This window comes from Bufo bufo, chromosome 4, assembly GCF_905171765.1.
Source record: "Bufo bufo chromosome 4, aBufBuf1.1, whole genome shotgun sequence".
In the NCBI taxonomy this organism is placed as follows: Eukaryota; Metazoa; Chordata; class Amphibia; order Anura; family Bufonidae; genus Bufo; species Bufo bufo.
In genome coordinates, this window is record NC_053392.1 from 606,103,158 (window position 1) to 606,247,336 (window position 144,179).

At 45.4% G+C, this 144,179-nt stretch overlaps 2 protein-coding genes across 6 annotated transcripts; one reads left to right on the plus strand and one right to left on the minus strand.

The window, feature by feature from the left end:
* Positions 1-13,576: 13,576 nt before the first annotated feature.
* Positions 13,577-97,796, plus strand: XDH (xanthine dehydrogenase). Of its 4 annotated transcripts, XM_040430599.1 has the most exons (36): positions 13,578-13,754; positions 39,974-40,031; positions 42,140-42,236; positions 42,752-42,860; positions 45,530-45,656; positions 47,389-47,450; positions 47,911-47,973; positions 51,338-51,424; positions 51,614-51,755; positions 57,856-57,948; positions 58,023-58,174; positions 58,550-58,643; positions 60,875-60,984; positions 61,428-61,612; positions 62,090-62,264; positions 62,841-62,930; positions 63,462-63,631; positions 64,297-64,420; positions 64,534-64,653; positions 67,134-67,230; positions 78,677-78,801; positions 78,971-79,104; positions 79,329-79,416; positions 82,005-82,091; positions 86,166-86,357; positions 88,190-88,335; positions 89,004-89,085; positions 89,167-89,262; positions 89,497-89,625; positions 91,372-91,446; positions 91,705-91,757; positions 91,867-91,981; positions 92,953-93,018; positions 93,935-94,123; positions 95,824-95,991; positions 97,554-97,795. In XM_040430599.1, the coding sequence occupies exons 1-36, from the start codon at positions 13,677-13,679 to the stop codon at positions 97,602-97,604; spliced, it is 4,029 nt and encodes a 1,342-aa protein (XP_040286533.1). In that variant the 5' UTR covers positions 13,578-13,676; the 3' UTR covers positions 97,605-97,795. The 4 variants fall into 4 exon arrangements, with proteins under 4 accessions (XP_040286534.1, XP_040286533.1, XP_040286535.1 ...); XM_040430600.1 differs by lacking the exon at positions 82,005-82,091 and having other exon boundaries at positions 13,577-13,754; positions 97,554-97,796; XM_040430601.1 differs by lacking the exon at positions 39,974-40,031 and having other exon boundaries at positions 13,621-13,754.
* Positions 97,797-99,101: 1,305 nt separating this feature from the next.
* Positions 99,102-108,632, minus strand: LOC120997542 (carbohydrate sulfotransferase 14-like). Of its 2 annotated transcripts, none has more exons than XM_040427632.1 (2): positions 108,485-108,632; positions 99,102-100,458 (listed from the first exon to the last, which is right to left on the minus strand). In XM_040427632.1, the coding sequence occupies exons 1-2, from the start codon at positions 108,594-108,596 to the stop codon at positions 99,662-99,664; spliced, it is 909 nt and encodes a 302-aa protein (XP_040283566.1). In that variant the 5' UTR covers positions 108,597-108,632; the 3' UTR covers positions 99,102-99,661. The 2 variants fall into 2 exon arrangements, with proteins under 2 accessions (XP_040283566.1, XP_040283565.1); XM_040427631.1 differs by having other exon boundaries at positions 99,102-100,461.
* Between the last annotated feature and the right edge of the window lie 35,547 nt (positions 108,633-144,179).

Genomic DNA, 144,179 nt, shown 5'->3' on the forward strand with positions numbered 1-144,179 from the left:
GCCTTTCCAGGGACATCATGGTGCAGACGGAATACTTGCCGGGCCTGAGCAATGTTCGAGCGGATTGGAACTCTCGCTACCTGTCCGACGGCAGCGATTGGCAGTTGGATCCGGAGGTGTTCTCAGCGATTTCGGACATATGGGGTCCAATGTCCATCGACCTCTGGGCTAGCTGGTGCGTGGAACGGAACTTGGATCCCGTTTCGACCATCAACCTGTTCAGGTCTGTGATTTCATCTACCCATCTTGGTTATGACGGTGTTCCTGCAGGTCAACATCCTTCTGTCTCTCGCCTGTTGCGAGGTTCACGGTTGGCGCGTCCTCCTCGACCTCGGTTTTCCACTACCTGGGACGTCTTTCTGGTCCTTTCCTTTTTATCTTCTTGGCCGGATAATTCTGCCCTGTCATTGAGACAGTTGTCGGCTAAGTTGTTGGCTTTGTTTTGTCTTATTTCTTGCAAAAGGGTCTCTGATGTTCGGGCCCTTGATTATGACGCTCGTTCTTTCACCCCGGAGGGGGTCACTTTTAACATTTTGCGTCGTACTAAGACTAACATCCGGTTTGTCTCCTATGCCAGTTTCCCCTCTTCTCCGATTTTGTGTCCTGTAGCTTGCCTTAGGGAATACGAATCCAGGACTAGGGCACATCTGTCGTCCACCATATCTCAACTGTTCCTGTCTATCCGACATTCTTTTGGACCGGTCTCTAGCCCGACGTTGGCACGCTGGCTTAAATAGGTCATGTCGCTAGCTGGTATTGACACTTCCGTCTTCACGGCCTATTCGGCGCAGAGTGCTTCTGCCACCTCGTTGGCGGTTTCAGGGGCCAGATTGGAGGACGTTATGCGATTGGCTGATTGGTCTAATGTCACCACGTTTAGGGAATTCTATTTCCGTCCTCAGGCTCATTTGTTTACTTCTATTATTGAGCGGCTTTGAACTTGCAATATGAGCCTCCGTGTCTTGCTGTAAAACTCAATGATTTTCCTAGTCTACGACGTAAAGTCATAGTTTTATTAAAGACACGGAGGCGAGTATTGCCCACCCTGTTCCCTCCCTTGGGTTTTTATTATGGGGGTTTTTCATTTACCTCATTGTTTGTTAAGATTGTTATCTTATTATTGTCATTTATTGTATTTATTAGAAGTCTCATTATCTTTAATGTTATTTATTAAGATTTATGTTGTTTTCAGTCCTTAAATCCCAAGTGTGTCTATTGAGTACGGGGATGCCGGACGTATACAGTCCTGACGTATTTGTTTCACCTGGACCTATGGTCTGCTCTCTTTTTCAGGATGAAGGTTGATCCAGTCTAGGATGCTGTACTACCGGCTAATTTTCTACCACAGTTGGGCCATGTTGGCTAGTTGGATACGTTTCGTTGGTGTTGGACTTATCCGTTCCAGTTACAGTTCGGAGTTTTCATGAAGGTGTTCGTGATCTTGGCACCAGGATCTCAAAGAAAGAGGAAGGTTCAGAGGAAGAGCGGCCTATTATAGGGGCCATGGAGGAGGGACTTTGGGTTACTATGGTTATTTCCTGTATGTAAATTTTTTCTCTTTGCTGCTATTGGTGGACAGTAAAGAAGGAGAAAGCAATACTCGCCTCCGTGTCTTTAATAAAACTATGACTTTACGTTGTAGACTAGGAAAATCATTGAGTTACATTCTGTATTATACTCCAGAGCTGCACTCACTATTCTGCTGGTGAAGTCACTCTGTACATATATTACATTCCTCAGGAGTTCTATCTCCACACTCCCTGTGGCTTTACCCCTGTAGAGGATAAGATACTTTTTAAGGACATCATGTGGGACCAGTCAGGTTGGGGAATGACAAGATCCTTAATATCTGAAGGATGACATTGCCTCAAGTGTTGTGAACTTAAAGAGGACCTTTCATGCATTTTTCTTATCGGAGATAAATACCTCTACTGATGCTGCCACCCGCTTTTTTTAAAAAAAATTATCGCTCCCACGATGCGATGTGGCCCCTTGTATTTTTCTCACTCAGTATGCTTATTATTAGCATCGGAGCAATGAGGAGGAGACTGAGTCTTTCTCAGTGGGCGTTCCTTCTCCCTGGCTGTAGCGCTGTCCAATCGCAGCGCAGAGCGTCACAGCCAGGGAGCAAGTAGAGGTATTTATCTGCAATAAGTAAAATGCATGAAAGGTCCTCTTTAACATGGGAACTAAACACTGGGGGGAGACAATGATGGGGGTATAACAGAGTCCGCAGTGTAGAGGATGGGAATTCTCGTCCCTCATCACTGGGCTGTATTTACTTCTGACTAGTTCCTCAGAGTTATTGAGTGACCAGTGTTCTCCATGTTGTGTCCCCTATAGTCAATGATCTGCTTGGGGGGATTAATACTCACCTGTGCCTTACATCGTGTCCTGTACTTACTGTATATCATTAACCTGCGGGTCCACAGTCCAGAGCGGCCGTAGTAAACACTGACCCACAAGGTCTGCTGTGTTTAAAGAACATGTCACACTGTGTATTACACAAGGACAATATCTATATACCAGGTCCCCCACTGCTTGTATCTGTAGGGGTCTACACTGGTACCCCTAGACCTAGAACTGGCGGCTGACAAGAAGCACACTTCTTTCCCATACGCTTTCTAAGTCATTCCCCTTTTATTATCCTGTACCCCAAGTTTCAGTGTGTCATTGTTCTGTACACCAAGTGTCAGTGTCCTGTACCCCAAATGTCAGCGTGTCATTATCCTGTACTCCCAGTGTCAGTTTGTAATTATCCTGTACCCCAAGTTTCAGTGTGTGATTATTCTGTACCCCATTATCCCAAATTTATAGCCTTACTATATTGAAAATAAAGGTTTTCTATGCTTAGAAAGCTAATACATATTACTGGTTTATTCACAGGCACAATATATAATCATAATGAAACCATTGACATGATTAGCTTTCTAAGGACACAAAATGACATACCTTCAGGCTACAGTCTTATACACTGCCTGTCCAAAAAAAAAAGTCGCCAAAAAAAAAGTCGCCAAAAAAAAAGAAGCCTTTAGCTTTGATTACGGCACACATTCGCTGTGGCATTGTTTCGATAAGCTTCTGCAATGTCACAAGATTTATTTCCATCCAGTGTTGCATTAATTTTTCACCAAGATCTTGCATTGATGATGGTAGAGTCTGACCGCTGCGCAAAGCCTTCTCCAGCACATCCCAAAGATTCTCAATGGGGTTAAGGTCTGGACTCTGTGGTGGCCAATCCATGTGTGACAATTTGAGCCTGATGAATCCTGGCATTGTCATCTTGGAATATGCCCGTGCCATCAGGGAAGAACACATCCATTGATGGAATAACCTGGTCATTCAGTATGTTCAGGTAGTCGGCTGACCTCATTCTTGGAGCACATACTGTTGCTGAACCTAGACCTGACCAACTGCAGCAACCCCAGATCATAGCACTGCCCCCACAGGCTGGTACAGGAGGCACTAGGCATGATGGGGGCATCACTTCATCTGCCTCTCTTCTTACCCTGATGCACCCATCACTCTGGAACAGGGTAAATCTGGACTCATCAGACCACACGACCTTCTTCCATTGCTCCAGAGTCCAATCTTTATGCTCCCAGCCTTTTTTTCTGGTTTGCCTCATTGATTAGTGGTTTTCTTACGGCTACACAGCTGTTCAGTCCCAATCCCTTGAGTTCCCTTCGCATTGTGCGTGTGGAAATGCTCTTACTTTCACTATTAAACATAGCCCTGAGTTCTACTGTTGTTTTTCTTCGATTTGATTTCACCAAACGTATAAGTGATTGCCGATCACGATCATTCAGGATTTTTTTCCCACCACATTTCTTCCTCGAATATGATGGGTCCCCACTATCCTTCCAGTTTTTAATAATGCGTTGGACAGTTCTTAACCCAATTTTAGTAGTTTCTTTAATCTCCTTAGATGTTTTCTCTGCTTGATGCATGCCAAGGATTTGACCCTTCTCAAACAGACTATCATCTTTTCCACAACCACGAGATGTGTCTTTCGACATGGTTGTTTAAGAAATGAGAAGCAACTCATTGCACCAGTTGGGGTGAAATAACTTATTGCCAGCTGAAAGATAATCGCCCATGCAGTAATTATCCAATAGGAGGCTCAGAACTATTTGCTTAGTTAAATCCAGGAGGCAACTTTTTTTTGGGACAGGCAGTGTAATATTGAGAAGAAGTGGTTTTCTATACTTAGAAAGCTAATACTTATTACTGGTTTCTTTATAATCATGTATCGTGCCTGTGAATAAACCAGAAAATGTATTAGCTTTCTAAGAATAGAAAACCTCTAGTCTCAATATGGTAAAACTATAGTAAGTAGTTTAGATAATATGTATATGCTAGGACAAAGCTCAGCCCTCAGCATGCGGATGTCTAGCCTTGTTAATCAAGTGAAGGGGGCAGTGTGCAGAGCACAGGGGAGTTACAAAAGCAGTGCTCAGAGGATTCAGCCCTGCCCCCTGGTACTCCAATAAGCTCATTTGCATAGGAATTACAAACGCAGATATCTCTGCAGCTGTTTAGCATACAGACAAAAGAACGGTATTGTTTTAATCGGCATGATCAACCCTACCAGGCGGTATGCTTGGTTTAATAGGGTTGATCATGCTGACTGAGGCTTTTTAACTGGAGTGCTCCTCGATCTACTCCTCTTCTCTTCCCTATTGTTGGCTAACACTATAGTGATTATAGAAAGGCAGACTTTTTTGGACTTGATTTGGGAGCCACATTATACAGTATTACACTACACCCCTGTTTCTAAGAAAACCTGTGGTTACACCCTGCTCAGAAATTGCATGAGGCATGTGGGACGGTAAGTAACATTACAAGCTTCAGTGATGAAGGGAATGTTGTTTTACGCAGAAGACTAGAAATGAGATTGCCTGAGGATCTGGAGTATTGTGCAAAGTACATTGTCACGAACCAGCGGATGTGAACCCACTGTGCCACGTGTCCTACCTCCTCTTAGGGCGTTGTCTAAGTGAACCCCTGAATCTTCACAGTACCCCTGATTGTGGGGATAGACTTTCCCGAGGGGAACACTAGGTCGCTACCTCTTGAGGAGGATAGGCACATGAGGCAGGAGGTACCTGAGAAAATACCAGAGGTGCAGGACCGAAGAATGAGGCAGAGGCATAGTCAGACAGGCAAAAGGTCAGGGCAGGTGGCACAGGTACAGGTCAGGCAATCCGGATCGGCAACAGGAGAGTCAAGGCAAGCAGATAGGGATCTAACAGGTAGCAGAGTCCAGGAATACAGATATGAGCCAGGAACACTAGCAGAAACCAGGACCCTTAGCAGGACACAAGAACCTTGACACTGAGGCATCTGGGAAGGGGGCTGAACCACTTATATATGCACAGGAGGGCTAGGATAGGTCAGCGAAGTCACATGACTTAACCTATAAAGCCCAGGAAGTGACGCGCGCTGTGCTGGCCCTTAAGGAAGTGCTGCAGTAAACAAGCAGCAAGCATGCTGTGGCCAGGGCTGAGAGAAAACTGTGGAGTGGATTCTAGAACAACAACACCCACACAGACAGAGCCCAGGACGGCAGCAGTAAATGGGAAGCACCGGCTGCAGATCACCAATTAACATGGCGCCCAGGACCGCATCAGTAAGCAGGGGAACAGCGGCGCACAGCAGCCACTGTTACATACATCATGCAGTTCAGATTTATCAGCCAAAATGCCCCTGTAATAGCTTCTGCTGCCGGACCCCCATATCATTGCAAACCACAGTGCAAGCAATGGCAGTGCTGGTTGCGGTGCCACCATAACTGTGCCTGCCACACTATGCCCTTAGGCCTCTTGCACATGACCGTATGTCCACACACACAGGCCCGGTGCTATAATAAGGCAGACCAAGCGGCTGCCTTAGGGTGCTGAGAAGGGGGGGGGGGCGGAAAAATGAAACTTTTTTTTATTTTTATTAATCACTTGCATGCCGCCGGCCTCCTGCGGCTGTTCTCCTCTGTTTGGTGGTCCGCATATCTTCTCTCTGGGCTCCTGACAAGTTGTTTGAGGACCTTTCCCACTCTGCCAATCAGTGGCCGCAGCTGTGTCATGTGTCAGGGCAGTGATTTCCCGCTGAGCCAATCACTGGTCTGACACATGACACAGCTGCAGCCACTGATTGGCTGAGTGGGAAAGGTCCTTAAAGTCTTGTTGGGAGCACAGAGAGAAGATACCAGGACCACACAGAGGAGAAGGGGAGCTGCTGCAGACGGGAACAGGCCCAGGTGAGGAGCATAATGTTTATTTTTACACAACATTAATAGAGTGTGGGAAATGTGACATGGAGGGGAGAAATGTGACATGGAGGGGTTTGAAATGTGACATGGAGGGGGAGAAATGTGACATGGGGGAGAGAAATGTGACACAAAGGGGGTGATGTAAAAAGCAGGGGGTGATGTGACATGGAGGGGGAGAAATGTCACATGGAGGGGGAGAAATGTCACATTTCTCCCCCTCCATGTCACATTACCCCCCCCCATGTCACATTTCTCCCCCTCCATGTCACATCACCCCCCTATGTTACATTTCTCCCCCCTCCATGTCACATTTCTCCCCCCTCCATGTCACATTTCTCCCCCCTCCATGTCACATTTCTCCCCCTCCATGTCACATTTCAACCCCCTCCATGTCACATTTCAACCCCCTCCATGTCACATTTATCATCCCCCTACATGTCACATTTCTCACCCCCCTCCATGTCACATTTCAACCCCCTTCCTTTCACATTTCAACCCCCTCCATGTCACATTTCTCCCACCTCCATGTCACATTTCTCCCCCCTCCATGTCACATTTCTCCCCCCTCCATGTCACATTTCTCCCCCCTCCATGTCACATTTCTCCCCCCTCCATGTCACATTTCTCCCCCCTCCATGTCACATTTCAACCCCCTCCATGTCACATTTCTCATTCCCCTCCATGTCACATTTCAACCCCCTCCATGTCACATTTCTCCCCCCTCCATATCACATTTCTCATCCCCCTCCATGTCACATCACGCCCTCCTTTTTACATCGCCCCGACCAAGTTGTGGGGGGGTGGGGGCGCCAAAATGTAGCTTTGCTTGTGTGTGCAAAAATCCTTGCACCGGCCCTGTGCACACAAAGTACTTTTTGGAGAACCATTGAAATGACTGGTTCCGCAAACGGAAACCGCAAAAACGGAACGGAAATAAAATATGTTCGTGTGCAAGAGGCCTTAGAAAGACTAGCCACAATGCCAGCAACAGTGCCTCCCACAGCAATTGTAACTAAAGATCTTCCATCACACATGCAGAGGCACCCACATGCCACCACCTTAGTGTCAGCCTCAGTGTCCCAATGGAAATATCAGCCAGTATGCCCCCCATAACAGGGTCAGCCAGACTAACTACAAAATGATGCAATGGTGGACACAATTGGGGCCATTTACTAGCACCCGTAAAAAAAAAAAAAAACTTTTTGTGACTTTTGCCCGTTCGACAATACTTTGTTGCACACTGCTTTTTACACCGTGCTCACCACTGGGGGAGTGGTGGGGCCTGGGCCATCAGCCCCGACAAATTCGGCAAAGAACCCCAAATTTATGCCTTAGCAGATTCAATAGGGGCCATTTACTAAGATCGTCTTTTTATGCTGGTCTTCGCTCCGAAGGATGGGAGTAGTTTTTGCTCCTCTTTTACACCTTTTTAAATACAGAGGGATAACAAACCAGGCTGTTGTAGTGAGCTTCATTTATATTAATATAAGCAGATATATAACGAGAGTTTGACCGCGACGCGTGGTTGATTAAGTGTGTGGTTGTGTAAGTGTGTGACTTAAGATTAAGTGACTTCTGATTCAGGGACTTCAGTGGGGGACTGCAATTAGCCAGTTTCTTATTACTACATTATATAGCATTTTTCGCTTTTGTGGTGTAATCCCCATTTAGTATGTGTTGCACAATTGACAACGCAGTCCAGTGCACCTCTTGCATGATGTATGCAGTCCTGGAACAGCCGTTCGAGGGTGTATATCTTTGTTCAAGATGTGAGCAAATTACCTGTTTGGAATCGCAAATCGAGTCTCTGCCCTACTGCTCTCCTGGGACCTCCTACTCGTGACAGTTTGGAATCCAAATGCGTAAAAATGCCCTGTGAAATCCTAAAGGTACTCATTGGAGTTTCGGCCCCTTTGCGCACCTGGGCTGCAAAAAAAGTGTCACACATGTGGTATCGCCGTACTCAGGAGAAGTAGGGCAATGTGTTTTGGGGTGTATTTTTACATATACCCATACTGTGTGTGAGAAATATCTCTGTAAATGACAACTATTTAAAAAATTTTATACAAAGTTGTCAATTTACAGAGATACTTCTCTCACCCAGCATGGGTATATGTAAAAATACACCCCAAAACACATTGCCCTACTTCTCCTGAGTACGGCGATACCACATGTGTGACACTTTTTTGCAGCCTAGGTGCGTAAAGGGGCCGAAAGTCCAACGAGTACCTTTAGGCTTTACAGGGTTGCTCACAATTTAGCCAGAACAGTAAACACACCCCACAAATGACCCTATTTCGGAAAGTAGACACCCCAAGGTATTCACTGAGGGGCATAGTGAGTCCGTGGGAGATTTTAATTTTTTTTGCCAGAAGTTAGCAGAAATGGAAACTTTATTATTTTTTTTTCCTCAGAAAGTGTCATTTTCCGCTAACTTGTGAAAAAAAATTAAATCATACATGAACTCACCATGCCCCTCCGCGAATACTTTGGAGTGTCTTCTTTCTAAAATGAGGTCATTTGGGGGTTATTTATACTATCCTGCCATTCTAGCACCTCAAGAAACATGACAGGTGCTCAGAAAGTCAGAGCTGCTTCAAAATGCGGAAATTCACATTTTTGTACCATAGTTTGTAAACGCTATAACTTTTGCGCAAACCAATAAATATACACTTATTGCATTTTTTTTTTATCAAAGACATGTAGCACAATAAATTCTGACACAAACTTGTATAGAAATGTAATTATATTTAAACAATTTAACCAGAGAAAGTTAAAAATACACTTTTTTTGAGAAAATTGCGGTCTATTTTGATTAATATCAGAAAAACGAAAAATCTCAGCAGCAATCAAACACCACCAAAAGAAAGCTGTATTTGTGAGAAGAAAAGGAGGTAAAATTCATTTGGGTGGTAAGTTGTAGGACCGAGCAATAAACCGTTAAAGTTGTGAAGTGCCGATTTGTAAAAAAGGGCCTGGTCACTAGGGGGGTATAAACCTGTGGTCCTTAAGGGGTTAAGCAGCATCAGCATGGTGATAAAAATGAGTGGCAAGGTGACATACTGTGGAGATGGCAGCATGAGGAGGCCACATAGTGGCACAATGACTGAGTCTGGATAAAAGACTAAGGCCACAGATTGCTTAGAAAGATGCAGATGAAAACAAATCTATGGAGCTGTATGATGGTCATCTGCAGATTAATGCAGCCATCAAAATCAAGTTGGGTTTGTCGGTTCCACCTGAGCTCACCAGCAGGCCCGCAACTCAAATCTTTTAAAGGGTCAGCTCACCTGCAGCCCATGCACTTTATATACAAGTAAATATTCAGGAAAGAATGTTTTCTATCAATTTTTCCTCTAAAATCTTTTTTTTCCCCCCTTGGTTTTGTGCGTATTATTGTCATTATGTAAAAGTGCCGTACTATTCGGACAACATAGTTCCCAGCAGCGACCAGCGAGTCCAAGATGCATCTAGACATCCTCTCCATGCTGTTACAGAACCATTTCAGTGGTGTTAACAAAATTTTCTGACATTTTCTTATGAACCAGACGCCCTCCCCTCTTCAGAGCAGGGGGTACCTGGTTTAATGCTCGGGTTCTCCCATTGACTTCCATTATACTCGGGTGCTCGGTCGAATATCACGATGTGTTCGGCCCGAGCCCCCGAGCACTATGGTGCTCGATCAACACTAATGTCCATCTCTCAACCAAGAACGTCAGAATTAACAAATTCCATGAAACTTCTACAACTGCGAGTGTAGTGCGTTCTTTTTGCAGGACACATTTTGGACCCTGTCAGTATCAGGCCGGTATGTGGATCTTATGTAAATAATTAGAGAGCGGTAAACTCCTCATCAATCATTAACTCCAATTTGGAGGTTGTTTATCCAGCGAAATGCGTTCTGAGAACTGATGTTTCGTGTACCGGACGCCATGGATCAAGGCACAATGTGCCAGTGCCGCGTATAGAATGATCAATCATATTTTACCATAGATTATTTCACCTTGGCAAAAGTATAAACAGGGTGCTAATAGTTAAAAAAAAATTAAATAAAACTAAAATTCCATCCGTACTGTGATTTCTGCTCCGAAGCACACAAAGGAGTTGATACATCTGATTCTGCATTTGATGCTTTGTCAGATTGCGTCAAGGTTTGCCACTTTCTAGTGTCTTTTCTTTTTCCCCCCATTCCTCACCATTTTCAAGATGTCTTCTTTCTTCAGGCAATAAAAAAAAGCTTTTCAGGGGCTAAGAGCACCTAGAAACTTAAAGGGGTTGTCTCACTTGGAACAATGATAGTTATGTTCAATATAACCCCATAACAAAGAACTTACTAATATACTTCATGCTTCAAAACTGCCTCCTCTCCTAGATAAGCCTCATCTCAGCTACCATCTAGCATCGGTGGCTGCGTCTGCTCATTGGGAAGTACAGCGCTGGCTTGTATGGTGGTCAGCAGCACTGGAGCGAGCTCACAAAGCTGCTCATGAGCTCTAGCTCCCTCCTGTCCCAGCCACCTCATATATGCTGTGTTGCACTGCAATGTCAGAAGCCTCGGAGCTGTTCAACACGAGATAAAGCAGCTCCAGGAATGGGGGTGAACAAACGACTACATGTCCAGAATTTAGGCTGTCATCTGTAATGATGACAGCTGTTCGGCCAGCTTTTAACTTAATATACCTTGCACTCTCAGCCAGGGGAGCGAGCAGGGCACAGGCAAGCTGTGGGCATGATTACTGCGCTCCCTGTGCCATCAATCAAATGAAGTGTGACTGCCCCCAGAATGAACTGAAAGTGCACAGCTTAGGGTACTTTCACACTAGCGGCAGGACGGATCCGACAGGCTGTTCACCCTGGGGACGGGGCGGAGCTCCGGCGCAGCACGGCAGTGGGCGGTGAGAGGCCGCCGGACTAAAAAGTTGGACATGCAGTACTTTTAGTCCGGCGGCCTCTCGCCGTGCTGCGCCGGAGCTCCGCCCCCCCGTCCCCATTATAGTCAATGGGGACGGAGCGGCAGTCCGGCGGAACGGCGAAATAGCGGCAGGACGGATCCGACAGGGTGAACAGCCTGTCGGATCCGTCCTGCCGCTAGTGTGAAAGTACCCTAAGGCTACTTTCACACTTGCGTTGTTTGATTCCGGCAGGCAGATCAGGCAAACTGTTTGCAAGAGCATGTCATTTTTTCTGACTGATCAGACATTTTTCAGACTGAGCAGGATCCTAATCAGTCTGAAAAATGCATTACAATACCGGATCCGTTTTTCTGGTGTCATTAGGCAAAACTGATCCTGTATTTATTTTTTTCACATTTTTAAAGGTCTGCGCATGCGCAGACCGGAATACCGGATCCGTCAATGCGGCAATTTAAATGCCGGATCCGGCACTAATACATTCCTATGGAAAAAAATGCCGGATCCGGCATTCAGGCAAGTCTTCAGTTTTTTGGGCATGCTGCGGTATTATCTCCATCCTGAAAAGTAAAAAAGACTGAACTGAAGACATCCTGATGCATCCTGAACGGATTACTCTCCATTCAGAATGCATTAGGATAAAACTGATCAGTTCTTTTCCAGTATTGAGCCCCTAGGACGGAACTCTATGCCGGAAAAGAATAACGCTAGTGTGAAAGTACCCTAAAGATCCAGGCTGTGCTTTGATGCAAGGTGAGACAACCCCTTTAATTAAAGGGGTTTTCCGTTTTCTTTTTTTTTTTTACCTATCTGATCGGTGGGGGTCCGTCACTGAGGTCCCTGCCGATCAGCTATTGGAGAAGTGTTAGCGCCCCAGGCTTATCTTTCCTTTTTCCTAGGCCGAGTGACGAAACGTTCATCCGTCATGTGGCCTACGAGCAGCTCAGCCCCATTCAAGTGAGCGCGATACAAAACACAACCACTATACAATGTACGGCGCTGTGCTTGGTGAGCACGGAGTACAATGTACGGCGCCGTTGCCTTCTCAAACAGCTGATCGGCGGGGGTCCTGGGTGTTGGATCCCCACTGATCAGATACTGATGAACTATCCAGAGGATAGGTCATCAGTATAAAAATCTCGGAAAACCCTTTTAATCCTACTTTCTCACAGCTGATGGTTTGTTACAAGGTATCAGTGTGGGCACAGCAGTAGCAACACAAATTTGTCCCCTTTTCATTATTTCCATGCGGCACCTCCGAAGGACAAAATGAAGTATTACACAATTCTCATCAAATTTAAAGGGGTTATCCAAGACCTATAATGCCCCCCCATATGCCTGAACCCCTCACACAGATTGTACTTACCTCGCTCCCTGATGTCTGCACGGCCACCGCTGCATCTACCTGTTGCGCGGATGAAACCATCTGGCGACGAGTGGGGCAGCCAATAGCAGGCCGCAACGGGAACGAGCCTCCCTAACATCGCGGGTGACACTAGGGAGGCTCGTTCCCGTTTTCATCTGCGGGACAGGGAGATGCAGCAGCAGCAGCCGCGCCGGCATCGGAAGCGACGCGGGTGTTGGGGAGCAAGGTATGTACAATCTGGGGGGGTGGGGGGGTGTTATTATAGGTCTTGGATAATTCATGAAGGTCCTCCAAGGAAAGAGAGTCTATTTCTGATGCCCCAGAAAGCCAGCCACCTGACTAATTTCCCCCATAGGATACCAGAATTAATACGAACGATGTAGCCCTTGTTGCGTCACCAGATCGCCTTCACGCTGCGGGGGGGTTTAAACTTTATCACTCACAATAAATAGGAATGCCAAAGAGAATGATGGCGGCCAGATCCCAGCTCTAGGTTTTGCATTTGATACTGAGTTAAACATTTTAAATTTTTTTATTTTGGGGAATTTTTGCATACTTGATGGCCATAAGTTCAACCTCTTCATCACCGCTGTAAAATGACCTACACAAATCAGTTCAGACCATGACCATCCGGATATTGCTCCAAAGTTCAAAGCAACCACCCCCCCTCCCTTCCCTCCGAAAAGATGTGTCACTCAGCTGATGGCTTCTGCACTCGGTAACAGCTTCTGACCAGACCCGTAACGTCAGGGTGACCATGAGAGTCCCTTTTGTTGCATTGACAAAAAGTGATTGAGTTGATGCCTCAGTTTTGTAAGGAGGATTTCACTTAGTCTAGAAAACTGATTTGCTGCAGTGGAACTGTGAAAATGCAGCAGATGAGTGTGCCGCCATAGACAGGAGCAGCTCTAATCGTAGGAGCTGACTGTCAGTTTATGCAAAAGAGAGCACATGTATGTCAGATCATTGGTTGTCAGCGTGGGTCGGCCTGCCCCTCCCCGGCTAAATGACAACTAGATCCTAAAAAGAGTAGTATCTGCCAGATGACTTATTTCATAAGGTCTGTGCCTGAGGACTCAGACGCGCTGCGGATCTGTGTACGCCGCTCACTGACTTCACCTCTGCTGCAGTGATGGCAACATTTCAGCAGGAAGCCCCAGATCCACACAATCTGGCAGATGAACTGATATTTTTTGTGAATGGCAAAAAGGTAAAAAAAAATAATAATAATTGCATTAAATTTTTTAGACTTTATTGCATTTTTAACTGTTTTGCCTCTTTAGCATACAGCCACCGCTCTGAATGTATTATTTGTTTTTGTCAAAGGGAAAAAGCAAAAGAAAACAAAGTTCCATATTACATTTTTACTTATATATATTTTTTATTTTAATAGGGTTTTAAATATATGTTTTTCTATTAATTTGTAAATGCTTTAACGCGTAACTGTGTATTGTACTTTTTAATTTAGTTGCATTATATATATATATTTCGTTTTTGTACTATTTTATTTAATTGCCTTGGTTAAGTAAATTAGTAACGTAGTGTTACAGTAAGGAGATTTAAAGGGATCTGTCACCATGAAAATCACAATTTCTAATATATAAATTTCTATTAGTTCCTGTTAATTCTGGGCTTAGGAGTCATGTGGGTGGTGATTTCAATTAGGCCTCTTTCACACGAACGATACGGATTGGCTGCGGATGCGTTATCCATATATACCATTATCTTTCAGCACCCACACTTCCCATTACCGATATGTAATGCCCCATTGAATGCTTCTTTGTGACCTCTCCGGACTGCCAAACTACTGATATTTAGTCTTTTACAGACTGTCCAAAGCTTCTCTTGCAATAACGTACTGAAGACGCACAATTACCGCACGTGCGTTTCTGATGTTCCGCTATAATTTTATATGATCTCTGTATGATTCTTCTATTGCTGTGCATCTTCATTTACTTTTGGTATTATTTTTACTCTATGGAGTGTATTCCTACAATCTCTAGATCTCTTAACTATTCATTTTTGAGCCCTAAAGTTTTTTGACAATAACGCACTGAAGGTGCATAACCAATGCATGCGCGTTTCTGGTGCGGTTTATGTTGTTTTTTAAGTCTTTTATACTATTTTGTTGTCATGTGCAATGTTTCTATTTGAATACTCCAACAAACGGATATATGGGCGATTGACTTCTGAGCCGAACCTAAGATCCAGATCCACATATTTGTAAATCCCTTGCTGTCCCAGCATACACCGTCCTCCCAGATACCATATAAAAGGAAGCCACTTGATTCTCACTGTTCAGCCACTGAAGAAGGGATAAGGCTATCCCGAAACGCGTCTGGTGTTTGAACAGTGAGGGATTTACCTAAAGATCTGAATGACATCTTACCGATCCGGGAGGACCTGACAGCCACTGGCCCCCCTAAGATCAAACATAGACTGCAGTGGAATCCTTATTCCTAATACGGAACTCAACTTCTCCCCGCTTCAAGAGTCACATGAGCGACCTGCAGACCACGTGGGACGCCACACCGGTCCTTGCAGGGCAAAGCTGAGTGAAGTCCGGATCTCCTGCTCTATAGCCAACAGGCAATCTACGCTGAGGTCTGAGACAACCACAGAGCAGTAAAGTACCTCTTACTGCACATTACTGTTACTGTCTTTTCTTTGGCTATCCACTGATAGCAACCATTGCAGCCACTTGTGATATTTAAGTGATGTGACTGTAACGGCACCTCCTAAGTGATACATGTTCTGTTGGGATCCACCAAACCACGGAGTGCACATATAGGAACTTAATATATCCATTTAGGAACCTACTTATTTAGGAACATCCTTTTGCGTCAGCACTGCCTATAGGCGGATGTACAGTTGCAAGAAAGAGTATGTGAACCCTTTGGAAGGATATGGATTTCTGCACAAATTGGTCATAAAATGTGATCTGATCTTCATCTAAGTCACAACAATAGACAATCACATTCTGCTTAACCACTTAAGGACCACAGGTTTATACCCCCCTAAAGACCAGGCCCTTTTTTACAAATCGGCACTCCACAACTTTAGCGGTTTATTGCTCGGTCATGCAACTTACCACCCAAATGAATTTTACCTCCTTTTCTTCTCACTAATAGAGCTTTCATTTGGTGGTATTTCATTGCTGCTGACATTTTTACTTTTTTTGTTATTAATCAAAAGTTAATGATTTTTTTGCAAAAAAATGACATTTTTCACTTTCAGTTGTAAAATTTGGCAAAAAAAACAACATCCATATATAAATTTTGCTCTAAATTTATTGTTCTACATGTCTTTGATAAAAAAAAATGTTTGGGTAAAAAAAAAAAAGGTTTGGGTAAAAGTTATAGCGTTTACAAACTATGGTACAAAAATGTGAATTTCCGCTTTTTGAAGCAGCTCTGACTTTCTGAGCACCTGTCATGTTTCCTGAGGTTCTACAATGCCCAGACAGTAGAAACACCCCACAAATGACCCCATTTCGGAAAGTAGACACCCTAAGGTATTCGCTGATGGGCATAGTGAGTTCATAGAACTTTTTATTTTTTGTCACAAGTTAGTGGAAAATGATGATTTTTTTTTTGATTTTTTTTTTCTTACAAAGTCTCATATTCCACTAACTTATGACAAAAAATAAAAACTTCTATGAACTCACTATGCCCATCAGCGAATACCTTGGGGTGTCTTCTTTCCAAAATGAGGTCACTTGTGGGGTAGTTATACTGCCCTGGCATTCTAGGGGCCCAAATGTGTGGTAAGTAGTTTGAAATCAAAATGTGTAAAAAATTACCGGTGAAATCCGAAAGGTGCTCTTTGGAATGTGGGCCCCTTTGCCCACCTAGGCTGCAAAAAAGTGCCACACATGTGGTATCACCGTACTCAGGAGAAGTTGGGGAATGTGTTTTGGGGTGTCATTTTACATATACCCATGCTGGGTGAGATAAATATCTTGGTCAAATGCCAACTTTGTATAAAAAAATGGGAAAAGTTGTCTTTTGCCAAGATATTTCTCTCACCCAGCATGGGTATATGTAAAATGACACCCCAAAACACATTCCCCAACTTCTCCTGAGTACGGAGATACCACATGTGTGACACTTTTTTGCAGCCTAGGTGGGCAAAGGGGCCCATATTCCAAAGAGCACCTTTCGGATTTCACCGGTCATTTTTTACACATTTTGATTTCAAACTTCTTACCACACATTTGGGCCCCTAGAATGCTAGGGCAGTATAACTACCCCACAAGTGACCCCATTTTGGAAAGAAGACACCCCCAGGTATTTCGTGATGGGCATAGTGAGTTCATGGAAGTTTTTATTTTTTGTCACAAGTTAGTGGAATATGAGACTTTGTAAGGGAAAAAAAAAAAAAAAAAACATCATTTCCCGCTAACTTGTGACAAAAAATATAAAATTCTAGGAACTCGCCATGCCCCTCACAGAATACCTTGGGGTGTCTTCTTTCCAAAATGGGGTCACTTGTGGGGTAGTTATACTGCCCTGGCATTTTCCAGGGGCCCTAATGTGTGGTAAGTAGGTAAATGACCTGTGAAATCCGAAAGGTGCTCTTTGGAATGTGGGCCCCTTTGCCCACCTAGGCTGCAAAAAAGTGCCACACATGTGGTATCGCCGTACTCAGGAGAAGTTGGGGAATGTGTTTTGGGGTGTCATTTTACATATACCCATGCTGGGTGAGATAAATATCTTGGTCAAATGCCAACTTTGTATAAAAAAAATGGGAAAAGTTGTCTTTTGCCAAGATATTTCTCTCACCCAGCATGGGTATATGTAAAATGACACCCCAAAACACATTCCCCAACTTCTCCTGAGTACGGAGATACCACATGTGTGACACTTTTTTGCAGCCTAGGTGCGCAAAGGGGGCCCACATTCCAAAGAGCACCTTTCGGATTTCACCGGCCATTTTTTTTTTACAGATTTTGATTTCAAACCACTTCTCACGCATTCGGCCCCTAAAATGCCAGGGCAGTATAACTACCCCACAAGTGACCCCATTTTGGAAAGAAGACACCCCAAGGTATTTCGTGATGGGCATAGTGAGTTCATGGAAGTTTTAATTTTTTGTCAAAAGTTAGTGGAATATGAGACTTTGTAAGGAAAAAAATAAATAAAAAATAAATCATCATTTTCCGCTAACTTGTGACAAAAAATATAAAATTCTAGGAACTCGCCATGCCCCTCATTGAATACCTTGGGGTGTCTTCTTTCCAAAATGGGGTTACTTGTGGGGTAGTTATACTGCCCTGGCATTTTCCAGGGGCCCTAATGTGTGGTAAGTAGGTAAATGACCTGTGAAATCCTAAAGGTGCTCTTTGGAATGTGGGCCCCTTTGCCCACCTAGGCTGCAAAAAAGTGTCACACATGTGGTATCGCCGTATTCAGGAGAAGTTGGGCAATGTCTTTTTACATATACTCATGCTGGGTGAGAGAAATATCTCGGCAAAAGACAACTTTTCCCATTTTTTTATACAAAGTTGGCATTTGACCAAGATATTTATCTCACCCAGCATGGGTATATGTAAAATGACACCCCAAAACACATTGCCCAACTTCTCCTGAGTACGGCGATACCAGATGTGTGACACTTTTTTGCAGCCTAGATGCGCAAAGGGGCCCACATTCCTTTTATGAGGGCATTTTTAGACATTTGGATCCCAGACTTCTTCTCAAGCTTTAGGGCCCCTAAAATGCCAGGGCAGTATAAATACCCCACATGTGACCCCATTTTGGAAAGAAGACACCCCAAGATATTCAATGAGGGGCATGGCGAGTTCATCGAAATTATATTTTTTTGGCACAAGTTAGCGGAAATTGATTTTATTTATTTTTTTCTCACAAAGTCTCCCTTTCGCTAACTTGGGACAAAAATTTCAATCTTTCATGGACTCAATATGCCCCTCACGGAATACCTGGGGGTGTCTTCTTTCCGAAATGGGGTCACATGTGGGGTATTTATACTGCCCTGGCATTCTAGGGGCCCTAAAGCGTGAGAAGAAGTCTGGAATATAAATGTCTAAAAGCATCTATCAGGGGATCCGTAAAAATCATGCGGACATCTTAATGGAGCTTTACAGGGGGGTGATCAATGACAGGGGGGTAATCAATGACAGGGGGGTGATTAGGGAGTCTATATGGGGTGATCACCACAGTCATTGATCACGCCCCTGTAAGGCTCCATTCAGACGTCCGTATGCGTTTTGCGGATCCGATCCATCTATCAGTGGATCCGTAAAAATCATGCGGACATCTGAATGGAGCTTTACAGGGGGGTGATCAATGACAGGGGGTAATCAATGACAGGGGGGTGATCAGGGAGTCTATATGGGGTGATCACGGGTGATCAAGGGTAAATAAGGGGTTAATAAGTGACAGGGGGGGGGGTGTAGTGTAGTGGTGCTTGGTGCAACATATTACTGAGCTACCTGTGTCCTCTGGTGGTCGATCCAAACAAATGGGACCACCAGAGGACCAGGTAGCAGGTATATTAGACGCTGTTATCAAAACAGCGTCTAATATACCTGTTAGGGGTTAAAAAAATCACATCTCCAGCCTGCCAGCGAACGATCGCCGCTGGCAGGCTGGAGATCCACTCTCTTACCTTCCGTTCCTGTGAGCGCGCGCGCCTGTGTGCACGCGTTCACAGGAAATCTCGGCTCACACGAGATGACGCCAATCGGCGTTAGCGTAGCCTGGGGGAGCCGCAGAGATGACGCCTTTCGGCGTTAGCTTAGCGGCAAGTGGTTAAATAATAACACACAAAGAATTAAATGTTACCATGTTTTTGTTGAACACACCATGTAAACATTCACAGTGCAGGTGGAAAAAGTATGTGAACCCTTGGATTTAATAACTGGATGAACCTCCTTTGGCAGCAATAACTTCAACCAAACGTTTCCTGTAGTTGCAGATCAGACGTGCACAACGGTCAGGAGTAATTCTTGACCATTCCTCTTTACAGAACTGTTTCAGTTCAGCAATATTCTTGGGATGTCTGGTGTGAATCGCTTTCTTGAGGTCATGCCACAGCATCTCAATCGGGTTGAGGTCAGGACTCTGACTGGGCCACTCCAGAAGGCGTATTTTCTTCTGGTTAAGCCATTCTGTTGTTGATTTACTTCTATGCTTTGGGTCGTTGTCCTATTGCAGCACCCATCTTCTGTTGAGCCTCAGCTGGTGGACAGATGGCCTTAAGTTCTCCTGCAAAATGTCTTGATAAACTCGGGAATTCATTTTTCCTTCGATGATAGCAATCCGTCCAGGCCCTGACACAGCAAAGCAGCCCCAAACCATGATGCCCCCACCACCATACTTCACAGTTGGGATGAGGTTTGGATCAGGGGCGTAACTAGAAGTGACTGGGCCCCACAGCAAATATTTGTAAGGGCCTCTCCCCCCCCAGCGCGCTTCGCACCTTCCTCCTCCTGTGTAAACCCCACTCCTTTGGCACAGTGTAGCGGTATACTGTATATTGTGTGGCACAGTGTAGCGGTATACTGTATATTGTGGGGCACAGTGTAGAGGTATACTGTATATTGTGGGGCACAGTGTAGAGGTATACTGTATATTGTGTGGCACAGTGTAGAGGTATGCTGTATATTGTGTGGCACAGTGTAGAGGTATACTGTATATTGTGGGGCACAGTGTAGAGGTATACTGTATATTGTGTGGCACAGTGGATGCTATATGTGTATAACAAACATATTTCACATGAAAACTTACAGTTACTTGGCTTGGCCCTTGGGGATCTCGGACGCCACTTCCACACTTTAGCCGGGGGCTCGGCGGAGCTGATGTTGTGCTTTATACTAATGAGAAAGATTTCATAATAAGGATTTGGAGAAGGGGCAGAGGGATAGCAGAGCAGGGAGAGGCAGGTGCTGCTACTAGGGGGTCATACCATGGGGGAGTAATAAAGCCCACCATAATGCCCCCCCCCCAGTAGTAATAATTCTCCTTATAATGTGACAGTGCAAAAATACCCCCTTGTAATGCCCCCAGTTGAGCTAATGTCCCCATAGTGCCCCCATAATGTCCCAGTATAAAATACCCCTATATAGTTCCCCCAGTAAATGCCCCTTAGTGCTCCTCTCCCCCCTTCCTGCTAGTGCCCCCCATAATGTACCAGTATAAAATGCCCCATATATAGTGCCCCAGTAGATGCCCCTCAGTGTCCGGCCTCTGATAGGCTGCCGGCCTAGTGTCCCCCATAATGCCCCCCCATCATGTACCAGTATCAAGTGCCTCTCTCCTCCCCCCTCCCCACATGTCCCAGTATCATAGTGCCATCTCCCCCCCCCACAAAAAAAGTGCCAGTATCAAGTGCCTCTCCCCCCCCCATGTGCCAGTATCAGGTGCCAACCCCCCCTTCCCCCCCAGGTGCCAGTATCAGGTGCCAACCCCTCTCCCCCCCATGTGCCAGTATCAGATGCCTCTCCCCCCCCCCATGTGCCAGTATCAGATGCCAACCCCCCCCTCCCCCCCAGGTGCCAGTATCAGGTGCCTCCCCCCATGTGCCAGCATCAGGTGCATCCCCCCCATGTGCCAGTATCAGGTGCCAACCCCCCCTCCCCCCCAGGTGCCAGTATCAGGTGCCAACCCCTCTCCCTCCCATGTGCCAGTATCAGGTGCCTCTCTCCCCCCCAGGTGCCAGTATCAGGTGCCTCCCCCCATGTGCCAGTATCAGGTGCCTCCCCCCCCCCATGTGCCAGTATCAGGTGCCAACCCCCTCCAGGTGCCAGTATCAGGTGCCAACCCCCCTCCCCCCCCCAGGTGCCAGTATCAGGTGCCAACCCCTCTCCCCCCCATGTGCCAGTATCAGGTGCCTCTCTTCCCCCCCCCAGGTGCCAGTATCAGGTGCCTCTCTCCCCCCGCATGTGCCAGTATCAGGTGCCAACCCCCCCTCCCCCCCAGGTGCCAGTATCAGGTGCCAACCCCTCCCCCCATGTGCCAGTATCAGGTGCCTCTCCCCCCCCCCATGTGCCAGTATCAGATGCCAACCCCCCCCCCCAGGTGCCAGTATCAGGTGCCAACCCCTCTCCCCCCCCCAGGTGCCAGTATCAGGTGCCTCTCTCCCCCCCCATGTGCAAGTATCAGGTGCCAACCCCCCCTCCCCCCAGGTGCCAGTATCAGGTGCCAACCCCTCCCCCCCCATGTGCCAGTATCAGGTGCCTCTTTCCCCCCCCCCCATGTGCCAGTATCAGATGCCAACCCCCCCCCCAGGTGCCAGTATCAGGTGCCAACCCCCCCCCCCCCCCCAGGTGCCAGTATCAGGTGCCTCTCTCCCCCCCCATGTGCCAGTATCAGGTGCCAACCCCCCCCCCTCCCCCCAGGTGCCAGTATCAGGTGCCAACCCCCATGGCAGTAACAGTCGGGTATTAAAATGCTTTGCCTCTGATACACTCAGACTTTGGAGGTTGTGGGTTCGAATCCCAGACACATCAGAAGACTTTAGGAGACAGAAAGATTAGATCATATTAGCGAGGGAGCCTGGTCAGCTGCTGTGAAGGGGCCCTGAACAGTTAAGACATCGATAGAACTTGAAAATAAACTGTCACACACGCTGCCGACGCCGGGCCCCCTTGGCAGCCCGGGCCCCGAAGCAGCTGCTTCCCCGGTAGTTACGCCACTGGTTTGGATGTTGGTGTGCTGTGCCTCTTTTTCTCCACACATAGTGTTGTGTGTTTCTTCCAAACAACTAAACTTTGGTTTCATCTGTCCACAGAATATTTTGCCAGTACTGCTGTGGAACATCCAGGTGCTCTTGTGCAAACTGTAAACGTGCAGCAATGTTTTTTTTGGACAGTAGTGGCTTCCTCTGTGGTATCCTCCCATGAAATCTATTCTTGTTTAGTGTTTTACGTATCGTATATTCGCTAACAGGGATGTTAGCATATGCCAGAGACTTTTGTAAGTCTTTAGCTGACACTCTAGGATTCTTCTTCACCTCATTGAGCAGTCTGCACTGTGCTCTTGCAGTCATCTTTACACGACGGCCACTCCTAGGGAGAGTAGCAGCAGCGCTGAACTTTCTCCATTTATAGACAATTTGTCTTACCGTGGACTGATGAACAGCAAGGCTTTTGGAGATACTTTTATAACACTTTCCAGCTTTATGCAAGTCAACAATTCTTAATCGTAGGTCTTCTGAGAGCTCTTTTGTGCGAGGCATCATTCACATCAGGCAATGCTTCTTATGAAAAGCAAACCCAGAACTGGTGTGTGTTTTTTATAGGGCAGCTGTAACAAACACCTCCAATCTCATCTCATTGATTGGGCTCCAGTTGGCTGACACCTCACTCCAATTAGCTCTTGGAGATGTCATTAGTCTAGGGGTTCACATACTTTTTCCACCTGCACTGTGAATGTTTACATGGTGTGTTCAATAAACACATGGTAACATTTAATTCTTTGTGTGTTATTAGTTTAAGCAGACTGTGATTGTCTATTGTTGTGACTTAGATGAAGATCAGATCACATTTTATGACCAATTTGTGCAGAAATCCATATCATTCCAAAGGGTTCACATACTTTTTCTTGCAACTGTAGGTGGCACCACCTCGAATTCATCTAGAGGTACATCGGTCATCCCACATTACACATGACTTTGTGATCTACGTTTATTCATTTATTTGACGCTTCGACCCATTGTATGCAGTCGACGCCTTTATGCCATGGTATTGAGGCGGTTTATGTTTATTTTTAACCTTGTTTTTTACTATCATTAAATTAAATTATTTCTAGAATTTACAATTCACAACTACCTGTCCTTATTGTTGACAAATATTGAGTGCCCCCCAACAACTATCTCTACTTTTTAATTTAGTTGCATTATATATATATATATAAATTTAGTTTTTGTACTATTTTATTTAATTGTGTTGGTTAAGTAAATTAGTAACATAGTGTTGCAGTAAGGAGATTTGAAGGTCACCATGAAAATCACAATTTCTAATATATTAATTTCAATTAGTTCCTGTTAATTCTGGGCTTAGGAGTCATGTGGGTGGTGATTTCAATTAGGCCTCTTTCACAAGAACGATACGGATTGGCTCCGGATGCGTTCAGTGAAACTCGCACCATTTTGCAAGCAAGTTCGTTCAGTTTCGTCTGCGATTGCATTCAGTTGTCCACACGGGTGTAATCAGTTTTGATGCGTTTTTCATGCGCGTGAAAATTTTTTTATAAAGTTTTGCAAACGTCTCCTAGTGAAAAACACATTGCACCTGAATTACATCCGGATGCAATGCGCTTTTCACTGAAGCCCCATTGACTTCTATGGGGTCAGGGCTGCGTAAACCCCCCCCCCCCCCCCGCAGAATATAGAACACGCTGCGATTCTCACGCAACGCAGAACTGATGCATGAAAAACAACACTCATGTGCACAGACCCATAGAAATGATTGGGTTCGGATTCAGGGCGGGTGCTATGCGTTTACTTTACGGATCCCACCCGCGCGGAAAACTCGAAAGAGGCCTTATTGACGGCTAACTAAGTGTACAGGGAAGGCTTTCAATCACTGATAGGACCTCCCACATGACTCCTAATAGACCAGAGGTTTAAATATATAAAACTATGTATCATTCTGCTCAGCTCATCCTGGTCTATAACATGCGGCCTCCAGTTAGCACTGCATTTTCATGGTTGACTGGTTCCCTTCAAATCACCTTATTGCAGCACTATGTCACTAATTTACTTAACCAATACAATTACATTAAATAATAGAACTAAAAAATATATTAAAAAAATGCAAAAAGATGATAAATATATATAGTGGCTCTCCCGTTTTGATTTCTGGATTTAGGTGTACTGCCCCTCAGTCTGTATATATGAGAAATTTGAATTATAGTTATACTAACAGGCACTCAATCACCAGGAAATGTATCAAGAATAGATATGTATTATATCCACCCACATACATATAAACATAAAAATGTTTAATTGAATAAAAAATATAAAAATGTATAAAAAAGTATTAAAAAAAAGTATAAAAAAGTATTAAAAAAATTTATAAAAAAATGTATAAATGATATTGTGTCCTCCTGTCTGGCCCAGTAGAGACGGTGGATAACTGCAGATGTATAGTCTAAGACAGACAGGTATACACCATATCAATTCATATAATAATGAAGTCAACAAAGAGGATCCTCTATAAATGCATATTTATAATCGGTCTTCTCCAATATATTCCTATACATAGGAAAGCAATTGTCCCTTTTATAAAAAGACAAAATATTCAATAACTGTAAATGCTGCACAAAGTCCGTACTTCATAATTCCATTTCACTTAATAAATGACCATGATTTGTATAATAAACTCAATCTGAACTTTTAGTCTGTGCATAAGCATCATAATTAGAGATGAGCGAATTTTTTTAAAATTCGATTTGCCGGTTCGCCGAATATTTTTTAATTGGTTCGATCCGAATATATTCGTGGCGAATCGCGTTAAAAAACGTCTATTTCCTGGCTGCAGAGAGCCTGTGTACTGGTGTAGAACACTGTGCCTTGCAGTAACACGCATAGGGAGTCTGCTGTGGTAGTGAAATAATACTGTGAGTCAGTATGACATGCAGATGACAGGCGTCGCTCTTAGAATCACTGCACACTTCACTTATTTGGGCAGTCACGAGGCCAAAACTGACCAAATAACTCAAGTATGAACTCAGCCTTAGGCCTCATGCACACGACCGTTGTGTGCACCCGTGGCCGTTGTGCCGTTTTCCGTTTTTTTTCGCGGACCCATTGACTTTGCACCGTTTTGCAGCCGCATCCGTGATCCGTGTTTCCTGGCCATGAAAAAAATATGACCTGTCCTATTTTTTTCACGGCCAACGGTTCACGGACCCATTCAAGTCAATGGGTCCGTGAAAGAACACGGATGCACACAAGATTGGCATCCGTGTCCGTGATCCGTGGCCGTAGTTTAGTTTTTATACAGACGGATCCGAAGATCCGTCTGCATAAAAGCTTTTTCAAAGCTGAGTTCGTGAAAACTCAGAACCGACAGTATATTCTAACACAGAAGCGTTCCCATGGTGATGGGGACGCTTCTAGTTAGAATACACTACAAACTGTGTACAAGACTGCCCCCTGCTGCCTGGCAGCACCCGATCTCTTACAGGGGGCCGTGATCAGCACAATTAACCCCTTCAGGTGCGGCACCTGAAAGGGTTAATTGTACTATCATATCCCCCTGTAAGAGATCAGGGCTGCCAGGCAGCAGGGGGCAGACCCTCCCCCCCCCCTCCCCAGTTTGAATATCATTGGTGGCCAGTGCGGCCCCCCCCCTCCCTCTATTGTAATAATTCGTTGGTGGCACAGTGTGCGCCCCCCCCTTCCTCCCTCTATTGTAATAAATCGCTGGTGGCACAGTGTGCGCCCCCCATTGCCCCCCCCCATCTATAGCATTAACAACGTTGGTGGCCAGTGTGCAGCGTCCCATCTCCCCCCCCCCCTCCCCCCCATCATCATTGGTGGCAGCGGAGTTCCGATCGGAGTCCCAGTTTATTCGCTGGGGCTCCGATCGGTAACCATGGCAACCAGGACGCTACTACAGTCCTCGTTGCCATGGTTACTTAGCAATAGTACAATAGTAGAAGATTAATACTTACCTGCTGCTGCGATGTTCGTGTCCGGCCGGGAGCTCCACCTACTGGTAAGTGACAGTGACAGGTCTGTGCGGCGCATTGCTAAATGAACCGTCACTTACCAGTAGGAGGAGCTCCCGGCCGGACACGAACATCACAGCTCCCAGGTAAGTATGAATCTTGTACTATTGCTAGTAACCCGCTGCCACCAATGATCGGGGGGGGGGGGGGGGGGGGGCGCAAGATGGGAGGCCGCACACTGGCCACCAATGTTGAAAATGCTATAGAGGGAGGGGGGCCAATGATTGGCACCAACGATTTATTACAATAGAGGGAGGAAGGGGGGGGGGGGCGCACACTGTGCCACCAACGAATTATTACAATAGAGGGAGGAAGGGGGGGGGAGGCGGGGGGGGGGGGGGCACACTGTGCCACCAACGAATTATTACAATAGAGGGAGGAAGGGGGGGGGCGCACACTGTGCCACCAACGATTTATTACAATGGAGGAAGGGGGGGGGGGGGCCGCACTGGCCACCAATGATATTCAAACTGGGGAGGGGGGGGGGGGTCTGCCCCCTGCTGCCTGGCAGCCCTGATCTCTTACAGGGGGATATGATAGTACAATTAACCCCTTCAGGTGCGGCACCTGAGGGGTTAATTGTGCTGATCACGGCCCCCTGTAAGAGATCGGATGCTGCTAGGCAGCAGGGGGCAGTCATGTACACAGTTTGTAGTATATTCTAACTAGAAGCGTCCCCATCACCATGGGAACGCCTCTGTGTTAGAATATACTGTCGGATATGAGGTTTCACGATCTAACTCATATCCGACAGTATATTCTAACATAGAGGCGTTCCCATGGTGATGGGGACGCTTCAAGTTAAAATATACCATCGGATTGGAGAAAACTCCGATCTGATGGTATAAAAGGGACTCCGGACTTTACATTGAAAGTCAATGGGGACGGATCCGTTTGAAATGGCACCATATTGTGTCAACGTCAAACGGATCCGTCCCCATTGACTTGCATTGTAATTCAGGACGGATCCGTTTGGCTCCGCACGGCCAGGCGGACACCAAAATGACTTTTTTTTTATGTCCGTGGATCCGCCAAAAATCAAGGAAGACCCACGGACGAAAAAACGGTCACGGATCACGGACCTACGGACCCTGTTTTTGCGGACCGTGAAAAAAAACGTTCGTGTGCATGAGGCCTTACAGGTCGATGTTAGTTCATATTAGTCAGGACCTGTCATGGATAAAAAATGACCAAAATAGGCCTTCAGAGGCTTCATTTTCTGAGGAGTCTGAAGAAAGCACAACTCCCAAAACAGCTGCTAGTCAATTTTTACAGATGCACCATAGAATCTGTTATCACATACTGGTTTAGGGTGCATTCACACAACCGTAAGGCCTCTTTCACATGGGCGTCACGTTTTGGCTCAGGATGCGTCCCGGGTGCATTGCGGCAAACCCGCGCGAGTAGGTACGCAATTGCAGTCAGTTTTGACTGCGATTGCGTTCCGTTGTTCAGATTTTATCGCACGAGTGCAATGCGTTTTGCACGCACGTGAAAAAAAACTGAATGTGGTACCCAGACCCGAACTTCTTCACAGAAGTTCAGGTTTGGGTTCAAGGTTGTGTAGATTGTATTATTTTCCCTTATAACATGGTTATAAGGGAAAATAATAGCATTCTGAATACAGACTGCATAGTACAATAGGGCTGGAGGGGTTAAAAAAATAAAAAAAATAATTCACCTTAATCCACTTGTTCACGCAGCCTGGCTTCTCTTCTTTCTTCAGGACCTGGGTAAAGGACCTTTGATGACATCACTGCGCTCATCACATGGTCCATCACCATGGTGATGGATCATGTGACGGACCATGTGATGAGCGCAGTGACGTCACCAAAGGTCCTTTTCCTCAAAGAAGAAGAAAGAAGAGAAGCCGGGCTGCGCGAACAAGTGGATTAAGGCGAGTTAAATTATTTTTAAGGTGAGTTAAATTAAGGTGAGTTAAATTATTTAGCTCGCCCTAATCTCGCGATGCGCAAGCTCGCGCATGCGCAGTGCCGTCATAGTGTTCCTTCCCTGTGCTGGCATCAGCCTCAGGGAAGGAACTGCGCATGCGCGAGCTCGCGCACCGCGAGATTAGGGCGATTTGACTTTGTGAGCAAGGTGGAGATTCCTGGATACAGGCGGTGCTGGGCTCCTTACCAGGCTCCTTTACATATATATAAAATAATTTTTTACACTCAATAAAACCACTCAGAGATATGGGACAGGTATATTGCGGACATGCTAGCGGCGATCTAGCTGTGCATGTCCGCATCTCTATAGGGTAAAAAGAGGTGACAGAATCCCTTTAAATGTCAGTTCATTGTTCCTCTGTCCATGGCATCTAGGATTGCTCCAAACAGCATTTCATTGTATTCTGCATTGTGTTTATTGTATTGTACAGTGACAATAAAGGCATCTTATCTATCTTATCGCCGTCGTCAGCTGATTCCACATAGATGTCTACAGAACCTGTTCTATTAAACGCTTATACAAGTAGAGCCCCCGACAGAGTGGAGAGGGTGTCAGCAGTAAGTTTATGTTGACGTCACAGATTATTTTGCCATTTCTCTGATCCTTCAGAACAATAACCCCCAAAAAACGGATCCTGTCTGTGGAGCATCCGCCTTCACTCGGTCAGCATTTGGTCAGTAATCCATCAGTATTGCTAAAGCCAATAAAACAGGAGTGGATCCAAAACAGAGATGACACGTGAATGGAATATTTGCATGTCTTCTGTGTTTTGTACCCACTCCTGCTTTTGGCTACCAAATCATAAGCCAATTCTGATGGGACCATACAGGCCTTACAGCTGCTACACAGACAGGATCCGTTGTGCGTCTCATTTTTCCTTCCTTCTGACAGATCAGAAGAAAGGTCAAATAAATGATGATGTCAGCCAGGCCGAAAGCCAAAATAGTGGACCAGTCATGAAGTGGGGAGGGTGGGAACAGCATGAGAAGTCCACAGAGTGGCCCTATGACATAGTGGTGAGGTGGTGGCAGCATCAGGAGGCCACAGAGTGGCCCAATGACAGAGTCTGGAGGTAGCTGGAAGAAACAGGTCTCTTTTGTCAAAGTGTTGGTGTGGCACCATGGATGATCTAGTCTGATCAGGCATTGGTGGGTTCAAATCCTGGCTGATCCACGCCTGATTCATCTTGACAAAGGTCAGTCTCTCCACATTTTGGGTGGACAGGCGAGTTCTCCTTGGGGTAACTATGGCCCCCGCCGCACTAAACACCCGCTCTGATGCCACACTACTGGTCGAGCAGGACAGCTTTTCCAGGGCAAACTGTGCCAGTTGCGGCCACAAATCCAGTTTGGCCAGTGGATCTTCAATGACGGCTGGCAGGGTGCACTCCAAGTATGCCACCACCTTCTGGTTCAGGTCCTGCTCCAGGTCTAGCTGCTGCTGCTGGTGAGTAGTTTCTTCACTAGGCGGGTGAAGAAAGCTGCTCATCAGCGACTCTAGACTCAAGTTGCTGCTGATGGAGCTGGAACTGCTCCTACCCCCCCCCCCCCCCCCCCCCCGCCACAGCAGCAATGGCAGAGGAACGTGAGCGCAGAAGGACCCCCCGGTCAGACCTGCAAGAGGATGGACGATGGCGCAGATAGGTAGTGGCCAACTGACTACATAGGATGTCTCTATAGTAGTTCAGTTTGCCCTCCCTCTCAGCGGGTGCAAAAAAAGGCCCCCATTTTGGACCGGTAGTGAGGGTCCAACAAGGTGCAGAGCCAGAAGTCATCCCTCTGTCGAATGGTGATAATTTGGCTGTCACTACGCAAGCAAGTGAGCATGCATTGGGCCATTTGTGCAAGTGGCTCGGAGGGACTCCCTGCCTCCATCTCCACTACATACTGCCACAGTGTGTCTGGGTTCTCTGCCTCCTCTTCCTCATCGCCCTGTAGCTACTCTGGCTGCTCCTGCTCCCCCTCTCCTCTCACCTGTGTAGAAAAACCACCCATTTCTCTACACATTGCTTGTGCTCCAATGTCCTCCTCCTCCTCCTCCTCCAGTTCAGCTCCCAAAGGGCTCATGTGGCCATGAGATGTAGGCGCCACGTCTCCAGTCCCCTGACCAGCCAGATTTACCAGTATCTGTTCCAGGACATGAAGCAGTGGAATGACATTGTTCATCCCATAGTCCTGGCGAATGACAAATAACGTGGCCTCCTCAAAGGGCCTGAGCAAACTGCAGGTGTCACGCATGAGCTGCCACTGGCTGACATCGAAGTTACACAGGGGAGTACTCCTGTCCGCTTGGATCATCAAGAAATCGTTTATGGCCTTTCTTTGTTCGTACAGTCGGTCCAACATATGGAGGGTGGAATTCCAACGGGTGGAAACGTCAGCTTATGTTAGGGGATGCCGTTCTGCCGCTGCAGCTCAAGGAGGGTGTGATTTGCTTTGTACAAGTGGCTGAAGTGCATGCAAAGTTTCCTGGCCATTTTTAGGATGTCTTGCAGACGGGTAGAAGACTTCAGGAACCGCTTGACAACCAGATTGAACACATGTGCCATGCAGGGCGCATAGCTCAGCCCTCCTTGACGCAGCGCCGACACTATGTTCTTCCCGTTGTCGGTCACCATGGTTCCGATTTTGAGTTGTCACGGAGAAAGCCAGGATTCTATTTCTTGATGAAGGACACAGAGCAGTTCCTCCCCTGTGTGACTCAGTTCGCCCATGCAAACTAGGTGCAGAACAGCGTGACACCGCCGTGCCCTGTACATGTGGTATGCTGGAGGGGCACTGTGAATTTTCCCTGCAGTGGAGCCTGAGGACACGGTGGAGGATGAGGAGGCAGAGGCGGACATTGTCACAGGACCAACGGCGTGAGAACGTGGAGGCGGAAGCAGCATCACCTGGCCAAGGTGCTGGTGTGGCTGTGCAGGAACCACATTCACCCAGTGGGCCGTAAAGGACATGTATTGTCCCAGACCGTAGTTACAGCTCCACACGTCGGCAATGCCGTGCACTTTGGCAGACACCGACAGGCTCTAGGACTACATATGTGTGCAGGGCTGGTACTGCATTTATGGCAAAGAAATGACAGCTTGGGACTCTCCACCTTGGCTCGGCACAAGCCATCAGTTCTCTGAAAGGTGCAAAGTCCACCACTTGGAAAGGGAGGGACTGCAGCACCAGCAACTTGGACAGGAGCACATTCAGCTTCTGCGCCGTTGGATGAGTGCACGCATACTGTTGCCTCTTGGCAATTGCTTCGGTGATCGATTGCTGACGAAATGACTGACGAGGAGTGGGGGGAGCAGGAACATTAGGACCAGCAGATGATGGGAAGGACAGACAGCTCCCTTCGGCTGAGGTGGTGGAGCCTTGACTGCATGGAATTGGGTGCATGCCACTGGGTGATGCAGCAGTTTCTGCAGCAGGCTGGACCATCACATCGGAGCCACAGTTCTCCCAGGCCACTTTATGGTGATGCTGCATATGTTGACGCAGGGCCATGGTGCCAACATTGGCACCCTGGCCACGCTTCAACTTCTGCCCATAGATTCTACATATGGCCATGGTCACCTCTTCCGCCGGCTTAACAAAAAACTGCTACACTGCCGAGTAGGTGATTTTACCCCCAACACTCGACACTGAATGACTGCTGCCACTGCTGCTTCCGTGAACCCGTGCACCGCTTCTTTCCGGGCCGGTAGGCTCCTGGGAAGCGGCTGGTCTACCCTGGGCACGTTTTGCTCCCGACCTCCCACTGCTGCCACCCTGCTGACTCCCGGCCATGCTAGCGACTTGCTGGCTCCGCCGATGCCTCACGGGCAAGCTGCCACCCTCTTCTCCCGATGATGAAGCCCCGGCTCCCAAGTGCGAAAGGCTACATCATCATCATCATCGAGTACTGTCTGCATGTCACTGATGTCCTCCTCAACGGTCTCTGGGTCAGGAGCCTCACTGCTCGCAACACCAGCTCCCACGCCACTCTGCTCATCACTACTTGCCCGCCTAGCGGAGGAAGCGGCGGATGTCTCCTCCACATCTTGGCTGGCCAGTAACTGCTGACTGTCCTCTAGTAGCTCGTCCTCGCTGTATAGTGAAGCAGAGCCCACAGCATATAATACTTCTCTGGCTGAAGGGAACAGAAAAGGACAGAGGCAGGTTGAGGACAGGTGAGGGCACTGGGCCTGCTCCCGGGTCATGCCAACTAAGGGTTGTGTCTGACAAACCCACCAACTCTTGGCTGGGGGTGTCTGATGTCACTTGGGACAAAGTGGATGACCGAGTCAACCATTCAAGAACTGCTGGGTTGCTGGTCAAGACAGGACTGCTAGATGACACCGGGAGCTCAGGCCTCTCGCTGCGACTCCTGCTGCCAGGCTCCCTTACTCTGCTGCGATCTGTGCCTGCGCCAGAAACATTTAGGCCTCTGTCACTCCCCTGTGCAGGGCCTGGCACTTCTCTGTCTGTCATACTGTTAGGCCCCTTTCACACGAGCGAGTTTTCCGCGCGGGTGCAATGCGTGAGGGGAACGCATTGCACCCTCACTGAATCCGGACCCATTCACTTCTATGGGGCTGTGCACACAAGCAGTGATTTTCACGCATCACTTGTGCGTTGCGTGAAAATTGCAGCATGTTCTATATTCTGCGTTTTTCACGCAACGCAGGCCCCATAGCAGTGAATGGGGCTGTGTGAAAATAGCAAGCATCCGCAAGCAAGTGCGGATGCGGTGCGATTTTCACGCACGGTTGCTAGGAGACGATCGGGATGGGGACCCGATCATTATTATTTTCCCTTATAACATGGTTATAAGGGAGAATAATAGCATTCTTAATACAGAATGCATAGTACAATAGGGCTGGAGGGGTTAAAAAAATAAAAAATATATATAACTCATCTTAATCCACTTGATCGCGCAGCCCGGCTTCTCTTCTGTCTTCTTCTTTGCTGTGCACAGGAATAGGACCTTTGATGACGTCACTGCGCTCATCACTGGTGATGGATCATGTGACGGACCATGTGATGTGCGCAGTGACGTCATCAAAGGTCCTTTTCCTGTGCACAGCAAAGAAGAAGACAGAAGAGAAGCCGGGCTGCGCGATCAAGTGGATTAAGATGAGTTATATATATTTTTTATTTTTTTTAACCCCTCCAGCCCTATTGTACTATGCATTCTGTATTAAGAATGCTATTATTTTCCCTTATAACCATGTTATAAGGGAAAATAATACAATCTACACAACACCGATCCCAAGCCCGAACTTCTGTGAAGAAGTCTGGGTTCGGGTTTGGGTACCAAACATGCCGATTTTTCTCACGCGCGTGCAAAACGCATTACAATGTTTTGCACCCGCGCGGAAAAAAACGCAAGCATGGAACGCAATCGCAGTGAAAACTGACTTGTTTTAGTGTCAAAATCGCACCATTTTTTCTGAATGCATCCGGCCCCAATCCGCAACGCCCGTGTGAAAGGGGCCTTAGATCAAAATAATAAATAAAAAGGAAATTAAAACCCCTGAAAAAAGTCTGTCCTTTTCTTACTTCACCACACAACAGCTAATAAGCCCTTTTTTTCCACTAATACACGCCAAAAAGGCTGTCATTTTCTCACTTTACCACACAACAGAAAACACTTTTTTTGTGCCACTAATACACGCAAAAAGGGCTTTAGAACATATAACTGCACCGCTGACCGGCAAATATATATATATTTTTTTACAGTAATACACACCACAAAAGGCTTTAAAACATATACGATAACTGCACCGCTGACCGGCAAATATATATATTTTTTTTGCCACTAATACATGGCAAAAATGGCTTTAGAACATATAGCTGCACCAATGAACGGCAAATATATTTAACTTTTGCCACTAATACATGACAAAAAGGGCTGTAATTTTCGCACAACACAACACACAACGGCTAATAAGCCCTTTTTTCCCACTAATACAAGCCAAAAAATGCTTTAGAACATATAACTCCATCGCACAAGGGCAAATAAGACATAGAAATATTTCCTTGTAATAAACCCTGGTAATGGCTGTATCACACAGCACTTGCACCCCAATAACAAGAACGGTTTGCTGGAATTACAGAGCTGTATAATGGCAATTTGTATCCGCAGTCAGTGCAGCAAGGTGTAATAGGATTGTTCCTATTACACAGGCTGTAACCTTCCCGACTGAACCCTGTTCTACATAAATGATGTGGAATGATCCCTCCCTATCCTTTCCCTACACCTTGAATAATCTTTCACTGAACTTGTAAATAGTTTTTCAGCACATTGAAGTCTTTCCTAGCACTGTCCCTAGCGCCTGCTGACGTCTCTCCCTGCACTAAGTACACTGGAAAATGGCTGAGGCTATTTATAGGGCTGTGACATCACAGGGGCTGGCTGGCTGCTGATTGGCTGCATGCATGGCATTGTGGGTGATCCCGCGTTCCCAGAGTTGCTTGCTCCATGTCCTCACACGTGCAGCAGCCATTTTAGGAAAATATACGATTCGTTACTACGAAGGGCGAGGAAATTCGGCTTCGGTGCGAATCAAATTTTTCCTGAAATTCGGATCGAATTCCACTTCGTCACCTTCGATTCGCTCATCTCTAATTATAATATGTCTACTCCAATTTCATTCCTTAACCAATGCACCTGATTGGAAGGAGAAATCGATTGCTTGATTGTTAATAAAAAGATATGTCCAATTTCATTCAGAAATCCGTGTGCATAGTAGTGGATGTTAATAAATAACTTGGTCCAGGTATAGCTGATCCACGTTCATAATTCATATTATATACATATTATCTTTCTTGTTCAGTGCAAGTGGTAATATAGTTGGTAGCTTAGGCTAGTTTCACACTAGCGGCAGACTTCTCCGGCAGGCTGTTCCGGCGGGTGAACAGCCTGCCGGATCCGTGCTGCCGCTAGTGCATGCGTGCAGCCGGAGGTACGCTCCGGCCCCATTGACGATAATGGGGGCGCGCCGGAATTCCAGCGGCAGCATGGCAAACATGCCAAGAGGCGGCCGAAATTCCAGCTGCCTCTCAGCATGTTTGCCGTGCTGCCGCCGGAACTCCGGCAAGCCCCCATTATAGTCAATGGGGCAGGAGCGTACCTCCGGCGGCACGCGTGCACTAGCAGCAGCACGGATCCGGCAGGCTGTTCACCCGCCGGAACAGCCTGCTGGAGAAGTCTGCCGCTAGTGTGAAAGTAGCCTTAATCTGCTATTGCCACTGCACTCAGTATATTTTATGCCGTTCTTTGTTATGAAATTAAATGTTACCCCATTGTTTTCTCCAGAGTAGAACTTTCGTTTGAGCGGTATTGCACTTGTTATTATGTTTTTTTGGTGGCAACTAAGAATAAATTAGCAATTCTATCAGGTTTTTTTTTCTGTTTTTTTTTTTTAGGGCGTTCGCTGTAGGCTATAATTTACATGATATTTATGTAGTCCGGGTCATTACGGACGCGGCAATAGCAAACGTATGGGGGAGATTTTTTTTTGCTATTTTTTTCATTGAAAAGCGTATTTTTTTTATGGGATTTTTTTATTGAATAAATGTGTGTGTTTTTTTTAACACTTAATAGTCCCAAAAGGGGACTATAACAGACAGCTTTTTGATTGATTTTAAAATGCAATGCACTATCCCTATAGTGCATTGCATTTTCATGTCAGTGCTTTTCTGACATTGACCAGCATGCTGACCCAGAGAGGTGCAGCCTGCTGGAAACTAATTAAGTAAAAGTATATTAATATTCTGCTCCTGAGGAAGGGGTCTTTTATGTACACCCCGAAACGCGTTGAGCCTTGTTTATTAAAGAGAGAGTGAAGAGAAGACCTGGATGTGTGTGCTGACTTCGACCTCTGATACACTACAAGCGAACCTGGCCGGGGGGGTTACTGTCTCAGGCGTCTTGAGCCTAACCTGTTTGACAGCCAGTGAGTAGCAACTTTTTAAGTGTGGGTGATTAATGATAATGATTTTAAAAGCACTGTATAGAGATATAGCAAAACATTTTTATTGATTTTTATCATTGATGTCTGTGGGGATTAGGCGCTTTCTGTGTAGCTGTTGAGTAAGAAGGTCAATAACACTATAGACCAAATTTTATATGCATATCTTTATTTTATTTTTATTTTTCTGGGAAACTAATTAAGGCAGGCTTGGGGCCTTCACACACGTCGGCACCGGGCTGTTAGAGCAGGGCCGCGGCTCTCATGTGAGAACCGGGTCCCCGCTCCCCCCGTGCATGAGACCCTTGCAGCACTTAGACTTAGGGCCTCCGTAAAAAGGTGTATGGGTGGTCACTAAGGGGTTAATCTAGTAATATCGATACTGCAGTCACAATGATAGACTGATACTTTTTGATAATGGGAAAAGATTTTAAAAAAATCATTATTTTTAAGTAAATTCAATGTTTTGATAAACTGGTAATGTAATATTGCTCTGAACGGTTTTAAGACACAGAATTATTTCAGTTTTTTTTTAGATGTGTAAATTTTTTTTAATTTTTTTTTCTGTTTATACATTTTTGTAGTGTATTATGATAGTATTCAGGGGTGGCTTTGGCATTATTGGGGCCCTTATCAAAGTCAGGCTGCTAAACCCCACTCTCAGCAGGGCAGCCTGGGCACTTCTGCTCTCGCTCTACAGCTGGGAAGAGCACCCTCGGGCCCCTGTGCAGCTGAACCAAAAGGCTAATGGGCCCTGGTGCAAGAGTTCAGCTTGGGCCCCCCCTTGCCTCAGTGCTTTGCGGTGCGGGGCAGGGAAGCACAAAGCCTTTGTGCTGCCTGAGGCAAAAAATGTAAACTACCCCCCAACCCCCATGCAAAATTCTTGACCTAACCCCTTCCCTCCAGCCAGAGGTGTAACTTGACCAGCATACACTTTCTATAATATCAGTCAGTGTCTTCTTATGTGACAGAAGGGTCTTTGGGCCCCCTCAGGCTCCTGGGCCCGGTAGTGACTGCTACCTCTGCACCCAATACAGCTACACCCCTGGCACAGGCGCTATGTATCCCTATTTAGGCGTCATGGATTTGGGTCAGATAGGATGCGGGTGCGTCACGGGAAAATGCGCGATTTTTCCACGCGAGTGCAAAACATTTTAATGCGCTTTGCACGCGCGTGAGAAAAATCAGCATGTTTGGTACCCAGACCCAAACCCGGACTTCTTCACAGAAGTTCGGGTTTGGGTTCGGTGTTGTGTAGATTGTATTATTTTCCCTTATAACATGGTTATAAGGGAAAATAATAGCATTCTGAATACAGAATGCTTAGTAAAATAGGGCTGGAGGGGTTAAAAAATATAATTTAACTCACCTCATCCACTTGTTCGCGCAGCCCGGCTTCTCTTCTGTCTTCTTCTTTGCTGTCCAGGAGGAAAAGGACCTGTGGTGACGTCACTGCGCTCATCACATGGTCCATCACCATGGTGATGGATCATGTGACGGACCATGTGATGAGCGCAGTGACGTCACCACAGGTCCTTTTCCTCCTGGACAGCAAAGAAGAAGACAGAAGAGATGCCGGGCTGCGCGAACAAGTGGATTAAGGTGAGTTAAATTTTTATTTTTATTTTTTTTAACCCCTCCATCCCTATTGTACTAAGCATTCTGTATTAAGAATGCTATTATTTTCCCTTATAACCATGTTATAAGGGAAAATAATAATGATCGGGTCCCCATCCCGATCGTCACCTAGCAACCATGCGTGAAAATTTCACTGCATCCGCACTTGCTTGCGATTTTCACGCAGCCCCATTCATTTCTACGGGGCCTGTTTTGCGTGAAAATCACCACTCATGTGCACAGCCCCATAGAAATGAATGGGTCCGGATTCAGTGCGGGTGCAATGCGTTCACCTCGCGCATTACACCCGCGCAGAAATCTTGCCCGTGTGAAAGAGGCCTTAGTCTTTTTTTGTCTGCCAATCCCTTGTGGTCAGTAGGGGTCCCACTGATCTCTGGCGCCCCAGGCATTTGCTTGGTTTCCATTGCGGTAAAGTCGACCGCTGATTATATTAAAATGGCAAATATCATACATTACGCAGACTTGAGAGAAGCCAAGAAACCCAGTGCCGTTTAGAATAAGAGTAAAATGTTACTTTAAAATTGTAAGAATATGTAATATGTAACAAATGGACTTAAAGGGGTTCTCTCTAGAGAACTGTTCTTCTGGGGTCCTGCTGCTTGAAACCACTGCATTTATTAATAGCAATTATCATATCACCGCTGCCAAAGAATCTGCATGTGCCCATCATGTTACAATGTGTCAGTGCAGGCAGCAGCATCATAAAGTTCTTTCCTGCCCTGGACTACAGGCTGTTATCTGCGCTGGAACATTGTAACGGACCTGGCAGCTGTAAGCAATAACAGAGCTCTGCAAAGGTTGTCAGCCTCTGAATGTAAATATTGAATGTTCTCCTCCATGAATAGCGAGCAGAGATAATAACTACAGATGAGCGAATTTCGTAATTTGAGATTCGTTCACACTTCGTTTGTTATTGCGCTATCATGGATTCCGTTACCACGGACCATAGCGCCATTCTATGATGGAATGCATTATCCATTCCATCATAATAGAAGTCTATGGGCTGCAAAACGGATCCGACCCGTTTCCGTTATGCAGGGGAGTCCTCTCCTGTATAGTCATCTTATCCCACAACGGCTTCTAGGTGGCAGCCAGCAAAGGAGTGCGCTCTCTTTTCATTAAGCACCCCATCACATCTTTGGCTGGAATACTCCTTTAAACTCCCGAGCGGGGTTTATTTTTGCTGCCAGGAGCGGTAACCCCGAGTCACGCTCGGGGTAACATTGCAGAGTCCCTTCACCTTCTGCCGGCGATCCAGCGATGTCCTGGTGTTCTGCCAGATCTCTATACCTTGCGAAAAGTCTATACCGGAAGTGACGCGGCCGCACAGGAGGGTGTGCGCGGCGCTGCCAGTGGCTTAGGAAAGGATCGTTGCAGCGCCGAGATAGAAGTACTTTGTGCACTGCGCGTGTGCACTTAGGGGTATACAGATTTTGCAGCGCACAATATTGCATCAGATCCGCCTACCCCTGATGGCGCATGCGCGCACAAATCATCAGTTGCAGTTCATCCTGATCTGATGATTTGTGTGCGCGTGCGCACTCAGGGGTACGCAGAACAGATGCAATATTGTGCACTGCAAAATCTCTATACCCCTAAGAGCGCATGCGCGGTGCACGAAGTACTTCTATTGCGGCGCTGCAATGATTCTTTCCTAAGCCAGTGGATGTGCACACCCTCCTCCAGCTGATTCCTGTGCGGCCGCGTCACTTCCGGTATAGACTTTTCGCAAGGTATTGAGATCTGGCAGAACACCGGCCGGCATTTGACTTCCTGGTTCCGTTCCCTGCGAGCAGCGGCTGCGCATTGGGAGCGGAACTGGGCGGGAAATTCAAATAAATATAAACATAAAAAGTGACAAACACACATAAAAGAGGTTATACATTGTAATCGGAGAGGATTGCACTGTATAACCTCAGATCTGACATTTGATGACTGTACAGTGCCCCTTGCCAGCAATTTTACCGTCATTTGTGCCCATAAAATATGGTACAAAATTCCTGACATAATCATACCGCCAGGGAGGTTAATATAGGTTATATGCAGTACTGCGTATGGCCAGTAGGTGGCATGTAGACCTTTCTGTCCTACAGTGTACACTATGACCTGGTTCCCCGAGCCCTGTCAAGGTTTGGAGCTTTGAATTTCCTTCTGTCTGTATTTTTTTCAATTTTTTTTTTTATTGTTTTGCAGGTTATTGAGAAAAATGCTGATCCTAAGATGACTTTATTACCTTACCTTCGAAGGAAATGTATCCACCTTGGGTTTTTAGTCTCAGCGTACTTATATATATCTACCAAGCGACTAGGAAGGAACTACGGAATTAAGACTGAACCAGCCACATGACAGCCCACGTACCATGCGGGTTCTCGGGAAGGGTGCCATGCGATTAAACATTTGGCACTTCAAACCTCCTGAGGCAAATGACATGGTTTGTTTGGTTTGCAAAACCTATTTTGAAATACAGTAATAGGGAATGTACTAGTTAAAGGGGTATTCCCCTCGTTAGATATTGACCTGTCCCCTGGATAGATCATCAATATTAGATAAGTGGGGGGTCCGACAGCTTGCCCCCTACAATCAGCTGTTTTTGGCAGCTACAGTGGATGGAGCAGAAAGAGAAAGCTTCATCTACTTCACATCTAACTAAAGACCGGAATACCCCTTTAATAAGGAGGTTTCTGTTCATCTGTTGGCTCGAGCCTAGAGTGGCTACAAAATGCATTACACAGACATGTAATGCTTCCCATGTCCTGCGGGGGTGCTGCAGGGGTAATTGACACTTTTTGCCAGATTTCTCTGATTTGGCATAGACCAGCTAATTATTGCGAAGACAAAAAAAAAGCAGAGGACCCCTTTAAACCCTCTTTGAGTCATTAGGCCCAATGTCATGTCCAAGATTTCTGATTATGTTCTCAACTTTAAGGGTTTCTCCTGAACTTTAATATTGAAGGTGGGGGGTCTCATCCATTCATGACCTTACCAAACCTTACCCCCTTCCGGACATCCGCCTTACAAGTACGGCAGATATCTGCACTTTAAAGATGGCGCCATAGCCGCCAGGTTTCTAAACACCTTGGGCTAATGTCTGCGATCGGAGATAATGCAGATTGCAGATATTTAACCCTTCAGATGCTGTGACCCTGGCATCTGAGGCGGCTTTGCTGCTCTCCCGGGGGCCCGAACGACTGCCCCGCACGGCTACCGACAAAGCTGTTGGTTCCTTGTAGTAGCCTGAAGCCTTGGGAAGGATCCAGGCTAATACAGCAATACAGGGCCCAATAAGAATGTATTGAATCTTCCATAGACTGCAATGGTGATTCATTGCAGTCTATGGGAGAAGTGATCTGAAGATTGCATATTGAAGTCCCCTAGGGGGACTTAAAAAAAAGGTTCAACTTCAAATCAACCCTTTCCCTATAATAAAAAAAAAATATATATATATAATTTGCACCCTTGCATGCATCCCAAAACACCCTTACTATTAAAATCTAAATGTATTTATCCCGTATGGTGAACGCCGTAACCCTAAAAAAATCTAAATGTATTTATCCCGTATGGGGAATGCCGTAACCCTAAAAAAATCTAAATGGCCGATTCGATGCTCTTCAAAGTTTCATCTTCCAAAAAAATTGAATAAAAAGTTATCAAAAGCTCCTACACATTCCAATATGGTATCAATAAAAACGACAGATTGCCCCCAAAAAATAGCTCTAACACAGCGCGGTAGATGCAAAAATAAAAAAGTTATGGGGGTCAGAATGCAAAGAAAAAATTTATTTTTTCCAAATTTTTTATTTCTTTTTTTAAGTATTAAAACACAAGAAAACCCATACTATATAACTAACTATAAATATGGTATTTCTGTGATTTTACAGACTAGGAGAACAAATGTCAGTTTACATTATCAGGGAATGCCATAAAAAGGAAACCCATAAAACTATGGCGGAATTGCATTTATTTCCCTAATTTCACCCTGTTTGGGATTTTTTCCAGCTCCGTCCTCACTGCATCAAATGCAAAATTAAATTGAACAATTTTAAAGTGCAACTTGTCCAGCAGAAAACAAGCCCTCATACGGCTATGTGAACGGAAAAATAAAAAAGTTATGGCCCCTGGATGACAGGGAGTAAAAAACAAAAATGGAAAATTCTCTGATCCTGAAGGGGTTAATGGCCCATCCTTAAAAATTCCCAGAGAACCCTTTTAACCCCTTTAACGCCATGGATTCTCTTGCCTAAAGGCTGCATGAAATACAGTTTCATCAAAATGACATCAAATGATAGGAAGGGTTAAAGGCGCCAATATTTCTGCAAAGTTTGCTTGCTTTGGTTATCACCTTAACTTTGCCTTCTCCAGTGCGGTTAACTGGGACCAAGCTGGGCTGTGGTGAGGGCGGCTGCGGAGCGTGCACCGTGATGGTCTCCAGATATTGCACATTCCAGCAGAAGATCCTGTATCCTTTAAAATCAAGTTGAAAAAACGGTGCCTGTCTCTTTAAGGCAGATCCTCAGGCTCCTCCCCTTTATAGAGGCTCCTCCTCCTCAGTCTGTGCGCAGCAGCTCCTGGTAATATCGGTGGTGAAGGAGCTTTTAGTTCACCAAGCACAGCAGCCAGTCTGAATATGCAGAGCTGCAGGGTAAAGCATGGGGGACAGATGGAGCAGCAGGCTGGGATGAGGCAAATTAAAATAAAAAATATAAAAAATATTAGTCACTGAGTCCTTTTTATATAAAAAATATTCTATTCAGCAGTTACCTCTCGGCCGGTACAGTGGGCACAGTGGTTTTCATCCAGCTTTACACAGACCCTGAATGACATATGGCACATGGAATAGAGATGTTAATCTGCTGGTGTCAGTATTCACTGTCGTTCATGGCATTCTGTTCATGAACCAGGAGGATCAGGCTGAACGTTGCTTATAGGTTACTCCTGATTTGTGAAGTGTGATCCTTTACCCAGTCCTCGCAGACATTATGCGGTGAACGCCTGCCTCGCTCCCGTCTGCTCGCTGCACTCTGCGTCTGTCACCACGGTGGAAGGGATCGGCAGCACGAAAACGCGGCTGCACCCCATCCAGGTAAGAAGGAAGCCTGCAATACCTGGAATATCTCTATATATGTATATATATCGATGGCCCCATAAGGAAAACATATGAAATGGGGGCACTCCTGACGCTGGTTTGTGCCACAGTGACCCCATGATGAAGACAAAGTGACCCCATAATAATGACAAAGTGACCCCATAATAGACACAGTCACAGTGACCCCATAATAGACACAGTCACAGTGACCCCATAATAGACACAGTCACAGTGACCCCATAATAGACACAGTCACAGTGACCCCATAATAGACACAGTCACAGTGACCCCCTAATAGACACAGTCACAGTGACCCCATAATAGACACAGTCACAGTGACCCCGTAATAGACACAGTCACAGTGACCCCCTAATAGACACAGTCACAGCGACCCCCTAATAGACACAGTCACAGTGACCCCATAATAGACACAGTCACAGTGACCCCCTAATAGACACAGTCACAGTGACCCCCCTAATAGACACAGTCACAGTGACCCCCCTAATAGACACAGTCACAGTGACCCCATAATAGACACAGTCACAGTGACCCCATAATAGACACAGTCACAGTGACCCCATAATAGACACAGTCACAGTGACCCCACTAATAGACACAGTCACAGTAAACCCCCTAATAGACACAGTCACAGTGACCCCACTAATAGACACAGTCACAGTAAACCCCCTAATAGACACAGTCACAGTGACCCCATATTAGACACAGTCACAGTGACCCCATAATAGACACAGTCATAGTGACCCCATAATAGACACAGTCACAGTGACCCCCCTAATAGACACAGTCACAGTGACCCCCCTAATAGACACAGTCACAGTGACCCCCATAATAGACAGTCACAGTGACCCCATAATAGACACAGTCACAGTGACCCCATAATAGACACAGTCACAGTGACCCCATAATAGACACAGTCACAGTGACCCCATAATAGACACAGTCACAGTGACCCCATAATAGACACAGTCACAGTGACCCCATAATAGACACAGTCACAGTGACCCCATAATAGACACAGTCACAGTGACCCCATATTAGACACAGTCACAGTGACCCCATAATAGACACAGTCACAGTGACCCCATATTAGACAGTCACAGTGACCCCATAATAGACACAGTCACAGTGACCCCATAATAGACACAGTCACAGTGACCCCATAATAGACACAGTCACAGTGACCCCATAATAGACACAGTCATAGTGACCCCCCTAATAGACACAGTCACAGTGACCCCATAATAGACACATTCACAGTGACCCCATAATAGACACAGTCACAGTGACCCCATAATAGACACAGTCACAGTGACCCCATAATAGACACAGTCACAGTGACCCCATAATAGACACAGTCACAGTGACCCCATAATAGACACAGTCACAGTGACCCCATAATAGACACAGTCATAGTGACCCCCCTAATAGACACAGTCACAGTGACCCCATAATAGACACAGTCACAGTGACCCCATAATAGACACAGTCACAGTGACCCCATAATAGACAGTCACAATGACCCCATAATAGACACAGTCATAGTGACCCCATATTAGACACAGTCACCCCATAATAGACACAGTCATAGTGACCCCATAATAGACACAGTCACAGTGACCCCCCTAATAGACACAGTCACAGTGACCCCCCTAATAGACACAGTCACAGTGACCCCCATAATAGACAGTCACAGTGACCCCCCTAATAGACACAGTCACAGTGACCCCCCTAATAGACACAGTCATAGTGACCCCATAATAGAGAAAGTCATAGTGACCCCATAATAGACACAGTCACAGTGACCCCCCTAATAGACACAATCACAGTGACCCCCATAATAGACAGTCACAGTGACCCCCCTAATAGACACAGTCACAGTGACCTCATAATAGACACAGTCATAGTGACCCCATAATAGACACAGTCATAGTGACCCCATAATAGACACAGTCACAGTGACCCCATAATAGACACAGTCACAGTGACCTCATAATAGACACAGTCACAGTGACCCCATAATAGAGAAAGTCACAGTGACCTCATAATAGACACAGTCACAGTGACCCCATAATAGACGGTCACAGTGACCCCATAATAGACACAGTCACAGTGACCCCATAATAGACGGTCACAGTGACCCCATAATAGACACAGTCACAGTGACCCCATATAAAGGACAAAGTGACCCCATAATAGAGACAGTCATAGTGACCCCATAATAGACAGTCATAGTGACCCCCCTAATAGACACAGTCACAGTGACACCATAATAGAGAAAGTCACAGTGACCCCATTATAAAGACATTTATCGTGACCCATAATAAAAACATCCACAGTGACCCCACAATCCCTGAATGACCCCAGTATGAGGACAGCTCCAGTGAAGACCAGTTAGAGAACCCACCGATCACATACTTTCAGCTGTGGTTCCCCCATAGCAGGGTCTCCTCTTCCTGACATCTTTACATCTTGCACATGTTAGAATGGGCCATGACTGCTCCTATGACTGACCCGTGGGTCACGTGGCTTTAGACTGGGAATCCACGCCAACCTCTGGTGATGTGGAAGCACTGGCGTGGCCTGCAGTCTCACCGCGACTAGGAGTCTCGGCCTCACAAACCCCTGTCTGATTTGTCACTTGACAGGAAAGAATAGCGAAGAGTCACGGCTCACAGTGCGGCTTCTGCACGCCCGGCATCGTCATGTCTCTGTATGCATTACTGCGCAATACCCCGCAGCCCAGCATGGAGGAGATCGAAGACGCCTTCCAAGGTGACTGACTTCTCTACTCAAGACACACACACTGCAAATGTGCAACCTGTATCACCAGGGATAGCACACCATGGAACATCAGGAAGGAGCAGCACAGAGGATTTCAGGAGAGGAGTGTGCTGATCTTGTGGGAGGACAGAGACTGAGAGTTACATAGTGGAAGGACCAGGGTCCTCAGCAGCACAGAGTATTTTAGGAAAAGAATGTGTTGATCTAATCCTATCGTAATAGAAGCAGAGTCCCCAGCAGCACAGAGTATTTCAGGAGAGGAGTGTGCTGATCTAATCCTATCGTAATAGAAGCAGGATCCTTCCAGCAGCACAGAGTATTTCAGGAGAGAAGTGTGCTGATCTAATGCTATCGTAATAGAAGCAGGGTCCCCAGCAGCACAGAGTATTTCAGGAGAGGAGTGTGCTGATCTAATCCTATAGTAATAGAAGCAGGATCCTTCCAGCAGCACAGAGTATTTCAGGATGGGAGTGTGCTGATCTTGTGGGAGGTCAAAGACTGATAGTTACATAGAGGATGGAGCAGAGGCCCCAGCAGCACAGAGTATTTCAGGAAAAGAATGTGTTGATCTAATCCTATTTTAACAGAAACAGGATCCTCCTAGCAGCACAGAGTATTTCAGGAGAGGAGTGTGCTGATCTAGTCCTATCGTAATAGAACCAGGGTCCCCAGCAGCACAGAGTATTTCAGGATAGGAGTGTGCTGATCTTGTGGGAGGTCAAACACTGATAGTTACATAGAGGATGGAGCAGAGGCCCCAACAGCACAGAGTATTTCAGGAAAAGAATGTGTTGATCTAATCCTATTTTAACAGAAACAGGATCCTCCTAGCAGCACAGAGTATTTCAGGAGAGGAGTGTGCTGATCTAATCCTATCGTAATAGAAGCAGGATCCTTCCAGCAGCACAGAGTATTTCAGGAGAGGAGTGTGCTGATCTAATCCTATCGTAATAGAAGCAGGATCCTCCCAGCAGCACAGAGTATTTCAGGAGAGGAGTGTGCTGATCTTGTGGGAGGTCAAAGACTGACAGTTACATAGTGGAAGGAGCAGGGTCCCCAGCAGCACAGAGTATTTCAGGAGAGGAGTGTGCTGATCTTGTGGGAGGTCACAGACTGACAGTTACATAGTGGAAGCAGAGTCTACCAATGATGCAGATGGGTAAATTTGGGGTTCTGATCCGGTCCAGAAACACTGACAAATTGAATAATGGGGAGCACGGCTCCTGGTTTACACTAATCCTTACAATTTGTTAAGCTGCTTGCTGTCAGTGAATGGAGACATTCTTGTTTGCATTCAGAGGCTGAATCCTGTTCTGCCCACGTGCCGGTGCTTTGTTGTCAGTCTACAGAATGTACCTGTGTGAGCAGGACTGGATCAGGAGGTGTTTTCTATACACTAATAGCAAGCACAGATTTCCGAATGGCAATGAATTGAAACAAAAAGTTCTAAAACATATAGGATACAAAAACATGGCTGCTTTCTTGCAAAGACAACAGCGCCCCCCCTGTCCACAGGTTGTGTATGGTATTGCAGCACAGTCTCGTTTACTAGAGTAATGAGCTGCAACCAGTGTACAGTGAGAAGGCAGCCATGTTTTTTGGAAAGCCTTTATGATGCAGATTTTTCATTTGAAAAGCCCCATTTCTAGACTCGAAAAAAACATTAAAAAAAGAAAAGAAAAGAAAATGCCTCTGAATCGATGTCTTTCTGTCTCTGCTACAGGGAATCTGTGCCGCTGTACAGGGTATCGACCTATTCTGCAGGGCTTCAGGACGTTCGCCAAAGTGAGTGCCCCAGTGCCTGCCTGGAGTCCTCGTGTGGTAACGTACTTGTGACTACTCCCATCATCCTCAATGCTGCTCTGTTTTAAATTGCAATGCAATGAGTTTACGCTATGTGAACAGAAGATTTGGGAAAGGGGTGGAGTATAGGACGATCTGTCATTGGCTGTGAAGTATTGGAAAACTCCTCCCTCCTGCTCTGAGTGCAAAGCTAAGCCCCACCTCTTTATGTAAGCCCCTCCCTTTCCAATGCATCAACTGAGATGTGTTGACCACCCCTTTAAGAAGGAGGAAACCGTATTGCTGCCCCCTACTGGTAACTAGGCTGACTCCTTGATCAGCATAATCTATCTGTGTCCAGCCATGGGGACTCTGGAACATTTGGGACAGCTGTGTCACCCCTTCCCCCCCTAGAAATGGTCTAATGGCCGCCCAGCCTCTTATCAGGGTTTTATATCCTCAGGATGGATGCTGCGGCAGAAAGACAGAGAAAGGCTGCTGTATGGAGGTGACGGAGGAAAACCAGGTAAGACGTCTAGTGATTGTGCTATGTTATAGGAGGCAAGTAACAGTGCCATACAGTGCCCAAATAACAATACCATACAGTGCCCAAATAATACCATACAGTCAGGGCCGTCTTTAACAAGAGGCAAAAGGGGCAGCTGCCCCGGGTGTCAGGCTGTCAGCTACACAGGGGTGCTGCCATGCCATCCTATGCCTGCCTGCCGACACTCCAAATATCAGTGTCATAGAGTGGTGAAATACCAATTCCATACAGTGCCCGAACAGCAATACCATACACTACCTACATACCAATGCCATACATTGTCCAAATATTAGTGCCCTAGAGTTCCCAAATAATGCCATACAGTGTACAAATAACTGCCACATAGTGCTGAAATAAGATTCTCATATACACACAGAAGACAGGGAAATGTGGATAAATGGAGTCCACAGATTTCGATACCTCCTGGCGCAAATACACGACCTCAGTAGGTTGGAGACAATTGTTTTTATTTAACTATAGGATGACGACGCGTTTCGGAGCTGCAACACTCCTTTTTCAAGTCTAAAAAATGATGATCAATTTCACAAGATAGATAAAATTAGAATCAAAGCCATAAAGGAAAATTAATAAAATTAGGTGGCTCTCAAGTTGATAATAATAAAATAAAAAATCCATAAATTGATAATTGATGACATTAATAGTAGCAAAAATATAATATCATATAAAAAATAATAATAATAGATATAAAAAGAGTCACCCTAATGTTTGTTGAGTGAGTAAGGATAATAAATGTAATAAATAATTAGATAAATAATAATATAATAAATTAGATAATATAATAAAGAAAATATTATCAATTCATAAAAGATTCCAGATGAGGAGCAAAAAAGAGGATATTGGACAAGTTGTACAGAGATCAGATGCATACAGAACATATGGAGTCCAGACTAGATGTACCGCAATCATAGTGGTATTATCGTACCCATGAGAGAGCATTAACGCTGCAGGGAGCAGTAATAAATGAGGCTCGTTACATTATGGCAACTGCAGATGGGTAAAAAGCTACATTCTCAATGTTGGCACCTATGTGGCGGTATATTCATACACTAGTGTTGTTTGGTTCCGGCAACGGAACTGCCTGCCGGATCCCGCAAACCGCATGGAAACAGAAATATGTTTTTTTTCTGGATCCGTTAGACATCTCATCCGCTATCATCCGGAATAACGGATCCGGTATTTAAATTTTTTCAAAGAACAAAAGCAAAAATAGCTCCTCCTAAGTCCCGGCGCATGCGCAGACCGAAAAAACCGGATTCGGCAACGAGGAAATTTCCAGAACACTCGGTACCAGATCCGGAATTAATACATCTCTATGGAAACTACCGGCAAGTGCGGTAGTGTTCCGGGATTTTGGCCGGAAAAAACTGTACAAGGGACGGAACGGGAGACATCCTGATGCATCCTGAACGGATTGCTTTCCATTCAGAATGCATTAGGACAAAACTGATGCATTTTTTTTTTCCGGGTATTGAGACCCTTTACCGGATTTCAATACCGTAAAAGAATAACGCTAGTGTGAAAGTGCCCTTATCTTGTCATCATTATTTATATTCATCTCATATTTAGCATATACACACATCTCCTAGTTGAAACATCGTTCAGTTTATTCATCTAATCATCCTAAGGGTCCATTCACACGTCCGCAAAATGGGTCCGCGTCCGTCCCGCATCCGTTCCCAATTCATTTTCAATGGGGCCGGAATGTGCTGTCCGCATCCGCATTTGTGGATCCGCACTTCCGCATCCGTGCTTCCGTTTCCGCCAAAAAATAGAACATGTCCTATTCTTGCGGACAAGATTAGGCATTTTCTATTATAGTGCCGGCGATGTGGGGTCCGCAAATTGCGGAATGCACGTTGCCAGCGTCTGTGTTTTGCGGATCCGCAGATCACTTACGACCCTAATCCCGATGCTCGCGCTCCCTTCATTCGCAGTGCTCCTCTCCTTCTAATGATACCCCTACGGCTCAGAGTGCTCACGGTTTCATCCTCCCGCACTGGCAGCTTTTTCGTCTCCTCCGTTCTTCAGACAACTGTTCACACAGGATGTCAATCACGGTCACCGCTCCCTCCTGACTCCTTTTTTATGGCGCGCTTTCTCACACACGCTGAGAAACCGCGTCATCTGCACACCAGGAGGCACAGATACCGCCACACAGGTACCAACATTGAGAATGTAGCTTTTTACCCATCTGCAGTTGCCATAATGTAACGAGCCTCATTTATTACTGCTCCCTGCAGCGTTAATGCTCTCTCATGGGTACGATAATACCACTATGATTGCGGTACATGTAGTCCGGACTCCATATGTTCTGTATGCATCTGATCTCTGTACAACTTGTCCAATATCCTCTTTTTTGCTCCTCATCTGGAATCTTTTATGAATTGATAATATTTTCTTTATTATATTATCTAATTTATTATACATATTATTCATCTAATTATTTATTACATTTATTATCCTTACTCACTCAACAAACATTAGGGTGACTCTTATTTTTATATGATATTATATTTTCGCTACAATTAATGTCATCAATTATTCATTTATGGATTTTTTATTTTATTATTATCAACTTGAGAACCACCTAATTTTATACATTTTCCTTTATGGCTTTGATTCTAATTTTATCTATCTTGTGAAATTGATCATAATTTTTTAGACTTGAAAAAGGAGTGTTGCAGCTCCGAAACGTGTCGTCATCCTATAGTTAAATAAAAAGAATTGTCTCCAACCTACTGAGGTCGTGTATTTGCGCCAGGAGGTATCAAAATCTGTGGACTCCATTTATCCACATTTCCCTGTCTTCTATTATGTCACTGTGAGGACTGAACTCTGCCGACAGCACCGACCACACATACCTTAACTAGTGTTGTGCCTATGGTTGCACAACACCAAAAGGTGAGCATATAACTATTTTTATCTTTTAACCAACCGAGTAAAACGTACTACCCTGTGAGCGCCTCTCCCCTTTTTGCCACATATACACACGGGTTATGTTCTCAGTTCTATGCACAGGACGCAGGGAGCAGGCTCAGCTGTTGGAGGCACCTGTATGGTGATTGCCTCATGAACTCTGCTGCTATTATTACACTGGATTTAGAGGGAATTTGCAAATGTATTCAACCCCATAAATTGGATTGCATACTTTTGCAAGGCACTGTATCATCTGTGTAGACTAATACGTTGTTTGTCAACCAAAAAGTGAAAGAACTCCACCATCAGCAGGGTCCTCCTGAGGATCCCCTCCTGGGTCGAGGATGCCTTGTAGAGATGATATCTATATCTATTTCTTCTAGATCTTTTCTAATATTTCTTGTAGGCACCAACATCTTCAGCTTTGTTTGACCCGTCAGACTTCAGACCCTTGGATCAAACACAAGAACCGATCTTTCCTCCAGAGTTGCTGGTAGGCGCACATTTTGGGCTATTCCAGCCGATCTCACCTCCGGTGGTAGATACAGAGGGAGAATGATGCATCCTGTAATCATCACAGCCTTTGCAGCAGCTGCCTGGCACTGGCTTCTGGTATCCATAAACAATTTTCCATCTTTTTTAATCCGATCTGAGCAGCTGTTCTCATGCCTTTTCCTTACAGCTGGGCAGGGACGCACCTCGAAGGCAGCTGGTGTTTAAAGGGGAAGATGTCACCTGGTATCAGCCATCCGACCTCAGTGACCTATTGAACCTGAAGGCTCAGTATCCCAATGCTAAACTGGTGGTGGGAAACACGGAAGTGGGTGAGTAATGGGACGGCGTGCTGAATATAGCGTCAGCAATCAGTCGGGGGTGAACAATTGTATATTTTGCTGGTGCCACTTTTATGTGCTCAGGGTGGTTGTCAGGTCCCTCCCCCCACTCATATTGCACAGTGCATTAAGAATGCCATACAACCATCTAATGGGAATGGGATGTCCTTACTTTCCATGGGGGCAGAAGAAGGGTTCGGCATGCTGGATCATATGGAGATAAGCCATCACCAGTGGGGCCTGGCAGCAGCTTATTCCCCACTCCCTATAAAGAGCACATGCATGCTTGGCTGAGCTCAGGAAGAACAGCTGTCAGAATGTTTATACTGCTCTTATAAACAGTTTTCTATTTATGAAAAAAGCAAGGATCTGTAATGGAGCAGATTCCAACTTATTTCCACAAATCAAAAATTAACAAGAATTCGTTATCTGCACTGAGTTGAAGACAAGATGGAAACAATTGTATACAAAATATATGTATTCATTTATAAACACATAAAAATAATAATACAATATATAATTGTGACAAAAAATAATGATCAACTAAGTTCAATCAATTTGAGAACATAGGTAATATATAAGGTATAAAGGCAACCAATAAAATAACTTTTCAAATGCAAGTTAGCAGTGGTTCGTAGAATAAGGAAACAAAAGGCTCAGAATTGACACGTGACTTCTCCCAGCCAACAGATATTATTCAAATTAAAGATAAACTTCCATCAATCTTAACATATATATATATATATTTTAGATCATTTTAAGTGCAGTATAAATTATGTCGGTCAATCTTGGGAGATGAATATATATATTTAATATATACATTTGTATAATCTCCAGAAAACTGATTTCAGTTTTAGCTAATGGTCTGTCTAATATATATATATATATATATATACAGTCGTGGCCTAAAGTTTTGAGAATGACACAAATATTAGTTTTCACAAAGTTTGCTGCTAAACTGCTTTTAGATCTTTGTTTCAGTTGTTTCTGTGATGTAGTGAAATATAATTACACGCACTTCATACGTTTCAAAGGTTTTTATCGACAATTACATGACATTTATGCAAAGAGTCAGTATTTGCAGTGTTGGCCCTTCTTTTTCAGGACCTCTGCAATCCGACTGGGCATGCTCTCAATCAACTTCTGGGCCAATTCCTGACTGATAGCAACCCATTCTTTCATAATCACTTCTTGGAGTTTGTCAGAATTAGTGGGTTTTTATTTGTCCACCCGCCTCTTGAGGATTGACCACAAGTTCTCAATGGGATTAAGATCTGGGGAGTTTCCAGGCCATGGACCCAAAATGTCAACGTTTTGGTCCCCGAGCCACTTAGTTATCACTTTTGCCTTATGGCACGGTGCTCCATCGTGCTGGAAAATGCATTGTTCTTCACCAAACTGTTGTTGGATTGTTGGAAGAAGTTGCTGTTGGAGGGTGTTTTGGTGCCATTCTTTATTCATGGCTGTGTTTTTGGGCACAATTGTGAGTGAGCCCACTCCCTTGGAAGAGAAGCAACCCCACACATGAATGGTCTCAGGATGCTTTACTGTTGGCATGACACAGGACTGATGGTAGCACTCACCTTTTCTTCTCCGGACAAGCCTTTTTCCAGATGCCCCAAACAATCGGAAAGAGGCTTCATCGGAGAATATGACTTTGCCCCAGTCCTCAGCAGTCCCTTCACCATACTTTCTGCAGAAGATCAATCTGTCCCTGATGTTTTTTTTGGAGAGAAGTGGCTTCTTTGCTGCCCTTCTTGACACCAGGCCATCTTCCAAAAGTCTTCGCCTCACTGTGCGTGCAGATGCGCTCACACCTGCCTGCCGCCATTCCTGAGCAAGCTCTGCACTGGTGGCACTCCGATCCCGCAGCTGAATCCTCTTTAGGAGACGATCCTGGCGCTTGCTGAACTTTCTTGGACGCCCTGAAGCCTTCTTAACAAGAATTGAACCTCTTTCCTTGAAGTTCTTGATGATCCTATAAATTGTTGATTGAGGTGCAATCTTAGTAGCCACAATATCCTTGCCTGTGAAGCCATTTTTATGCAACGCAATGATGGCTGCACGCGTTTCTTTGCAGGTCACCATGGTTAACAATGGAAGAACAATGATTTCAAGCATCACCCTCCTTTTAACAGGACAAGTCTGCCATTTTAACCCAATCAGCCTGACATAATGATCTCCAGCCTTGTGCTCGTCAACATTTTCACCTGAGTTAACAAGACGATTACTGAAATGATCTCAGCAGGTCCTTTAATGACAGCAATGAAATGCAGTGGAAAGGTTTTTTTGGGATTAAGTTAATTTTCATGGCAAAGAAGGACTATGCAATTCATCTGATCACTCTTCATAACATTCTGGAGTATATGCAAATTGCTATTATAAAAACTTAAGCAGCAACTTTTTCAATTTCCAATATTTATGTAATTCTCAAAACTTTTGGCCACGACTGTATATATATACAGTATTAGACAGACCATTAGCTAAAACTGAAATCAGTTTTCTGGAGATTATACAAATGTACCGTATTTTTCGCCCTATAAGACGCACCGGCCCATAAGGCTACTTTCACACTAGCGTTCGGGTGTCCGCTTTTGAGCTCCGTTTGAAGGGGCTCACAAGCGGCCCCGAACGCATCCGTACTGCCCTAATGCATTCTGAGTGGACGCGGATCCGCTCAGAATGCATCAGTCTGCCAGCGTTCAGCCTCCACTCCGCTCAGCAAGCGGACACCTGAACGCTGCTTGCAGCGTTCGGGTGTCCGCCTGGCCGTGCGGAGGCAAGCAGATCCGTCCAGACTTACAATGTAAGTCAATGGGGACGGATCCGTTTGAAGATGACACAATATGGCTCAATCTTCAAACGGATCCGTCCCCCATTGACTTTTAATGTAAAGTCTGGACGGATCCGTCTGAAGCTACTTTTACACTTAGAAATTTTTCTACAATATAATGCAGACGGATCCGCTCTGAACGCTAGTGTGAAAGTAGCCTAAGATGCACCTAAGTTTTTGAGGAGGAAAATAAGAAAAAAAATATTTTTAACCAAAAGGTGTGCTTTTGGTGGGTTTGAACTAATTGCGGTCTGTGCATGACACTATTATGGGGGATCTGTGGATGATGCACTGTTATGGGGTGGGGGATTTGTGGATGGCACTATTATGTGGGGGATCTGTGGATGGCACTGTTATGGGGGGGAGCTGTGGATGGCATTATGATGGTGGGGGGTCTGTGGATGGCATTATGATGCTGCGGGGGATCTGTGTATGGCATTATGATGGTGGGGGGGATCTGCGGATGGCATTATGATGGTGGGGGGGACCTGTGGATGGCACTGTTATGGGGTAGTGGATCTGTGGATGACACTGCTATATGTGTCATCCACAGATCCCCCCATAACAGTCCCATCCACTAATCCCCCCATCATAATGCCATTCACAGACCCCCCCCCCCATCATTATCCCATACACAGATCCCTAAGGAGGGTCTGTAGTAGATGGGGAGAGCAGCGGGGCCGTGCAGGCACTGTGTTAATCATCATATCTAAACTGCGCTCCCCCTGCTCCCCATGTGTACCGTACTTACCGGTACACGTCATGCTCCTGTAGAAAGCACTAGCAGCTAGCAGGCAGGCCGGGCTGCAGGCGGCCGTAACTCACGGAGGTCACGTGCCTGCTCCTCTTACTTTATGAATGAAGTAGGCGGAGCAGGCACGTGACCTCAGTGAGTTACGGCCGCCTGCAGCCCGGCCTGCCTGCTAGCTGCTAGTGCTTTCTACAGGAGCGTGACGTGTACTGGTAAGTACGGTACACATGGGGAGCAGGGGAGCGCAGTTTAGATATGATGATTAACACTACGTATACAGTAAATACTGAGCGGCGGGCCAGAGTACAGACCCTCCTCCCCTAATATCACTAATATATCGCAGTCTGCGATGCTGCAGCATCGCAGAATGCGATGTAAATTGCCAGCATTCGCCCCATAAGACGCAGGGGCACCTTTCCCCCACTTTGGGGGGGGGGAAGTGCGTCTTATGGGGCGAAAAATACGGTATATATTAAATATATATATTCATCTCCCAAGATTGACCGACATAATTCATACTGCAGTTAAAATGATCTCAAATCAATCTAGATCCTAAGAACAATATGGTCTATCCTAATATACAGTATATATGGCTAATCAATGGCCTTATATAAAGATAGAAATTCATTCTATACCAGCAAATTAAAATTTTGTTGTCTGGAAGAAGTCAGCGGTCACAGTTCAGAAACAAGGGATGGTCAAGTTCTCTTTCTGCCTCATCTTTGATGGATCCCCTGCATTGATCCTTGCTATCTCCTGCTATCTTTTATCCCCCCTTTCCTGTAAGGTGGGCTTGGTCTGTTCTTCCACGTGACTATTGAGACCATAGTGCATCAATTAGCCATTTATCTCTTACTCACCACCACCACAAGGGGACACTAGTGTTCTATATAAAGGTTTGTGTAATTACATTTAATTCTAATAAGATCTAACAGAAAGATAACCTTTGACTAAGGCTCTGGACAAAGCCCTAAATATAGGGAGAAAAGACATTTATGTATACCAACTGTCAGACATCTAGTCTGCGTAAAGATGTACTTCTTTAAGACTATCTTATCGAATCAATCTTCTTTCTCCACATACTATGAAAATGAGGTAATGAGTTTCACACATTATCCTTTTACACACAACAAAAATTACATTAGTATATCCCACCTAATTCTAGGTCTTTCAAAGTATAAAACCCCTATAGTAAAATACATACTAATAGGTTTCCATGGGTACACTCAAACAATATATAATGAATATAGCTTGGATATGATAAAAGTACGGATCTATATTTTACTTTCAATTAGTCAATAAAATAATCATATAAATGTTGCATTTAATATCATAATATAATTACATTATTGCCATTATGATCACTACAATGAATAGTAAAATTACATCAGGCAACTTTTCAATAAGCCCTTTATCTATTTATTTAAAAAAAATCTTGAGAACATTCTGTCTCTTGTTCATTGTCTCTTGTAAAAGCCTAAAAGATTTTTATGGTCCCTGTCGGAGACCCCCACAATTTACGACATGAGAATGTTTATGTAAAGACTCCTGATTCTTCTCTAGTAATTCTTTGTCCAAGAATAATAAACTCGCATTGATCTTCTATCAAGCAGACAAAATGGCAACCATAATGCCCATATACTGTAAAGCAAGATGTATAGGCCTTTACAAAATTGATTCTTTTCTGCCCATAGCTAGCATCTAAAGTACTCTTTGACTCTCTGTCAGCAGTTCCTTCAGATTTGACGAAAAGAACAGCGCAGCACTAATCTTCCTGACAAATTATTACTTTTTAAAATTCGTTCAGCACTACCAAACATACAGGAGAATACAGCACTACATACATCTTACACCAGTGACATCGCATCTGATTACACACATTCTCTTTTCCTCATCGTCTCCATTACAATCAGACAGTCATGATGACTTCTTCCTGCTGCTTCTTGTTTCTGCATAGTTTGCTAGATTTATCACTTTTCCATCATCCTCCCCAACTTCTCAACAGAAACTCTCCATGTCGGTTTCCTCCTGTATTATACTCGAGAGCTGCACTCACTATTCTGCTGGTGCAGTCACTGTGTACATACATTACTTATCCTGTACTGATCCTGAATTACATCCTGTATTATACTCCAGAGCTGCACTCACTATTCTGCTGGTGGAGTCACTGTGTACATACATTACTTATCCTGTACTGATCCTGAGTTACATCCTGTATTATACTCCAGAGCTGCACTCACTATTCTGCTGGTGGAGTCACTGTGTACATACATTACTTATCCTGTACTGATCCTGAGTTACATCCTGTATTATACTCCAGAGCTGCACTCACTATTCTGCTGGGGGAGTCACTGTGTACATACATTACATTACTTATCCTGTACTGATCCTGAGTTACATCCTGTATTATACTCCAGAGCTGCACTCACTATTCTGCTGGTGCAGTCACTGTGTACATACATTGCATTATACGATACAGACATTAAATCTTTCTCGTTATCTTCCAGGAATTGAGATAAAATTTAAGAACATGTTGTATCCGGTGATTATTGCCCCGAGCTCGGTTGCAGAATTAAATGCTGTTGAGCACACTGGAGAAGGTGAGATATGAAATATAATGGCTCTGCTGATCTTGTGGTTGTCGATATCATGGTGTTGATACATTTGTTGTCAGGGATTCGGTTTGGAGCGGCGTGCAGTTTGGCCACACTTGGTGACGTTCTCCAGAAAGCGGTGTCTGACCTTCCGCCATACAAGACTGAAGTGTTCCGTGCCGTTCTAGAGCAGCTGAGGTGGTTTGCAGGACAACAGATCCGTAATGTGGCTGTAAGGAAGGCTCCCTGTATGTCTATCTATCTATCTATCTATTATTCTATCTATCTATCTATCTATCTATCTATCTATCTATCTATCTATCTATCTATCTATCCATCTATCTTTCTCATATCTATCTATCTATCTATCTATCTATCTATCTATCTATCTCCTATCTATCTATTATTCTATCTATCTATCTATTATTCATCTATTATTGATCTATCTATTAATCTATCTATTATTTATCTATCTATCTATCTATCTATAAATACTACTTTAGAATAGTTCAGAAACTACAATAATAATTGAATGGACTTTGATGGTCGAGGCTGCAATGATCTGATTTCACATTCACTCTGCAATGTCTATGATGGTGTCTTCCAGGCCATTGGTGGGAATATCATGACGGCCAGTCCGATATCTGACCTGAACCCGGTCTTCATGGCGAGTGGCAGCAAACTGCACATCGTCTCTCACGGTAACAAAACCTGATTTCCTAATAATGTATATGAATAGGTCTGTGGTGTAGAGGTGTGTGACAAAACAATAACAAACACAGGTGCACTCTGCAGTCTCACTAAATCCTCAAACTGATATTAAAATTGAGAGATTAGTCAACATGTCCTACGGTGTAGAATATGTCTAAGTGTAGAGGTGTGTGCCCTGTTCTCATATGAGGCAGGGGGTGCTATAGGCATGCTGGACCTAGGGACCCAACTACAATAACTGCCCCTACAATCCCTGTTGCTGTATATTGCCGTAGTTGCATGCCAGATTACTATAATTAATTCAGTTAAAACCAGTTGGAACTTCCCTCTGCTTGAATTCACCACTAGGGGGAGCCCAGGAGCCATATACTATTTATTATTCAATTCAAGTTTATCTGTATGCAGTAATCTCCTGAGCTCCCTCTAGTGGTGGCTGTATATATCTGAATGCACTAATCTCCTGAGCTCCCTCTAGTGGTGGATGTATATATCTGTATGCAGTACTCTCCTGAGCTCCCTCTAGTGGTGGCTGTATATATCTGTGTGCAGTAATCTACTGAGCTCCCTCTAGTGGTGGATCTATATATCTGAATGCACTAATCTCCTGAGCTCCCTCTAGTGGTGGCTGTATATATGTGTATGCTGTAATCTCTTGAGCTCCCTCTAGTGGTGGCTGTATATATCTGTATGCTGTAATTACCTGAGCTCCCTCTAGTGGTGGCTGTATATATCTGTATGCTGTAATCTCTTGAGCTCCCTCTAGTGGTGGCTGTATATATCTGTGTGCAGTAATCTCCTGAGCTCCCTCTAGTGGTGGCTGTATATATCTGTATGCAGTAATCTCCTGAGCTCCCTCTAGTGGTGGCTGTATATATTTGTATGCAGTAAGCTCCTGAGCTCCTCCTAGTGGTGGCTGTATATATCTGTATGCTGTAATCTCCTGAGCTCCCTCTAGTGTTGGCTGTATATATCTGTATGCTGTAATCTCCTGAGCTCCCTCTAGTGGTGGCTGTATATATCTGTATGCTGTAATCTCCTGAGCTCCCTCTAGTGGTGGCTGTATATATCTGTATGCTGTAATCTCCTGAGCTCCCTCTAGTGGTGGCTGTATATATCTGTATGCACTAAGCTCCTGAGCTCCCTCTAGTGGTGGCTGTATATATCTGTATGCAGTAAGCTCCTGAGCTCCCTCTAGTGGTGTATATATCTGTATGTAGTAAGCTCCTGTGCTCCCTCTAGTGGTGGCTGTATATATCTGTATGCTGTAATCTCCTGAGCTCCCTCTAGTGGTGGCTGTATATATCTGTATGCTGTAATCTCCTGAGCTCCCTCTAGTGGTGGCTGTATATATCTGTATGCACTAAGCTCCTGAGCTCCCTCTAGTGGTGGCTGTATATATCTGTATAGCGGTAGCTATTTAGAGCTAGGTTTGTGTAATGTAACAATGTCAACAAAGGAGATTTGGAGCTCTCTATCAGGAAAAGCACCCCCCCCCCCCCCATCCCTTTAAAGCTGTAAGAGGTAATCAGCACAGCCTTTTGGATCTATTTTCAATTAAAATTAATAAATAAATGGCTTGCCAGGATGGACATTCCCTTTGTTTGTCAGGTTGATAACTTTTGCACTGAACTTATTAAAATTTAATAATTCCAACGTTCCAGCTGTCATAAAACTACAGTTCCCAGCATGCTCTGTTCACTTGTACAGGAGTTCGGAGAATAGCCGGGGAGCTGGGAGTTGTAGTTTCACAACAGCTGGAGTGCCATGGGCCCCTGATCTAAGCATTGCTGTAATGCTCTTCAGCTCTTTTAAAACTACAACTCCCAGAATGCCTTCACAGATGCAAGATGTTTGAGCATGCTGAGAGTTGTAGTTTTTCTGTAGTGGACATACAGTGTGCTTGAAGGGGTAATCTCAATATGTGCCTTTCCATTTGTGGTCTGCTCCTTGAAACCTATCACAAAAATGGGGGTCCTGGGTCCATGGCTGTCTAGCATACGTGTTATGGGATTTCTGGAGATAGCCGATACAGTCCTTGGCTATCACCGGTAGTCCCATAGAGAATATGGAGCTTCATACTGGAGGAGTGGGAGACACAGGACTCCTGCTCTCATGATGTGGGGTCCTTATCTCCTGTCCTGTGGATAAGTTTACATTTTGGGACAATCCATGGAACAATGACCCTCCGGCTTCATCCGACCGTTCAAAAATCCACTTACAGAGATGAAAAGGACGGTCCTGATGGACGACAATTTCTTCACTGGATACAGGAAAACCATCCTAAAGCCGCATGAAATTCTCCTCTCTGTTGAGATTCCTTACTCCGAAAAGGTGAGAAATGTAAATTGATATGATGTTGTATGACTCTGCAAACAGCTTCTTATATCTCAGCTTCCTGGACCCTCAGGGGTGGGGTCTACTGGACCCTCGAGGGTGGGGTTAAATGCAGTTACATCTAACTGCATACAATTGCAGCAAATCCTTAGTCTTCAGTTTTCTTCAGCCAGAGATCTTGAAAATGGTGAGAAATTGAGAGACAAAAGGGGGTCATTTACGTACAGATATAAGCCACTTTTTGGCGTATATCTGTCGCAGATTACAGTGCAGCGCAAAGGCAATTTGCTACTTTTTCCCCTTTTCTGCCGCTCACGCCAGGTCTAAAAAAAAGGGGGCATGACGTAAGGAAGGGAAAAAAGTTGCAGAACTTTTCAGTGCGCAATAATTAAACTTTATTGCACAGAACTGCAATTTGACTTTTTTCTTTGATGTGACAGCAAGAATATTTCTCCGCCTACAAACAAGCGTCGCGGCGGGAGGATGACATCGCCATCGTCACCTGTGGGATGAAAGTCGTTTTCCAGCCTGACAGTCATCAGGTAGAGAAGATCCGGCTCAGCTATGGAGGCATGGCCCCCATCACCGTCATGGCCAAAGACACCTGCACAGCTCTAATTGGGAGGTAACTCACGCAGATTTGACCCAATAACGCGGGGGCAGAATTAGTCCATATATGACTGTATCGCTAATGCATGACTTCTCATCTAGTCACACCCAAAGCTGCATTCAAAAAAATCTGGAAACATAGAGCAGTGCATTCTGGGGATAAGATGACCCTTCTGTCTTATTACAGAGTATATAGAGATACCACCATCTCGTTTTCAGGGCAAATTCTGAATGCAGCTCTTGATGTAACTGGAGTATGGTATTATTCCTAGATAACCTAAAGGCAAAATTCCTGAAAATTTACTCGGTTTTATGTAAAAATGTTTATTTATTTATTTTATTTGTATTATGATTTATTATATTTCGCATTTTAATCACGGCAGGGCATGCAAAAATATATTAGATGCAGTTTTCACGTTTGCCACTAGATGTCATCACAACACTCATTACGATTCTGTAGTTTCCTATTGATCCCCTCATTCTCTCTACCCAGGGAATGGGATGACCACTTACTACAGGACGCCTGCCGGCTGCTGGCCAAGGAGATGTCACTGTCCCCGGGCGCTCCTGGAGGAATGGTTGAATTTCGTCAGACCCTGACTCTCAGCTTCTTCTTTAAATTTTATCTCACTGTTCTAAAGAAATTGGAAATGGATTTAAGTGGAAATGTAAGAACTTTGGCTGTACGTTTCCTTCTTTCACCTTCTTATTTCGCCTACTTTCCAACCTTATTTCGCCGCTTCTAGAGAGTGATCTGTAGGCAGCAGTTTGCAGCTCATTTTTAAATACACAGACTGCCCTCTAGTGTTGGCACCGGGCAGCTAAAAATATTACAAGTAGGTTGCTTTCTGAAATAAAGATTTGCTGATCAGTCCCTCTCCATTTTCAACATCTCTGCTTGCTGACAGTCATTTTTTGTTACAGCTAGAGACCTGAAAATCCCTCCTTAGTCTTGTTTACACAAAGAAGGTTTGTTACAATGTATTAGTGAAGCGAGAATCATGAAACTAGTGAGAGATTTGTGCTACAGCTCTATTTAGTGCACTCAATATTGTGTGTACCGATACATTGTAACAAAGCCTGAGTTATGTAAAAAGAACTAAGAACTGTCAGCAGTTTCTTTTCTCTGTCTATCTATATTCACTGACAGCAAGCGGAAATCTGGAAAATTGTAGTATATTACAAAGTTGCAGAACGGTTCACTATCCGATCGTATTCATATTTTCTTATTTTGATTTCTTAAGAATAATTTCCATGAGTCAGTCCTTCCGGAATATGAGAGCGCCACTGAGCTGTTTCATAAGCCTCCTACATCCAGTGTACAGCTCTTTCAGGTAAGTAGTTCCCATAATCGCTGTGTATTCAACTCGGCTCGAAATGTTGCCTTTGTTATATATATATATATAGTCTTCATTTTACTAAAAAGAAAATTCTGCAGATGAGTAGATTTTCTAAAAAAAAAGTTGTTCCTAATATGGCCACCAGGTGGCAGTGTTGTAAATATCATTAGATGATCAGATTTTGGACCAGAATCGGCCTGATGCTCCCATGAAGCATCATCAGCACGAAAGGCTGAACCCTCAGCTTTCCAGCATCAGAAAGCTGAGGTGCACTCACTGAGGGGCTAGGCCCCCGCCCCTCATTTCCATTTTCAGGAGTGGCGCTACTGATTTTCACTAGACAGGTATCATTCTAATCATCAAGATCAACCCTACCATACAATATGCTAGACTTTTTGGGGTTGATCCTGCTGACAGGTTCTCTTTAAAAGGGAATGCTCAAAGGAACATGGTGAAGTGGACACAGTTGCATGACACGTCACATACTACATTACAGATACATGCAAGACATGTCTTCATTTGCAGGAGGTTCCTGCCGGCCAGGACCCGGAAGACTTTGTCGGTCGCCCCATCATGCACTTGGCAGCCATGAAGCAGGCCACAGGAGAAGCCGTGTACTGTGACGATATCCCCCATTATGAAAACGAGCTTTATCTAGCGTTAATAACCAGCACCAAGGCTCACGCTAAAATAATGTAAGTTTGATAAATTTTGGAGTCGAGACCACTGAGTAGAGGCTTGTCATGTATCGCAAAGGTAGATCCTGAGGCTTCTATGGGGCCCCCAACTTATGTTGGTCCTTTCCCACTTCCTAAGGGGGTCATGATCATGCAGAAGACTTCCACACCTCCTAGGCAATTATCCTGACGCTCAACGTTTCCATACAGGCCAACATTTGATTTACACAGGACATTTTAAGCCCTGCCCCTGCATTGTCTGGCCCACACCCCTTTTGATGCAAATTAGCACAAAGCCCACCCCTGCGGTCCAGTTTTTATGATTTGGAAATTATGCTCTGCTCTTCGGTGATGCAAAGTATGGAGAAGGGATGAGCGGTCTCCAATGGAGGTGGGGTGCAGTGATCTACAACAGAAGGGGAACCCTGTTAGGGCCCGAATGGCACTTCAAGGACAATCTAACTGCATATCAGGCACAAGGGTGTGCCTAGCAAATGCAGCTGCCTAGGGGCCCACAGAAAGAGGGGCTCAGGTTACCCTCTTCCCATTATCTTACTTTATGGACTTTGCAGGCCTTCACAGGACTCCTTATGCGGGGGGCCCTATTTGAATGTAGGTTATGGGGCCCTCCACATCTTGTATATAGACCCCTGATCTGACATATCTTTTCTGATCCCCTGCAGATCCATTGATAGATCCAAGGGTGAAGCCGCTCCTGGATTTGTCTGTTTCCTTTCTGCTAAAGATGTTCCAGGAAGCAACATCATCGGGATCAGAAATGATGAGCAGATATTTGCGGAAGATACGGTAAGTGCAACCATCATTTTGGATGTACTTGGTAATAGTGGGCTTCTTCTGACAATACAAGCCCAGTGCACCCTGACGCCTGGATGTGAATATTTCCGGTTTCTACCCTGCAGGTGACTTGTGTCGGACACATTATTGGTGCCGTTGTTGCAGATACACAAGAACACGCACAACATGCAGCGAAGGCCGTGAAGATCACGTATGAGGAGCTGGAGCCCATTATCACAATACAGGTACATGGATATGTTATGAATTGAAGGAGCGCTCCATCCTATAGTTACTTTCTGTTTACTGGGAGCTTATGGTTTAATGCATAAAACCTCTGGAGGACTCTGATGATAAAATGCTTTCTGCCTGTGGCCACCACTAGGGGGAGCTTGGTATATATGTATTTATACAGTCACCACTAGAGAAAACTCACTGTATATAGATTTATATAGTCACCCCTAGGGGAAGCTCACCACATTTGGATCTATACAACCATCACTAGTGGGAGCTCACTACATATAGATTTATGCAGCCACCAGTAGGGGAGCTGCTTATAGATTTTTAATGTCACCACTAGGGGGAGCTCACTACTTATAGATTAATACAGCCACCATTAGGAGGAGCACACTGCGTTTAGATTTATACCGCCACCACTAGGGGGGGGCTCACTGCATACAGAACTATACAGACACCACTAGGAGGAGCTCACTGCATACAGAACTATACAGACACCACTAGGAGGAGGTCACTGCATATAGATTTATAGAGTCATCATTAGGCGGAGATCACTACATATGGATTTATATAGCCACCCCTAAGGGGAGCTTAGTCAATATAAATTTGTACATCCACCACTAGGAGGAGGTCACTACATATGGATTTATACAGCCCCCACTAGGGGGAGCTTACTGCATCGAGATTTCTACAGCTAGGGGGAGCTCAGGGCATATACATTTATACAGCTACCACTAGAGGGAGCAAAGTGCACATAGATTAATACAGCCACCACTAGAGGGAGGTTACTACGTATAGATTTATACAGGCACCACTAGAGGGAGGGAGCAAAGTGCATATAGATTTATACAGCCACCACTAGAGGGAGGTTTCTACGTATAGATTTATACAGCCACCACTAGAGGGAGGTTACTACGTATAGATTTATACAGCCACCACTAGAGGGAGGTTACTACGTATAGATTTATACAGCCACCACTAGAGGGAGGTTACTACGTATAGATTTATACAGCCACCACTAGAGGGAGGTTACTACGTATAGATTTATACAGCCACCACTAGAGGGAGCAAAGTGCACATAGATTTATACAGCCACCACTAGAGGGAGGTTACTACGTATAGATTTATACAGCCACCACTAGAGGGAGGTTACTACGTATAGATTTATACAGCCACCACTAGAGGGAGGTTTCTACGTAAATATTTATACAGCCACCACTAGAGGGAGGTCACTACATACAGATCATACAGCCACCACTAGAGGGAGGTTACTACGTATAGATTTATACAGCCATCACTAGAGGGAGGTTACTGCGTATAGATTTATACAGCCACCACTAGAGGGAGCAAAGTGCATATAGATTTATACAGCCACCACTAGAGGGAGGTTACTACGTATAGATTTATACAGCCACCACTAGAGGGAGGTTACTACATATAGATTTATACAGCCACCACTAGAGGGAGGTTACTACATATAGATTTATACAGCCACCACTAGAGGGAGGTCACTACATACAGATTTAAACAGCGACCACTAGAGGGAGGTTACTACGTATAGATTTATACAGCCACCACTAGAGGGAGGTTACTACGTATAGATTTATACAGCCACCACTAGAGGGAGGTTACTACGTATAGATTTATACAGCCACCACTAGAGGGAGGTTACTACGTATAGAATTATACAGCCACCACTAGAGGGAGCAAAGTGCATATAGATTTATACAGCCACCACTAGAGGGAGGTTACTACGTATAGATTTATACAGCCACCACTAGAGGGAGGTTACTACGTATAGATTTATACAGCCATCACTAGAGGGCGGTTACTACGTATAGATTTATACAGCCACCACTAGAGGGAGGTTACTACGTATAGATTTATACAGCCACCACTAGAGGGAGCAAAGTGCACATAGATTTATACAGCCACCACTAGAGGGAGGTTACTACGTATAGATTTATACAGCCACCACTAGAGGGAGGTTACTACGTATAGATTTATACAGCCACCACTAGAGGGAGGTTACTACGTATAGATTTATACAGCCACCACTAGAGGGAGCAAAGTGCACATAGATTAATACAGACACCACTAGAGGGAGGTTGCTACGTATAGATTTATACAGCCACCACTAGAGGGAGGTTACTACGTATAGATTTATACAGCCACCACTAGAGGGAGGTTACTACGTATAGATTTATACAGCCACCACTAGAGGGAGGTTACTACGTATAGATTTATACAGCCACCACTAGGGGAAGCTCACTGCAGTGCTCAGTGCATACAAGTAATGGGTTATCTGTTAACTAATCCAAACATTTCTAGATCTTCTCCATCCTGGTGCTATGGTCTGGTGGGGTTATCCTCTGCTGAACCTCATGGGCTGGGCCGTGATATCACACTAGAACCTGGGTTCAGTGGAGGATCCTCTGTTGGACCCAATCTCACCTCTTCAGCTCTATCATATTTCTCATTCTTTTCCCAGGATGCGATTGACAAACAGTCCTTTTTCCCACCCATCAAGAAGATTGCAAACGGTGACATAGAGAAAGGTTTCCAGGAGGCCGATGACACTGTGGAAGGTGAGGGTGACCACTGCCAATGTCCAGAAGGCAATTTGGTGATTTGGTTCTGGACCCTGGCACGAGGCGCTACCAGACAACCAATCAGTGCTTGTCCTCTGCTAATACAGGCATTGCCCAGGGGTCCGGGGTCTCAAGAATCTGGCATGGGTGCAGGTTCCAGAGGTGAGCCCCCTTTAAGAAGCTGTGTGGAAGCAAACCACAGGGTAGGGTTAGCCTGGTGCTGAACTCCAATATAAACCAATGGTTATTTACAGCAACCACAACTACGGGGAGATCAGTGCAAAGAGATCATTTTTTTACAGTTTCCATTATTTTCTTTTCAAAGTTCTTTTTATTGTTATATATATATTTTTTAATGCCCCCATTTTTAATAATGCCCCCATGTAGGCCCCCAGCTAAATAAATGTCCCCCATGGTGTATAGAATTTTTTTAACAGCCCCTAGCTTTAATAATGCCCCCAATGTAAGGCCCCAGCTTTATAATGTCCCCCATTGTTTATATAATGCCCCCATAGAGTCCCGCAGCCCAAAAAAAAACCCCCAAAAAACTCACCTTATCCACTTGCTCGCGCTGCAGCAGTCTCTTCTCTCTTCACAGAACGGGACCTGCTGAAGGTGCGCGATGACGTCACTGCGCGCTCCGTGGTTACGTCACCACGCAGATCACAGGTCCTGCTCAGTGAAGAGAGAAGAGACTGCCGCACTGCGAGCAAGTGGATGAAAAGTGATTATTATTATATATTTTTTTAACCCCCTACTCCACCATCTATTATAACCAGGGAAGCAGCAGCTCGAATGAAGCCGAACCGCGTTATTATCCTGCGCGATGCGACCGCCGTCTTCACAACCCCCCCCATAGCCTTGTATGTAATTCATCTGTCCTAATGGCCTGTGTATCCGTTTTTAACGGCCGTTAGACGGGTGCACTCCTGTCAATCGGCCGTTAAAAACGGTCCCATTAATTTCAATGGGGTCCGTCAGGCCGTGAAAACGTGTCCTATTTTTGGACGGACGCTATTCACTGCCCGTTAAAAGAACGGTCATGTGAATAGTCCTATAGACTTTGACTGGTGCTAAAAATGGCCGTGTGACGGACGTTACTTAGACGGCCGTCACACGGCCATTATTACTCGTGTGCATGGGGTCTAAGTATCGCTTCCTCTGTTTAAACAACTAATCAGCTCTAGGTAGAGAAGTGTCTAAATTTTGCCCAAGGATACCAGATCTTCTGAAAAGAGGAGTGAGCCCTAGACTCCCGGCTTGTCAGCTCCTCCAAACGGAACAAGGAATCCACAAGAGAAGTAGGGGGGATGGAAAAGGGGAGCACAATGCACGCACCGCCTTTAAATTCCATATTCTCCGGGTTTCAGAAATTAAACTGTAACAGGTGAAACTCGAAAAATTAGACTATTGTGCAAAAGTCCATTGATTTCAGTAATACAACTTAAAAGGATCAAATAAATATGTAAGTCGGATGCACAGGGTGGTAGACACACCAAAAGGGTGCTCTCAGTCCTACAGCGTCACCCCGCTGTTAAAAGGCAATTGAATATGAAGAAAATGACTGGGCACACCTAAGGATACTTAGTTGCTAATGTTTATTAGATAAAAGGACAATAAATGTAGTAGAGTAAATATTATACAATATAAACTTGCGACAGTAAAATTATGTGGCAACACTTCATATAAAATTCTGTATGTTTGTAGTTGACGTGCGCATTTAATCACTATCGTAATGGAATAGCATCTGTGACTAAAAGCTGCACTTCAGATACAAAATGGAAATAAGTAAATAGATGGAATTAATACATAGAAGACGACCTCGTATAAAAGCAACAATGTATATAAGTGAAATATAATATAACATAGACCAATAAAATTTAGATATAAGTGTTGGTCTTGATAAAAGTAAGAACCGCAAATTGAAGGTAAAAATGCAATATGATATATTCTCCTAAGATATGTGGACTAAAAAGTAGAGATTCACTGTCCTGGAAAAATCATGAAGTTCCAGGTAAGGCAGGTGTCAGTTCAATATATCAAAAACGGACCCTGACAGGACAAAAGTGCAGTTTATAGTGAATGGTGTCTTACACCGTAGGTGACTCAGCGGCGTCCCGCTTTCAGTCAGAGAGGGATCCCTTAGAAAGATGGTAAACAAGTTTAGGAACAGTCTTACCGGTTTTTGGAGGTTCCTCACGTGTGGAAGGAGCCTCAGCTGTCTATCGGAACTTTGCTGTTTTCCGCTGTAATCAGGTAGAACCCCCGATAGATGTTTTGGGTCACCTGTTAGTTATTAGTTTGCTGCACGCGGTCCCGCTTGTAACACGCGGTTGCGATGTCGCAGCTCCCGATGAGCAGTTTCAGACCAGCTTTATAAAGACGGTGTAGACTTGTTCCTCAATAGAGTCGGTGTGGTGCACTCACACAAAGTAGAGCTTGGGGGGTCAGACCAGACGCGTTTCGGGGCTAAGGTATCCCCTTCTTCAGTGAGCCACTGAAGAAGGGGATACCTTAGCCCCGAAACGCGTCTGGTCTGACCCCCCAAGCTCTACTTTGTGTGAGTGCACCACACCGACTCTATTGAGGAACAAGTCTACACCGTCTTTATAAAGCTGGTCTGAAACTGCTCATCGGGAGCTGCGACATCGCAACCGCGTGTTACAAGCGGGACCGCGTGCAGCAAACTAATAACTAACAGGTGACCCAAAACATCTATCGGGGGTTCTACCTGATTACAGCGGAAAACAGCAAAGTTCCGATAGACAGCTGAGGCTCCTTCCACACGTGAGGAACCTCCAAAAACCGGTAAGACTGTTCCTAAACTTGTTTACCATCTTTCTAAGGGATCCCTCTCTGACTGAAAGCGGGACGCCGCTGAGTCACCTACGGTGTAAGACACCATTCACTATAAACTGCACTTTTGTCCTGTCAGGGTCCGTTTTTGATATATTGAACTGACACCTGCCTTACCTGGAACTTCATGATTTTTCCAGGACAGTGAATCTCTACTTTTTAGTCCACATATCTTAGGAGAATATATCATATTGCATTTTTACCTTCAATTTGCGGTTCTTACTTTTATCAAGACCAACACTTATATCTAAATTTTATTGGTCTATGTTATATTATATTTCACTTATATACATTGTTGCTTTTATACGAGGTCGTCTTCTATGTATTAATTCCATCTATTTACTTATTTCCATTTTGTATCTGAAGTGCAGCTTTTAGTCACAGATGCTATTCCATTACGATAGTGATTAAATGCGCACGTCAACTACAAACATACAGAATTTTATATGAAGTGTTGCCACATAATTTTACTGTCGCAAGTTTATATTGTATAATATTTACTCTACTACATTTATTGTCCTTTTATCTAATAAACATTAGCAACTAAGTATCCTTAGGTGTGCCCAGTCATTTTCTTCATATTCAACAACTTAAAAGGAGTTGCATTAATGCAACTTAAAATTAGAATTTTGTGAAAAGGTTCAATGTTCTAGGCTCATAGTGTCAGCTAATTAATCCATACCCCCTGAGCAAAGGGTACCTGAAATTGTGACTTTGGGGTTTTCATAAGCTGTAAGCCGTAATCATCCAAATTATAACAAATAAAGGCTTGAAATATCTCGCTTTCCATGTAATGAGTCTATCACATATGTAAGTTTGCATTACTGAAATAAATGAACTTTGCACAATATTCTAATTTTTCGAGTTTCACCTGTATATGTTGTGCAGGGTGCTGGAGTGGCTGGGTCAGTAAAGAGAGCGTCACGGAATGGGTAACGCAAAATATTTAGAACCTGTGACTTGCTCATGTTCACTTTAAAGTTTGATATCTTGCCAAAAGCTCAATCATTGGAAGTGAGACAGATGGATTCGTCAGCATCAACAATAGATCATCCGCATATGCTGCCGCCTTGTGTTCCCTACCTCCACACCTGTTCCCCTCTATACGGGAATCTTGTCTAATTTTCTGCAGTTTCCATTGTCAGCACAAATAGCAAGGGGCACAATGGGCACCCCTGCCGAGTGCCATTAGAAATAGAGAACACATCATTTACCATCACCCTGGCAGTAGGTTCTTGATACATAGTGAATATAGCATCGGCAAAGGTGGATGGAATATCGAATGCCGCTAAGGAGGATCTCAGATACATCCAATCCACTCTGTCGAATTCTTTTTCTGCATCTGTACTTAATAGAATTAGTGCTTTATTGGATAGCTTAGCATACGTGATTAACTGTAGTACTTTCTGTAAATATTTTCTTTACCCTCTCTGCCCGGCACAAATCCCACTTGATCTGGGGAGATAAGGGAAGGAAGGATCGTTTGCAATCTATGGGCCAATATTTTCGCGAACAATTTGAGATCAACGTTGAGTAAAGATATAGGCTGATAATTAGTACATAAAGCTAGGTCCTTCCCTTCCCTTCCTTATGAACAATAGAGATTTGGGCCATCAGTGTTTGTTTATGAAAGAGAGTGCCAGCTAGTGCAGCGTGGTAGAAATTACTTAGATGTTTGAACAAGACATCTGAAAATGTGGCGTAATAAAATGAGGACAGACCGTCCGGGGGCCAGGGCATTTATTTTTGGGTGTTGTAGTGATGGCATCTTTTATTTCTTGATGGGAGATATTGGAGCACAGCATTTGGGAATGAGCAGAGCTGATTTGTGGGAGAGACAGTGAGGACTGGAGAGGAAGTTAGATATTAAGTATTTTTTAAGAAGAGGATCTACCGTTTCCTGAGACGTTTGCAGATTATATCGTTTCGTATAGAAATTGCTAAACACTTTTGCTATGTCCTCTATTTTATATAATAAAGCACCAGAAGAGCCCTCAAGGCTGGAAAGGAATGATTTATTTTTCCTAGCCTTAATCTGAGCCAGCGTAAATCTAGTTGGCTTATCGCCATGAGCGTAGTGTTTACACGGTAAGCTTTGGCCGGGCAAAGATTAAGGATATTTTTAAGCTCATCTCGTAAAGACGTTAATTCTGCTAAATGAGAAGTTAACAGGGATTTCTTGTGCAAACACTCCAGCCGCAAAGTTTTCTGCTGTAGATCTGATATTTTCTTAGATTTTTGTTTATGTACATATGCAGAAAGAGATATGAATTCTCCTCTGATGTGCGCTTTATGGGCTTCCCAGAGTGTCTGCACAGAACCCCCCCATTATCATTCAGCTCAAAAAACTCCTCCATAAGTTGTCAAATTTTTTGGAACATTTTTGAGGGGATTTTAGTAGTAGATCATTCAGTCTCCAGCATCTAGGGGTATTAAGGGATAGGGGAATTGTGTACAGTCGTCGCCAAAAGTTTTGAGAATGACACAAATATTAGTTTTCACAAAGTTTGCTGCTAAACTGCTTTTAGATCTTTGTTTCAGTTGTTTCTGTGATGTAGTGAAATATAATTACACGCACTTCATACGTTTCAAAGGCTTTTATCGACAATTACATGACATTTATGCAAAGAGTCAGTATTTGCAGTGTTGGCCCTTCTTTTTCAGGACCTCTGCAATTCGACTGGGCATGCTCTCAACCAACTTCTGGGCCAATTCCTGACTGATAGCAACCCATTCTTTCATAATCACTTCTTGGAGTTTGTCAGAATTAGTGGGTTTTTGTTTGCCCACCCGCCTCTTGAGGATTGACCACAAGTTCTCAATGGGATTAAGATCTGGGGAGTTTCCAGGCCATGGACCCAAAATGTCAACGTTTTGGTCCCCGAGCCACTTAGTTATCACTTTTGCCTTATGGCATGGTGCTCCATCGTGCTGGAAAATGCATTGTTCTTCACCAAACTGTTGTTGGATTGTTGGAAGAAGTTGCTGTTGGAGGGTGTTTTGGTGCCATTCTTTATTCATGGCTGTGTTTTTGGGCAAAATTGTGAGTGAGCCCACTCCCTTGGATGAGAAGCAACCCCACACATGAATGGTCTCAGGATGCTTTACTGTTGGCATGACACAGGACTGATGGTAGCGCTCACCTTTTCTTCTCTGGACAAGCCTTTTTCCAGATGCCCCAAACAATCGGAAAGAGGCTTCATCGGAGAATATGACTTTGCCCCAGTCCTCAGCAGTCCCTTCACCATACTTTCTGCAGAAGATCAATCTGTCCCTGATGTTTTTTTTGGAGAGAAGTGGCTTCTTTGCTGGCCTTCTTGACAACAGGCCATCTTCCAAAAGTCTTCGCCTCACTGTGCGTGCAGATGCGCTCACGCCTGCCTGCTGCCATTCCTGAGCAAGCTCTGCACTGGTGGCACTCCGATCCCGCAGCTGAATCCTCTTTAGGAGACGATCCTGGCGCTTGCTGGACTTTCTTGGACGCCCTGAAGCCTTCTTAACAAGAATTGAACCTCTTTCCTTGAAGTTCTTGATGATCCTATAAATTGTTGATTGAGGTGCAATCTTAGTAGCCACAATATCCTTGCCTGTGAAGCCATTTTTATGCAACGCAATGATGGCTGCACGCGTTTCTTTGCAGGTCACCATGGTTAACAATGGAAGAACAATGATTTCAAGCATCATCCTCCTTTTAACATGTCAAGTCTGCCATTTTAACCCAATCAGCCTGACATAATGATCTCCAGCCTTGTGCTCGTCAACATTCTCACCTGAGTTAACAAGACGATTACTGAAATGATCTCAGCAGGTCCTTTAATGACAGCAATGAAATGCAGTGGATAGGTTTTTTTGGGATTAAGTTAATTTTCATGACAAAGAAGGACTATGCAATTCATCTGATCACTCTTCATAACATTCTGGAGTATATGCAAATTGCTATTATAAAAACTTAAGCAGCAACTTTTCCAATTTCCAATATTTATGTAATTCTCAAAACTTTTGGCCACGACTGTAGACTAGTTCGACCATTGAATGATCTGAGAGGACTTGCGTCTTGATGTCTGAGGAATGGCAGTATTGAATGCGGTTGGTGGGGATAACTATATAGTCAATTCGTTGGTAGGAATTGAGTGGGGCTGAATAGTGCGTACCGTCCTTAACTGATAGGTGTAGAGTACGCCAGGAGTCAGCTAGTTGAAGGGCGTTAAGTAAACGCTTTAGTTTCGCCAGTGCCCTGAATCGGATAGCTGACCTACTGTTAGAAGTGTCCATGGGTGGGTTCAGGGCTACCTTAAAATCTCCCCCAAGGACCAGAGTCCCCTCTGAAAAATGTGAAAGTTTTTTCAAAAACCTTAATAAGCCAGGGAATCTGTGCCTTGTTGGGAGCGTAAATATTCCCTATAGTAAACATAGTGTTACCTAGTTTCCCTTTGATGAAGAGGAAGCGGCCCTCCGTGTCTACACATTTATCTACTACTGAGAAGGAAATTTGCTTGCTGATCCCAATACTCACGCCTCTCTGAGCTAGCATAGAGCCACGTGGAGAAATGAGATCTATTCATGGTCTTAACGTTCCTTTTACTAACATATATCAGCTTTATTCTTTTTAAGAAAGTATATTACCTGTCCTCTTTTAGATGGGGAGTTCAGTCCTCTCACATTATAGGAGACAATCTTAAGACGTGTCATCGGTAGATTTATAAGGAGCGACCTTTAATTGCAGTGTCCAATTGGTGACATTAGCCCTGAAAGTGTGTGTGGGGGGAGGAAAAGGCGAGGAAAGAGGAGGGTGGGAAGGCATGGGGTATAAGTGCAGAACAAGTGCAATACATCAACACAAAGTTAACATGAATCAAGAGAAATTGTGGCAAACATGTAAATAGTGCAATACTAAATTTAAGGCGTGCCAAACACCGCAAGGGTGTGTAGAAATGACGTACAGCCGAAGGCATTTCGACCTCAGGGGATTCGGCTTATGAGACCCGACTAGTCTGGTATACATGGTGTACAAAAGTAAGAAGAAAAAGAGTGGAAAAATGCAGAAAGAATATCTGGAAAGAGTATGATAGAGCTAGAGGGAGTAGAGGAAGTTGAGGGATAGAGATAGATCTAATTAGTAGAACATTGGATGCCCAGTAGGAGCATGTGATGTATAAGAAAGAAAGTATTAGAGATAAAGTAGGAATATGAAATATAGTCTAGGGATAAAGAACCTTGGCCACTTAAGGCCTTAGGTCCAGGTAGGTGGACTTTCTGGTAAAGAGGACAAAGACAAGGGGTTCAGTGTGCCAGAGAGCAGAAAGGAATATAGATAATTAGAAGAGATCAGAAGACAGTTATAGTCTACAAAACTATGCTGGCAAAAGTACCGCAGTGTCAGGGTACCATGGAAAAGAGTAGTGATCCTTTTACTAATGTAGCAGTTCAGGTATTATCTGGGATGACATTGTTTGGTGGCAGTCTTCCAGCTTTCTTCTTGGATTTTGCAGAACATCCGTGTATCACTTCCTCCCAGGGATTGGGTGATTGAACTTGTGGCAAATCCTCCAGGTCTTTCACTACTGCCCAGTCCGGAATTTGAAGGTCTGGTAGCTCTAATGCTTTATAAATTCCCGGAAGATCCGACACTGTTCGTATCAGGTACTGTTTGTTACCAAACGTGAACATAAGACCAAAAGGAAATTTCCAGCTGTATTGGATGTTCTTAGCCCTGAGGGCTTCTGTTAATGGTTTGAGGGTCCTTCTCTTTTGTTATGTTTGTGGAGATAAGTCCTGGTAAATATATACTTGGGCGTCTGAGTAGTTGACCTAGTGTGTTGCAGTATTTCTTCTTTTACTTTATAATTAAGGAGACGACAGATAACGTCTCTAGGTGGTTCTGAGTCTTTAGGCTTCCTCCACAACGCCCTAAGCACTTGTTCTATAATGATGTCCCCTGTATAAGAGTCTCCCTGAATAAGCGTCAGACAGGGAAGCAGACTTACTGAGGCCTGAGCAGTTCAAATACCCCGATTTTTTTCTAACTCCGGCGCCGGAACTTCAGCCCACTGATCTCCCACCGCAGGAACAGCAAAAGTGTCCGGCAACGATGGTGTCTACGACTGAAGCTATGAAGAGCCAACCACATGGGAGTCCTCCGGGCAGGTCAATCTGCCGGGTGTCTGTGTTTCTAAGTAGGTCCGGGTCCGGACGTGTTTGGGCGGCCAATCTCGCCCGCTCCAGTGGCTTTTAATAGGTGCTTGGCAAGGGACCGAAGTCCAGCTGGCAGCAAGTCAGGTCACCGGAAATTTCTGCGTGGTTGGAGCAGGTGCTAAGGCCTCGCAGACTCCAGGTTTCTTCAGATAGATTCTCAGCCGTGAGAGGCCCAGTAAAGGTAAGGGCGGATAGTAAGGCCACGAAGATGTTACCTTTCGTGGAACTTGAGTATGTGTTGACGCGATGCAGATTATGGCCGGTATCTCACGTGAGTCCTGGTCCTGGCAAGATGGCGGAGCTTCCGAGGCACACGCAGGAGCCCGCAGGGCCAGTGAGATGCCAGCCAGGTCCTACAGGATTCCCACCGGTAGTCCCGAGGAAGTTAGTATGGCTAGACCACACCGGGAGTAGTCAGTTCGATTTACCAGCAGGCTCGCGCAATACTTTAGGTCGCGGTCTTTGTGATCGCTAGGCCCAAACTGTAACTCCGACCTGGGTGGTTCAATTCACTTGATATCGGGTTCAAACTGTAGCTTGAGAGATAAAAAGTTGTCTCAGAGGGTTTTGGTGACCACCTGTGCTCTGCGGTAGAGTGGATGACGGTGGATTTAATTCCCCAGTCAGAGCACTGTAGAAACCAGCCGTTCTCCTCGACTTCGGTCATGCCCCCCTCCAGTTTCCATTATTATTTTCTATGGTAACTATATAAATTCCTAGGCACTGAGCCCCCCCTAGTGGTGGCGGCTGGTAGCCAGTTTTATAATACATTGTGTAAAAGGAAAAAGGGGACACAGAGAAGAATATTTATCAGTGTATGTGTGCCAGTTATCAGGTGTAAATGCTTTGAGCAATATGGTCCTCAGAATGAGCGTCTTATTTAAGAAGCACCTTTTTTGCGACTTAACAGGGCCAGGTTCCTCCATAGTCATCTTGGCTGGCCTAGTCAATCAGAAAAGAGAGGGAGGGGCTGGCAGAGGAAGCAGGAAGAGCAAGGGTTCACCGAGTGATTGGGGCCCCTCCTCGGAGCACTTAAAGGGGTTGCGTCACTTCAGCATGTGGCAATTATCATGTAGAGAAAGTTAATACAAGGCACTTACCAATGTATTGTGAGTCTCCATATTGCCTCCTTTGCTGCCTGGATTCATCTTTTCATCACATTAGACACTGCTCGTTTTCCATGGTTACGACCACCCTGCAATTCATCAGTGGCGGCTGTGCTTTCACACTATAGGAAAAAGTGCCGCCCTCTCTGGTGGCCAGGACTTGGGAGCGCACATAGGCTGGTGCTTTTTTTCTATAAGCACGGATGGATTGCAGGGTGGTTGCAACCATAGAAACGAGCAGTGCATAATTTGATGAAAAAATGAATCCAGCCAGCAAAGGAGGCAATATGAAGAATCACAATACATTAGTAAGCGCCTTGTATTAACTTTCTCTACATGATAAATGCCATTTGCTGAAGTGAGAGGACCCCTTTAACTGCTCATTCACATATGGCTTTTCCTCCAAAATGAAGCAACGACTTGCTAAGTTAAAGGTATCATTACATTCAGATGAGCTAGCCCTGCAAGGCATTGGTAACAGACTCCCTATCCTGAGAATAGACCGCCAATAGTGAAAAACCCTGGAATACCCCTTTAAGAACCCATAGCTCCCTGCGTGAGGCGAGACTGTGGATTTCCCCTCTTGTCATCTGATGCCGCAGTTACGTTGCTTGGCTCCTTCTGCCTCCTCTCCCTCCGTTTGTAGGCTCCTAACATTATTTGTAACTGTCGTATTTTTTTTTTATTTGCCAGTTTATTAGAGCTAGGCATGTGTACCTGAGTTAGTCTGTCAATGATTGCCAAAAGATCTGTAATTACCTTATAATAACAGCTTTCATTAATGTCCTCTGTCCCTTTCCACTGCTCCCTTAAAAGACCGTTACTAGGGCTTGTCTGTCTTCCTTTTAGTATAAACAAAAGGCGGAGGGGCGGTCCTCCACACTGCATGCCTACATTAGGCTTCAGAGTGAGGAGGCGTGTCTCTCAGTAATCCAATCTGATTGGCTGGCAGGGAGCTGCTGGCTACAGCAAGTGTGTATGAGAAGTGAGGGAAAGCAGTTTTGGCCTCAGAGAACTGGCAGGGAAAACTCAAGGAAAACAGTGGTATGTGAAGAAACTAAAGATTGCTTTATGCATAATGCTGCTGCAGCAGTAACATATGCTAAAATTTACTTTAAAGTTGCACAAGATTTGTTTGTAGTCTGTAACCATAGATCTGCATGGCAGCTACAGGCACAGAACGGTAAGAGATTTTTAAAATAAAGACTATTTGCAAAGTTGCTTCCTTTTTTCCCTTTCAAAAGTGAACTTACCTGTCCATTGACTTACAGTAGACTGTTGTTCCACAGGGGAGATCTACATTGGCGGTCAAGAACATTTCTATTTGGAGACCAATTGCTGCATCGCGGTGCCAAAGGGTGAGGATGGAGAGATGGAGCTGTTTGCTTCCACACAGAATACGACAGAGAATCAGGTAAGACCACCGGGGGTCAAACAAGCTCATGGAAAAAACAATGGCGTCCATTGCAACCAATCAGAAACCAGCGCACGATGCAAGCACGTTATTAGTCGCAAATGGGAAATACCACTGCAATACGACATGACCTCAGTGACCTCAGTGACACATTTGCCTTTTTCCTTAGCACATTGCTGCACATGCTCTGGGGGTCCCTGCTAATCGTATCGTGGTCCGCGTGAAGAGATTGGGGGGAGGCTTTGGCGGAAAAGAATCCAGAACTGTCCTCTTGTCTACACCCTTGGCAGTGGCAGCGTACAGGTAGTCCTCACATTTATGGCTCTGCGATTCACTCTCCTGAATGCCTTCATGCAACTTTGTATCAAAAATGTTGTACAAAATGTATAGTCTGAGCAAAAGACAGACGGCACCTCCTAAAAGCAGAAGTGTGCGGCAGGCATTTTGGCAGTAAAAGGGTTAATGAACGTCGCTACCCCAGTTCTTGTCTTGATGGTCCAGGTAGTAATTGGGAACCTTTCACATAGGACGGGTCGCCCTGTGAGATGCATGCTGGACAGAGATGAGGACATGCTGATAACTGGCGGCAGACATCCCTATTTGGGGCGCTATAAGGTATTTTTTTCAGATTTTTTTTTTAAATTGAAAATCTCTAATTGGTGAGAAATTAAAAAAAAAAAAAAAAAACACAATTTATTTGCTTCTGGTCTGCCCGTTATGGAGGAGTTTTGCTGCTGGGTGAAGGACAGTGACAAGTGTTTGTAAGGCTTCGAAAAATCTAATGACTACAACAATACCACCATACAGTGTACCATAATGTCCTAATGATAGCGCCATACAGTGCAATACAATACAACAACAAAACTTCCCAGTAATAGCGCTATATAGTGCCAACATAATACGACAAAAAAACTCCCCGATAATAGCGCCATACAGTGTCAACATAATACGACAAAAAAACTCCCCGATAATAGCGCCATACAGTGCCAGTATAATACTACAACACAACAGCCCAATGATAGCGTCAACATAATACAACAACACTACTCCCCAATAATAGTCCCATACAGTGCCAATGTAATAGCACAACACAATGCCCATGCAACAGTGTCATGCTGTGTCAATATAATACAACACAATGCCCTAATAATAGCGCCGTACAGTGCCAACATAATACAACACACTGCACCAATAATAGTGCCATACAGTGCCAATGTACAGTTGCAAGAAAAAGTATGTGAACCCTTTGGAATGATATGGATTTCTGCACAAATTGATCATAAAATGTGATCTGATCTTCATCTAAGTCACAACAATAGACAATCACAGTCTGCTTAAACTAATAACACACAAAGAATTAAATGTTACCATGTTTTTATTGAACACACCATGTAAACATTCACAGTGCAGGTGGAAAAAGTATGTGAACCCCTAGACTAATGACATCTCCAAGAGCTAATTGGAGTGAGGTGTCAGCCAACTGGAGTCCAATCAATGAGATGAGATTGAAGGTGTTGGTTACAGCTGCCCTATAAAAAACACACACCAGTTCTGGGTTTGCTTTTCATAAGAAGCATTGTCTGATGTGAATGATGCCTCGCACAAAAGAGCTCTCAGAAGACCTACAATTAAGAATTATTGACTTGCATAAAGCTGGAAAGGGTTATAAAAGTATCTCCAAAAGCCTTGCTGTTCATCAGTCCACGGTAAGACAAATTGTCTATAAATGGAGAAAGTTCAGCACTGCTGCTACTCTCCCTAGGAGTGGCCGTCCTGTAAAGATGACTGCAAGAGCACAGTGCAGACTGCTCAATGAGGTGAAGAAGAATCCTAGAGTGTCAGCTAAAGACTTACAAAAGTCTCTGGCATATACTAACATCCCTACGAATCTACGATTTGTAAAACACTAAACAAGAATAGGTTTCATGGGAGGATACCACAGAGGAAGCCACTGCTGTCCAAAAAAACCATTGCTGCACGTTTACAGTTTGCACAAGAGCACCTGGATGTTCCACAGCAGTACTGGCAAAATATTCTGTGGACAGATGAAACCAAAGTGGAGTTGTTTGGAAGAAACACACAACACTATGTGTGGAGAAAAAGAGGCACAACACACCAACATCAAAACCTCATCCCAACTGTGAAGTATGGTGGTGCGGGCATCATGGTTTGGGGCTGCTTTTCTGCGTCAGGGCCTGGACGGATTGCTATCATCGAAGGAAAAATGAATTCTTAAGTTTATCAAGACATTTTGCAGGAGAACTTAAGGCCATCTGTCCACCAGCTAAAGCTCAACAGAAGATGGGTGTTGCAACAGGACAACGACCCAAAGCATAGAAGTAAAACAACAACAGAATGGCTTAAACAGAAGAAAATACACCTTCTGGAGTGGCCCAGTCAGAGTCCTGACCTCAACCTGATTGAGATGCTGTGGCATGACCTCAAGAAAGCGATTCACACCAGACATCCCAAGAGGCATGGTCACAAATTACTCCTGACCGTTGTGCACGTCTGATCTGCAACTACAGGAAACTTTTGGTTGAAGTTATTGCTGCCAAAGGAGGTTCAACCAGTTGTTAAATCCAAGGGTTCACATACTTTTTCCACCTGCACTGTGAATGTTTACATGGTGTGTTCAATAAAAACATGGTAACATTTAATTCTTTGTGTGTTATTAGTTTAAGCAGACTGTGATTGTCTATTGCTGTGACTTAGATGAAGATCAGATCACATTTTATGACCAATTTGTGCAAAAATCCATATCATTCCAAAGGGTTCACATACTTTTTCTTCCAACTGTAACAGCACTACACAATGCCCATACAATAGTGTCATGCCGTGTCAATATAATACAACACAAGTAATTTGGTCACACGGAGCCCACTTAATAATCACAATCATAGTGCCATACAGTGCCAACATAATACGGCAACGCAATGCCCTGTGATAGTACCATACAGTGCCGCAGTAATACTATCAGACGGAGACCAAATAATAAGACCATGCAGTGCCCAGTTAGTGCCATATGACTCCTGGTCTGCTGATTTCTTATACTAAATGCTGCCTCTCCATGTAATCAGAGCTTCGGTTCAGTCTGTCCATTACCTCATCATACTAGGTGCAAAGCAATAGTGGACCTCAATATACAACTTTCAATGACCTAAAAATGACCCCTTGACTAATATACTACTTTGGGTTCTTAGGTTGGCTTTAAGAAAACAGGACAGATAACTGCACTAGAGGTTACATATTATGCAAATGCTGGAAACTCATATGACCTGTCACATGCGGTAAGTACTGTATGACCTGCATGAGAGCCCCCTACTGACCACGTCAGGGAACTGGAATCTGCACTCACTATTCTGCTGGTGCAGTCACTGTGTACATACATTACATTACTTATCCTGTACTGATCCTGAGTTACATCCTGTATTATACTCCAGAGCTGCACTCACTATTCTGCTGGTGCAGTCACTGTGTACATACATTACTTATCCTGTACTGATCCTGAGTTACATCCTGTATTATACTCCAGAGCTGCACTCACTATTCTGCTGGTGCAGTCACTGTGTACATACATTACATTACTTATCCTGTACTGATCCTGAGTTACATCCTGTATTATACTCCAGAGCTGCACTCACTATTCTGCTGGTGCAGTCACTGTGTACATACATTACATTACTTATCCTGTACTGATCCTGAGTTACATCCTGTATTATTCTCCAGAGCTGCACTCACTATTCTGCTGGTGCAATCACTGTGTACATACATTATATTACTTATCCTGTACTGATCCTGAGCTATATCCTGTATTATACTCCAGAGCTGCACTCACTATTCTGCTGGTGCAGTCACTGTGTACATACATTACATTACTTATCCTGTACTGATCCTGAGTTACATCCTGTATTATTCTCCAGAGCTGCACTCACTATTCTGCTGGTGCAGTCACTGTGTACATACATTATATTACTTATCCTGTACTGATCCTGAGTTACATCCTGTATTATACTCCAGAGCTGCACTCACTATTCTGCTGGTGCAGTCACTGTGTACATACATTATATTACTTATCCTGTACTGATCCTGAGCTATATCCTGTATTATACTCCAGAGCTGCACTCACTATTCTGCTGGTGCAGTCACTGTGTACATACATTACATTACTTATCCTGTACTGATCCTGAGTTACATCCTGTATTATACCCCAGAGCTGCACTCACTATTCTGCTGGTGAAGTCACTGTGTACATACATTACATTACTTATCCTGTACTGATCCTGAGTTACATCCTGTATTATTCTCCAGAGCTGCACTCACTATTCTGCTGGTGCAATCACTGTGTACATACATTACATTACTTATCCTGTACTGATCCTGAGTTACATCCTGTATTATACTCCAGAGCTGCACTCACTATTCTGCTTGTGGAGTCACTGTGTACATACATTACATTACTTATCCTGTACTGATCCTGAGTTACATCCTGTATTATACTCCAGAGCTGCACTCACTATTCTGCTGGTGCAGTCACTGTGTCCATACATTACTTATCCTGTACTGATCCTGAGTTACATCCTGTATTATACTCCAGAGCTGCACTCACTATTCTGCTGGTGCAGTCACTGTGTACATACATTACTTATCCTGTACTGATCCTGAGTTACATCCTGTATTATACTCCAGAGCTGTGCTCACTATTCTGCTGGTGTACATACATTATATTACTTATCCTGTACTGATCCTGGGTTACATCCTGTATTATACTCCAGCGCTGTGCTCACTATTCTGCTGGTGGAGTCACTGTGTACATACATTATATTACTTATCCTGTACTGATCCTGAGTTACATCCTGTATTATACTCCAGAGCTGCACTCACTATTCTGCCGGTGCAGTCACTGTGTACATACATTACTTATCCTGTACTGATCCTGAGTTACATCCTGTATTATACTCCAGAGCTGCACTCACTATTCTGCTGGTGCAGTCACTGTGTACATACATTACTTATCCTGTACTGATCCTGAGTTACATCCTGTATTATACTCCAGAGCTGCACTCACTATTCTGCTGGTGCAGTCACTGTGTACATACATTACTTATCCTGTACTGATCCTGAGTTACATCCTGTATTATACCCCAGAGCTGCACTCGCTATTCTGCCGGTGCAGTCACTGTGTACATACATTACATTACTTATCATCCTGTACTGATCCTGAGTTACATCCTGTATTATACCCCAGAGCTGCACTCACTATTCTGCTGGTGCAGTCACTGTGTACATACATTACATTACTTATCCTGTACTGATCCTGAGTTACATCCTGTATTATACTCCAGAGCTGCACTCACTATTCCGCTGGTGCAGTCACTGTGTACATACATACATTACTTATCCTGTACTGATCCTGAGTTACATCCTGTATTATACCCCAGAGCTGCACTCACTATTCTGCTGGTGCAGTCACTGTGTACATACATTACATTACTTATCCTGTACTGATCCTGAGTTACATCCTGTATTATACTCCAGAGCTGCAGTCACTATTCTGCTGGTGCAGTCACTGTGTACATACATTACATTACTTATCCTGTAATGATCCTGAGTTACATCCTGTATTATACTCCAGAGCTGCACTCACTATTCTGCTGGTGCAGTCACTGAGTACATACATTACATTACTTATCCTGTACTGATCCTGAGTTACATCCTGTATTATACTCCAGAGCTGCACTCACTATTCTGCTGGTGGAGTCACTGTGTACATACATTACATTACTTATCCTGTACTGATCCTGAGTTACATCCTGTATTATACTCCAGAGCTGCACTCACTATTCTGCTGGTGGAGTCACTGTGTACATACATTACTTATCCTGTACTGATCCTGAGTTACATCCTGTATTATACTCCAGAGCTGTGCTCACTATTCTGCTGGTGTACATACATTATATTACTTATCCTGTACTGATCCTGGGTTACATCCTGTATTATACTCCAGTGCTGTGCTCACTATTCTGCTGGTGGAGTCACTGTGTACATACATTATATTACTTATCCTGTACTGATCCTGAGTTACATCCTGTATTATACTCCAGAGCTGCACTCACTATTCTGCTGGTGCAGTCACTGTGTACATACATTACTTATCCTGTACTGATCCTCAGTTACATCCTGTATTATACTCCAGAGCTGCACTCACTATTCTGCTGGTGAAGTCACTGTGTACATACATTACTTATCCTGTACTGATCCTGAGTTACATCCTGTATTATACCCCAGAGCTGCACTCACTATTCTGCTGGTGCAGTCACTGTGTACATACATTACATTACTTATCCTGTACTGATCCTGAGTTACATCCTGTATTATACTCCAGAGCTGCAGTCACTATTCTGCTGGTGCAGTCACTGTGTCCATACATTACTTATCCTGTACTGATCCTGAGTTACATCCTGTATTATACTCCAGAGCTGCACTCACTATTCTGCTGGTGCAGTCACTGTGTACATACATTACTTATCCTGTACTGATCCTGAGTTACATCCTGTATTATACCCCAGAGCTGCACTCGCTATTCTGCCGGTGCAGTCACTGTGTACATACATTACTTATCCTGTACTGATCCTGAGTTACATCCTGTATTATACTCCAGAGCTGCACTCACTATTCTGCTGGTGGAGTCACTGTGTACATACATTACATTACTTATCCTGTACTGATCCTGAGTTACATCCTGTATTATACTCCAGAGCTGCAGTCACTATTCTGCTGGTGCAGTCACTGTGTACATACATTACATTACTTATCCTGTAATGATCCTGAGTTACATCCTGTATTATACTCCAGAGCTGCAGTCACTATTCTGCTGGTGGAGTCACTGTGTACATACATTACATTACTTATCCTGTACTGATCCTGAGTTATATCCTGTATTATACTCCAGAGCTGCACTCGCTATTCTGCTGGTGCAGTCACTGTGTACATACATTACATTACTTATCCTGTACTGATCCTGAGTTACATCCTGTATTATATACTCCAGAGCTGCACTCACTATTCTGCCGTTGCAGTCACTGTGTACATACATTACTTATCCTGTACTGATCCTGAGTTACATCCTGTATTATACTCCAGAGCTGCACTCACTATTCTGCTGGTGCAGTCACTGTGTACATACATTACTTATCCTGTACTGATCCTGAGTTACATCCTGTATTATACTCCAGAGCTGAACTCACTATTCTGCATTTTCAGCAGTTGTTTCCCAGCATTCCTCGCTTGCTCAGTGTCTGCGCAGGCATTTATTTCTGGTTATGAAGATACTTTAGTCCTCCCTTACTCTCTGAATTTGACAGATAATTGACCGAAGTTTATTCCACATGGACAATGCTTACAGAATCCCCAACATCAGAGGCACAGGATACGTGTGTAAGACCCACCTACCCTCTAACACAGCTTTCCGAGGCTTTGGTGGCCCACAAGGAATGATGGTGGCGGAAGCCTGGATGAGCGACGTAGCGGAGGCGTGCGGACTGCCGCCGGAACATGTAAGTTCTACAAATATTCTGTAAGGCATAATAAACAGATGAAAGTCAAGGGGCGAAGTTCAGACTGCAGTGTCCTTCAGACGGGTCTATGGAAATCGTTGAGCTTAGTCCCTCCTGGTCCTTCCCTTGGACTTGCTTGGAACCTTTCATCACTGGAAATCTAGCACTACTGTCTAATCTGAGCACCATTGAATATCATTCTCTGAACATTGGGTTAGAACTTTCCAGAGATAGAAACTTCTAAGTGGCTCCAAGGATGTTTGGTTGCTCGCCCACCCCCACCCCCAAGTGTGTCTGGCTCTGGAGGATCAGACCCCTCACTGCAATACAATAATAGCCCATTGATTTCAATGAGAACTGTGTAATACCTCATTTGTCCCGTGGAGGCGCTGCAGAGAAATTAAACAATTGCTCCTGGGTTCATTACAGCTGATCGCTGAGGTCACAGCAGGAGGACCCTCATTTTTTTTCATAAAAAAACAACAAATCTCCTTGCGTCGCCAGGGCAATCCTACAACCAGATGAAATCAGTTTTTCAGTTTGCATTAACATCCTTTAACCACTTCGTTACCACCGCACGATTTATAAAAGTGTTGGGTTACATCATGATCCATAACAGGGTGTTGCAGCGATCCATCGCAATGTAAAGTCTAAACGCGGGCAGGGATGCGCTCTTCTTGATGTGAGAGCACCACCTGCTGGCTGTAAAATTAACTGCGAGCCTGCAGTCACAGTGAATTATCCTGACTGTGGCAGGAAGAGGTTGATTGATTACATTTTGTTCATAAACATAAAAAGTAAAAAAAATTATCAATAAATAAAAAAATACATAAAAAATAAAATAAAGAAAAAGTTATAACTATAGTTACTACCTTATTTTTCAGACTATAAGACGCACCTAGGATTTGGAGGAGAAAATAAGAAAAAAAAGATTTTCCATTAGACCTCAGAGCAGACCCCCAAATCAGACCCCCGTTCTTCATCAGACCTCAGATTAGACCCTCATCAGTCCCCCATTGTTCACCAGACCAACAGCCATGAGCCTCAGTCAGACCCGTTAACCGTCATCAGCCTCGGATCACACACCCCCAGCCTCCATCAGACACCAAAGCCCCCATCATACTCAGATCAGACCCCCAATCAACCTCAGTTTGAAACTTCCAGCTCCAATCAGCCTCATATGGGACCCCACAGCCCCCATAAGACTCAGATCAGACCCCTAATCAGACCCTATCAGTCTCAAATCAGAACCCCCCAGCCCTACTCAGCCTCAGATCGGACCCTCCCAGCCCCTCAGATCAGCCCCCCCCCCAGCCCCCATCAGACTCAGATCTGCCCCATCAGAACCCCAGCCTCCATAAGACTCAGATCGGACCCTCCCAGCCCCCTATCAGCCCCTCAGATCAAACCCCCCCAGCTCCCATCAGACTCAGATCAGACCCCAAATCAGATCCTATCAGCCTCTGATTGCCTCCCCCCCCCCCCCCCCCAGCCCCACTTGGCCTCAGATTGCATCCCCAGCCCCCATCAGATCTCAGATAAAACATTTAAAAAATAAAAAATGCACTTACTTGGCTTGCTCCGGACAGCACTGCATATCGAGGACTTACTGCACCGCTTCTTCTGGGTCCCGCTGTGCAGTGAGCGCCGCTGTGAGCAATCAGGACACCACAGCAGGCGCCGCTCTTATACCATGGCCATTTCTGGTATTGCAGCTCCGGTATTGAGAGCACAAGAGTGAAGAAAGCGGCCATTTTTTTTTTTTTTTTTTATCTCAATACAAATTCCCTGTTCTTACATTCTGATATCAAAGCACATCTTTCCGCACACAGGTCCGGAAGCTGAACTTGTATCAGGAGGGAGACCTTACGCATTTCAGTCAGAAGCTGGAATCTTTCAATGTCCACCGCTGCTGGGACGAATGTCTGAAGAACTCTGCATACCACGAAAGGAGAACCGCCATTGCAAAGTTTAACAAGTGAGGAACAGAAACATCTCCAGAGACACCTGTATCTATCTATTATCTATCTATCTATCTATCTATCTATCTATCTATCTATCTATCTATTATCTATCTATCTATCTATCTATCTATCTATCTATCTATCTATCTATCTATCTATTATCTATCTCATATCTATCTATCTATCTATCTATCTATTATCTATCTATCTATCTATCTATCTATTATCTATCTATCTATCTATCTCATATCTATCTATCTATCTATCTATCTATCTCATATCTATCTATCTATCTATCTATCTATCTATCTATCTATCTATCTATCTCATATCTATCTATCTATTATCTATCTATTATCTCTCTATTATCTATCTATCTATCTATCTATCTATCTCATATCTATCTATCTATCTCATATCTATCTATTATCTATCTATCTATTATCTATCTATCTATCTATCTATCTATCTATCTATCTATCTATCTATCTATCTATCTATCTATCTATCTATCTATCTATCTATCTATCTATCTACCCAGTGGCGTACATAGAGAAGTAAGGCCCCCATAGCAAGGATCAAACCAGGCCCCCACACAGGACAGAAGGGTTTCCACCTAAACCTATCTATCTATCTCATATCTATCTTATGTGCGATGCCCATATCTTGTGCCCTCTCACAGGCAGCATCGCTGGAAGAAGAGGGGCATCTCAATCATCCCGACTAAGTATGGGATCAGCTTCACACTGATGTTCCTCAATCAGGTTCTTGCTCCTTTATTCTGCATTCTTCTCCGACACATTGTATTTCTTCACATTCCCTTCATTTCAATATATTTCTTATAGGCTGGTGCCCTGGTCCACGTGTACACTGACGGGTCGGTCCTCCTGACTCATGGGGGAACAGAAATGGGTCAAGGGCTTCATACAAAGATGGTACAGGTAATGGTACACAGGATATTAGAATATTCAGCATATTTAGTATACAGCTTCTAGGCAGACCTATGTGTCTCCATGGTTACAGACTACAAATAAACCCTGTGTAGTCTGATCCTGCAATCATATTACCTTCCATCTGTCAAACCTTTGTATGTAAGGGAACAGATGGAGAGACCCTCCTGACCTCATACCGTTACGTCTATATGTCTGTATACGTATCTCATTTCTTTTTCACAGGTCGCCAGTAAAGCTTTAGGAATACCAACCTCAAAAATCCATATCAGTGAAACCAGCACCAACACCGTTCCCAATTCGTCTGCGACGGCTGCCTCAGCTAGTTCAGACCTCAATGGAATGGCCATATATGTAAGAATCTTCTCCACATCTATACAGAAAGCATGGGGTGCACTACATCTCCTTCATTGTCCACTGTTCCATTTGTTAGGTTAATGTAATAATATATCTATAGGAGGCTTTGTTTGCATTATATAATTCTGGCTGCCTGCAGCCACCACTAGAGGGAGCTCACTGCATATGGATTTATACAGCCACCACTAGAGGGAGCTCACTGCATATGGATTTATACAGCCACCACTAGAGGGAGCTCACTGCATATGGATTTATACAGCCGCCACTAGAGGGAGCTCACTGCATATGGATTTATACAGCCACCACTAGAGGGAGCTCACTGCATATGGATTTATACAGCCACCACTAGAGGGAGCTCACTGCATATGGATTTATACAGCCACCACTAGAGGGAGCTCACTGTATATGGATTTATACAGCCGCCACTAGAGGGAGCTCACTGTATATGGATTTGTACAGTCACCACTAGAGGGAGCTCACTGTATATGGATTTATACAGTCACCACTAGAGGGAGCTCACTGCATATGGATTTATACAGCCACCACCAGGGGATGCTCACAGCATATGGATTTATGCAGCCACCACTGGGGGTGCTCAATGCATATGGTTTTTACAGCCACCACAAGGGGGAGCTCAATGCATATGAATTTATACAGTCACCAGTAGGGGGAGATCACTGCATATGGATTTATACAACCACCACTAGGGGGAGCTCATTGTATATGGATTTATACAACCACCACTAGGGGGTGCTCAATGCATATGGATTTATACAGCCACCACTAGATGGACCTCACTGTATATGGATTTATACCGCTATGTCTAGGGGGAGATCACTGCATTTAGATGTATACAGCCACCACTAGGGGGAGCTCACTGCATATAGTTTTTTTTTCCAACTAATATTGAACTCATTGGGAGCTGTATAAATCCATATGCTGTGAGCTCCTCCTAGTGGAGGCTGCAGGTAGCACATTAAATAGGGGAAGCATTTAAGTGCAAGACAATCACAAGCCACGTGATCCGTGGTCACGTACCCTGCTTTCGTGGTAGATGCTGCATTAGGTATAAGCATTGTGGTTGTATCCTATTTACACGCAGGAACTTAAAACCAATGCAAATTAATGCAGTCACATCCTAACTCATTTTCGTAGCAGGACCTAGAGTGGTCGCTGCGCATTTCATGTGTCCAGATTGGGGCCTTTTATAGATTTGCTATGGACCAAGAAATGTCTATACATTATTTATGCTTTATCTCACTACAACTGTGCTTACTCATGGCCGCTGGAATTCCCAGACACCAGATTGTGCGGGGGCGGCTGATATCGAAACGCAGCCTGGTCGAGAAAAAAAAAACGTATCATTGCTTTAAAGTGAAAAAAAACAAACAAACATCATTAAATAGTCATCTGCTGCCTCCACCAGGGGGTGATGTGTATACAACTGTCTATATATATAGTTTATATATACTGTATAGATAACCTCCTGGTGGTTGCAACAGGCACAGCCCCCATTGAACGCAATGACATTTATTTTTATCAACCTGGATGCAGTGAGCTCCCCCTAGTGGTGGCTGCAAAAAAAAAAAAATAATTCAATTAAGGGCTCAGATTCAGAGCCCTATACAAGTTTCTAGGTGGAGGGCTGTGGCCCTGAGATTCTCTGATCTCTCAGATAGCGTCAGTTGTCCAAATGGCTCAAATACATGGTTTACATGTCCATGATCTTCTCATCTGTTGTAGAATGCATGTCAGACGTTACTGCAGAGGTTGGAGCCGTACAAAAAATCAAACCCCACCGGGACATGGGAAAGCTGGGTATGTATCCATAATAATTATTAGTCACACAGCAAGGGGGGCAACCTCTTCTCTAAAGCAAGACACTTAGTCCTACCCGGGATATCCTTCGGCTGAAATCACAGCAGCTGTAAATTGACTGATTCCAGATTTACAAACGAAAATGCCTGCAATTAATAGTCTGACACCTAGTGGCCAAAATGAAAAATGCAATATTTCAATTTTTTTCCTAGTGAAATGTAAAATATGATAAAAGTTTTCACTTGCTTTCTGTCCCAGATCAGATCTGCTTACGAGGACAGAGTCAGCCTCTCAGCCACCGGGTTCTACAGGTACGCCATATATGTTGGGAACCAGTATTTTTTTGTAAGTGAACGTGTATCCATGTGTCCACTTTTCTTCATTAAACTTTATTAAAGTTCTATCTTTATTATATGCAAGGACTGAAGGCATCGGTTATGACCCGCAGACCTATCATGGGAACCCCAGCCACTACTTCAGCTACGGGGTGGCTTGTTCTGAAGTTGAAATTGACTGTTTAACTGGTGATCACAAGGTAGGACAGGATGTAATATAATAAGTCAATTAATATTGTATAATACATTTTAATATTATATAAAAAATCAAAAGTAGATACAAATCCATTAATCTAGAACTTGAAATTTTGGAAAATCCGGCATCTAACCAGTTTTTCTGCAGGGATACAGAGAGGGGTTATCCTTTAATAACAGCATACAAATCCCTTTACAGTGTATTCTTGGCTACCTGCAGTCACCTCTAGGGGGAGCTCACTTCCTAGGGATTTATACAACTCCTAATGAATTCAATAATAAATCTGTATGCATGATGCTTGGGAGCTCCCTCTGGAGGTGGCTGATGGGAACAAGATTATATTTTTTTTGTCTATGCAGGGGATTTGGAGGTCCGTATCAGAAAATTAAGCTCTGGATGTTATGAAGATATATTTGGAAAAAAAAGGTGGTCGTTTCATCTCAGACTTTGGCGACATATCGCTGCGATATGCCATTAAGGTCAGATAGGTGCGGGTCCCAACTCCTGTAGCCAGAACGGACCCCGAAAGTGCAGGAGAGTGCACCGTGCATGCGTGGCGGCTTGCTCTCTATTGATTTCTATGGGAGTTCTGAAAATAACCGAGCGAGATTGGTTTTTTGGAAGCCCCACAGAAAGGAACGGGGAGCGCACTAGGCAAGTGCGGCCACTTCTCCATTCACTTCTATGGGACTGCCGGAGATAGCCGAGCCAGCACTCGGCCTTTTTTCGGCAGCCCTATAGAAATGAATGGAGGAATGGCCGCTCTACTCTCGCTTCTTGGTCCTGTTCTGGAGATGGGTGCGGGTTCCAGAGGGGGGATCCCTACCTAAGTGATCCATCCTAACGATATGCCGCCAATGTCTAACATTAGACAACCCCTTTAATTGATGCAAAATTTTGGATCAATTCAATTTAATCAAATCTGAAACGATCGGAAACACTTTTTAAACGTCTGTCTCACTTTTTGTTTTTCAGAACCTGCGTACAGATATCGTAATGGATGTTGGTAGAAGCCTTAACCCGGCAATAGATATAGGGCAGGTGAGTAATATAAACGTCTCACAATCCATGGCTGACGCTACTGCTATGTCCTCCATAGGGTTTATGCAAAACCTGGTGATGCAATAAAAAAAAATAAAAAAAAGATTTTTTGTTATATATGAATACATATGGATTTCTCCTTTTTCTGCTGCAGTCATGTGACTATTGTGCTTGCTCTGGGGTTGCTATGGTAGCATCAGCTAGTTAGCTCTTCTGTGAATGAACTTCCCTTCCTGTGGTTTCCATTTTTATCAATGTGTTCTTGTTACATAAAAGGAAGTCCATCTACTGAAGGGTTAATCTGCCGAGGTTAATAGCAGAGCAAGCGCAATAGTCCCAGAGCAAGCGCAATATTCCCAGAGCAAGCGCAATATTCCCAGAGCAAGCGCAATATTCCCAGAGCAAACACAATATTCCCAGAGCAAGCGCAATATTCCCAGAGCAAGCGCAATAATCCCAGAGCAAGCGCAATATTCCCAGAGCAAGCGCAATATTCCCAGAGCAAGCACAATATTCCCAGAGCAAGCGCAATAATCCCAGAGCAAGCACAATATTCCCAGAGCAAGCGCAGTATTCCCAGAGCAAGCGCAGTATTCCCAGAGCAAGCGCAATATTCCCAGAGCAAGCGCAATATTCCCAGAGCAAGCGCAATATTCCCAGAGCAAGCGCAATAGTCCCAGAGCAAGCGCAATATTCCCAGAGCAAGCACAATATTCCCAGAGCAAGCACAATATTCCCAGAGCAAGCATTACTACAGTAGTCGGGAGAGGAAGTATAATAGAAAGTGGCTTTATTTTCAATTCAAAAGTAGAATATCCCTTTAAGGATGCAGTTACCATTCAGTATACATGATTACAGCAGCTCATTAGGATAAGATCCAATATATATATATATTTATAATCTGTCCTGCTCTTAGGTTGAAGGTGCATTTGTGCAAGGAATCGGCCTTTTCACATTAGAAGAGTTAAAGTATTCCCCCGATGGTAACTTGTACACACGAGGCCCCGGGATGTACAAGATCCCAGCGTTTGGCGACATCCCAGCGGAATTCAATGTGTCCCTTCTTCGGGACTGTCCAAACAGCAAAGCCATCTATTCATCCAAGGTAAGAGAGTAAAAGCAAAAAAACTGAAAGTAAAAGAACTTTTTAAAGAAAGCTGGGACATCCAAAAACTCAAAATAGGCCAAGTCCCTTATTGAGAGCCCTGGGAAATGTACTACTTTTAGCAGCCACCACTAGGGGGAGCTCATTACACATGGATTTACACATCTAGTATTGAACTCATTGGGCTATGTAAAAATCTCCATAGACTGAGCTCCCCCTGGTGGTGGCTGCTGGAAAATCGGATAACCATGTGTTGGGAAGTAGGAGAAGCCGTTCAAATCCAGGCCTCATGTGGGAACAGGGGCGGATTTGGCCATCACAATGTGTGGCGACCCAGAGATCAGGGGGGCACCCTGGCAGCCGCACCACTTTCAAATGCCAACATGTCCTCAGGTTGCTGATACAGTTGAATATAGGGGTGAAGCAGGGAGCCGCCTGTGCCATGCGACTGGTCATTTGAGGCTGCAGACATGATGAAATGATGTCACTGCTTCCAGACAGAACGGAGAAGATCTGAGAACGTGGGGATTCATTTTGGAGACACTAAAAGGGACACCATATTGTGTTGGGGACATATAAGGGGGAATTATGTGTTGGGGGCACATAAGAGGGCATCATATTTTGTTGGGATCACCATATTGTCTTGGAAACACATACAGGGGCACCATATTGTGTAAGAGGCATCATAAGGGGCAGTTTTCTGTGTTGTGGTACATAAGGGGGGCACAATATTGTGTTAGGAGCACATAAACGGGTACCATATAATATGTTCGGGCAAATAAGGGGAATTAATGTGTTAGGGCCACATAAGAGGGCACCATATTGTGTTGAGGGCACATAAAGAGGTACCATATTGTACTGGGGGCACATAAGAGGGCATGCTATTGTGTTGTGGGCACACTGGGGGCACCATATTTTTTGGGGGGCACATAACAGGGCATGCTATTGTGTTGTGGGCACACTGGGGGCACCATATTGTATTGGGGGCATTATTCTGTGCTGGGGGTGGCACATAAGGCCCCTTTCAGACAAGCGAGTTTTCCACGCGGGTGCAATGCGTGATGCGAACACATTGCGCCCGCACTGAATCCGGACCCATTCATTTCTATGGGGTTGCGCACATGAGCGTTGCTTTTCACGCATCACTTGTGCGTTGCGTGAAAATCGCAGCATGTTCTATAGTCTGCGTTTTTCACACAGCGCTGGCCCCATAGAAGTGAATGGGTCTGCGTGAAAAACGCATGTCATCCGCAAGCAAGTGCGGATGCGATGCGTTTTTCACTGATGGTTGCTAAGAGATGTTGTTTGTAAACATTCAGTTTTCTATCACGCGCGTGAAAAACGCATCAATGCGCATTTCACCCGCGCGATAAAAACGGAACCACTGAACGCAATCGCAGACAAAACTGAATGAACTTGCTTGCGAAAAAGCGCCTTTTTCACTGAGCGCACCCGGACCGAATCCGTCGCGCTCGTCTGCAAGGGGCCTAAGGGTCACCACCTTAGCAGTGTGATGGGAGCGGAGCTTAGCAACTTTAGTAACTTTGCTTGGGCCCCAGAAATGCCAAATCCTCCCCTGTGTGGGAGATACGCCGCTGGTCGCAGTCTGACCCTCGAAGGGTGCTGATCACATGACGCAGATGATACAATGTGGCATTTTCATGATTACTTTATTACATTGTGTTCTATTTCCTATCCAGGCTGTTGGCGAGCCTCCGCTCTTCTTGTCGGCCTCCATTTTTTACGCCATTAAAGATGCCATCAAGTCGGCCAGAGCGGAGTCCGGCATCACCGGGATATTCAGACTGGACAGTCCAGCCACGCCGGAGAGGATCCGCAACGCTTGTGTGGATCAGCTCACCAAACTGGTAGGGGCCGATGAAGGGATGCGCTTTTTTTATGCTCATTGATTTTAACCCCTTCCTGACCAATGCCTTTAGTTCTCATGCAAGTTGAAAAGGTTTGCTGCTTTCTAATAGGCTTTGTGTTTAAATTCCTCAGCATTTTCAAGATCTCTGCTTGCTGTTTGTAAATAGGAACGTTTATTTTTACACACAGTGGAAGAAAACCAGTACTACACCTCATACTTCTCACAGCTGAGAGTTTGTTACAATCGAATTCAGTCTAGACAACACTCTGTGAGCTAAACAGACTGGACTCCAAGGCTCATACATTTTACCTGCACTGATACATTGTAGCAAACTGTCAGGACAGGGAAAAAAAGTGCTGTTTATCTCACAGGGGATCGTTCAGACTGCAATACAATCATAGCAAAACCCTCAGCTGTGAGAAGTATCAGGTCTGTACAGGTTTGGATGTGAATAAGGATGTTCCTGTTTGCTGACAGCAAGCAGAGATCTTAAACATAATGATTTATTTAAAGAGGACCTTTCATGCGATTTTATTAAGGGAGATATATACCTGTACTTGCTACCACCCTGCTTGCAAACCGAAACCGCCAATCCGCAAAAAACGGAAACCGCCCGTGTGCCTTCCGCAATTTGCGGAACAGAACGGGCGGCCCATTGTAGACATGCCTATTCTTGTCCGCAAAACGGACAAGAATAGGAAATGCTATATTTTTTTTGCGAGGCCTCGGAACGGAGCAACGGATGCGGACAGCACACGGAGTGCTGTCCGCATCTTTTGCGGCCCCATTAAAGGGAATGGGTCCGCATCCGAGCCGCAAAAACTACGGCTCGGATGCGGACCATAACTACAGTCGTGTGCATAAGGCCTTTGTCTGCGATTGCGTTCAGTTGTTCAGTTTTTTCCGCGCGGGTGAAATGCGTTTTGATGGGTTTTTCACGCGCGTGATAAAAAACTGAATGTTTACAAACAACATCTCTTAGCCGCCATCAGCGAAAAACGCATCGCATCCGCACTTGCTTCCGGATGCAATGCGTTTTTCACTGAAGCCCCATTCACTTCTATGGGGCCAGGGCTGCGTGAAAAAACGCAGAATATAGAACATGCTGCATTTTTCACACAACGCAGAACTGATGCGTGAAAAAAAAAAAAAACGCTCATGTACACAGACCTATTGAAATAAATGGGTTCGGATTCAGTGCGGGTGCTATGCGTTCACGTCACGCATTGCACCCGCCCGGAAAACTCACTCGTGTGAAAGGGGCCTTACATAATGACTTCCTGCTGATAATTCCTCCCCTGCATAAGCCTTATATACCCAGCTCACGTTTTCCATATCGTGTTAATCAGAGTATTCAGAAATTCGTGGGTTAATTAGCACCAGGCATTGATGTGTTAATAGGCCCGGCTGCCTAGCGATTAGCAGAAGACAAAACTAGAATAAAAATAAAAATAAAGCGGTGATAATACCTGCTTGCTGATGGTTTCCAAGCAATAAATTCATCAATGGAAAGTACAGCCTCTTAGTGTCCAGTAATAAATGTGCGTTGTTTTCCTGCAGTGTCCGGTTCCTGAACCCGGAACGTTTAAGCCGTGGTCTGTAAGAGTCTAGAACTGTAATATCCGGAGGAACATCTACACGAAGACAGAGCTAACGCAGGAGCTGCCGTCAGATATTCTTCAAGAATTCAATCAGGATCTCGAAAGGAGACAAAATTACAAAATGCCACTAGGAATATATTTATATGTAGCTGAACAATAATGTAACATTTTTGTAATTATATAATTTGTAATCATAACCGGTGGTCACCGTCTCTTTACATTTCTGGTCTGGTGGTGAATGCCTTCCCTGATTTTTTTTCCAGCTTCTTCTTCCCAGACACTAAATTAAACAGATTGGACGAAGAGCGGTTCCTGGCGATATGCCCCCCTTTATGATATCGGAATACCCCTTCAACGTCACAATGACTCCATAGGCAGCTGGAAAGATGTGCGTCATTCATTCTACTCTGAGACAATCAGATCCTCCCTGCTGCGCCTTCTCCCTTCTCACAGCATGCAGTCTCAGACACCGAAAAATTGAAATTGCAGCTGCCTCTCCCTCCTCTCCCCTCCTCCTGTCTTCTATTCACAGTATTAGGCCTCATGCACACGACCGTTGTTGTGTTCCGTTCCGCGAAATGGGGTTCCGTTGTTCCGTGATCCGTTTCTGTTTTTGTTTCCGTGTGTCTTCCTTTATTTTTGGAGGACCACCAGACATAAAGGAAAGTAAAAAAAAGGTCAAACACAGGTTTGCCATGCAAATGATAGGAAAAGAACAGATGCGGACGCGCGGACGCGGATGACAATCTTGTGTGCCTCCGCATTTTTTAGCGGTCCCATTGACTTGAATGGGTCCGCGAACCGTTTTCCGCGAAAATAATATATTTTTTTGACGGACTGGAACCACGGATCACGGACGCGGATGGCAAACGGTGCATTAGCCGAGTTTTCAACGGACCCATTGAAAAATCAATGGGTCCGCAGAAAATCACGAAAAATGGCACAACGGACACGGAATAAAACAACGGTCGTGTGCATGAGGCCTTAGTCTAAGCACATTACGATAAGATCGTCCAGGCGGCCGGAAGATCAGCTTGATGCCACTATGGTGATGTGATGCGGTGAAATGTCCTGTTTAATGGTCAGTCTGGTAACCAGGGGGCGCCAATGAGCTTTTCTTTGGCGGACCTTTGGTTTCAGCTTAATCACATTGGGTCCTGGCACCTGCATGGGTTTGCCTAGTGCTGATGATAACCCTACTCCAGTGTGCCACTGACCTGAAGAAAGGCTAATGACTCACCCACACCTTAATCTGGAGTCACATGCATAACCCATGTATTACATCCCATGTATAATATAGCGCACACTTATGAGTCATGCTTGTACCTGGGTTGTTTATGCATCAGTCACACCTCAGCTATGCTCTCACCTGACACAGACTCATTCATACAGTACAGGTGAGAAAGCCCTGACACATCATTCTACCATGTACCGCACAATCCCCAAAATTAAAGGGTATTTCCAGCTATGTACAACATTTTATTTTCAGGTCCAAAATTCAGTACTAACTGATTTTCTAATATAGTTTCAGTTTTCTGAAACAGAGCTCCAAATCTCCTGCTGCCACAAAGTTAAATGATAAACCTCTGTCTGTTTGCAGCCACCACCAGGGGGAGCTCCCTGCCCTTTGATTTAATATTGAGTTCTCTATACACCTTGGAAAACCATTGTTTAATTGTTACAATGAATCTGAAGCAACTGCGCATTTCTTCTAGATTAGAAACAAATCTTACCGTATTGTGTATGCAGCTCCTATACAGATCTATGTGTTTCGATGATTGCACACTACAAACCAATGACAAACCCCAATTAGTCTGATCCTGCAGTCATATGTTACTCCTCTCCCTCCTCTTGATAATCTACAGAGACTAGAAGAGGAAGGTTCATCAAAACTATCTGCCAGATGTGTTCAATTTTCATTTGAGATCCACTGGAGCAATAAAAAGGGGGTAGCAAAAGTATTCACCCCCTAGTGAAATGATTATGTATAAAAACATTATGGAGAAAAAAAATGGCTATAAAAAAACAACATAAATTTAATTGGAGAAAAATAAATAAAAATCCAGATTATGATTGCGACACAGTTTTGTGCATTGTCCTGTTCCCAACTAATGGGAAAGCAGCAAAGTCCCAAGAGTAGAGCTTAGAGAGCTGCTCGAGCTGTTCCTGGTCGAGACCACGGAGCAAGTTTTCCAAGAGCCACTTTGATGTCATCTTGATCTTCCGGTCTATTGGTGGCGGCGGCTTCACCGACTCTGGCAAACCGATTCTCCTCAGTAGATGAGGTAGTTCCACCTGGAGGAAATCGAGCAGCACTATGTAGTCATATCGGACAAAGCAAGGGTAGCACAAACTGATGACAGAGCTGGATGAGATGCCCTCTTCGCTGGGCTCTGTCGAGAGAATGTCCTCAATGAACTCTTCGAAGGAGACCTCCCCAGCGTTGCCTTGCATGTAGGTGGTTATGAGCCTTTCATATGGATCCACAACAAAGAGAACCTTGGTGTAAGTCCGAAGCATTTTGGCCAGCATGGTTGGGTTGTACTTGGCCAACTGGTCTGGAACTGTGTCATTGTCATCTACAGGTAGGGGGTTCCTTAGTGTAACATCAGATCTTCTGTCCACAGCTTGTACAAGCTCTTCCCAACCATCAATGGTCACATCGGCTGGTTTGCAGTAAAGCGTCATGAGCTTGTGGCTTACAGTCATGCTGGACAGAAGATCTTCTGCTGAGCCCGATGCGGTCAAAGCTCGCAAATGTGGAAACCGGTTACAGAAATGTCTTAGTTGCCTCTTCCTTAGTTGTTGGACATGAAGGAAGGAGTCTAAGGTTACGGATGTCCTCCTCGATTCTTCTCTGAGTCCTGCTGAAAGAGTTGGAAAGTAAGGAGGGGAAGATGATGCTGCCGTTGTAGGACGGCTTTAGAAACGAAACATTACACTGCTGCTCTGCCCCCAAAACACCCAGGAAAATAGGGTCCTCTGACCCCCCCCCCCCCCACACACACATGTAGGAAGCAACCAAATGGAGGGGTGGCTGCACTTATCTACGCTAGCTCGTATGTTTTTGTAACTCTCAGACTTTAGCGGTGATAGGCAATCACCTTCGTGGCCACCGTTGCATGTGGTCCACTGCCTCGGCTTGAAGGCTAAGGCTACACGGCGCATTCATATCACACCAATCTAAACTCACCCAAGTTGGATTTCTGTGCGACTGCCTTGCAGCATGTTGCATATCGTAGTGCAACACCATCGACTATCATTACATAAAATGTTGCACAACATTGGTACGCCACGAATGTCGCCGTCTAGTTGGACCCTTTTTGTCGCGCGACACATTTTGCTATGTAGCCCTAGCCGAAGAATGGAAGTCAAGTGACCTTCATTGAGCAAGCCAATCATCCCCGTCCCCGCCGCCCATTTATGGCGCGTCCTTATGGCAAATCCAGAGAATACATAAATTTGTGCTTAGAGGTTGAAAACTTATACAGACAAAATACCTCTCACAGCTGGAACCTGTCACCGGGATTTTGTGTATAGAGCTGAGGACATGGGTTGCTATAGATGGCCGCTAGCACATCCGCAATACCCAGTCCCCATAGCTCTGTGTGCTTTTATTGTGTCAAAAAACCGATTTGATACATATGCAAATTAACCTGAGATGAGTCCTGTCCCTGACTCATCTCACGTACAGGACTCATCTCAGGTTAATTTGCATATGTATCAAATCGGTTTTTTTACACAATAAAAGCACACAGAGCTATGGGGACTGAGTATTGCGTACGTGCTAGCGGCCATCTAGCAACCCACGTCCTCAGCTCTATACACAAAATCCCGGTGACAGGTTCCCTTTACGTACCCAGTCTACACAATCCTCTCCGCACTGGACTGATCCATTTTATCCGCACTGATACATTGTAGCAAACGATCAGGACGGGAGAGAGATTTTTGCTGTTGGTTATTGAGGCTTTTCCACTGGATACAACTGTTGCAAAGCCTCACATGTGAGAAGCATTAGGTCTCCAGAGTTCTGGATGCTCTCATTCACTGACAGCAAGCTGAAAGCATATTAGAAGTGAAATATTAGAACTTTAATACTTTTTTTTTTTTTAGGAAATGATTGTATAAATGATGTCATTTTTTTGCTCTTTCTTCTTTTTTTAATTTTACTTATGTTTAAAAAACAAACAAGATTTTACGGTACTTTCACACTAGCGTTTTTGTTTTCCGGCATTGAGTTCCGTCCTAGGGGCTCAATACCGGAAGAGAACTGATCAGTTTTATCCTAATGCATTCTGAATGGAGAGCAATCCGTTCAGGATGCATCAGTTCAGTCCCGCTTACGTTTTTTTGGGCGGAAAAAATACCGCCGCATGCTGCAGTTTTCTCTCCGGCCAAAAATACTGATCACTTACCGGCATTAATTTACATTGAAGTGCATTAGTGCCGGATCCGGCAAAATGGATCTAGCTTTCCGGTCTGCGCATGCGCAGACCTTTAAAAATGGCAAAAAAATGTAATACCGGAGAGACGGATCCGGTATTTCAATGCATTTGTCAGACGGATCGACATCCAGATCCATCAGTTTGCGTCCGGATTGCCGGATCCGTCGCCGGAACTGCCTGACGGAATCCTCTGCCGCAAATGTGAATGTACCCTTAATATTTGATTTTCGTCTTGAGTAAGCTCCAGATTCGTCTCTGTCTCGCCCGGTAACTTTCTAGGTGTGACGATTTCCCTGTTTCCTGCTTCCAGTCTTCCCCGTGAAGTGACAGTCAAATCAGGTTTCTCCTGCAGAAAACATTCTCACGTGCAGGGAATGAAAGAGACAGCGTGTGCTTAGGTAGACTGCAGTCCTGGGGTGAGACATCCCGTCATGAGTCATGCGCTCGCCGTCCTCGCTTCCTACTGTACAGAGATCACTACAGACTATTGTGTAATCAGAGGCGGTTACAACCTCCAGTGTGAAGTCAGCCATAACCATTAGATAGCGGGCAATGATCCCTCCCGATCCCCCTATACACATGCATGCTCGGCTTATCTCCCCAAGAAAAAAAAGGATAGGGCTGAGATCCAACAGCGGATCCTGACCTTCCCTCAACATCTACTGCCTGGGGGAATACAGAAGACCCCCCGTACACAGAAGGCTTCATTCACACGGCCATTGACGGATGCGGACCCGTTCAAGTGAATCCGGGAGATCGGAAGCCCACGTCGTAAGCACTGCGGTGTGATTCCGAGGGTTTTCTGCATGCACTACTTTTTTGTGGCGTGGACCCTCGCATGTGGATCGCAGACACCAATCAAGTTGAATGGGTCCGGCCTGCTGCACGGATGTTGCCCGTGTATTGAGGACCGCAATGTACGGAACGGCCGCACAACCGCCGTGTGCATAAGGCCTAAGGTGCATGGCTAGCTTAAAGAGGTTATCCAACCGCTGTAATGCCCCTCCCCCAATGCCCAGGCACCTCATATAGGTTATGCTTACCCGGCTCCCCAGCACTCGCGTTGCTCCTGATCCCCTCCCTAGCGTGAGAGATGCAGCGGCAGCCATGCGAGGATCAGGAGCGATGCCCTGGAGCGTGGTACGTATAATCTATATCAGGGGCCTGGGCATTGGTGGGGGTTACATGGTGACATGTGTCGCGCGACATTCATTCCGCACCAATGTCGCGCAACATTTATTATAATCATAGTCCTTGGTGTCGGACATGCGACATGACAGTTGCAAAATATCTTTGGATTTGGATTTTTTTTGCAGCATGTCACATGTCCCAGTGCAACACCATAGACTATCATTCCAATAATTGTCGCGCTTCACACGTCGCAATATCGTTTTTGTTGCGCAACATGTCACCGTCTAGCCCTAGCCTTACGCTACGTGCCTCCCAGGGAAGCAAGCGGAGGCCGAGAAGGACCCTCCATATTTGTCAATGGGTCATTTATAATGCTGGTCTCGTCCTTTGGGGCAGAGGGACCTTCTGGAACCCCTTGGGGTAAATCCACACTGGATGTAATTTGCAGCAGAAATATCCACGAGTTACACGCAGATTTCTTGCGAATTTGGTGACCCTGCTTAACCTAACGTACTGGGTGATTTGGGATGGTGCAGGGGTTAATGGCAGTCGGCTAGGGTCCAGTCTATGTAGAAGCCCCTGTTTCCCCCCTTACAGGAAACCATTTCCGCTCTCCTGCAGCCACCACTAGGGGGAGCTCACTGCATTGGAAATGATACAGCTCCTAATAATTTATTTTTTTATGCTTTTTTTCTTAAAATGCTTCTTATGAATGACTTGGAAGAGTGTTTCCAGATACTAGGAACCCCCCCCCCCCCCTTAAAGCCTGGGCTATGCTGAGCTGTAGCTGCAGTCCAGAGGAGTACGCTGAGTTGCATACAGTCCTATGGACGGCACAGCTAAAAGTAAATACATGAGCGGGGGAAGGGGTGCTATTATTTTTGCAATGGGCTAAACAGTATTTGTATACATGAAGAAAAAAAAAGTCGCCTCGCCCTTTAAGGAATGTGTATCCTGCAGAAACAAGTAGCGCAGAGTACAGGCAGTCTTTGTCTGGCTGTGGGTATGCTGGCACAGTGTACCGAGTGCGCTGACTGTGTGTACCCGCTGATGTGTCACCCTCACGTGCCATAACATATTGTCCTTCCGCGTTATGTCACTGCCTTATTCTCAAGACACCGCTCTGCTGACATCCAGAGCATGACCCAGAACATGTGAGCTCTGGAATAGGGTCAGATTGGCATCAGTAATACCGAAAAGGAAGGTGGCACTAATGAGGGCACAGACATGGCACACTGAACTCTGCGTCCTCCTAGGATGAGAAAAGCGGAGCCAGAGTTGTGCAACGGCTGCCACGTTCTGTAATAAGAGGTGTCAAAATAGTTCTCACCAGGACACCAAGACACTGGAACCTAAGGGGGCGCCACATAGAGAAATGGGGGGGGGGGGGGGGGGGGGGCCTTCAGGTCGCTCCTGTGACCCCCAACTGCCCCAGATCCAACAGGACAGTTCAAGATATTTGCTTGTAGGTGCAATAAGTGTCTCTCATCTGGAGGACCCCAGATTTGCCGGGGTCCGTCCACCACCAAGCGCTAATCCCCGCCTCTCCCATAGAAGTGAATGGGAGCGCGCCGCGCATGCGTGGCCCATGCTCCCATTCATTTCTATGGGGCAGACGGCAATAGAGGAGCCAGCGCTCGGCTATTTTCGGCAGCCCCGTAGAAATGAATGGAGAGCACACTGCGCATGCGCGGCCCATGCTCCCATTCATTTCTATGGGGCAGACGGCAATAGAGGACCCAGCGCTCGGTTATTTTCGGCAGCCCCATAGAAATGAATGGAGAGCACAATGCGCATGCGCGGCCCCTGCTCCCATTCATTTCTATTGGGGAAGACAGCAATAGCCGAGCCAGTGCTCGGCTATTTTCAGCTGCCCCATAGAAATGAATGGAGGGCAGCTGCGCATGCGCAGTGCGCTCTCCTTCACTTTCGGGGCTCCGTTCTCGATATAGGTGCGAGTCCCCTAGCGATATGCCCCCATTGTCTGAGATGAGAATACCCCTTTAAGGCCCCTTGCACACAAACGATCCGGATTAGGTCCGGATGCGTTCAGGGTGCATTCAGGAAAACTCGCACCATTTTGCCAGAGATTGCAGTCAGTTTTGTCTGCGATTGCGTTCAGTGGTTCAGTTCTTTTTTGCGCGGGTGAAATGCGCATTGATGCGTGTGATTAAAAAAACGGAATGTTTACAAACACCATCTCTTAGCAACCATCCGTGAAAAACGCATCGCATCCGCACTTGCTTGCGATTTTCACGCAGCCCCATTCACTTCTATGGGGCCTGCGTTGTGTGAAAAACGTAGAATATAGAACATGCTGCGATTTTCACGCAGCGCACAAGTGATGCGTAAAAAACCGCTCATGTAGACAGACCCATTTCAAATGAATGGGTCCGGATTCAATGCGGGCGCAATGCGTTCACTTTACGCATTGCACCTGCGCGGAAATCACGCTCGTGTGAAAGGGGCCTAAGGGGTTTTCCAGTTTTATGTAAAGAAGCTGAATTGTGAAATGTAAAACTTCTCACAGCTGAGGGTTTGTCACAGCTGTATCTACAGCCTAGGAGTGACTGGTACATTGTACAGCTGAATCCTGTTTACAAATGTATCCAATAGGGCATGTTGGGAGTTGTAGTTTAATAACAGCTGAAGAAATGCAAGGTGCAGAACACTGACATCTAGGACTTCTCACAGCTGAGAATTTGTTACAATTGTATCCAGTCTAAACACATCAGCAGCTGATGGCAGCATCTCCTGCCCTCAATGTATCAGTTCAGATAGAATGGATCAGTTTGGAGTCCAGGCACTGCGCTGATACATTGTAACGATCTGTCAGGACAGGCGGATATGATTACCCCATGCACACAGACCATGTGACTGGTGTGGGACTGGGGGTGAGACAGAATGGAGAGAATGTCCGGCACCGAACCTCTTCTCATGCTTCCCAACATAGATCTATGGCATTTTCCTTCAGCCACCACTAGGGGGAACCCAGCACAAATGGATTTTACTGCAGCAATTGAGTTCAATGGTAACTGTATGAAGTGAGCTTCCCCTAATGGTGACCGGAGGGCAATACCAGAATTCAGATTTATTAATGTATCTATGGCAATTATAAATACAACACCATTTTTATAAAAAGTGCCGATTTATGAATCACGTTCCACGAAGTCAGGTAAAGTGGGCGAGGAGGACACCATTTAAAAAAAAAATGTATTCAGTGATGTCACCAAGCTGAGCGCAGTGAGGTCATTGATCTAGTGCAGTGATGTCAGTGATATGTGAGTGCGGTGATGTCAGTGATCTGAGAGCGGTGATGTCAGTGATCTGAGTGCGGTGATGTCAGTGATCTGAGTGCGGTGATGTCAGTGATCTGAGTGCTGTGATGTCAGTGATGTGAGTGCAGTGATGTCAGTGATGTGAGTGCGGTGATGTCAGTGATCTGAGTGCGGTGATGTCAGTGATCTGAGTGCGGTGATGTCAGTGAGCTGAGTGCGGTGATGTCAGTGATCTGAGTGCGGTGATGTCAGTGATCTGAGTGCTGTGATGTCAGTGATGTGAGTGCAGTGATGTCAGTGATCTGAGTGCAGTGATGTCAGTGATCTGAGTGCGGTGATGTCAGTGATCTGAGTGCGGTGATGTCAGTGAGCTGAGTGCGGTGATGTCAGTGAGCTGAGTGCGGTGATGTCAGTGATCTGAGTGCGGTGATGTCAGTGATCTGAGTGCGGTGATGTCAGTGAGCTGAGTGCGGTGATGTCAGTGATCTGAGTGCAGTGATGTCAGTGATCTGAGTGCAGTGATGTCAGTGATCTGAGTGCAGTGATGTCAGTGATGTGAGTGCAGTGATGTCAGTGATCTGAGTGCAGTGATGTCAGTGAGCTGAGTGCAGTGATGTCAGTGATCTGAGTGCAGTGATGTCAGTGATCTGAGTGCGGTGATGTCAGTGATCTGAGTGCAGTGATGTCAGTGATCTGAGTGCAGTGATGTCAGTGATCTGAGTGCAGTGATGTCAGTGATCTGAGTGCAGTGATGTCAGTGAGCTGAGTGCGGTGATGTCAGTGACCTGAGTGCGGTGATGTCAGTGATGTGAGTGCGGTGATGTCAGTGATCTGAGTGCGGTGATGTCAGTGATCTGAATGCAGTGATGTCAGTGAGCTGAGTACGGTGATGTCAGTGATCTGAGTGCGGTGATGTCAGTGATCTGAGTGCGGTGATGTCAGTGATCTGAGTGCGGTGATGTCAGTGATCTGAGTGCAGTGATGTCAGTGATCTGAGTGCAGTGATGTCAGTGATCTGAGTGCGGTGATGTCACTGCCTGAGTGCGGTGATGTCAGTGATCTGAGTGCAGTGATGTCAGTGATCTGAGTGCAGAGATTTCAGTGATCTGAGTGCTGTGATGTCAGTGATCTGAGTGCAGTGATGTCAGTGATCTGAGTGCAGAGATGTCAGTGATCTGAGTGCTGTGATGTCAGTGATGTGAGTGCAGTGATGTCAGTGATCTGAGTGCGGTGATGTCAGTGATGTGAGTGCGGTGATGTCAGTGATGTGAGTGCGGTGATGTCAGTGATGTGAGTGCGGTGATGTCAGTGATCTGAGTGCGGTGATGTCAGTGATCTAAGTGCGGTGATGTCAGTGATCTGAGTGCGGTGATGTCAGTGATCTGAGTGCGGTGATGTCAGTGATCTGAGTGCGGTGATGTCAGTGATCTGAGTGCGGTGATGTCAGTGATCTGAGTGCGGTGATGTCAGTGATCTGAGTACGGTGATGTCAGTGATCTGAGTACGGTGATGTCAGTGATCTGAGTGCGGTGATGTCAGTGATCTGAGTGCGGTGATGTCAGTGATCTGAGTGCGGTGATGTCAGTGATCTGAGTGCGGTGATGTCAGTGATCTGAGTGCGGTGATGTCAGTGAGCTGAGTGCAGTGATGTCAGTGATGTGAGTGCGGTGATGTCAGTGATCTGAGTGCAGTGATGTCAGTGAGCTGAGTGCGGTGATGTCAGTGATCTGAGTGCAGTGATGTCAGTGAGCTGAGTACTGTATTGTCATTCATCTTAGTGCGGTGATGTCACTGCCTGAGTGCGGTGATGTCACTGAGCTGAGTGCGGTGATGTCACTGAGCTGAGTGCGGTGATGTCACTGAGCTGAGTGTGGTGATGTCACTGAGCTGAGTGCGGTGATGTCACTGAGCTGAGTGCGGTGATGTCACTGAGCTGAGTGCGGTGATGTCACTCATCCCAGCTCAGGTGTCCAGGAGAGGTTCACTTCTTCACAGCATATACATTGTATCAATGCACAGAGCCCCGGAATCCTCACCTGTCTGCCCAGTCATCACCTGCCAGCGCTGCGCCATCATCACCATCTTCATCCAAAAGTAGATAATTCCCAGCACAACCAGTAAGATTGAGAATCGGATTGAAAACTTCATTGTCTGCTCCTGTTAAAGAAGGCTCTTTCGGTGCAGAGTCCGCTCCCCCCAACCCCCACCCCGTCGTCCATCAGACATAAGGTTAAAGTACAGTTTGCATAGTAGTAACATAGCACATAAGGCCGAAAAAAGCCTCCGTCCACCCAGTTCAGCCTGTTCTCCTGCAAGTTGATCCAGAGGAAGGCAAAAAAAAAAAACTGTGAGGGTTTACTCAAATGTATCCAGCACAGAGATACAATGTAGCTTGTAACATGTCATGGAGGGTCTGCAGGCTCATAGCCACCAGATACAATTGGAAAGTTTCCCCCCAGCAGCACAGAGTATTTCAGGAGAGGAATGCACTGATCTTGTGCGACCCACTGACCTGTTCTCTCATATGGTGATGTTAGTGAGGTCAGGACTGCGTGGGAAGTGTCATGAAATGTGTCACCATGGCTTTTCTAAAAATGACAAGCTGTGTCGGTTCTTGGAAGGAAAGAAAGGATTTCAAGACCTGTGAGCAGGACTAGGTCTGGAATAAGAAAGTTACATTCACTGACAGCAAGCAAATATTATGAAAGGATAAAGCACTGAAATATCAAGCCCCTTAGAAAGTTACACAGGAGCTGTATACACATCTGCAAAAGTGTATAATTCTTTTAGTCATTTTCTCACCACTTTCAAGATCTCTGCCTGCAGTCAGTGAATGGACACATCCTGAAATCCCATCCTGATCTAATGCTTCTCACAGCTGAGGGTTTGTTACAGTTGTATCCAGTCTACGGCATCTTCCGAGATCTAAACAGCCTGCTATCTCCAGGCCGATACATTTTTCCTGCACTGATACATTGTAGCAAACTTACAAACCACAGAAGATTCTCTAGACTGTAACAGACCCTCAGCTGTGAGACTGACTGGCAGTAAGCTGAGATCTTGAAAATGGTGAGGACGAGGAATGTAAAATATATCAGAAAGTAGCAGAACTTTTAATTATCAATTAACCTTTAGTTACATAAATCCCCCAAACCCCTTATACATGGAGCGTGTTTCCCGAAATGAATACGCTCATCTGAAACGAGCTTTAACCCCTTAGTGACCTCCAAGGTGACTGAGGGGCTTTAGGCTGGATCGCTGCCTTTTTACGATGGCCCAGTCTAAGTGCTGCACGGGTCTCCCTTGGCTCTCCTGCTCTAACGACTCGGATTGGCAGGAGCACCCATCAGGGCCATTTAACCTCTTACATGCCGGATTGGCAGGAGCACCCATCAGGGCCATTTAACCTCTTACATGCCTCTGGAAATGGCACCTGCCGCATGTCAACGGTTATAGAGGGAGTGGACTGCTTCTGTCTTCCATTTGACCTCATTTGCGAGCAGGCCAGGGCCTAGTGTAGGCCCCAGGCTTGCCTCCAGCGTTTCCTTTTTGGTGCAGCCTGCTGGTGAATGTTAGTGCAATGTGTTTTAGAAGTGATTGAAATATTGTCTATTATAGTCCCCTTGTGGGACTATTAAATGGTTATAAAAAGTAAAAAAAAAAATGTATTAAGTAAAAAATTCCAATAAAAAAATTCTTTTTTCCATTGAAAATACGCTTTTCAATGGCAAAAAAGTTATAGCTCTTGGAAGGCGACAATAAAAACATTTTTTAAAAATCACTTGGCCCAAAACTGGCAGGGGTTTTAAAGGGTTTGTCCATTTTAAGCATCCCTGTCCTGTATTTTATTTCCCTACCTATAGGGGGCCTCGTTGCTTGATGTGCAACAGTTTGGCATCAGAGAACTTCCCGGCAAACGATGGGCAACTCCTGTAATTGGCATCTACAACTCTATATCGCCTGTCAGGTTTCTGGATGTGTGACCAGCAGATGGCGCTAGATAACAAGGCTGAGCCAGCCATATACGACTGCAGAACCAGGCGAAGATGACACATGTTACGCCTCATGCATTCACACCCCTAAATGTATTATTATTTGCAGCAGTCACAGCCAAAGCTGCAACAAAAATACTCATTATTTGAAATAAAGACGTCTAATAAATTCCAGTTTACCCCCAAGTGCACCTCCGCTTTTTATAATCAGCTCCTGTTAGACCCACAATTCAGAGCGGAGTAATTTTATTACATATCTAGATTGCGGTTCCAGCTCATTTTCTTATGATACAAAGTTCCAAATCCCCTGCATTGACATATATGATGCAATTCTAGCTGCCCCCACTAGGGGGAGCACATTGCATCAATTATATTTATGACACTGAGAACTTTTCCCCATGTAATCCAGTGCATTATGGCCCCTACCTTCTCTAGATTTGAGGGCTCAGGCAGGGATCGCCCTATCAGGAGCCATGGATTTTCTGTAGAATCATTGCCCTGGTAATTGAAATTGACAGGGTTGATATTGGGGGCACAAAGGGACCCCCTCTCTTTTTTAATAGTGCAGCTGGTATTGAACATGGTTTTACAGGGTTAAATGACCAGGACTAAGGTTTTTCCCGATCCTGAATGTAGGCTGGCAGCAGTTTGTTATTGTCTCCACCCCATGAGTGAGGGCACAGCTTTTTTCAGAGGGCATGCCCAAATCATACATTAGGGGAGCGTGTAATGATAAGCTTACCCAAAAACAACAAGCAGAACTGTGAGTGCAGCTCTGGAGTATAATACAGGATGTAACCAGAGTGCTATAGTTTGGACTTAGAATAATTACAGAAGTCTTGCCTGTAAGGTGTCAGCCTTAAATAAAATCCCTTCATTGACAATCGCCTAAACCTGTGAAGTGGAATACAATTGAACTTATTTCCGAGTCATCACTCCTGCCATATGAATGCACTTTATTGATGGACTGTAACATCTGCCTTGAGACGGTTGATTCAAGTAAAGGTTGGAATTGTTTTACAACAACCGACTCTTCATTACTACTGCTACATTCAACATTTGCACCTAACGGTGCTGGCGTCACGAACATAGGGGCCCAGCCACCAAATCACCTTAAACACCTATACCATCAAGGGCACCTCAACTTCTATCTAGCTGGTGTTCCCTACAATAGAGAGTGCCCCGAAGGATTTAGTGCTGTCTTCCTCATCACTGCACGCCGACCCAGGGAGGCTCTGCTAACTGTGAGTAAATGAACTACTACTCCCATCGGCCCACCGTGAGCCTCACGTGTTTTCCCCTGCAGTCCAGCACGTTGCAGAAGCAAGCCCGAGGCTCCTGTTCCCAGCGGCAGGCCATCAGGGGACAGGAGGAGCCAGCGTTTGGCCTGTATGGAGGACTTAGGGGTAAGAAGATCTGGCAGGAGTCGCAGAAATGTGGCTTCTGTCTCCCCTGAGTCTGTGGACAGTAGGAAGGGCTGCAAGGCTGGATCCACTAAGAAGGACCTGGATGCTAGCTCAGGTGAGAGTGGCTCTTCTGGAGCCCAGCGAAAGTTGAGTGTTCACGGAGGTGAAGCAGATCTTGAGGAGGAAGGCTGGGGCGTACTGAGGGCATGGGAGTCAATTTCGAGTAAGAAGCAGGGGCTGCAGAACCAAATAAAGCAGCTTCAAGCTGACATTGGCGAGTTGGAGGAAAGAAGATCTGTACTCAGAGAGAAAAGTGGCCCATTTAAGGAGAAACTCCTAGACGAAGATCATTTTCAAAAGATGGCGGAGGAGAAGGAGAGAAGGCAGATGGGCCTGCAGCCTGACAGCCAGGTGCGGAAGGACCAAGCAGTCGAGCAGGATGATGATGGTGACCAGCAAGATCCACCTGGCAGCCTGCAGGAGCAGCAGCAGGTTCCGAACAGTGGGCCCCCCTGCACGCCAAGCAGCAATGTCACCCAGCAAGCAGCAATGTCACCCAGCTAAGTGCAAGACCTGTAGCCCGGGAGGGGCCCTCATGGAGGAGAGCCAGCTCCTGGAGTCCCCAGTGCGTTTCCAGGACTTGTTTTTTGGTGATTAGCTGCTACAGTAGATGCCTGGGGAAGGAAAAAGCTAAGAAGACCAAGCTTCAGGAGCAGGTAAGATTTGTATACACCCCCCTCCCTGGGACCCCCGGGTCGGCCGCAAGGCCGGCTTACTGTATTAGCCCCTCTTCTCAGCCCAACCCATGTTCTGCATTGGACTCGGTGAAGGAGAGAGGGGAGAGTGAGGTATCCAATATGGTGGTGAGCTCCGTCTCTGTTTGCAGTAATGGGGATGGAGCTGGTGCGGCACTGGCTGAAAAGCCGAACAGAAAGGTTACCGCGGGGGATAAGAGAAAAGGCTCTGGCGCTGGAGTTTGCTCCTTGATGGGAGGGGGGTGGCGGCTCCACGCCAGAGTTGTTTGCGAGAGCTCCGGTGGCTCCGACCGCTGATGACGCTGTTCACTCGGGGCAGCAGAGGCATGAAGGAGCTGCCGGGGCTATGACGGTTACGCCTCCCAATAAAGAACTAGAACTGGGACTAAAACCTTTGTTTTGTATTGGCGCTGCTGGTCTAGTTAAGCGGCACCATGAAAGAACAGATCAGCAACGTCTGGGTTCGGATCAGCAGCGCCCAAAAGTTGTGAAGAATAGTACTGATAAAAGTGGGGTTGGGGCTGCTTCTAAACTAGGTAAGTATGCTGACTGGCCCCTACACAAGGGGCTGGCAGCCTGTCTTTTGGAGGTAGCTCTGGCTACCAGGGCTCATTGATGTTGAGGTACCAAAACACACCGGTTCATCTAGTATGAGTGAGGGAATGAGTGGAGGGGAGAATGTGGGAGGAGGTGGGGGGGATGTTTTTGTTAATAAAAATGTGTCTGTGGGTTTGGATGGTGGAGTGAGTGGTGGTAGGAGGGAAGGAAGAGTGCGCACAACATCCATTATAGGTGAGGCTGGTTTGGTGATGGAGTATATGGAAGTGGGTGGTGGAGGGTCTTTGGTAAGTGGGGAGGGTGTGGGACCTGGTCCGGTAGCCCCCCGTCTGCGGCAGCCCCTGTGCGCAGCTATGCTAATGTCACAGCCAGGGGAAATAGGGGGCCCTCCTTGTCCTCTGGCTCTGAGGACGGCGTTTTGCAGCAGCGTCTTCTGGAGGCTCTAAAGAGAGGGGAGAGAACAATCAATGTAGAGGGTAGGGAGGTTGATCTATCCTTCTGGATAGACAGGCATGACCTCTCAGTCGTCAGAGAGGAAATGAGCAGGTCTCTCCCGACAGCTGGGCAGGGTGGTCTTCGTAGGAATGTGGTCCGTCTGAGGTTGAGGGGCAGTGATGCATGTCCTTCAAGATCAGAAGTAGTTGAGCTCCTGCTAAAGATGGGCTTCAAGGCGACTGAAATCTACGCCTTGATACATCCCTATGGAGTTCGATGTCAGCTTTGTTCAGTCAGAAGGGCTTGAGCTCTTCTGGTCCAACTATGAGGTGACAAAGAACGAGCCCAGCTGGCGAGACTTTGCCGTCCAGGTAGTGTCTCGTCAGAACAACATCAAGAGGGTGGCAGTTTTAACCCGTAACAAGTCACTCTTGTGTATTGACATCACGATGTGGCTTGGTTGATATGGGGAGGTGGTTGTTATGCAAGCGGGTGTGGACCAACTGCACTTAACTTCAGAGGATGAAGGATGAACAGGACTTCAACACGAACCACACTCCAGCTCTTTCAAGACCAAATAAGGCTATCCCAAGTAAGGAGTGATGGGAAAAGTCAGACTAAATAGGGCGAGGTAAAGGTCAAATGATCCACACCTGAACAGGAGGTGTGGACATACCAGCAACACACAGACAAAGTGAAACCGAAAGAGGCTGTCAGATCACTAATGGGTAGATAATCTTTCAGACCTTCTGAGACCTGTCACAGATGTGACAGTACCCCTCCTTCTACGGGTGACCTCTGGGCACCCAGGACCGACTTTATCAGGATGAGCTCTGTGGAATGTTCTCACCAGACGACTAGCATTAACATCGGTCGCTGGAACCCACATCCTCTCCTCTGGTCCGTACCCTCTCCAATGAACGAGATACTGAACGGATCTCCGGAGAACTCGGGAGTCCACAATCCTGCTGATCTAAAATTCTAAATTGCCGTCCACCATGACAGGAGCGGGAGGCAAGGAGGACGGCTCAACAGGTTCGACACATTTCTTTAGCAACGATTTATGAAATACATTATGGATTTTCAATGCCTGAGGAAGTTCAAGACGGAAGGCTACAGGGTTAACAATGGCAGTGATCTTATATGGACCAATAAATCTTGTGAACAACTTCCAAGAAGGTACCTTAAGTTTAATGTTTCTTGTAGACAACCACACAGAATCACCCACTCTCAGGTCCGGACCACTCATACGTCTCCTGTCAGCCACACGCTTATACCTGTTGCCCATCTTTTTCAGGTTATTTTGGATTTTCCGCCAAATAGAAGACAAAGAAGAGGAAAATCGTTCCTCCTCAGGAATGACGGAATTTTTAGCATCAGAAAATGTACCAAACTGTGGATGGAACCCATATGCCCCAAAAAACGGCGACTTATCAGTGGATTCCTGTCTACGGTTATTTATAGCAAACTCAGCTAACGACAAAAATGAAGACCACTCTTCCTGATTCTCTGAAACAAAACATCTCAAGTAAGGGCTCTTTCACACTTGCGTTGTTGTGTTCCGGCATAGAGTTCCGTCGTCGGGGCTCTATGCCGGAAGAATCCTGATCAGTTTTATCCTAATGCATTCTGAATGGAGTGAAATCCATTCAGGATGCATCAGGATGTCTTCAGTTCCGGAACGGAACGTTTTTTGGCCGGGGAAAATACCGCAGCATGCTGCACTTTTTGCTCCGGCCAAAAATCCGGAACACTTGCCGCAAGGCCGGATCCGGAATTAATGCCCATTGAAAGGCATTGATCCGGATCCGGCCTTAAGCTAAACGTCGTTTCGGCGAATTGCCGGAGCCGACATTTAGCTTTTTCTGAATGGTTACCATGGCTGCCGGGACGCTAAAGTCCTGGCAGCCATGGTAAAGTGTAGTGGGGAGCGGGGGAGCAGTGTACTTACCGTCCGTGCGGCTCCCCGGGCGCTCCAGAGTGACGTCAGGGCGCCCCAAGCGCATGGATCATGTGATCGCATTGGACACGTCATCCATGCGCATGGGGCGCTCTGACGTCACTCTGGAGCGCCCCGGGAGCCGCACGGACTGTAAGTATACCGCTCCCCCGCTCCCCGCTCCTACTATGGCAACCAGGACTTTAAAAGCATCCTGGGTGCCATAGTAACACTGAAAGCATTTTGAAGACGGTTCCGTCTTCAAATGCTTTCAGTACACTTGCGTTTTTCCGGTTCCGGATTGTAATTCCGGCAAGTGGAGTGCACGCCGGATCCGGACAACGCAAGTGTGAAAGAGCCCTAAGTCTCCAGATTCTGATTAGTGCGCTCCGTTTGTCCGTTCGACTGAGGATGAAAAGCCGAAGAGAAGGACAATTGTACACCCAGATGAGTACAGAACGCTTTCCAGAATCTGGAAACAAACAGGGTCCCTCTATCGGACACCACATCAGAGGGAATGCCATGTAGTTTCACGATGTTGTCGACAGACACCTGTGAAAGAGTTTTAGCATTGGGTAGACTAGGTAATGCAATAAAGTGTGCCATTTTACTAAAACGATCTACAACCACCAGAATCACAGTTTTTCCCGAAGAATTCGGTAAATCCGTGATAAAATCCATGGACAAATGGGTCCAAGGTCTGGACAGGATGGGCAATGGAAGCAGAGATCCGGAAGGCCGAGTATGTGTCACCTTAGCACGTGCACAGGTGACACATAGTCCTCAACACACTTACGCAACCCCGGCCACCAAAATCTGCGAGAGATGAGATAGACAGTCGATCTGCTCCCAGGGTGCCTAGCAAGCACCGTACAGTGATGTTCCTCGAACACCTTGTGACGTAATTCGGAGGGAACAAACAACTTCCCTGGAGGACAAGAGTCCGGAGCATCCTCCTGTGCCTCCAACACCCTGGCCTCGAGATCAGGATAAAGAGCGGAAATAACTACCCCTTCAGATAAAATGGGACTAGGGTCATTAGACTCACTCCCCCCAGGAAAGCTACGCGACAAAAGCTTCCGCCTTGACGTTCTTAACCCCAGGGCGTTAAGTGATGATGAAGTTTAATCTGGTGAAAAACAATGACCATCTGGCCTGCCTTGGGTTCAGTCGCTTAACCGACTCCAGGTAGGCCAGGTTCTTGTGATCCGTAATTACCGTAATAGGGTAAATTGCTCCTTCCAACCAATGCCGCCATTCCTCGAACACCAACTTAATGGCCAGCAATTCCCTATTCCCCACATCATAATTCATTTCAGCAGTAGAGAGTTTTTTTTAGAGAAAAATGCACATGGGCACCATTTACTAGGTGAAGATTGCTCCTACCCCTACCTCGGACGCGTCAACGGACGCGTCAACCTTAACAATAAATGGCTGAGTCACGTCCGGTTGCATCAGAATAGGGGCCGAAGCAAAACATTCTTTCATAGCAGAAAAGGCCTGTAATGCCGCATCAGACCAGACAGAAATATCCGCACCCTTCCTAGTCATGTCTGTTAAAGGTTTAACCACCGATGAATAGTTCAAGATAAATTTACGGTAGTAGTTGGTAAACCCCAAAAACCGCATACGCGCTTTCAGATTTTCGGGTCGATCCCAGTCCAACACGGCACGGACCTTCTCGGGATCTATACAAAAACCTGAGGATGAGAGCAGGTAACCCAGAAATTGCACTTCCTGTACAGCAAATACACACTGTTCCATCTTAGCATACAACTTATTCTCTCTTAGGATCTGTAACACCTGTCTCACATGATCCTGATGAGTCTCCATATCAGGCGAATAAATTAGTATGTCATCAAGGTATACAACGACAAACCTCCCCACCAGATAATGAAAGATGTCATTGACAAAGTGTTGAAAAACCGCAGGAGCATTGGTTAACCCAAAGGGCATGACCAGGTTTTCAAAATGACCCTCAGGGGTATTAAATGCGGTCTTCCACTCATCTCCCTCCTTGATCCTTACCAGATTATATGCCCCCCTCAGATCCAACTTAAAGAACACCTTGGCACCAACAATCTGACTAAACAAATCCAAAATCAAAGGAAGGGGGTAAGGATCACGGACGGTAATACGATTGAGGTCACAGAAGTCCAGGCATGGTCTCAGGGTACCATCTTTTTTCTTTACAAAGAAAAACCCAGCAGCCACTGGGGACTTGGATGGTCTAATATGTCCCTTTGCCAAACTCTCGGTAATATACTCTCGCGTGGCCTTTCTTTCGGGTTCCGAAGGATTATACAACCGAGATTTGGGCAATTTAGCTCCGGGACAGTCATACTCCCGGTGCGGAGGCAACTCCTGATTACCACTCTCAGAGAAAACATCAGAAAATTCTGAAATGAACGAGGGTACAGTTTTAGGGGTCACCATAGAGAACGATGCATTAAGACAGTTGTCCATGCAAAAATCACTCAAATCAAGAATCTGTCTCGCTTGCCAGTCGATGTTAGGGTTATGTTTGCTTAACCATGGTAAGCCCAACACCAACGGAGCAGGCAGACCCTCCAACACATAACAGGAGATTGGGTGATTTGCATCAGGAATCTCTCTTAAATGAATGTCATTCACTACCTGCGACAGGCATTTTTGGGTGAGAGGTGCTGAGTCAATTGCAAAGACAGAAATACTTTTCTCTAATGCATTAGTAGTCAACCCATTAATGCGTACAAACTGTCCATCAATCAAGTTAACTCCTGCCCCACTGTCGATAAATGCTTCGATTTCACAGTTTTGGACTCTAGCGCCACCTCGGCAGACAGGAGAAAACGGGTACTACCAGTAAAAGACAAATGTAGGTTTTCTTGCTCCCCATCCACACCACCAATAGTAATTCTTTTTGTTTACACCTTGATGCTGCAAGTACGGACAAATATTCACAAAATGTCCCTTCTTGCCACAATAAAAGCAGACTCCTTTCACATGACCCAAGCTTTTGCCAGGAGTAGCTCCTCCTAATTGCATAGGCTCATCACAAGGCGCAAATACCAGTGTCTCTCCACCATAAGTGTCAAAGGAAGCAGTACCCTTATTGGACAGTACGTCCTGAAGGTGAGGACCCCTAGATCTCTCCCTTAGGCGTCTATCTAGATGTACAGCAAGGGAAATAGCTGCCTCCAATGACACAGGATTTTCATGAAAGGCCAACGCGTCCTGCAGTCTCTCAGACAGACCCTGACAGAATTGGCTGCGGAGAGCAGGATCGTTCCACTCAGTATCGGTAGCCCATCTCCAAAATTTAGAGCAATAGGCCTCCGCGGAACGATCTCCCTGCCGAAAACTCTGTAACTTGGTCTCGGCCTGAGAGATCCGATCCGGGTCATCGTAGATGAGACCCAAGGCTCTGAAGAATTCATCTACTGACCGGAGGGACAGTGATCCGGTCGGCAGAGAAAAAGCCCAAGATTGGGCGTCCTCTTTAAGCACTGAAATAATCATACCCACACGTTGACACTCATCCCCAGAAGAGTATGGACGCAGCTTAAAGTATAATTTACATGACTCCCTGAACCGGATGAAATTTTCACTACCCCCGGAAAACCTGTCCGGGAGAGCCACCTTCGGTTCAGGACAGGCCTGGGACCCACCACCGAAACCAGCAGCCTGTGGACTCTGAATCTGCAAGACAGTTGCGCGGAGGTCTGCTACCTCCAAAGTCTGATTCTGCATCTGTTCGACCAGTGCATACACAGTATACATAGCTGCACGGATCAGAACAAAAATGGCGGTATTTGGCTTGGGATAATGTCACGGATGTAGTAGGGGAGAACACCAAAGACAATCAAGAAGGAAGGGGAAAGACACTAGGCCTCACCGCTAAGGAAGGAAACGGGGCACCACCTATAAAACCCTGCTCCTGGCCCTAACTCCTATCCGTATGGGCACCTCTCGATGGTAGAGATACCCATACACGGGAACCTAGAAAACCCTGGTGACCCTCAGATGCCCTAAAGATAATGACAGGGCAGAGACCACCTGTTCCTTCCCTGTTGAAGCAACTAGCATCTCACTGAGGCCTAGTAAACAACCGGGGGGGGGGGGGGGGGGGGGGATACAAAACACGACAAGCGGAACACTTAACTTCAGAGGATGAAGGATAAACAGGACTTCAACACGAACCACACTCCAGCTCTTCCATGACCAAATGAAGCTATCCCAAGCACGGAGTGATGGGAAAAGTCAGACTAAATAGGGTGAGTTAAAGGTCACATGATCCACACCTGAACAGGAGGTGTGGACATACCAGTAACACACAGACAAAGTGAAACCGAAAGAGGCTGTTAGATCACTAATGGGTAGATAATCTTTCAGACCTTCTGGGACCTGTCACAGATGTGACAGAGGAAGGTGCCATCTCCTCAATATCCCCTCATGACAAAAGTATGGACTGTAAAAGTGGGGGATGGCAAGAGAAAAAGCAGGGTAAAAAACATATAGGGAAAAAGGAAGATTTAAGGTCTTCTCCCACCTGTGAGATTGTGGAAAAGCTCTGCCTGCATAATGTTTATGCCTAGATTGTATTGGAGCTGTCATTTGGCATTCTGGACACTAGAGGCCACTTTTTTGCAGCTACAGTCAGCACACTCTGGGATCTGCATATGCAAAGCAGGTGATGACTCATGCAAGCTGCTTCTGAAAACCAGGAAGTCTGAGCTGATCTGACATGGTGGAAGGATTGTGCTGTGAGGGACTGAATCCGATTCCATCCTGGCTTGCGGATGTCCGGCAGTGAATGGACACTCCAAGGAAGGAGAGTAGCTGTTGTCCCCTTACTGGATCCAGCCCTTTGAAAGAGAGGTTGTCCCAGGAAGACCAGTTCCAGTGTGTGGACAGAAAGCCTTATCATCAAGCAAGGCCGCACTGTTGCTGAGAGCTTGGTGGCTAACCTGGGCCCAGAACGGACGCAGGTCAATACACCCGTTTACTCCTTGCCCTATACTAGTGGCGCCTGAAGCAACAAAGACTAAGCCTAGGCCTGAAACTAGATAGATAGTTAGGGTTGTGTGATTGCCAGCTTGAACAGAACTGTTCTGTGGCGCAGTATTGACTTTGCAGGCTCTGCTGTGTCCACCATCGGCTAGGCCTGTCCAGTGGGCAGGGACAGTGACTGTGGGTCCGGGGTATAGCATTTTCTGTGCATGTTTGTATTGTTGCGATTATACTTGTGTTATTACTTTTGCCAGAGTAAAGTTTCTGTTCTTGCATATTAAGCTGGTGTCAGTGTCGCTTTCCTTGACTGTGACTTCGCTGTATCCTGGGGAGCCCACCCCGGTACACGGCTTACAACTTGGCGTAGTCGGCAGGATACAGCTATCGTTATTGACGGGAACGCGGTGGGAGATCGTCCCCCGGCGCCAGTGGTGCCGGATCAGGACCCAGCCCAGGGTGCACAGGCGCAAGTCCAGCTTGCCCCAACAATATGGATACCCCAGTAGGATACATCCCTGTAGGGGCACTGCTGCGTCATCTGCTAAAGTATGAAGGTAGAAACATGACATTGCAGGACTGGACTGAAAGGGTGCGAAGTGCGGTTAAAATGTGTAACCTGACCCCCGAACTGCGGGCCGAGGTTGCGTTGGGAGCCCTAGAGGGTGACGTCAGGCGGACAGTGATGGTAAGGCCTGACTCCGAGAGAGATACCCTAGAGAATATATTCTCCCTGCTAGAGAGAGCCCAAGGGGGGCGAGCTAAAGTGGTACAGTTACGGAGTCACTTCTTTAACCGACCCCAGCGAGAGGGCGAGACCCTGATGAAATATTCCAATGCTCTACAGGAGACGCTGAATGAGATACAACGTCGAGACGCTGAGGCCATGGGTGCCTTCCGGGAGGTGGACCGGCTTCTACGAGATCAGTTCATAGTGGCGCTCTCCAATAAATTCTTACAAGATAAATTACAAGAGATGACCCGAACAATGGCCGATATAACATTCTACAGCGTCTACTTAGCCGCCGTAGAGAGAGAGGAAGAGCCCATACCTGCGGCAGCGAGAGTGGTGAATAGCACGCATGTTACAAAGGACTGGTCGGGGTCTGAAAAATCGGAGTCCTTAAAGGATGTGGTCCAGGCCCTGCGGGCGGAATTGAAAGAGATTCGGCTGGAAGTGTCCCAGATAAAGGCAGAACCGTCCCGGCCTCCGGAAACGGTCGCCGCACCTCGTGTCACTCCACCCAGAACAACCCCGGTGAGGGGGCCGGTCAGAAGAGGGCCCCTCTGCTGGGCTTCCCGAAAGTACGGCCATATGGCCAGAGAGTGCCCAGAACAGGTAGCGTCTGAGCCGACGTTAAACTTCCGACCGCTGCAGTAGCTAGGCGTCCTGCGGCGGTGCACCAGAAGTTAAGCCCTCTGTGTGAAGAACGTGATCTGTATGCCAGCAGCCCCGTATTAGAAGCCGAGTTGGAAGGCCGAAAGGTATGCTGCCTAGTTGATACAGGGTCAGAGTGCACCCTAATGCCTCTTGAGTTCTTCGAGAGGCCCTTCGGGCATATGATGGAGCCCGAAGATGGGAGCGTCATCAGGCTGACGGCTGACGATAATAGAGAGATGGATGTTCGAGGGATAGTCTGGATGCGGGTCCGACTGTTTGGGCAAGACATCGGCAAGAAAGGGGTCGTGCTGGTGGACCATTCTTCCCGCAAAGGAATGGACGTGACCCTGGGCATGAATATACTGAGAGACCTAGACCATCAACTCTATGCCAAGGAAGGGCCGAAGTACTGGCAACGGGCCACCGCACACCGGCCTACCCAGAAGGTCTTACAACAGATGGTGAGGAGCTGTAGCCTGCAAAAGAGTAACCTGTCCGGTCGGGCCATTGGAGACGTGAGGGTACTCCGGAGGACCCCGCTGAAGATCCCACCTCGACAAGAGCGAAAATTGATGCTGCCAGCGGGCGCTGGACGACGACTGAATGGACTGGAGGTCCTAATCGAGCCCGCTTATCAAGAAGAAACGCAGATTCGCCCACTGGTAGCCCGGGCCCTCGCTATTGTGAAGGATGGATGTGTGCCTATACGCTGCTGTAATGTTGAAGACTGCGAGTTAACCATCCCCGCAAACACAGTGTTTGCCAAAGTTTATGTGTCCGAAGGGGGTATCGCTCGACGAAGGGGCTTCACGCTGCAGCCGGATAGGAGATCAGCCTGGACCTATGCTGTGGAGATCCATTCAAGGGAAACCCAGACAGCGAGTGGAACGGTCGAGTGATCATGGCCCGTATGGTGGTGGACTGCAGAACCCTGACCCCGGGGGAACAAAAGCCGCTGGAAGACACCCTCTGGGAATTTCAGGAGGCCTTCTCAAGACATGATGAGGACTTTGGGTGTGCTACTGCCATCGAACATGAAATCCCAACCGGCGATGCTGCGCCGATCAGGGAACATTACCGGCAGATCCCACCTAAGATGTATCAGGAGGTGAAAGACATGGTGGCCAGCATGTTGGAGAACCGGGTGATCCAGGAGAGTCAAAGTCCGTGGGCTGCTCCGGTAGTCTTGGTGCGGAAGAAAGACGGGAGTCTCCGGTTCTGCGTGGATTATCGGAAGCTGAATGCTCAGACCGTCCGGGATGCCTACTCCCTTCCACGGATTGAGGAGTCATTATCAGCCCTAAGCCAAGCAAAGTTCTTCTCAACTCTTGACCTGGCTAGTGGGTACTGGCAGGTGCCGGTGGCCAAGAAGGACAAAGCCAAGTTGGCTTTCATTCTCCCTATGGGACTCTACGAGTTCAACCGGATGCCCTTCGGCCTCTCCAATGCTCTGGGGACATTTCAGCGATTGATGGAACACTGTCTGTGGGACCTCAACTTCGAATCAGTATTGATATACCTGGATGACATAGTAGTGTTCGGGGCTTCCTTTGAGGATCACCTCCAGAAGCTGTGACAAGTCTTGTGACGGCTATGAGACTATTGGCTCAAGATCAATCCCAAAAAATGCGAGCTGTTCCGACAGCAGATAGAGTACTTAGGACATGTGGTCACCCAGGAGGGGGTAAAACTGGCCCCCAGCAAGGTCGAGGCCGTTCAGAAGAGGCCCCGGCCAAGTACGCTACGGGAGGTATGGGCGTTTGTGGGACTGGCCAGCTACTACAGGAGGTTTATACCCAAATTCGCTCATCTGGTGGGCCTGTTAAACGAGTTGCTAAGAGGCACGGCTGGGGGCCCAAAGAAACACCCCGTCGACTGGGGGCCCCTAAAACAAGAGGCCTTTGAAGCGGTGAAAGAGGCGCTGACTGGCTTACGCGCAGTTTGATACCCCATTCCTGCTGTATACTGATGGAAGCCTACATGGTCTGGGGGCCGTATTGTCCCAAGTCCAGGATGGACGGGAGAGAGTCATCGCCTATGGGAGCCGGTCCCTAAGAGAGTCAGAACGCAACCCTGATAACTATAGCTCCTTTATACTGGAACTACTGGCACTGGTGTGGGCCATGACCAAAAGGTTTGCAGAATACCTGACTGGTGCAGAAGTGACCGTGATGACGGACAACAACCCGTTGGCACACCTGGAGAATGCCAAGCTCGTGCACTCGAGCAAAGATGGTTGGCTCGCCTTTTTAAGTACCAATACCGCATCAATTTCCGGTCCGGTAGGGAGAACGGCAACGCTGATGCACTCTCTCGAGTTCCAGTAGGACAGTCGACTCAGAGAGCCGATGAGGAGTTAGAGGATACTGAAACTCCTGACCTTAGTCGCTTACCTCTGTTCCCGGATGTGGCACATTCAAGTGGGGTGGCGTCTAGAATGACGCTGGTGCTGGGGAAAGCGTTGACTGATTGGGAGAGAGTCCAGAATAGCTGCCAGGATTTGTGGAAAGTGAAAGAATGGGATCAGAGTAAGATCTGGCCTCGGCCAGAAAAACAAGCCTGCCTGACCCCAGAGGGTCAGAAGTTGTTGAGGCAGTGGGATAAGCTGACAATTACCCAGGGCCTCCTATGCCGGATCATATACTTACAGTCAGAGGTGCAGTACAGGCAACAGATTGTCATTCCCATGTCGTTGGGACCAGAGGCCGTCAGGGAAGCTCATTTAAAAGGAGCTCATTTTGGGAGCGACAAAACGTTCAAGTGGCTCCAATGGCTGGTATACTGTCCAGATCTGGCCGACATGGTGGCCGCAGCATGTCTTAAGTGTCGATCCTGTGGGTAGAGTAAGAGTACTGAACAACGGGCTCCTGTGCAGACCATTCGCACCTCAGCGCCCCTAGAACTTCTGATGATCGATTATGTACAGATTGGATACTCTACCTTGGGACACTCGTACTGTCTAGTCATGACAGATCACTTTACCAAGTATGCGGTGGCTGTGCCCACCAGAGACCAAACCGCAGAGTTGGCCGCCGAAGCTGTCTGTAAACACTTTATACAGGTGTTCGGATTTCCACGGAGGATACATTCTGACCAGGGAGCATGCTTTCAGGGTACTCTAATGAATGATCTGTACCAACTGTATGGGATTGAACGCTCCCGCACCACTCCGTATCACCCACAAGGAAACGGGGCGTGCGAACGCTTTAATCGCACCTTGGTTCAGATGCTGCGGACTCTGGAAGACAGTCAAAAAGCCCAGTGGCCCACGTACCTACCTGAGTTGATGTGGGCCTATAACAACAGAGTACACAGTACCTCCAGGTGGGGGTGGAACCAGGTGCTCCCAGACCAGTATTTAATCTTTGGAAAAGACACTGTTCACAGTTAAGAATAAGAACTCTGTTCGAAACGTGTCAATGTTGCTGCACTAGTGGGTGGATGTCCTGTGCACTATTTTCTATTGCCTGAATAAAGACGAGGATTTTAGCTACCAAGAAATCGTAAGTGCTGGAACTTTTTTTTTATTAATGCTGCATGGGCTCACCGGCCTGTTCCGTGCACGCGGGTGATTCAAATGATTGAGTGAGCTGGACTTTTCTCTGTGCATGGTCACTCTTTCCTATGCGGAATGGGCCTATGGAGCAGTCAGACACCTGGGTGGTAGGGACCGCTGCACTTTATTCCTAGTCAGGTACTACACGTGACATGCACAATGTTTAGTCATGACGCAGCGCAAAATCGTCCCCGTGGATGAGGTGGTTAGGAACATTCTTTGGGACCTGGCGAAGGTGCGCTCTCTGGAGTATGAGAGGTTGGGGGCAGGTAGAGCCTCTCTCCTCTGGAGGGGTTTTGCCTTCAGGGTACCCTAGCCTGTTGTCTCCCTTGCTGGTGGTGGGCTGATGTTGACACTCTAGATTTTTGTTTTGTTTTGGTGGCTGTATGAGGACATAGGGCTCGCAGGCGCTGTACAGTCGTGGCCAAAAGTTTTGAGAATAACACAAATATTAGTTTTCACAAAGTTTGCTGCTAAACTGCTTTTAGATCTTTGTTTCAGTTGTTTCTGTGATGTAGTGAAATATAATTACACGCACTTCATACGTTTCAAAAGCTTTTATCGACAATTAAATGACATTTATGCAAAGAGTCAGTATTTGCAGTGTTGGCCCTTCTTTTTCAGGACCTCTGCAATTCGACTGGGCATGCTCTCAATCAACTTCTGGGCCAATTCCTGACTGATAGCAACCCATTCTTTCATAATCACTTCTTGGAGTTTGTCAGAATTAGTGGGTTTTTGTTTGTCCACCCGCCTCTTGAGGATTGACCACAAGTTCTCAATGGGATTAAGATCTGGGGAGTTTCCAGGCCATGGACCCAAAATGTCATCTTTTTGGTCCCCGAGCCACTTAGTTATCACTTTTGCCTTATGGCACGGTGCTCCATCGTGCTGGAAAATGCATTGTTCTTCACCAAACTGTTGTTGGATTGTTGGAAGAAGTTGCTGTTGGAGGGTGTTTTGGTGCCATTCTTTATTCATGGCTGTGTTTTTGGGCAAAATTGTCAGTGAGTCCACTCCCTTGGATAAGAAGCAACCCCACACATGAATGGTCTCAGGATGCTTTACTGTTGGCATGACACAGGACTGATGGTAGCGCTCACCTTTTCTTCTCCGGACAAGCCTTTTTCCAGATGCCCCAAACAATCGGAAAGAGGCTTCATCGGAGAATATGACTTTGCCCCAGTCCTCAGCAGTCCATTCACCAGACTTTCTGCAGAAGGTCAATCTGTTCCTGATGTTTTTTTTGGAGAGAAGTGGGTTCTTTGCTGCCCTTCTTGACACCAGGCCATCTTCCAAAAGTCTTCGCCTCACTGTGCGTGCAGATGCGCTCACACCTGCCTGCTGCCATTCCTGAGCAAGCTCTGCACTGGTGGCACTCCGATCCCGCAGCTGAATCCTCTTTAGGAGACGATCCTGGCGCTTGCTGGACTTTCTTGGACGCCCTGAAGCCTTCTTAACAAGAATTGAACCTCTTTCCTTGAAGTTCTTGATGATCCTATAAATTGTTGATTGAGGTGCAATCTTAGTAGCCACAATATCCTTGCCTGTGAAGCCATTTTTATGCAACGCAATGATGGCTGCACGCGTTTCTTTGCAGGTCACCATGGTTAACAATGGAAGAACAATTATTTCAAGCATCACCCTCCTTTTAACATGTCAAGTCTGCCATTTTAACCCAATCAGCCTGACATAATGATCTCCAGCCTTGTGCTCGTCAACATTCTCACCTGAGTTAACAAGACGATTACTGAAATGATCTCAGCAGGTCCTTTAATGACAGCAATGAAATGCAGAGGAAATGTTTTTTTGGGATTAAGTTAATTTTCATGGAAAAGAAGGACTATGCAATTCATCTGATCACTCTTCATAACATTCTGGAGTATATGCAAATTGCTATTATAAAAACTTAAGCAGCAACTTTTCCAATTTCCAATATTTATGTAATTCTCAAAACTTTTGGCCACGACTGTACTTGGGCTTTAATGGTTGTGTGTGGCCGAAAAGCCTCACTGTGGGTGGTATGGGTGGTCTGCCATGTGTTTTAGTTTATATGTCTATATGTATATTTGTATATATTGGTATGTAGTGTGTATATATGTTGTATATTTGTATAGATATGTATATATTTTAGTTGCTGGGTGTAGTGTTAGGTTGGGTGGTGGGTAAATGGGGGGATGGTTCTAGGGTTCCATGGGACATTGGGGACTTTTGGGGTATATGAGAAATCCTTGACTGGTTCATGGACGTCTGTTATCATGTACTAGGGGCATGGGATGCGGGACCAGCTCAGGGCCAAAGAAAATAAATAAATAAATGTGTGTGTTTAATTGGGGTGTGTTGGTGTGTGGGATTTTTGTAATTTTTTTGTAAGTTTTCAGTATTTTTCTGTGTGATCAGGAAGGTTAGTACATTGATATTAAAATATAAATTGTAAATATTGTAAATACTGTATATTGTCGGTGTTCTATCGGGAAGTGAGTGTTGGGCTGGATTGGTGTTGTCTGTACTGTGCTGAGGTTCATTATGTCCTGTATTTTTGGTTTGGGTTTTGTGTTATGTTTTGGTGTGATTTCTGTATTTATTTGTTTGTTATGTTTTTAAAATTTGAATAAAAAAAATGCAGGATGCAATTCAGGATCAGTACAGGATGAGTAATATAATGTATGTACACAGTGACTCCACCAGCAGAATAGTGAGCGCAGCTCTGGAGTATAATACAGGATGTAACTCAGGATCAGTACAGGATAAGTAATGTAATGTATGTACACAGTGACTCCACCAGCAGAATAGTGAGTGCAGCTCTGGAGTATAATACAGGATGTAACTCAGGATCAGTACAGGATAAGTAATGTAATGTATGTACACAGTGACTCCACCAGCAGAATAGTGAGCGCAGCTCTGGAGTATAATACAGGATGTAACTCAGGATCAGTACAGGATAAGTAATGTAATGTATGTACACAGTGACTCCACCAGCAGAATAGTGAGTGCAGCTCTGGAGTATAATACAGGATGTAACTCAGGATCAGTACAGGATAAGTAATGTAATGTATGTACACAGTGACTCCACCAGCAGAATAGTGAGCGCAGCTCTGGAGTATAATACAGGATGTAACTCAGGATCAGTACAGGATAAGTAATGTAATGTATGTACACAGTGACTCCACCAGCAGAATAGTGAGCGCAGCTCTGGAGTATAATACAGGATGTAACTCAGGATCAGTACAGGATGATAAGTAATGTAATGTATGTACACAGTGACTCCACCAGCAGAATAGTGAGCGCAGCTCTGGAGTATAATACAGGATGTAACTCAGGATCAGTACAGGATAAGTAATGTATGTACACAGTGACTCCACCAGCAGAATAGTGAGCGCAGCTCTGGAGTATAATACAGGATGTAACTCAGGATCAGTACAGGATAAGTAATGTAATATATGTACATAGTGACTCCACCAGCAGAATAGTGAGTGCAGCTCTGGAGTATAATACAGGATGTAACTCAGGATCAGTACAGGATAAGTAATCTAATGTATGTACACAGTGACTGCACCAGCAGAATAGTGAGTGCAGCTCTGGAGTATAATACAGGATGTAACTCAGGATCAGTACAGGATAAGTAATGTAATGTATGTACATAGTGACTCCACCAGCAGAATAGTGAGTGCAGCTCTGGAGTATAATACAGGATGTAACTCAGGATCAGTACAGGATAAGTAATGTAATGTATGTACACAGTGACTCCACCAGCAGAATAGTGAGTGCAGCTCTGGAGTATAATACAGGATGTAACTCAGGATCAGTACAGGATAAGTAATGTAATGTATGTACACAGTGACTCCACCAGCAGAATAGTGAGTGCAGCTCTGGAGTATAATACAGGATGTAACTCAGGATCAGTACAGGATAAGTAATGTATGTACACAGTGACTCCACCAGCAGAATAGTGAGTGCAGCTCTGGAGTATAATACAGGATGTAACTCAGGATCAGTACAGGATAAGTAATGTATGTACACAGTGACTCCACCAGCAGAATAGTGAGTGCAGCTCTGGAGTATAATACAGGATGTAACTCAGGATCAGTACAGGATAAGTAATGTAATGTATGTACACAGTGACTGCACCAGCAGAATAGTGAGTGCAGCTCTGGAGTATAATACAGGATGTAACTCAGGATCAGTACAGGATAAGTAATGTAATGTATGTACATAGTGACTCCACCAGCAGAATAGTGAGTGCAGCTCTGGAGTATAATACAGGATGTAACTCAGGATCAGTACAGGATAAGTAATGTAATGTATGTGAAGATGCCTCTCATTAGGTCTCAGACTGGTGACAGATTTTCATATTCAGTAAACTGAGAGGAGAAACTTTCTTCTGTGTACAAGGTTTCATTTTCAAGATCTTAACTTGCAGTCAGTGAATGGAAATATTAATACAACCCATCTTGTACATGTCCCACTGACCAAGATGCCTGGGCTTTGTTACAGTGTATCAGAGCACTCTCTTGTAACAAGACCCGAACTCGCGTCAGTTGGACTTAGAAAACAGGTTTTCTGCATATGGATGAACTATGACAGTTTCCATCTACTTACAGCAGGCAGAGATCTTGCAGCAAATGAGCAATTACAATGCAATGTACAGGGTGGTCCATTTATATGGATAAACCTTAATAAAATGGGAATGGTTGGTGATATTAACTTCCTGTTTGTGGCACATTAGTATATGTGAGGGGGGAAACTTTTCAAGATGGGTGGTGACCATGGCGGCCATTTTGAAGTTGGCCATTTTGAATCCAACTTTTGTTTTTTCAATAGGAAGAGGGTCATGTGACACATCAAACTTATTGGGAATTTCACACGAAAAACAATGGTGAGCTTGGTTTTAACGTAACTTTATTCTTTCATGAGTTATTTACAAGTTTCTGACCACTTATAAAATGTGTTCAATGTGCTGCCCATTGTGTTGGATTGTCAATGCAACCCTCTTCTCCCACTCTTCACACACTGATAGCGACACCGCAGGAGAAATGCTAGCACAGGCTTCCGGTATCCGTAGTTTCAGGTGCTGTACATCTCGTATCTTCACAGCATAGACAATTGCCTTCAGATGACCCCAAAGATATAAGTCTAAGGGGGTCAGATCGGGAGACCTTGGGGGCCATTCAACTGGCCCACGACGACCAATCTACTTTCCAGGAAACTGTTCATCTAGGAATGCTCGGACCTGACACCCATAATGTGGTGGTGCACCATCTTGCTGGAAAAACTCAGGGAACGTGCCAGCTTCAGTGCATAAAGAGGGAAACACATCATCATGTAGCAATTTCGCATATCCAGTGGCCTTGAGGTTTCCATTGATGAAGAATGGCCCCACTATCTTTGTACCCCATATACCACACCATACCATCAAACAGTCTTGGAGGGATCTATCCAATGTGGGTTAGTGTCAGACCAATAGCGGTGGTTTTGTTTGTTAACTTCACCATTCACATAAAAGTTTGCCTCATCACTGAACAAAATCTTCTGCGTAAACTGAGGGTCCTGTTCCAATTTTTGTTTTGCCCATTCTGCAAATTCAGTGCGCCGATCTGGGTCATCCTCGTTGAGATGCTGCAGTAGCTGGAGTTTGTAAGGGGGCCATTTGTAAGTAGCTAATATCCGCCGAAGGGATGTTCGACTAATGCCACTCTCCAGTGACATGCGGCGAGTGCTACGCTGTGGGCTCTTGCTGAATGAAGCTAGGACAGCCACTGATGTTTCTTCATTAGAGACAGATTTCATGCCTCCACATTTTGGCAAATCCAACACTGAACCAGTTTCACGAAACTTAGCAAGCAGCTTGCTAACTGTAGCATGGGAGATGGGTGGTCTCGTAGGGTGTCCTGCATTGAAATCTGCTGCAATGACCCGGTTACTGCGTTCACCAGACATCAACACAATTTCTATCCGCTCCTCACGTGTTAACCTCGGCGACATGTCAATGGCTGTAAGCAAAGAGAAACTTGTAAATAACTCATGAAAGAATAAAGTTACGTTAAAACCAAGCTCACCATTGTTTTTCGTGTGAAATTCCCAATAAGTTTGATGTGTCACATGACCCTCTTCCTATTGAAAAAACAAAAGTTGGATTCAAAATGGCCAACTTCAAAATGGCCGCCATGGTCACCACCCATCTTGAAAAGTTTCCCCCCTCACATATACTAATGTGCCACAAACAGGAAGTTAATATCACCAACCATTCCCATTTTATTAAGGTGTATCCATATAAATGGCCCACCCTGTATAATAGAAAGTTGAAGAACTTTTCCTGAACATGAGGCAGCATCCTGATAGATTGCCGTGTGCCGTTTCTATACTATCTGTCCAGTCATTATTAATTACCAGTTTCTGGGAAAGCTGGGTGACAAGGGTTTGGCTTTAATCTCCCGCAGAGCTGGTCGCCCAGCCTTTTTAGGTTAGATAAGCAGTAATCTCATATGTCTTCATAACTGGGTGCATTTACCATTCCATGCTGGGTGACAAGCGGGTGGAGTAGGAACGGTTCTCATATTGTTAGTCACCCAGCTTTCCCATGTGATTACTGGGGATTTCTTAGGGTCATTTTTGGGGACTTGTTGCTGGATTTTCACTGCTCAGATCCCCTTTATCCTGTTTTCTCATGATTAAGTCTTTTATTATTGAATTTCTCATCCTGGCAGGAAAATAATATTACGCTTTACAAGGGCATCAGGATGTGCGGCTTCATACACAAAGAATCCGGCCCAAGTCCAAGATGACATCCCTCCGCTAAAAATACCCCTCACCTTCTTATTTTATGTCTTATTTTCTGAATCAATTAACTTGTGTTCAGTTCATCTGCTGGACCTCTGCCCAGAGGAACCATTTCTTTCTGGCTTTAGACCCAGGACGCAGACTTCTCCTAGTATCGCTCCCCCTGCTGCAGGTATATGCAATGTCGCTTCTGATAAATACAGGCATTTTCTATAAATCCTGACATTATCTTGGATTCCTGCCTTTGAGCGAATGTCCAGCCTTTTAACCCTATGTCATTGTTCTGATACAGAGCTCCAAATCCCTAACAAAGACATAGGAAGAACGGATACAATTCTGCTGCCTGCAGCCACCACTAGAGGGAGCTCAGAAGATTACTACATAGAGATATATACAGCCACCACTGGGAGGAGCTCAAGAGTTTACTGCATATAGATATATATAGTCTCCACTAGAGGGAGCTCAGGAGATTACTGCATACAGATATATACAGCTACCACTAGAGGGAGCTCAGGAGATTGCTACTTACAGATATATACAGCCACCTCTAGAGGGGGCTCAGGAGATTACTACATGCAGGTATATACAGCCACCACTAGAGGGAGCTCAGGAGCTTACTCCATCAGATGTTTACAACCACCACTAGAGGGAGCTAAGGAAATTACTGCATACAGATGTTTACAACCACCACTAGAGAGAGCTCAGTGGCTTGCTACATAGAGATATATACAGCCACCACTAGAGGGAGCTCAGGACCCTGCTGCATACAAATATATGCATCCACCACTAGAGGGAGCTCAGGAGATTACTGCTAGGGATTAGCAAATCGACTTCGGATGAAACATTCGAAGTCGATTTTCATAAAACATTGTTCCAATACTGTACAGAGCAGGAACTCCGTATAGTATTAGAATGTATTGGCTCCGATGATATATACAGCCACCACTAGAGGGAGCTCAGGAGATTATTGCATACAGATATATGCAGCCACCACTAGAGGAAGCTCAGGAGTTTACTGCATACAGATATATACAGCCACCACTAGGGGGAGCTCAGGAGCTTACTGCATGCAGATATATACAGCCACCACTAGGAGGAGCTCAGGAGCTTACTGCATACAGATATATACAGTCACCACTAGAGGGAGCTCAGGAGCTTACTGCATACAGATATATACAGCCACCACTAGGGGGAGCTCAGGAGCTTACTGCATGCAGATATATACAGCCACCACTAGGAGGAGCTCAGGAGCTTACTGCATACAGATATATACAGCCACCACTAGGAGGAGCTCAGGAGATTACTGCATACAGATATATACAGTCACCACTAGAGGGAGCTCAGGAGCTTACTGCATACAGATATATACAGCCACCACTAGAGGGAGCTCAGGAGCTTACTGCATAGAGATATATACAGTCACCACTAGAGGGAGCTCAGGAGATTACTGCATAGAGATATATACAGCCACTAATAGAAGGAGTTCAGGAGAAAAAAGCAGGAACAAAAGGTAAGCTGAAGTTATCTTAGCGTCTATGACAAGGTCCAAATTATGCAGTGTAGATGACTGGGTCAGAGCATATCCAGAACGTCCTATCAAATCTGGTCCAAGGAAGAACTGGTGGCAGGGTCATAGCTGCCAAAGGCTCATTGATGTGTGGGGGTGCAGGTTAGCCTACCTGGTCTTATCCTACAGCTGCTGGAAAGCAGATTGCTGACTTTCCTGCTGGCGATAGTAGAAAGTGTCAGGAAACACATTGCATCACAGCTGTGTATGGGGCTGGGTACCACGAACAGGTCAGAGCGCCCATGCTGACCCCTGTCCACCAAAAGTGCCTATGATGGGCACAGGAAGAACTTGAGGGAGGGTTGGTCTGATTAATTACTTTACATCATGTAGACAGTCGGGTGCGTGTAAGTCACTTACCTGAGGAAGAGATGGCACCAGGTGCACTATGGGAGGAAGGCGGTCTGGTCTGATGAATCAAGTTACATAATGTGGACGGCCGGTTGCATGTGTTTAGTTACCTGGAAAGGAGATGGCCGCAGGTGCACTGTGGGAAGAAGACAAGCCTGCTCAGGCAGTGTGAAGCTCTGGGCAATGTCCTGCTGGACATTTTGGGTGTGGATGTGACATGTACCACCTGCCTAAACACACAAAGTACCAGAGATTTGTAATTCTTATATGTTCCCTCTCATCTCCTGATGCTTCCACTGCGGGGCTGCAGGGTAAGTCACCTTCCACTTCTTACTGGAATAGCTAGACTGCCTCATCTAACAGGTCAAGCACCAAGGGCTCAAACCATGGACATAATATTTAAAGGGATGCTGTTTGAAATTATATTTTTCCATTCAATGGTGTTTTTTTTAAATAAATAGTTTTAAGAAGCATCCATAGCGGCAGGTGGAAGTATAGAGGCGTGTCTTATCCCAAATATCCATGGAAATAGTCCCCAAGACTGTGATCATTCAGTGCCAGGACAGTAGGCAAGTCTCCCACAGAGCCACTATGCTGTATGTGCATTGATATTGCTCCCATGCAGTGAGCTCCCTCTGGTGGCAGCTCCAGGAAGTCAGTATTTTATCACTTCATTCTGTCGCTCTGTGAGGAAAAACACCAAGCTGCCACTTCTTCTTAGTGCGATTACACAGAAAGTACATTATGACGGGCAGCGTATCTTACGTTTTCCTGAAATCGATTCAAAGAAAAGGCAAGTATGGAAAATAACATCACAAAGAGGCAATTTCTATAAATGCCAAGGATGGGGCCATAAATAGTGCCCATCACAATGCCACTGCAGCCGTGCAATAGATTGAGTCACAACGTCATCCACATTACCCGACAACCACAAGAGCCCCAGCACTGTGCCAGCCAGAGCGCCCCCCATCAAACTGCCACCCACAAAGCTCCATCATATAATATAGCCCCCCATGGTATTGTCATCCATAGACCCCACATTCCCCTCATTCTGTCACAGCCACATCTCTTTATGTACAAGAAAATGAATGGAACCAATATTTAGTCACAACCAGATGTGGTTGAATCATGAACAGAACACAGTAGATAGATAGATAGATAGATAGATAGATAGATAGATAGATAGATAGATATTCTAGGATAGATAGATAGAGATAAAGACAGATAGAAAGGATAGATAGATAGATATGAGATAGATAGATAGATAGATAGATAGATAGATAGATAGAAAGGATAGATAGATAGATATGAGATAGATAGATAGATATTAGATAGAAAGGATAGATAGATAGATAGATAGATAGATAGATGGATAGATAGATAGATAGGAGATAGATAGATAGATAGATAGATAATAGATAGATAGATATTCTAGGATAGATAGATAGATAGATAGATAGATAGATAGATAGATAGATAGATAGATAATAGATAGATAGATAGATAGATAGATAATAGATAGATAGATAATAGATAGATGATAGATAGATAGATAGATAGATAGATAGATAGATAGATAGATAGATAGATAATAGATAGATGATAGATAGATAGATAGATAGATAGATAGATAGATAATAAATAGATAGATAGATAGATAGATAGATAGATAATAGATAGATAGATAGATAGATAGATAATAGATAGATAATAGATAGATAGATAGATAGATAGATAGATAGATAATAGATAGATAGATAGATAGATAGATAGATAATAGATAGATAAATAGATAGATAGATGATAGATAGAGATAAATATAGATAGATAGATAGATAGATAGATAGATAATAGATAGATAGAGATATAGATAGATAGATAGACAAAAGAGGAAGGTTGGGCAGCACAGCTGTATAACAGGTACAGGCGGAGTGCCAGCGGCTGTGGGGACGACCCCCCCCTCCAAATAATAGGCTGAAGAAATTCCACGGCACATCCAAAGTGTAAAATAGTAGAAAAACTTTATTCACCAGACCCGCAACGTTTCGATCCGCTTCCTGGGATCTTTCTCAAGCAGTGACAACATTTAGCAGTGCATTGTGCATATTTATGCAGCTTCACATAGTCAATCAATAATTGACGGCCGCTCCAACACATTGGCCCAGATTCAAGAAGCACTTGCGCGGGAACAAGTACTGATTTGCTCCTATGCAAATTTGCGGCTGATTCTGTAAACCAGTTAAGCCTGAAATGCGGCCATTTTCCCGCGCACGCAGCCTAGCTGTTCCTGCGCAATTTTGCGCGGGGTGTAAGTTGCGCCTTCATGGAATTCCCTCTGCGAATATGCAAATTAGGTACTGCCGATGATTCAGAAACATGCGCGTGTGATGCGCATCTTGCGCTGGAAGCGTGCAAGCTTTTTTCCCTGGGCAAACTTGCTCCTGTTAAAAGCAGGGGCAAGTTAGCAAAAGATGGCCAAATGTCATCTGAAGGAGCGCGCAACTTCAGCAGCACCTAGACAGACGATCTGAACAAGCAGAGCACCCACATTTTCGGGACCTCACATCTGTGCACCAACATGCCAGGGGCAGCTATGGTTCTTGATATTCTATTGACTGAGCCGACTCGTAGGAGGGCACGGGAGAGGATTTACAGAGGGCGCTACAACCTTTTTCAGATGACTGAGGCCTCATGCACACGACCGTTGTGTACATCCGCGGCCGTTGTTCCGTTTTCTGTTTTTTTTCGCGGACCCATTGACTTTCAATGGGTCCGTGGAAAAATCGGAAAATGCACCGTTTGGCATCCGCGTCCGTGATCCGTGTCCGTGATCCGTGTCCGTTTTTCCTATCATTTTCAATGGAAACTTGACTTAGTTTTTTTTTTCACTTTTCATGTCCGTGGATCCTCCAAAAATCAAGGAAGACCCACGGAAGAAAAAACGGTCACGGATCACGGAACAACGGAAATTCGTTTTGCGGACCGCAAAAAAAACCGGTCGTGTGCATGAGGCCTGATACTGCGGTGTATCGCATGTTTCGCTTTAGCCCTGAAGTCATCCTTGAGTTGGTAACAATCCTGCAGGATGACATCAGCAGCCCGACCCAAATCCAAATCCCAAATCCTGAGCATATAGAAAAATAATAAAAAAATCATATTGTGTTGAGCAAAAAAATGTCGACATAAAATTATTTTTTAGTTTTTTTCTTTGGGCCAAGGGTGCCCCGGCTCTGGCTCCTCAATCTCCGTGGTGCGGAGGAGGCATGGGGTGGGGATGGAGGGGTGGGGGGAGGAGGGGGGGGAGGAAAAAGCAGGATGAAATTCAGCAAAGAACCTGCGCAAGTCTGCTCCTATTTATTTGCTCAGTGCAAGCTGCTGAGCAGGATTTGCCCTGAAATTATGCTAGCAAACCTCTGCTGAGCCGAAAATTCCTCATTTACATAGGGGCACACCCACTTTGACTTGCACGGCCTTGCGCCCTCAGCTTTGCCTTAAACAGGAGCAAATTAAATGAACAAACGATTCCTGAATCAGGTGGCAATTTGGCAAAATTGCTCCAGCGCAGAGAAATTCAGCTGAGCGGCTGAGGTGTAAGTAATGGGCAAATCTACCTGAATCTGGGCCATTGACTTTGTTATCCTTAAGCCACTTTGTAACCAGCTTGGCAGTATGCTTCGGGTCATTGTCCATTTGGAAGACCCATTTCCGCCCAAGCTTTACCTTCCTGGCTGATGTCTTGAGATGTTGCTTCAGTATTTCCACATAATCTTCTTTCCTCGTGATGCCATCTATTCTGTGAAGTGCACCAGTCCCTCCTGCCACAAAACAACCCCACAACATGACGCTGCCGCCCCCGTGTTTCACAGTTGGGATGGTGTTCTTAGACTTCCAAGCTTCTCTCTTTTTCCTCCAAACGTAACGATGGTCATTATGGCCAAAAAGTTCAATTTAGTTTCGTCGGAGCACAGGACATGTCTCCAAAAATGTAGGTCTTTGTCCCTGTGTGCATTTGCAAACATTAATCTGGCTTTTTCTTTTGGAGTAATGGCTTCTTTCTGGCAGAGTGGCCTTTCAGCCCATGCTGATACAGCACTCGTTTCACTGTGGATAGTGACACAATCCTACCAGCTTCCGCCATCATCTTCACAAGGTCTTTTGCTTTTGTTCTTGGGTTGATATGCACATGTCGGACCAAAGCACGTTCATCTCTGGGACACAGAACCCGTCTCCTTCCTGAGCGGTATGATGGCTGGACAGTCCATACTGTTTGTACTTGCATATAATTGTTTGTACAGAGGAACGAGGCGCCTTCAGGTATCTTTAAATTGTAAATTAAGTTTGAGCCAGACTTGTGCAAGTCCACAATTCTCTTCCTGATATCTTGGCTGATTTCTTTAGACTTTCCCATGATGCTCCACAAAGAAGCCGTGTTTTTCAGGTGTGCATTTAAATACATCCACAGGTGTGTCTCTAATTAACCCAGATGTCGCCAACAAACCTAACAGAAGCTTCCAACACATGACATCATCATATGGGCAGTCCAGGATTGTTTAAAGGCATAGTAATCTTAGTGTATGTAAACTTTTTGAAAGTAATAAAAATGCCTTAAAACATTCTCTCTCATTATTCTAGTATTTGGCAAATAATAATAATTATGGTAATCCTAATTGACCAAAAACAGGAAAGGTTTATTCTGATTTCATGTCCGATATTGAGAAAAACATACATATGTGTCTTTTTATATAGTGTATGTAAACTTCTGGTTTCAACTGTAGATAGATATGAGATAGACAGACAGATAGCTAAATAGAAAATTAGATCAATACATAGATTGTAGAAAGATGATAGATGCTGATCCCTGATCTAGATAGGTAAGTACTTAGAGGTATAGACATGATGCATAAAGTGATGACATCATGAGTCAGTGACATCACAGACTGTCTATGATGTATGGATGATAGAGTACATAAGTATATGTTACATGGTGGTGTGTATAGATGGGGGTCTCGGCTGGGGGGGCTGCACCTTTTGTATGTATGTTGTCAGGGCAGGAGCTCTGGGAAGGAATGCTCCCTCGTACGTACAGACCTTCAGCTATTATCTTAAGGTCTGATTTCCAGAATCCCTGAGAAATCTTCTGTCCAAAGAAAATAAACAACTCTAAAAATGTTCTCAGGTTTACACAAAAATATCCATCCTGGAAGGAGAAGAATTTGCCCCAATATGAGACTGTTCATCATCCATCAACATCAGCAGCCGGTGCTGGGAGTGCAGAAACCATAACAGGAATATGTCCCCCGCAAGACAGGAAATTCTATTTATACAGAAGATTCCATCAGAATACACAGAATTCTTTCTATAATTAAGTGTCCTTCAGGTTGGGGGGCTTGGGCGGCTAATTTTGGACCTATATAAGGAGCTGTGGGATTTCAGACACAGATTGTAGGGATGTAGGTGCGGATCCCACTAAGGACTTACCTGCCCCCTTGCCTGGTGTCACAGTGATATTACCAGGATCAGGTAATGTGCTGCGATAAGACAAATCCAGCTCTGCGCCTCCATAAAACCATTCTTTATTGGTCACTTCTTAAAAAGATCTAAAAAAGTGCAAATTCACATGTAATAACAGTGCCCTCCTAATATTGCCAACTGCAGTGCAATTTTAATAGTGCCAGCTTCAGTACCCCCTAACAGTTCCAGATGAAGTACCCACCTAGCATTGCTAACTGCAGTGCCCTTCTAACAGTGCCAGCTGCAGTACCACCTCCTAACAGTGCCAGCTGCAGTACCACCTCCTAACAGTGCCAGCTGCAGTACCACCTCCTAACAGTGCCAGCTGCAGTACCACCACCTAACAGTGCTAGCTGCAGTACCACCTCCTAACAGTGCCAGCTGCAGTACCACCTCCTAACAGTGCCAGCTGCAGTACCACCACCTAACAGTGCCAGCTGCAGTACCACCTCCTAACAGTGCCAGCTGCAGTACCACCTCCAAACAGTGCTAGCTGCAGTACCACCACCTAACAGTGCCAGCTGCAGTACCACCTCCTAACAGTGCTAGCTGCAATACCACCTCCTAGCAGTGCCAGCTGCAGTACCACCTCCTAACAGTGCCAGCTGCAGTACCACCTCCTAACAGTGCCAGCTGCAGTACCACCCCCTAACAGTGCCAGCTGCAGTACCACCTCCTAACAGTGCCAGCTGCAGTACCACCTCCTAACAGTGCTAGCTGCAGTACCACCTCCTAACAGTGCCAGCTGCAGTACCACCTCCAAACAGTGCTAGCTGCAGTACCACCTCCAAACAGTGCCAGCTGCAGTACCACCTCCAAACAGTGCCAGCTGCAGTACCACCTCCTAACAGTGCCAGCTGCAGTACCACCACCTAACAGTGCCAGCTGCAGTACCACCTCCTAACAGTGCCAGCTGCAGTACCACCCCCTAACAGTGCCAGCTGCAGTACCACCTCCTAAATTGCAATATATTATTTAGAACCTGAATTATGTGCCCATTAGGGAGTATTATTTCGATGATGTATTTTATTTGGGCACCATATGTGTTATTATAAAGGAGAAATGGTCTAAAAATGGCACCAGGTGGAGGGGCACTACTTACTTGTTGTCCAGGGTCTAATTTTCTATAGAAACAGCAATGGCAGTGATGACGAGGAGTTAATGCTGGAGGGTGACAGTCACAGCCATGCTCCAGCAGGTGATCGTGCAGGCACAGCTCATACACAGACATACATGTGCTGACTGTCAGGGTGTGGCAAGGGGTTAACAATGCCAGTCACAGCGAATAATAGTTCCAGCCACAACGACTTGTTAACAGCCATAAAACAGTTCCCCCATAGCAGAGCCTGTCAGCGTACCTATCAACATGTGCACACTGTGGGGTTTCGCTCTGGTAGATAGGGTAAGCGGGCGCAGTATAGAGGCAAAATACAAGTTCTTAACTCAAAACGTCAGTGTTTATTCACACTTGAGGCAATTGAACAAAACAGCACGTAACTTTGCAGTCTTGGTGTTAATTCACACACAATGGAAAGTTCATACAACACAAGTCACCTTGCTGGCAGTTTTGCCTCCAGTTGTCCACCGCAGGCTTTAGGGGGCCTGTTTCCCCAGCATGCGGCTCTCAGCCCTCCAGCACTGCACAAAGCCTCAGATCCACAAAACAGAGATATCTCTGCTGAGCCCAGCTGCCTATTTAAGGACAGCCAGGTGCTGCCAAAACCCGGACCGGCACTTAAACTCCGGTCTGGTATTTGACCTCACCTGGCTGGAAACCAGCCTAGCCGCACATGCGGGGAGGAAAATACCTGCCTTGCCAGACACAACCCCTCACTGTGTCACATACCCCCCTCCCTTTGTTTAACCCTGATGGGGTGGACACACGCACCCGGGACAGGGCATCCGCGTTTCCCTGCAATCGGCCTGCTCTGTGTTCTACCGAGAACTTAAAGTTCTGCAGAGACAAAAAACATCTGGTGACCCGAGCATTCCTGTCTTTGGCCTGGCTCATCCACTTGAGAGGGGAGTAGTCGGTCAACAAACTTTCTCCCCAACAAATAGTAGCGGAGAGACTATATTAATAGCCAGACACTCTCTCTCCACTATGCTGTACCTGGTTTCGGCTGGGGTGAGCTTACGGCTGCAGAAGACAACGGGATGCTCCTCCCCGTTGACTTCCTGAGACAGTACAGCACCGAGGCCTTCTTCAGAAGCATCCATTTGTACCACAAACTCCCTCTTGAAGTCGGGCGTCACCAAAACCGGTGACCCACACAGGGCCGACTTCAAAGCGGCAAAAGCCTCTTCCGCCCGATCATCCCAGCGAACCATCACTGATTTTCGGCCCTTCAAGAGCCCTGTCAAGGGCGCGACTAGAGTAGCAAAGTGGGGAACAAACCTCATGTAATTGGGGTTTGATGACTCCGCGCCCAATGACATACCCCAGGTACTTAGTCTCCTCTAACCCTATCGCACATTTTTTTGGGTTAGCGGTTATGCCAGCTTTCCGAGGAAAGTCCACTACAGCCTGCACTTTGGGTAGGTGACTTTCCCAGTTGGTACTGTGGATGACAATATCGTCCAGGTAAGCCGAAGCGTACCGACGATGTGGACGAAGCACAATGTCCATTAGTCGCTGAAAAGTGGCGGAGGCGCCATGCAGACCAAAGGATAAGACCTTATATTGATACAGCCCCTCAGGTGTGATGAAAGCAGTTTTCTCTTTGGCAGCCTCCATTAAGGGCACCTGCCAGTACCCTTTCGTGAAGTCCAAAACAGAAAAATACCGGGCTTGTCCTAACCTCTCGATGAGCTCATCCACCCGGGGCATGGGATACGTATCGAATTTGGAAACCTCGTTAAGTTTTTAAAAGTCATTACAAAACCGCAACATCGCATCTGGCTTGGGTATTAATACTATAGGACTGGCCCACTCACATTTTGACTCCTCAATGACGTCTAGCTGCAACATTAGCTGCACCTCCTCCGATATGGCTTGTCGCCGAGCCTCGGGTACCCGGTATGGTTTTAATCAGACTTTTGCCTGAGGCTCAGTGACAATGTCATGCTGGATTATGGAAGTGCGTCCAGGGAGGTCCGAGAACACATCCGTGTTCTAACTAACGAACTCCCTGCCTCCTGAGCCTGTTTAGAGGAGAGGCTGTCAGCAATTTTGCATCAGACAGAGGGGCCGGTACCTCTTCTCCTAAAAAAAAACGGCCGCGGGCTGTCTTCTGTACAGGTTCCCCTATCTTTCCACGGTTTAAGTAAATTCACATAGTAAACCTGCTCTGACTTTCGCCACCCTGGCTGGTGTACCTTGTAGTTTACCTCTCCCACTTTCTCGAGTACCTCGTAGGGCCCCTGCCACCTAGCTAGGAACTTACTGTCCACGGTCGGCACCAGAACCAAAACCTGATCACCTCTGGTTAAAGATCCGGACCTGAGCCTGCCGATTATAGACCCGACTCTGGGCTCGCTGCGCTGCCTCCATATGCTCCCTAACAAAAAGCAACACTGTCTCTATCCGATCTTACATCTGGGTAACGTACTCAATGACACTTTTATGTGGAGTGGGTTGTTGTTCCCACGCCTCTTTGGCCACGTCCAAGAGACCGCGAGGGTGTCTGCCATATAGCAGTTCAAAGGGCGAGAACCCAGTAGAGGCCTGGGGTACCTCTCGCACTGCGAACATGAGATAAGGCAGAAGGAGGTCCCAGTCCTTCCCATCTTTAGACAATACCTTTTTCAACATATTTTTTTATGTTTGGTTAAACCGTTCTACCAGACCGTCCGTTTGCGGGTGGTAAACAGACGTCCGTAGTTGTTTTATGTGCAGCAACTTAGAGTTCCCTCATCACCTTGGACATAAAAGGGGTCCCTTGGTCGGTCAGAACCTCTTTAGGTAGTCCTACTGGGGAAAACATCTCCATTAACTCCTTAGCTATGAGTTTGGCCGAGGCACATGCTGGGAGGAAAATACCTGCCTTGCCAGAGACAACCCCTCACTGTGTCACAACACCTAGTAGAGCCCACCACAGTGCCCATAAACATGCCAGCCAGGTATCGCCCTGCCCTCCACTGTATTGCCAGTGCTGAAAACCTTCAGACATTTATATCCATTAGTGGGGCTGATATCACCTGCTGCACTATTATAAACTACTGAGCTATTATAAGATGCTGCTCTATTTTCAGTTGCTGCATTGTTATAAACTGCTCATCTGTTATAAACAGTTACACTATATAAAATATAAAAATGCTACAATATGAAATAATACTGCTCTTTTATAAACTGCTGCACTATTATTAACTGTTACACTATTATAAAGTGCTGCACTATTATAACTATAACTATTACACTATATTATACTATATTATATACTGTTGCTCTGTTATAAACATATTTTCCTCTGTTATAAACTGTTACACTATTATAAAATGCTGCACTATTATAAAGTGTTATAGTATTCTAAACTTCTGCACTATTATAACCTGTTGCACTATTACATACTGCT

Excerpts from the sequence above, each read along its gene's own strand:
- LOC120997542 (XM_040427631.1), bottom strand. The coding sequence starts at position 108,596 with ATGAAGTTTTCAATCCGATTCTCAATCTTACTGGTTGTGCTGGGAATT. Across the intron at positions 100,462-108,484 it reads GGTGATGACTGGGCAGACAG|CAGGACTCAGAGAAGAATCG; the intron begins GTGAGGATTCCG and ends CAACTCTTTCAG.
- XDH (XM_040430599.1), top strand. The coding sequence starts at position 13,677 with ATGGCAACATTTCAGCAGGAAGCCCCAGATCCACACAATCTGGCAGAT. Across the intron at positions 47,451-47,910 it reads GCTTCAGGACGTTCGCCAAA|GATGGATGCTGCGGCAGAAA; the intron begins GTGAGTGCCCCA and ends TTATATCCTCAG. Across the intron at positions 62,265-62,840 it reads AAATGGATTTAAGTGGAAAT|AATAATTTCCATGAGTCAGT; the intron begins GTAAGAACTTTG and ends TGATTTCTTAAG.